The sequence below is a fragment of the Aplidium turbinatum genome, chromosome 14, assembly GCF_918807975.1.
Source record: "Aplidium turbinatum chromosome 14, kaAplTurb1.1, whole genome shotgun sequence".
NCBI classification, from domain to species: domain Eukaryota; kingdom Metazoa; phylum Chordata; class Ascidiacea; order Aplousobranchia; family Polyclinidae; genus Aplidium; species Aplidium turbinatum.
The window spans coordinates 17778049-17922227 of NC_137485.1; the positions used below are offsets into that span (position 1 = coordinate 17778049).

A 144179-nucleotide genomic window follows, 5' to 3' on the forward strand; every position below is an offset into this window, starting at 1 on the left:
GCAATTTAGATCAAAATCAGGTTGGAAATTTTTTTAATTTAGTATTGAAAAAGTAGGGAATTTTTAGAATTTAGTATTGAAAAAGTAGGGAATTTGTTTATAAAAAATGTGTGGGAACCCTGTATATGTAAAACTGTCGTGCAACTATTTATCGAAATGAACCACAACGTACAAGCCACAATTAGTGGGATACGTAGGGACAAAATCCAACATCGTATTAAATAAATTTTATGAATAATGTATTCATTGGATACACAATAGGTTTACGTGTGTAAATGATGAGTTAGATGTCTGATATTGCCTCTCTCAAGATGCCTGACCGATGCTAGCATTTACAGAAGAAGCAACAATAATAATAAGACATTGTTTCTAGCACTAGTTGCTACGTTCATCTGATGAAATTGAAAGTAAAATTAACAACAAACAAGATGGTTTATTGCTTCACTAACGTTTCGCGCACCATGACAATGCGCATCCTCAGAGCGAATAACATACAAAATAAAATTTCACCAGGTTATATACTGCAGTGCGATTGAAGGCAAGAAAAAATAAAACACGCAATATTTTAAAAATTGGCCAATGATGTGTGAGCGGTTACTTTCCACGTTAAATTACGTAAAAACTTCCAACAATAGACATAAAAATTCGAAGCGGTGACGACCAACAGAAAAAGTGCGATTGAAGGCAAGAGAAATAGAACACAATGTTTTCTATTCTATTTCTTTTGCCTTCAATCGCACTATTTCTGTTGGTCGTCACCGCTTCGAATTTTTATGTCTATTGTTGGAAGTTTTTACGTAATTTAACGTGGAAAGTAACCGCTCACACATCATTGGCCAATTTTTAAAATATTGCGTGTTTTATTTTTTCTTGCCTTCAATCGCACTGCAGTATATACTGTAACCTGGTGAAATTTTATTTTGTATGTTATTCGCTCTGAGGATGCGCATTGTCATGGTGCGCGAAACGTCAGTGAAGCAATAAACCATCTTGTTTGTTGTTAATTTTACTTTCAATTTCATCAGATGAACGTTGCAACTAGTGCTGGAAACGATAATTGTCCTGATGAACACCCAAACTTTTCAGTATTCAATAATAAGACACTTGACGAAATCTGTCCAAGTCTTTTTTTGAGTACCGTCATCGTGTGTAGCATGTCTCTGATGTAATACAAAATTTGTTTATAACTTGACATTAAAACCCTGTTAAAGTTCTGGGCTGATTTATATTTTTAGCCCAAAACGAACCATTGCAGTGATATAAACGCAAGCTGTTTCATTTCAGGCGTGGAAATCCCGAGTTCAAACATCGAACCAAATGTAGACGTACTGTCATTATCTCATCATGACTACGACGAAGTCCCTCTGCATCGCGGGCGTGACATTACTCCAACAAACTCCCATCCACAGCTGAACCAATGAAACCCACACTGTTCGACATGCAATGTCAAGTTTAGCCGATGGATAAGGTCTCACAAAAAGTTCGAAGACGTCATTGAAGCAAGAAGTTCACAATTATAGTCGCAGATCAAAAGAAACCTCACGATCTGACAGTATTCTGAAAAATGATTGATCTGCTGTTTGTTGGTAGACATTAGCTTTGGGTGGTTCTGGATCCAGTCTTTTTTGTTTAATTTATCAAGTTGTCATTTCAAACTTCAAGGAAACACTGTGGGAGTTTTGCCTCTCTCCAGACATTATTTAAGCGATAAAAAGTTCTATTTAATATGAGACTCTTAGCCTTGTATTTCAATACAAATTAAGATAAATAGGTATTATTAGACTTGCCTGCAAAAATCAGTAGTCGTTTAAATCCTAGTTAAAAACTAGTCTAGCCAGCTTTCAGCTCTGTCTTCACCAAACAACAATATAAAGCTTTGGTAAAGAGTTTGCTTTGTTGAACCATAGAGAACAACAATATGTAAACAATTCTTGTCGATTGATTGAATTTTTAACTTCGTACGGTACTTAAAAAGCTTAATCTTGCCAGCGTCTTAGCATTGGCGTACTTGTAGAAGGTTAGAAATATCATATTAACACAGTCCTGGAATCATATCGTAACTACTGTAGCTTGTCGTTCGAGTGTTGTTGTTAGTAGCATAGCCCTCAGTAATTTTTTCACAATCATTTTTAATAGAAATTTGCTTAGCAAGTGATAACGTTTGTCATTGGTATCCAGCGTGCAAGTGACACTTCTCTAAAAATGTCGAAATCTAACTTATGTTTCGACTGTTTTCTGTTTTATTTTGTGAGTTTATGCTATTTTTTGTTGTTCATGTAGACAACAGTAAGCTAGCCTGCAATTTATTTTTTTAAATTCAATTCTGTTTTTTGAAAGCTGTTGCTATAATAATGTGGCACGTAATTGTCTATTTCAGTTCAATTTCTTTCAGTTTTCAATGATCATTTTATTTAATGATTAAAATTTCCTTTGTCCTATTTCCTATTAAAACGTTGCGAGGATGTGAGAATTTGTAAAGTCATTGACCCCGATCGAACGAAAATGGAAGAGGCCATACTCGAGTTTCACCCTTGCTTGAGACCATCAGTGGTGCGTGTGTCTTGAGCGGGAATCAAACCTCCAACTTAATGGGAATTGTGGACTCTACGACTTGAGTGGGAATCGAACCTCCATCTGGATTGTACTACGATGTCCCTTATGCCGGAATATTAGTAAGTGCGATGCTTATTACTTGCAAGGTGAAATCCTGGTAGTGATGTTTCTTGCGTGAAGGTGATTGGCATTGTGGATTTGTGAGTCCCTGGAGGGGTAGCCTACTCGGAAAAACCAGGTACCCTCCCTCGCATTGAACGGAATAAGAGTTAAGACTGCACTTAACAACAGCTTCATTGTCTTGAGACGTGGCCGAGTGGTTAAAACGTCATAACCTACTGGACACCGTAGTGCAATCCAGATGGAGGGTCGATTCCCACTCTCATGGATATGCATCACTGATGATCGCAAACAAGGGTGAAAATCGAGCATGGCGTCTTTCATTGCGTTCGATCGGGGTTTTAATAGAAAGGTTACATTTAGCTGTTACTGTGTTGCAGTTAGCCTACAAGACGTTGCTGCTAGCTTCATGCATTGATGAGTCAGTCATTTATTTTTGGTTCGGATAAGAAACTAAACGTACATGGAAAAAAACAAAAATATAGGCTACAGTGTGCAAACTTGTGCTCCCCATTAGAGAGTGCGAAAGACCGTAATCCTGTGTAGGCTTGGAAGGTCGTCGAGTCTGCACTCATTCAAACAGATTCATACGAAAACAAGCAGCCTACCGTATTGGGTTATTCCAATAGCAAAATAACACAATAAAGAAGAAGATTGAAGGAAGAAAGAACAAAAAAAAACGAATAGCCTACGAACGCAAGGCAAAAAAAAGAAAATAAATGACATGAAAAAAATCAGGTAGCCTATACCATCAGTGGATGTCTCTTCTACCACTCTTGTTTACTGAAGAAGTGGTTTTGCTGAACAGTTGATAGCTTATCAATTTTATATTTCAGTAGGCCTACTTAATTTTTTAAATAGGAGACCAAACCGCAGTGAAAGGTTAAAAATACAATAGACTTGTACGATCTCAATGAGTTCTGACTTTACATTTATCAAAAGTCAAATGCTCTGATAATTGAGACAAAAATCTTGAAATTGGATTGTAAAAAATGTTCAATCCCAGCACAAATATCCTCAAACTTTCAAAACGCATTTGACTCTTAAAGTAGGCTAAATCAACTTAGCAAATGTCTGCATACCGGTATCTATTGTTTCTTATTTTCTCTCATACTCAGCAGGTGTAGGCCTAGTCTATATCATATCTCTCAAGTCGCACATAAAATAGAATCTTAGTAAAATGAGCTGCAGAGCTGACCTTCGCTACAAGGTTAATCTAAGCAAGACGTGACATGATTGCAGCCTTTCGCTTCTTACTATTCAGATTGTCAATTCAAGGATACAAATGTCAGATAAGTCTGTCCGTTAGCTCAGTGGTTACGCGCCCGACTCAAGCTCAACTCTCGGGGTGTGCGCTTGAGCAACGCATTTCAGGAATGCTCTCCATTCAGCGGCACCTAATGAGTGGAATAATTCCCCTGCAACAACACTTCAACCAAACCGTGAAACTTAAATTTTTACAGGAATCCAGTTTTAATGCAAAGAAATTGTTCAAATTAAAGTAGAAATATTTTATGGGAACGTTCAAATATTACGTAACGCCTTCGAGGGGGAGGGGGGGGTTCAAGCAAAACGTTACGTAACGCTTTCGAGTACGGAATGGTAGTTTTTTGTGCTGAATTCGTAGTGAAAAAGCGTTACATAGGGGAGGGGGGATTGAAAAAAGCGTTACGTTGGCGTTACATGGGGGAGGGGGGTCAAAAATTCGGAAAAAAGGCGTTACGTAATATTTGAACGTTCCCTATTGATTTTTTTAGCCTACCTTCGGACTGGGAAAGCTTCTTTGAGAGATTGATTCTGGTAATTTCGCATAACTTACTTGTAGAGGCTTTGAACCACTGACGCAGGCCCGGTCACAGTGAAGTTTTCGATTGTTGAAGTGTTGTTGGCGGGGAATTATTCCATGCACCAGTTGCCTCTGAATGCAGGAGCAGTCCTGAAATGCGTTGCTCAAACGCACACCCCGAGAATCGAAACAGCGCCGCTTGATCTTGAAGCTGCTTTGTTCACGAAGTCGCGCGCTAACCAACAGCTGCAAAGACAGGGTCGGCTAAAAGTGCTTAAATTTGTGAGGGAAGGTAAGCCCTCCTGAGTCAGATACCTAATAATGATTACACTGCTGTTGCTTTTTAGAACCTCAACATTTTGATTATGTATTTTTTAAGTTGACACTCGCGTAGCTGACCGGAGAAGAGCGTTTGATATACAGTAGCTTGACGTTTTTTTTTATCAAGAGTAGCGTAGTAAGCTACAACTTTATAGTCTAACCAAGGTAGCGGAAGCTAGCTTATCTGTTGGTGAAATAGGCTATATAGGCTACTTTCAGTCTTTGCGTATATCACTGTACTTTTGGATTGAATTATTAGATATGTGAATATAAAAAGTATGATAGTGTAGTATGCCTAAACGGATAAGTAAAACTTGTAGGCTACTTGCCTAGCTAATTCGATTAACAAGCAATGTCTTCAGATTAAAGCATAAATCGAACCTATCTGTCAAATGCAATTCATTGCTGAAATGCAAATGTGTCGAATGCAATTTATTACGATAGCTTACTTTAAGCAAAAATTAATTATCGCTCTCCCCCCGACGTGAAAATGTGATTTTGTGTTATTTTTTTTTTCTTTTCAGCCTTTAAAGTTTCTGCAAATGCTGTGCAGTGCTGGATTAATGCTAGTGTTGAAGTAGATGTGGTTTTTCGCGCCGTAGGCTCGAAAAAATTTTTGCACGGAGGCACCCCGATCTAAAAGTGCCCCGGGCCCTCCATCAGCTAAATCCGATCCTGGCTGTGTGAGCACTATCTTGTCACCCCTCCAAAATCCACTAATGGGCCTCTAAGCTAAATACGTTTTAGCAAAGGTGCCAAAAATGCTTTTCAAACTACAGGCTGTGAATTCGGTTTAAAAACATCAGATCGACTCCACAATCTGTTGGGACGCCATCTTTGACTACATAACAATGCAAAGGGTTTGGAGTTTAACTACAAGATTTTCATCATCATTTTCAGCCTGTGGTAGCCACTGCTGAGCAAAGGCCTTCCCCTTTTCTTGCCAAGCTAGTCGATCGTGTGTTTCTTTATACCAGTTTGTGGTTCCACATTCTACAAAAATTAGGTAAAAAAATGACGCAGTGTTTGTCTTGAAAAAAAAAGACTTGGTTGAATGCCAAACAGCTCACTTCAACAAGGTAGTTACAAAATATTTGGCGACGTGAAGTTTCCTTCCGTATGCAAGCCCCCTCCTAAAAAGTATTTTAATTAAAAAAAATCATCTCGAATACAAAAGTAGGCATACAGTAGGTGTACGCTGGATAATCCCTGTCAACGCTTCCATATGTTATTATTGAATATCTTCGTCATTTCACGAGCATTCAATTTTGGACAAGTCTTATGCTATCAACCGTTGAAAAATATTTTCCAAGAAAACGAGGGCGTAGTATTACTTCTTCTGTAAACTCTAACAAAATAGCATAGATTTAATGGTATCGCTGATTTAAAATAGTCATTTCAAATGATGATTAACAATACAAATCCGACGAATGCAGCCTAAGCTGCCTAAAATGTCGAGTTTTTGTAGCAATATGGTCACATTTTTTATTTAAATTGGGAAAAACGCTGCACCAACTAAATATGAACATGGGTGGGCTATTAAACAGAGATAGGGGCTCACTAACCAAGGTTTTGCAAGCGCCAAATAGGGCCTTGCGTGATTTAAGCTATTGAATATCGAGCTTCTACAGCAATATTGACAACATTTGTTTCATTTCAAATAGCCAAAAAACATCAAACAAACTGAAATGAATGTGCTCCTGAACTGACGTACGGGGTTACGATTGCACTGTTTTTGTAGCTGTAAGGGTAAATTTTTAACAATAGCCTCTTACGTGATAGCAAATTTCTTATTTTTACTTTATATAGGACTAGCCTACAAAGCGGTACACGCCACAAACGTAAGTCTTCCGACAATGCGCAAAACTGTATACAGTACATAGATCAGCAATTACACCTAATGAACAGTTTAATAGTGCATAGAATTACTGCTAAATAAATGGAAACTGACAAGTCACTGTGAAAAGAGTTGATATTTGACAACACTGCAATGAAAAAAAAATAAATCGTTGCAACTATAATTAAGACGATTGCATTTTCTTGTGAAAAATACTTTTCACAGTCTGCTGGCGACGCCACCTCCTACCACTACTGTTTCGCCTGTGATGTAAGATGCTTCGTCAGAAGAAAGAAACGAAACTATCCCTGCACATTCTTCCGATTTTCCAGGCCGATTCAAAGGGATAGTAGAAAGTACTTCAGGGCTTAAACCGGTGTCACCTGAGAACAAAGCATCGCTAAACTTAGTCTTGATAATGCCCGGAGCGACACAGTTGATTCGGATCTTCATTCTGGCCAGTTCACTTGTCAGTGCTTTGGTGATGCCTATAAGGGCAGTTTTACTCATTCCGTAGACACCTAGCAACTCGTTTGGTTGGTAACCAGCTATAGAAGAAGTTATCACAATCGAGCCTTTACCATCTTTGCTCATAAAGGGAATGGCTTCTTGGATCAGCATGAAATGAGACTTGACATTAATATCCATGATTTTGTCGTAGGCTGATTCTGGTGTTCCCAGTATATTTCCGAAATAAGGATTTACAGCGGCATTTGAAACCAATATATCGAGACATCCGTGTTCTTGTACAACTTTATTCAGTAAAGCTTTCCTGTCTTCGGGCTTCCCAACATGACAAGGCATTCCCGATACATTGATGTTTTCAGCAGACAATTCTGCAATAGCTCTATCTACGTTCTTTTTCTTTCTACTGCAGATCACGACATGAGCTCCTTCTTGACCGAGCTTTCGAGCAATAGCAAAGCCTATTCCTTCTGTTGAGGCAGTTACCAAAGCAACTCTACCAGAAAGTTTGGTCATATTGAGTTAATAAAATTATGGTCAAAATAGTGAGAACTTTAGCAAAGCCAATACAGCAGTAGCCTACACCTAAAAAATTAATAATTAACTTCATTATGTTAGGAATGCGTGATTTTTTGCGAGTAGAATACACAGAAAATAGTGCACCATCATCATCACACTAATCAAATGTATGACTTGTCAATTGGGATACTGAACAGCTTAGAAACGGTTGATCAATACAGCTAAGTAAAGAGTTTCCAATCACAATGAAATTCACAACTGTCACTTATCAGAGACCAAGTCCTTTAAAGAACATAAAAACAAAAACTGTGATAAGCAAATGGTTCGAAAAGTTTCACCAAAAAGTGTTTGATCTGACAATTTTGAAAACTAATAAGCTACAATCATAAATAGTAAACGAGTTGATTATTCATTCATGATAAACTGCAGTTTATAGGGGAGCAAGTCTTTTAGGCGCTGACAATTAGGCGCTGGTCTAATAGGCGCGCACACTGTGGCGTCTGGATATTTAGGTGCGGAGCACTGTGGCGCCCGGTCATTTAGGTGCTATTCCTAGTAAAGTCTGTAGATTGTAACAGCTTGGCAGCTTGCCAGAAAATTATATCATGGCTTCCGTGAGTGAAGCTGCTTAAACCGGCAATGCTTTTCACATAAAATGTTATATTGAACAGAAAAATATATTGTTGTTTTATTGATTTATTATTGTTTTATTTGTTGTTAGTCCAGGTTTGCGTTGGTGAAAGCTTTATCAATAAACTATTCAAGCTTCCGAACATTATTGGAAGTAATCCTACGGAAGTATTCCTACGTCGTAAATCATGGCAGATCCATAGTCTTTGCCTGTCCTTTTTTGGCTACGGTAATAATATAATATTTTGTGTGAAAAAGCATTGCCGGTTTAAGCAGCATCACTCACTGAAGCCATGACCAACAACGCACACGCATTAACAAAACAGCCTTGTGCTGATAGCCGGGAAGAACGCCCCTTTCTTCACAATGTCCTCTGCCCTGGCGCCTGCTGGTTTTGTTGGCTCTTTTCTTTCCACAAAGATAATTGAGTTAAACTGACTGGTAAAGCGGTGGTCGAATATCTTTGTGGCAGAATTAGTGGTGCGATACTGACGAGCCCAGCCTCATGGGCGAAACACGGTGTCTATCGCTGTCAATTCTTGCTACAAATCGGCTGCCGAGAAACATATTGTTGATTGGATGGTCTGAATGGCTAGCGTGGAAGCTACACCGTTATGGTTAGCGAATCGCAACTGCTCGCTGTACTAGTGAGTGCTCAGCCTTGTGCTGATAGCCGGGAAGAACGCCTCTTTCTTCACAATGTCCTCTGCCCTGGCGCCTGCTGGTTTTGTTGGCTCTTTTCTTTCCGCAAAGATAAGATTTAAACTGACTGGTAAAGGGGTGGTCGAATATAACCCAAGCATTCAAAAATGAACAAAGGAAAGGAATAAAATGTCTAATGTACATGGTTTAACAGCAATTAAGTAACTTCAATCATCACTATATCTCTATGTATTAATCAATCAATTGTTTCGAATTATCTTACGCTGCCTTCGCCTTGTAACGCTGTTCTTGCCCGCTCGGATCAACCTCGCTCTGCTTTCAACGCATTGATCAACACGATCCCCTGATCAACTCGATGCAGCCTCAAAATTTCCACCCCAATTTTCTACTTTTTCCTGGTAATGTAGCCTATCAGTGCCTCTAGTTTCAATCGCTAGCCTCCCCGACCCAGCTGGGCGAACCTGCGTCAACGTCTGGCCAGTGCACATCCGTGCTCGCCGAATCAAAGCTTACTCTTCTCCAGTGAGTATGTATTACAATCCCACCTATATTTTTTGTTTCTATTGATTAATCAAGCCTCTGCTCCACATTTTTATTTGAATTTTGTTTGCCACGAGAACCAAATTATCCTTAAATAGTTGACTCTCTTCCTCGTGGTAGACCCCAAATTTATCCGCTCTGCCTACTGGCAGACCGGGTATAAGAGTCAAGTACCTGCGCCGAGGTCGCGTGAGGGAGACGTGGGCGCCGCCCGGCGGTCAATTACTGCCGGTTCCAGCGTCCACACGCGACGGGTCGCCCGGCCCGTCGCAGGCCATCTTTCTGGGCAATGCAGAAAGAGCCTGTCTCCCTGGCCCGCTCCGCCATTCTAAATTTGCGGACGGGTCATGTAACGTTTTCGATCCACACTCTCCCTCCACAGGTACCTCGACTCCCCAGCCTGGCCCTCGCGACCTAAGCTGGTGGACTTACCCCTCCGGGTGCATCGTCACCCCTAAATCACGCCGCTCCCCGCCGCCGCGGGGTGTGGCAGGCCGGTTTTCTAAAGTCTTCGACCTGGCTATGTTTGTTTGTGCTCTCTCGCCGTGTCAATTATTTGTACCCGTGCGCTGTTGATGCAAATAAAACAGTTTAACACAAGTGGTGCGACACTGACAAGCCCAGCCTCATGGGCGAAACACGGTGTCTATCGCTGTCAATTCTTGCTACAAATCGGCTGCCGAGAAACATATTTTTCTGTTCAATATAATATTTTGTGTGAAAAGCATTGCCCTACGCCCCTACCTGCCAAGCTGATACAATCTGCAGACTTTACTAGGAATAGCACCTAAATGACCGGGCGCCACAGTGCTCCGCACCTAAATATCCAGACGCCTCAGTGTGCGCGCCTAATAGACGTGGACCCGTTTATAGCTTCAAATTAATGAGAAGATTGTGTGTTGTTGTTGTTGTCGTATCGGTGGTTGAAAATTTGGATTACGTGGACGGGAAGGCCAAGAAGCCAGTCTTTGTGTCCACCTTCAGGCATGCCTTTAAGTGTCTTGCAAAAGACACAGCCGCATGCTCTTGAGCGGTGTCGAACCGGCGCCCTTTCGAGTGCCGTCACAGGGCTCTCACCACTCGGCTGTACGGCCGACAGAAGGTTGGATGAACAAGAGAATTTAAAAAGGTAAACTTATGCAGGGACAGATTCTAAACTTATGACAAATGAAAACTGAAAACGATGAAAATTGAAACGCCATTCGGATTATTTTAACCACGTTATGAACTTCTTCTGTAATGAACTTCAAGTGTAGAATTTAACAGCCATGCAAATGACATACTTATTACTGCCATCTTATAATCAACATCGAAAGCAGTGTCTGACCTTTAACAGTGCTGATGTAGCACTAGGTAGTAGGTAGGTATGTAAAAATGTAATTAATCATTGGATAATGAATCTAGTGATTTCACATTAGACAAAAACTGGTTAGAAAAATATATATACCTCAACACATGATTTCCAAGATAACTTGCATATAAGATCAAAAAACACGGTAGTGCAGTAAAATTGAGCTAAGTTTTCATTTAAAAAAGTCGTCATTTGCATAAATCATCATTTTTGAAACAAAATTTCCTTTATTTCGTCTATCATTGATTAGTTTGAATGAAAGTTTCAGTCAGTACTGCAGTCAGTCTAGACTCTAAACGCACTATTGCCTTGACTATGTTCAGTGTACAGTTGTACACGTATATTATTTCTAAGCTATTCATGACACAACAACCCCAAATCAAAACCCAACAATACAAGACTAAAGCATGTTTTCTGCAGTGAAAGCTTGATAAAAGCATGATAATTTTCTCAGAAAGAATTAAATCGGTTCAAACAACAGAACACTGATGGCTTATGAGGGATTGTGACCTAGCTTAAAAACATCAATTAAAATGCATAAGTATTTCACTGACTTATTAACAGGTTCAGCTATTTCATGAAAATGTCGCTTGTTTGAACTCCAATCGATAGCAGCAGGATCATATGGGTGTTTGGTGATTAATTAAACCTTGTAGCAAATCAGATTTAACAGACAATTATTAGTTAAGAAAAAGCAATTAACAGCTTTGGATTTTTTTGAATGAACCAAATCATACAGATCATATCACAATAGCAACAATACATAATAACATGTGAATGATGCTGAATTCCTCATTGTTCAAAAGCACCACAAAAATGTTTGAGTAAAACTATTGTTCAGATCGAAGTGGTGCAAGGTTGCAAGCATCCACGACTGCAATAGTTTTTTTTTTTTTATAAAAAAAAACTAGAAAGTCAAAATCATAAACAAGTTTGCTGGAGAACAATACATTAATTGCCAAAATAATACAGTGGTATCTGAGTTATAGCTTAGCATAGCAGACATAGCTTAAAAAACATCAACCAAAATGCATGAAGTATTTCACTGACATAATAAGAGCTGGGCAAAGTTCAGGGAATGTGGGGAAATGTTGTATGGCAGAAAATTTTCACTAAGGATGAAAGGGAAAGTATATCGGAGCTGTGTGCGGCCTGCAATGCTATATGGTAGCGAGACATGGATATTGAGAGAGAGTGAACTGGCAATCCTGAGAAGAACGGAAAGGTCAATGGTGAGAGCAATGTGTGGGGTGAAAACGAGAAGGGAAAAAAGGACTGAAGAATTGTTGGATATGCTAGAGATGAGAGAGACCATAGACCAACTAGCAAGGGCAAATGGAGTAAGATGGTATGGACATGTGATAAGGAGGGAGGAAGGAAGTTTTCTTAGAAAGGCACTAGATCTAAAGGTGGATGGGAAGAGGAAACGCGGTCGTCCAAGAAGAACGTGGAAACAACAAGTGAAGGATGAATTTAAAAAAGTCGGACTGAAGGAGGAAGATGCAAGGGACAGAGTGAAATGGAGAAAAGGGATTAAAACAATTGCTGCGCGGAAACAATCGGCCACCCCCACTAGTGGGGAACAAACCGACGATAGATTATGATGATGATGAATAAATCAACAAGTTCAGTTATTTCTCGAAAATATCATTTGTTTGCACTTCAATATCGATAGCAGCAGGATCAGACTGCTGTTTAGTGATGTTATCTTGTAGCAAACCAGACTAAACTGAGACTGTATCAAACTGTCACATGACCTAAGTCACCAGCCATCTCTACCATGTTAATTGAAGAATTCAGCTGAGAAGGCTTGTGAAAATAACACCATAGAATAAGTACTACTCAGTACTCAGTGAAATCATTTTCCACAAGAATTCAAAATTTACTGTTAAGAGAGCTTCATAAAGATATTTAAAACGTAATACCTCAAGATGGCTTGAGAGCTGCAAGATGTCACAAGCTGATTGCAGGCAACACTAAAAGTTAATTTCAATTATTGAATAGTGCAAGACAAATAGTGTAACTGTTAAACTGTTACATTCTAGACTTCATACCCCCAGCCACAACTATTGTTTCTCCAGTCATATAAGAAGCTTCATCAGAGCACAAGAAAGAAACAATACCACCACAATCTTCTGCATTTCCTAACCTGTTCAATGGAATTTTATCAAGAATTGTTTTCTCCAATGCTTTGTCTTTCCAAAGAGCACCACTAAATTTTGTTTTTATGATACCAGGAGCAATGCAGTTAATTCGAATATTCATTGCACCAAGTTCAGAAGTAAGTACTTTTGTCAAAGCTACTAATGCAGTTTTACTGACTGAGTACATACCAAGGTATTCAATAGCATCGAAAGCTGCAATAGATGAAACAATCACAATAGAACCACCATCACGTTTTTGAATTAATGGAGTCGCTTCCTTAATTAAACAAAATGTTGACTTGACATTGATGTCATAAATTTTATCTAAAGCAGCTTCTGGTGTATCCAGAGTTTTTCCAAAGTAAGGGTTGACTCCTGTGTTGGGCACAACGATGTCCAATCCGCCATAATCAGCTACAACTTTTTCCAGTAAATCTTTGCGATCAGACTCCTTTCCAACATGGCAAGTCATGCCTGACACATTTAGATTTTCAGCTTTCAAAGTGTCGACAGCCTTGTTGACATTTTCTAACTTTCTGCTGCTGATTACAACATTAGCACCATCTTGTCCCAACTTTCGAGCAATCGCAAAACCAATCCCATCTGTTGATGCTGTAACAATTGCTGTTTTTCCACTCAGCCTTCCACAAAATTGGCTAGATGTGCTGAAGCAAGGTCCTGATTTTGCAATTAGTGAGTTGAACAATTGTCTAATCATGATTAACTTTCAAAACTTCTAAAACCTTTTAAAAAAACAATGACAAAAAAACTCATAAAAACACAGTTTGTGTTTTTGATGGAAATGTAAATTGTTCAACTAGAGATTTTTGCAAGGCATGTCCCATTAAATAACAGGAACTATGCCATAACCCTTATTATTTGGTCTATGCCTTTTCACAAGCTGCTTTTTTCATACAGTGGGCTATGGTTACTACATATGGCAGCAGGCCCGTAGCCAGACCACAAAGCAAAGGGGGGGCCAACTTTTTTTTAGGGGGGGCCGAAAAAATTGAAATGATTTTGGCATTTTAACCTCTCAAATATCGATATCCACAAAAATTGCAATATATCAGATTAGTGTTAAGGCCAACACTGGTCTCTTATTTTATTTGGTAGTTAAAGCACGGCAACCATATTACAATGACCAACATAACACAGCAGCCCAGCGGCGGGGGGTCTGGGGGGCCTCCCCCAAAAAATTTTGAAAAATTACTTTGAATTTGGTGCATTCTGAGAGCATTTTCAACAAAAAATTTGGGTATGAATATTCTTGTAAAATGGTGCTGTCCGGTAGCATAGCAAAAGGATAAGATCGTGTTTTCTTCGACATTTTTCGGAAATAAAGCTAAGTCTCTATGTTTTCTTGTTGCTAATTCCTGGCTGAGATATTTGAATGTTTGGTATTGGCAAAACTCGCTCTTTTAGTGCAGTTTCGTTTAAAATTAGGCAAACTTTGTTTTGCAGACATAGAGACTGAAAGCATCATTTTCAATATCGTGACGTCACACGCGTGCCAAAAGGGGGCGTTGTAACCCAAAAAACCCCCCTTGGCTACGCCACTGCATGAGCTAGTCTATTGCAATTGCAGTCGCGGATGTTTGGATGCAAACCGTCTCACAAACAAGTCTAAATCGATAGATTTCGATACAGAATGTTCAAAGGCCATAAGCACCAAGTTTTCCTGTCTTGGTTGTAACATGCTCCGTCTAGTGGGAGCGTCAACCCTTGTTAACACTGAGAATCCACACTCACAAACGGCAGTGCTAGATCCAAATGTAGCAATATCTGCTAATCATTATAATTTATAATAATCATTATAATGGTAGCTGTTGCTCGAGAATGTTGGGATTTTGCCAGGGGGGGCGAGGCCCCTCCTGGCCCCCGGCTGGCTACGGGCCTGTACCCGTATGGCAGCCATAGCCTTTGGGGCTATGGCCTCCAGGTCACTCGAACATAACGTTTGTCTTTTAGCTTTACCAATTCAACAACAAACAATGCCTTGTTTAATAGCCTATTTTTCTATATCGACTCTAGTGGAATACTAATAGTTGATACACAGCCTGTGCACAAATCTCCATGAGACCTCAGTTCGACACATCTTAGATACCTGCATAATAATAAAGCCTACTTTGTTAAAGTACCGTACCCAACTTTTGGTATTGGACTGAAGAAATTTTGCAAAAATAACATTCCAACTTTGTTTTGCTATTATTCCGGGTGACAAAATGGGTTTTAAACTTAATCAAACTTTCAAAACCACAAACAAATCGAGGCCAAAAATTTCAGTAAGATTGTTAGCTACTTGCTTACAGTCTGATTGATTGAATCTTTATCCTCGGACTGGTAAAGCTACTTTGAGAGCTGAATCCTGGCAGTTTCGCATTCTTGTAGAGGCTTTGAACAACTGTTGCAGGTCACCGAGATTGACAGAGTGATGTTTCCGATTGTTGAAGGGTTGTTGCTGGGGAATTATTCCATCCATTAGATGCCGCTAAATGGAAAGCAGTCTTTAACATGCGTTGCTCAAGCAAAAACCCTGAGAGTCAAACCAGCACCGCTTGATCTTGAAGCTTCTTTGATTGAACAAATTTTAACTTCCTTTTTCTTATTTTTTTCCACTTCTCTAAGGCAGCCAAAAGCTTTATACTATTACGAGTCAGCACGAAGAGAAAAAATCTGATTTTTGAAAGATTTCAGTCAGACAGCAATAATTGCGAAATTTTGCAAATGTGACAAATTGTGCCGCAACTTCAGGTAGCGATAGATGTACTGCATTTAATTCAAACCAGCTCATTCAAAGATTTTGTGTTTTTGCTGCTACCAACTGTCTTTTGACATAGTATTTCTGACCGGCATCTTTCACTGTTGTAACTTCCAATCACTGTGAAATCCGCAAGTCATCACTGAGTTACAAAATGCAAATTTGCAAACCTTGCAAATCGCAATCCCAAACTCCGCAAGGGTTCAGAGTTGCCAGGTTGGCAGTTTTCCCTCCAAATTGAGGGTTTCTTTTGACCTTGACAGTAGCAGTTTTTTGGGTTCCTTAAATGTGTTAATATTTGTTTGTTTTTGTTTGTTTATCTTAATCCTGCATTGCAGGAAAGCGGACTTGAGCGCTACGCATCGATGTACGCCTTCCGACATAGGCTACACCTGACCCACGCTGCAGCCGACGGCAATGTCTGTTTCCGGTTGTCTATTTTACTTATTATGACTTAAATTTGGTACTACCCATTACTCGAAATCGATCACTGGGTAAAGGCAATTATCATAAAGTTTCTTGCCCAGAGAAACAACAGCAATTGCGGTTAGTACCGTATTGTTGTTCAGTCCAGTTGTTCTTATTTCTGACCATCACAGCAAAAGCAGTAGGCAACACGTCAACAAAGCAAAGGTCGAGAAAAAGGTAGAAGCGTCAAAACGGAAACGTTAAAACGTGCTTGTAACCGAAATAAGTTGTTAAGTTGAAAGGATTTGGCACGGTCGCAACATCTTCTTGTATTGCCATCTATAAAAACCAATCAAAACCTCTGCTTTGTTGGCCATGGCTGTTTGTGAGATCATCATCATTTTGTAATGTCAGCGAAGGCTTTTCCATTTTCCTACCAATCTAGTCGATCGTGAGTATTTATGTACCAGTTTGTTGTTCCATATTCTTTGTTAATCTCGACCTTCCGTCTCAATATTGGCTTTCCGCTTTTGTGTTTGTTTTTCTAGGGTGTCCAAGTTGTTAATTTATTAGTCCACCTGTTGTCCTGATGTTTTGCTACATGACCTACTCAAGACCATGTTAGTTTTTTGATAGCTATCACAATATCCCCAAATTTTGTTTGATTTGAAGTTTAGTCTATTCAGCAGATTTTTGTCTTGCCATGTTAAACCCATCATAATTTGTTCATGTGCGTTTTGCTTTGGTTTCAATTCAAGAATTAACTTTTTGTAAGCTTTTTTTGTAATATAAACGCATTGGAACAATGTTGTGAAATATTGAGTGTGGATGATTAAGTAGGCTACTTAGTAGGTCTACTTAGCCTATACCAGAGCCACTATGGGCTCTGATAATACTATAATACTGTGGATAAAACGAACTGTTGAATTTTTTTCTGTCAAATTATTTTTAATTGTAAAAACTTTACAATTTTGTGAAGTGGGCATAATTACCGCGATGGTAGCAAATACATACCTATATGCTTTGGCTCCTTTTCGGCTACTTACAAAAATGTGGCTTGTATTTGGGTGGATATTATTTTGCATGATTGTAACGCATTGTAACAGGCTTGCCAGATTGACTCTTTTGGAGCCAAATTTGTGAAATTTGGCCCTTTTTAGAGGTAGTTGGCGCTAAAAAAATTGTTTGGCCCATTGGCCCTTTGTTTTCAATATTTGGCTCTTTTTGGAAGCAGTTGGCACATACTATCAAACTAGCTATTTAAATAAATGTCTTTCGGAAATTGAGACTGAAATGTGTTATTACGATTTTTCAGACATTTAGCTGACAATGATTATGCCAATGCCAAAGATTCGAGTGGAAACATTGTAGAAGATGAAGATTTGGAATTGTTCTTGTAGAGTAGACTGTGTTGTTGTAATGTTGTAACGTTGTTAAACGCTATTGTGTATTATTAACAACCAGAGATGTACGTAGGCTATACGCCGCAAAGTCTACGCCGCATACTTGCGGCGTAGACTTTTTGTTTACGCTAACGCTTGCGACCACATTTATTTGGATAGTTTGCGCTTGAGGCTACGCCGTAAAGTTTTCGCTATTTTTTAGCGCATAGCGTCAACGCATACTTTTTAATGTATTTTTTCGCTACAACACGCCAATACCTTCCAGCGCTACAGTTGAAAGAATGTTTTCAATGGGCAAAGACCTATTGGAGCCAAAACACAGCAAAATGTCAGATGAACACTTTCAGATGTTTGTGTATCTTCGTAGAAATTCAAAATAAAACTTGCTTGTTTCGAGTGGTTTATACCGTGCGAATGTTTGGCACCTGGCAAACAAAATTAGTTTACGCTAGTGTATGCGCTGACGCTGACGCCGCCACCTTATTTTACAAGTTACGTTGACGCATACGACGTATGCTTTTTCGAACGTTTGCGTTTACGCTGACGGCGTCAATATTTTTTGTATGCGCGTACATCACTGTTAACAACGTTATTAACATTTACTTTAACATTAACGTTAACATTTACATTAACGCTTACTCAACATTCAATAGAATTCACAGGTGCGAAAACATGGAAAGAATTTCCTTCTTCACTTAGAAAGACTGATAACTTACAAACTCACTTTTTATTCACAAACCAAAACAACATTTAAGCAAAACGGACACGCAATAGAAAGAGAACGTAGAAAGGATTTCTTGCATTCTTGTGAAGACTTCAGTAGAAATCCGAAATTATTTACAAAAGATTAGGCTTAGGCTACCTAACAATGATATCGATTGCTTGTGCTGTACTTTTATGTTTGTAGTCTAGATATTAACAGCAAACGCAATACTCCATAATCAACACGACACGTCGCGCAAAAGGGATGAGAGCTTCATCAACACCATCAGGACATCATCATGTCGGCAGCGGCAGCGGTGTCGGCAGCGGTGGCCGAGTGGTTAGCGCGTTGGGCTCGCAGTCGAGAGCCTGCATGTTCGACTCCAGCCACCCGCCCTTGCTGTTGTTTCTCTGGGCAAGAAACTTTACGATAATTGCCTCTACCCAGTAATCGATTTCGAGTAATGGGTAGTACCAAATTTAATTCATAAGTAGAGTAGACAACCGGAAACAGACATTGCCGTCGGCTGCAGCGTGGGTCAGCGGTCAGGTGTATGTCGGAAGGCGTACACCGATGCATAGCGCTCAAGTCCGCTTTCCCGCAATGCAGGATAAAGATAAACAAACAAATAAACAAACAAACAAATTTACCAGCTCATCCATTCCATCACTCACCAGGACAAGAAACAATAACTTAAACTGGATGTCAAACCTCAATCGTCTTAGGCTACTGTGTGATGTGCAGTCTAACCATAGAAAGAGCTCAACACCTGCTCTCCTGGGCCACATTGAAACGGGCTTTTGCCTGAGGATGGGTTTCTTTTATGTCCGGTTTTCTTTCTCCATCCTATTATTATTATTATTATGACTGCTCATCCACATCAATATTGGAACTGGCAAATTCAATCCACAACACTTTTCATTAGGCTGTCATTCATTACTACATGTGTGCTTCTCTGTTTTTGTTTTATTTTTTGCTATTTGTTTTTTTGGGTTTTGTGGCCGTGTTAACTACTGATATATAGGAAGGTGGGGTTAGTTGAGTCAGTGGGTTAGCTGAGTCAGTGGGTTAGTTGAGTCAGTGGGTTAGTTGAGTCACCATTGTTTTCTGACTAACCAAGCATGACTTTGTGAAGATTAATTGCTAGAAACAATAAGCATTATGGGTAATTGCGTCCATCTTGCTTTAGCAGCCGTGCAAGTTATACAGGTTATAGAGTCAGCAAAATGCCATTTTTTGGACTAAAAAGTAAATATTTTCAGCTCAAAGTTGATTGGGATGCTGAAGCTATGCTAGGCGTAAGCGAAGATAGCGTCAAAGTTTCATATAGTTTATAGCTATCTTAAGCACAGTACATTTGTGTAAGACCGATAAAGCTTTACGTATAGATAATATGTTCAATAATTGTCACGAGGAAGGATTGGGGTTGGTTGAGTCAATAGCTGCAGGGCTAGTTGAGGCAGTGACTCAACTAACCCTACCTCAAGTTGCAGGCTGCTGAAATCTTACTTCTGAATTTGAATTGCTAAACGTGAATTATGAAATCAGGTACTTGGACAAAATGAGCTATTATTTGATTAAAATTATCCATTAGGCCTACTTTTCTGTTTAGTTTTACACCCTCACACATCTCATTAATTACAGCCTTTGGACAGGGCTGTGTATGGCCCGTTTAAGGCCTACTACAACAAAGCATTGAGTTCCTGGCAAATAAATAATCCTGGAAAGGTTTGTAGTAAGCACAGGTGGGCACCCGCTACTTTTAAAGTAGCGCGCTACCCGCTACCGCTACTTGGGGCGCTACCGCTACCCGCTACCAATTTACAAAAGTAGCGCGCTACCCGCTACCGATACTCGGACCAAAGTAGCGCGCGCTACCGCTACTTCTTCCGCTACTTTTGTCTAAAATGACACTGGGAAACACTCTTGAAGTCCCTAGTGACGCAAAAATGACCTTGAAACGAATGTTATCATTCGTTTACGCTGTCATTTTAACGTCGTTATAGAAAACACATTCTAAGTGAAATTTATTGTTACGTATCTTTCAAAAACACGAGCATTTCAAAATGAGAGTCACCAAGTCCTGCCCGCTTTTTTGGACCCTAAGTCCAGCACATCTTTTCCAACAGAGAAAAGTCTCTCCACCGCAGCACTGGAAGGAATGGGAGTGTTGTATTTAATGAACAGATGTTTTAACTCGGTATTCAAAAAGCTCAAGGACTTGCTCTTGTCCGAAAAAAAGGCGTCCACAATTGCTGCTTCCTTCTGCACCGACGTTTCACGGGATGGCGCAAACACTCCAAAAATACATCCTCGGAGTCATGACTGATGTTGGTGTCACTCTTCTCGGTATCAACCTGGCTTGATGTCTCCCGCAACAGTCGAATTACATCTGTCTTGACTTTTTCTCGCAGTGCGTCAGCATCATCCGTGGAAACGTAGTGCAGAAATTGTAGCCACGACGTCTTGAAGGAGGGATGAAGACATGATGCCATAACGCATTTCATGTTGTTGAAGCACTTGTTGAATCGTTTCTTCACCCCTTCAAGGACTTTCATTTTCAACTCCTCACAGGTCACAAGATCACTGATCTCGGTCAATTTCTTCCCGTAAATTGTGATAGTTGGAAGCAAGACTCCGTAATATGCCTTGGACTCGCCCTGGAGAATGTCTAAAGCCTAGCAGATAGGCTTCATCACACGGAGATATTCGCCGAAGAAGTTGACGTCAGCTAGAAAAGACCGAAACTTTGCAACCAAGCCGATTATATAGCTGCTTGACCACGCCAGTATTGCAAAAAAACAAGCATTTTTTTCAATTTAATTTAAAAAGTAGCGGGTAGCGGGAGTGCGACTGAACAAAAGTAGCGCCTCTCCCGCTACCGCTACTTTGTAAAAAAATAGCGCCGCTACTGCAGCCGCTACTCCAACTAAAAAGTAGCGCCGCTACCGCTACTTTTACCAAAAAAGTAGCGCCGCTACAAAAGTAGCGCGCTACTGCCCACCTCTGGTAGTAAGTTATATATGATGTGGCTGAAGCCTATGAAAATGCTTTTTCCCACAAAAATATTGCTGCCGGTTTTGAGACAACAGGGATAGGCCTATATCCTTGTGTACAGAGACATTTTCACTGACATAGATTTTGCTTCATCAGAAATGACCAACCGACCTTTAGAGTTACGTGTTGGGATTCCAGCTGAAAACTGTGCTTCAGAAATCAATGAACACGCCAATCAGTTGTCCACAACCTTCGAAACACCTAACATTAGTGCTGCACATCAAGCTTGTTCCAGCGTAACTTCTGCTCGGAATTCAGATAATTCAGAGACCACTTATGTGTCTCCAATGGAAATACTTCCAATTTTGCCAAATTTGGTTCGCAAAGCAATACAATGTGGCTCGCGGGAAAAGCATGAAAAGTATTAGATTTCACGTCACTAATTTCGATAGAATGTGTGAAATTTGGGTCTAGGCGGTATGAAGACTTTTCTTTAGAGAAATGGCATGAAGTAGGGCAAAATCGAGAGAAATTAGGACCTGGTTGCGGTAAAGACCTATTTTTATTTTCTTAGAGAAACAACATAAAGTCGGGTAAAATAACCGAGGAAAATTTGGGTCTGGTTGCAGTGAAGACTCTTTTTTCAGGGAAAGACTGTGGAAACGAGCGAATTTGGGGCCATGTGGCCCGCCTGGTAAGTTATTGTTAATAATTTTTGTGGCCCACAGAACAAAGTAGGTTATTCCCCACTCCTGAATACAATAAACGTTCATTGATGGTATAGATCAGAGGTGCCAGATGGGAGCGATGCCCAATATAGACCCAAAAACTTATGCATCTCATAAATGCCATTGCGCCTCAACAAACCCCACCCACTGACTCAACTAACCCTGCCTGCGGGGTTGGTTGAGTCAAACGGTGCTCTATGTTTGAGGTAATAAAAATGGCAATTAAACATGAGATAGCGTTTTGATAAATGGGTAGTAGCAAGCATACTTCATTACCTTTGTTTCACTTAGAGTTTCATAGGTGTATCTACAATAGGTAAAAAAATATAAGGAAAAATCTGAAACATGACTCAACTAACCCCACCTTCCCCTAGCCTACTACTACATAATTTTTCATTCAGGCACGTTTTAAACCTTTCAAGGTTTTGCCACCTTTTCCCGTTCGTTAACGTGCTGGTAGGTTTATATCAGTTTTTGTAGTTAGTATCTTTTTCGTCCCGGACGCGTTAATGACGAAAAATAAAATGATTGATTGATTGATTGATTTGGCTCTTTTTTACCCAGTTTGGCCCTTTTTTCGACATTGTTTGGCTCTTTTTCTCACAAGTTGTCTGACAACCCTGCATTGTAACGCATCTTTCACCACTTGTTAGGCTAAGTTCCTGATCTTTTACTGAGTGAGCCACGTTTGGAAATGCCAAAAAAAGAAACACAGCAGCAAGATATTCGCTGTTGTTTTCTTCGTTACGATAAATAATTATTAAAAAAACAACTGAAAGTAAAATAGCCAGGCTCTTTGTTACTGGAAGCTACCGCCAGTAGCGCACGCAGGGAGAGAGATCGTTGGACTCAGGACCGAGTTTAGGAGGGGAATAGGGTGCAGTTGCCCCAGGCCCCCTTTTGAAGGGCCCCCTGACGTGGAAAAATGTGATTTTATGTTATTATTTTCTCTCAGCCTTTAAAGTTTCAGAAAAATGCCTCCTTTTTTTCAAGGTTAATTTTTAGTCATAAGGTGGGGACTGAGCTTGGCGTAAAGGTAGGCATATTAGCAACGGTGTAGGTGTAAGCAGGCGCGGATTTATGGGGGGAGGCCCAGGGGGCCCGGGCCCCCCCCCCGAAATTTTGTGAAAAATTGTATGTTTCCGCATCAAATGGTTTGATATGCTTCTAAACAGCTGATATTAGTCCCTCGGCATCACAATTGATGAAAATGGTTGTTTTAATGTCTATTTTCTAGCATATCGTATATGTCGTAGTATCATTGTTCATATCTGTTTAGCTTTTTCTTTCTTTTTAATTGATTTTCAAATTTTCTGGCCCCCCCGAAAAACTCTTAGATTCGCGCCTGGGTGTAAGTAACCTTGTAAACCTTTTGGCTCGAAAAACTTTTTTGCACGGGGTCCCCCATCAGTTAAACTCGCTCCTGGTTGGGTTCCTTCTTCTTCGTTTCTTTTTTTAAACGTTTCATTAATTAACATAGCCCAACATAACAAGTAGCCTACCTTATGTTAGAATGTATTTCTCAGCAGTCGAGTGTAGCAAGAACTAGCAGCGATAGACACGTGTTTCGCCCACGAGACTGGGGTCATCAGTATCGCATTGACCTTTCAAAGACACGAGTTGTCTATTAATGTCATGTAAGAAAAATGTAAAATAGAAACAACCCCATCCTGCGTACGCTATTGGCTGCTGATGTAAAAGCACTTTTGTAAGTAAACTCGCTATAACGAAAATCGGAAAGTCTTCTCGAAATTCAGTGCAATCTCGTTTCACAACGAAAGCGAAATGTCATGTTTTCCTGCTGCTTTAATAATAAACCAAATCAATCCTTTCAACTTCGATTTCTTTGTTGATTCATAAGCAGCTAAACGCTTTACTTTGTTGATTTTCTCGCAAATGCATCACCGATTGAAACCGCGCAGCTGACTCGAATTGAAAGAACTCTTAATCTGTCAAAGCTTATCATATTAATTTTCATACGTATTTCTATAAAGCCATTTTATTGATGATGAAATACATGAAAAATGAACAGGGGTGGAAACAAAGTACACTTAAATACGATTGTTAGCAAACACGGAAACACCCCAGGCAGCAAACCAACCAATTGTTACATTGATTTGCTATCTGGCACATGATCACTCGACGTACAAATGCAACGTGCAATTGACTTCACCAGAGATATTCTCAAATATGGAAGCCTCAATGTATTGTATTACAATGTATGTTGTTCAATGTATGTTGTGCATCATGCAACCTAGACGTGACTTGTTCAGATGCCAGCGCATCAATCCATGTATGTTTAAAACAGAATGTCAACATGCGGCCAGTTCGTACAAAGGATCGAAACTGATGTTCTCAAATCTTCAAGTTGATATTGGCAACTACAGTTAAAATATCGCTTTACTTAAATGATGACGTTTGCATTACAAGTTGTTTGCCATTGCAGGCTACAATCGATATTGGAATACGACAAAAGTCCTAATTTAGTGTCAATCTATGGTTGTTCGCATAGGCCTAGCAACGTCGCATTGGAGTCAGAGATAGCATTCAAGATGAAACAAAATATCATCGACAACTTCCCATGCAGTAACTTCCTTCGAATTGATTTTATTAATCGTCAAATGGATAAATATGAGATACAAGAGAGTACTACTCTAAACGGAATGAATTCGATTATTGCAGAGCTTTCGCCATTTACCTTTGGCCTCATCAGCACATTTTAGATTCAAATAAAGCCAATTTAAATGAAAAAATACCCATAAAACCACAATTGTGTGGCAAAAACTGCACAATAAAATCGAATTCGTTAAGTTAAAGTCGACTCTCTTTGCACTACCATAGTCGAGCTTGCATATCTGAACACAAGAATGCAAATAAGTCTGGTGAAGCAAGTCAAGCTGGTTTTTAAGTTCACTTTATCCAAAGTGTGGAAATCTTTAACGATGGCCAAAAAAAGTACCATGTGGGCAAATCACATGGTCGTGACTCTCCAGAGAGTAAAATCCGTCATTTGTACATTGTATTAATATAGGCCTCTAATCTCCCGGCGGCCATCGCCTCCGAAAAGTTGTTAAACTGGCTACCGCGCCGGTAGGCCATGTTTGGTCGACGGCTTCCACAAGCAAACACTTTTTTACTCCGTTGATATATTTGAAAGCGTTTTCTCCAATTCGCAATGTTTGTTTCACAAACAAGCCAAAGTCTCTCACACGCTGACGAAAAAAAACGCCAATAAAAAGTCTGAGAGTTCGCAAAAGTCTGAGAGTCGATCTATAAAAACTCGAGGACTAGCTACATGGAAAGCAGTGAATTTAAATACAACTGCAAATATGTTTCAGGACCTTGTTCTTACATGAGTGAACACAAAAACACGATGCAGTAGAACTCGTCTAATCCATCAGTTTACTAACTAAACCTTTGCGACTTCACATCTCTCACTCCAAAGTTGAGAGTGCAGGTAATAAAGAGTAAAAACATTTGTGATGTCACAGATACTATGCACTATATATCATATTATTTAAAGCCTGTTTGGAAAAGCGAGCAATCACAGGCAAAGAATTTTAGATAGCTGATACAGTAGGAGAATTGTTTTTCATGTTATCAAGATATTATAGCTCTCAAACTTACGATGTAAAACATTTTTTTATTGTGATTTCAATTAAGTTATTTTAGTATGAAGAATAATATTAGAGGCTAAAGAGCTTATTACTAATGTGAGCTTAGTTTCTCTTCTAAGACTAACATTAGAATTAGAATATATTAATATCATATTATCAACGAATTTTTAATGAACTAAAATTGTCGGGGGGAATTTAGATTTGAAAGTCGTCTAAAAGGGTGCACACTACACAGGATAAAAAAGGTTGGAAACCACTGAATTAACGGATTTTCAAAAACACGAATCTTTACCGAATTTTTTTTATTTTGGTTACCGGGCGGGAGACTTTAGCCGCCGGGAAAAAGCTCTGGTAGGCCATGCTTGCGCACCAGAAAAATAAAGAAGCTAAGAGGCCTGGAATATCAATGAAAAAATGACGAATTTCATCTAACTCGTGATCAAACAAAACATTGAACATACCAACGGCAAAGAAAAACCATTCAAAATCAGCGAGTGAAAAGACTAAGACGCATTGTACCATGAAAAGTAGGATTTCATTAAATCGATTAAACAAAATGTTGCATACGTCGATATAACACACAATTGCGTGTCACCAAGCACAAGCGCGCCAGCATGCGGCGCGAACTGTGCCAAAAGCAATATTTCAGAAACCACTTGATTGTACTGCATTTAACTGAAAGGTTAAGTTTGCCATAAAATTGCAGTTGATTAAATCACATAGTTTCCAAATTTAGTTTCTCATCCTGACGCACAAGGTAAATTTGTGCGACTTCAAACCGATTGAAAACAGTGATTTGTTCTGCATCTCAGTTTAACTTCAATGACAGCAACTGTTTGACAAATAGACTCTAAATTTCTTCAGAATGAAACCCCGCACATCATGTACGATACAAGCAGGCTTTTCTGAGTGAAAGAGCCAATTTATGTCATTTTAATACTTATACAATTTTGGTAGAGGTGACTTTCTTCAACCATAGACAGATGAAACTAAGCAACTACACCAGTGTTTCTCAACCTTTTTTGGTCCAACGCCCCCTTTATAAACTGGCGAAATTTTACCGCCCCCCAACAAAAACGATTAATTACGAAAAGCTAATATATATTTGCGAGCATGAAAACAGTATACTGGTAGTAGTGGTTACGTCATAATGGAACTCACTAAATTTTGTGATATACTGAACAATTACTGAAATTAAATTTTAAATTGATAGCGTTTGTAAACAAAACGGTTGATCAATCAAATACGACGATGGTGTAAGAGAAATTGTTGGCTATCGTGCGAGCATGCATGTAGGCCTATAGATTATCCAGACAATGATGCGACAAAATCGTTACGCTGGTCGGTAAATTAGAATGCCCCCTAACATGGCCACCTGGAGATGCGCCTGATTTGTCACATTTTGCAGATTTTAAATACCGCTAATGCTAGTGTTTGATTGACATTTTTTGAAATGCAAATGAGAAAAAATAAATTGAAAAACGCTCAATCAGACTGTTATTGAAAAATTAACAGTCTGACTAAAATCTTCCAAATCAAATTGTGTTTGTTTTTCAACATCTGATGATGTTAAAACCTATTGTGTCATCTGGGGAAAACAGTAAAGAAGGAGAAAAAATACAATTTAAAAAAAACTTCATTTCAGCAGTCGTCCAAAGTTGACCAAATCTGGAAATTTCTTCAAAATGTGACAAATCTGGCCGTATCTTTAGGCAGCCATGCCCCTAATAATCAAAACGCCCCCTTAAGCCGAGGTAATCATACCGCCCCCCTGCAAAATCAAAACGCCCCCCGGGGGGCGGTACCGCCCCCGTTGAGAACCACTGAACTACACGGAACGTAGTTTATGTTCACTTTAATGTATTATGTTAAATGCCGTGTGGTTGCTTGGTTTTATCTGTTTAATACTTATATATAATAAAATCACGCTTGAATTTCCAATGCATCAAGCGTGGTTCTATATGATTACTTCAATCACACAGTTTTAGAAAAAGAAACAAAACTTACTTACATGAAATAACCAGAGAACAGAATGAAATTTACTAACAAACCAACTTGCAACAAGTGTCTGACAAGGTAAATTCACTTTTGGCATTACACTAGCAATATGCATAAGAAGTGCATGCAGTGGGGGTACAAAGCAGTGAATTCCAGGGAATAGAAAGTCATGCTTAAAAAGCGGAAGTTTTTGTAAGAACCAATCCAATAAACAACTATCTTGATTGTAGGTTTTGCACTGTGCAAGAATTTGGAAATTACCGGTACGTTTTTTTTTTTCAACAGAAGTGCGATACATAAAGATCAAATGTGACACCATCTGCTGATGTTGCCCATCTCTGTAACGTGAAAAGAAAAACGTATCCATCACTGAAACCAGATTCTTCAAAGCTACAGATTGCAACCCAGACAACAAAATCTATCATTTTTACATTGATTCAACGTCTGCAGACGTTGAACCAATGTAAAAATGATGGATTTTGCTATCTGAGAAGGTTATTTCTCCATGATCATAATAGAGTTAATGAGCTCTAACTTGGTCGGGATTTTTAAGCATAATCGGGGAGTTTACCAAAGTCTTTTGGGTAAATTATATACAGTATATACTGGAAACAATGTCGCTTGATATCCTCACAACTTTCACAGTTTTTTATACCGTGGTGTACACAGCCACGAAGAAAATCTTGACCAGAGACCGGTTGGCATTTCATGATAGTACAGTACGCTCATACAAAACAAGAAATGCAAACCTAAACGACACGCCATAATCATTGTGATAAAAAAGGCAATAAAGAAAGAAACTTTTTACAAAACTAACTCCTTGTTGGAACACAAGACATACTGAAGTCAGAAACAACAACGTTATAATAAAGTGAGTTTCTGAGGTAGAAGAGACGTCTTGAGAGTTTACAATACGTCACAAACTTCCAAAACGAAATGCTTCACAGCCTAATTGCAATTACAGGATAGTTGTATGAAACTGCACAACAAAACTTGATTTGTGCAATGTCTTCAGTAGTTGAAAGTTTGATTCTCACACGCTGTCAGTCCGGGCGATCAATAGGCAACTTGGGAATGAATTCGATCAGAAGCACCTAAAACATAGATCAAAACATTTTATTTGGAAGAAAAATTTCTTGTCTTGGTTTTGAAATAAATTTTTTAGTAATGAGATGATGAGAAATAAGTTTCTTAGAATTTCTTTCTGTTTCTATATTCAGACAACTCCATTTTTATTATGCGCTTGAAACGAAACGTTGTTTTCGGTCGTAAACCAAATTTTTGGTAAAATTTCCTTAAAAATTGAAATGCATTTGGTCAAACTGTCCGAAATAATATATACGTGCAATCGTGCATAGATCGGTTTTAGTGATTGCAAAGAGAACCAACTTTTTGTCAATTGGAAATGTAAGACGTAGCCCTAGACTTAGAGTTTAAACGTTGATCTAATATCTTGTTATAAATGCAAATACAAAAGTAGCACAAAAAGAAAATATTTCAACACCAAAAAATGACCGAATTAGATAAAAAAAAATGACCGAGTCTTTTGAAGTCATTTCGGACAAATGACAGAAAAGTCTCAGCAAAAAAAAAAAACAATAGTGAACAATACAGTCGTTCTTGGAGTAATCATCAGCATGCCAGCCATGACTTAACGTGATGCCAAACAAAACTGATAGATTGTTATTATTTTCTTCTTATCCTCATTGTAGCAGTGAATCCGGTGAGCGCTTTTCTGTGGTGTTAACTTTATTATGCTATTTTGAAGTTTTGTACGTCCTACGCATGCGCAATGCGCAGAGCGATGATGTATATGATGTCTGGAACTGGACTTTCGCCCTGGAGTTACTCAACCAAGATTGCACAATTTTTAAGAGTCCACAAGTGAGAGCAAATTTTTCGGCTTATTTCATGGTAACTTTGATTTGTAATGGAAATCCGAAATCCTGTCGGTAGTCGCTCAGATTTTGGGTTTATTTTTCATAAATAATACTAATCAGTTTGGTCAGTTTGAGGTATCCTTCCTTGACCTGTAGCCGTAGGTTGCATTTTATTTGCAACTTGTTTCCTTATATTATAAGTGCCAAAATATATTAAAATCATGCTTTAAGGCTACAGCCTACACGTAAAAAAAGTGATGACACCCATTTGATCGGTTTTCAATCATGGCATGCATTTCTTGATCACGCAAAGATTGTCGTTTTTGTATTTAGCTTAATTTATCGTCAGTCGTATATCATCTGAAATTACAATGGCAGATGCAGATGACCTTTCATCGATGTAATCGCCTGTGTCATACAAAAGTAATTAACAGTCTGAAGTTTATGCCAACGACGCTTTAACAATTGTCATTGCACTATTGTAACGTTTCATAACGTTGAAATGATAGCATGCTCATTTCTTTATCAGCTAATACATTATTGAAGTAATGGTTTGCTTGTCCAAACTGAACACACAATTACTTGTAATCAAGACAGCGTCGATTGCGTTTGAAAGAACGAGCAAGACAATTTATACTTTTACAAACCCGCAATACGTGATGAAAATTTCTTCTGCACACGTTAACTGTTCGAAAGCCTTTGAATTCAACTTGTTTTACACTTTAGCTGGGAAAATTTTATGGGTATCAGTTGCACTTCGAGTTTGAAACTTGATACTCAATCATTCGCACTTTGCCTTCTTGATGCTCGAGCATCAGATAGCTCGATCAAGTATTGAAGATGAGGAAATATTATTTGAATGAATGACTTGTCCAGACTGTGACAAGATTTTAGGATTAAAGTGTATAGACAACTATCCTTCCAAGTGTCATTCTAACGAGATTCATAACCCCGAGCCCATTTGTCTGTCTGTAAAGACAGTGATAGGTAAATCAACTAAATATATCTCAGCCTAAGCCCGACTGCAGATTTTGTTCCAAAGTCTGGCTTCCAAGAAACTGATCGTTCAATGCGCTTGATACGTTGACTTGGCCCAGCCGCCAGTGAGATTAATAACATCTAAAGGCGGTCATTTAGTCAGGCGAAGGAAAAGACTTAAAGAAATAGCAAGTTAGATGTATATATTGCCGCTTTGAAGACTTGTGGTCATGCGCCATAAAAATATGCATCTTCATAGACACAACACAACTGGGTGTGACTTTAAACTCGACGTTTTTCACATCCGTGCTTTTAGTATTGCAGCGGTAGCTTACTGTAGTAGGCAACGACAGCGTTCACTTCAGTTACGAAACAAATAATACACCGGCTACGGGTTGGCAATTAACTGATGACTTTGGCAAGCTAACCGTAAATGTTGAATGACTATGACATGTCTGTCTGGCTAGTGATTGATAGTAATTAGGCACTGACGTCATAACGAACAATTCAATTACAAAAGCCTTTTAAAGAGAAAATTAGAATTTGTTACATGCCACCGTTAGGATTAACTAGCAAGAATTTAAACCTTTATAGTTTAATGATATGGAAAAGGTTGGAAAATGCCAGCGCCATGACACATGTGCGCTTCTAATGAAGCAAGGTTTCCGCAATGGATGTACGACTTGCACGACTGTAAGTAGTTTAAGTTTTATGGAAATATTACCATCTAAGACTGTTTCAAACCTATATACACGTTCGCAATACTCTACCATTTCAAAATGCCTTCAGTGGTGTATTTTGAGATGTCAGTCCCGCGGTCCAAAGGTAATTGCATGGTTGCGCGTCACCAGACAGGAAAATCTGTCATTTTTACATTGATTCAACGTCTGCAGACGTTGTGAATGTGACAATGTGAAAATAACGGATTTTGCTGATTGGGTCAAGCTTAAAACAAGCATGGTTCCGAAACCTGTCACTACATCTCCTTTCAATCTCCAAATAGTTGCGTTTATTTTCGATTTATACAGCATTTTAAACAACTTACGTATTCTTGCATGTTACTGGATGATAGTTTTCTCTTAGATAGGTTCCAATGTAATCCAAGCTGTAAAAATCAATATTTTGAAGCAGTTGTTTTCCTACTCTACGTTGATACGTTGCTGACTTTACTTTACGACACGTCACAGTTTGTATTAAAACGGTACTTCCCAAGCAGGGCCGGATTAAGGGTTTAAGGGGCCCTGGGCTGAGCTGAAAGTGGGGGCCCTTATCAAGTGACATTTTTCGCTAAAAATTAATGGTGGCGTGCATGTATCTGTGGCACCGAGTCCCAAAGAGCGGACCAGTGGCGTAGCCAGAAAAAAATTTTGGGGGGCCAAATATTTGATGAATTGAAGAGAACAACAAATTGTTTGATTTAAAGCCATCGCCACTTGATGTGCAGTGGCGTATCCTGGTGGGTTGAAGCACTAAAAGTGGTAGGGGGGTTAATTTTTGAAAAAATACACTCAAATAATGGATTATAGCGCTTTCTCAAAAACACTTTTAGGGTAATATTTGTATGAAAGTTATTAGCAGATAAACAGCTATTAACTTATTAAAGATAGCTCTTACACACGAACGGGCAAAAACTGCGGCTAAATTAGAAAACACTAAAAACTCAGCTACACAAAAACTCAATAACTACACAAAAACCCAACAGAGTAAGCCATTCTGAAATTGCTCCACAAATTAGTTCAAAGAAACGTAAATCGCGTAAATTTTGCGCGATTTACGATTTGCAAAATTTATTGGTGTCTTTCTGTGTGTCTAAAACAAGTCCTTGGGGGTATTAAAAGCCAGATGTCTTGGAAAACGATATAAATTTCTACAAACTTTATTATATTTTCAACAAAGGGCTCAACTTCGGAATCCAAACTTGGAAAATTTGGGGGGGGAATGGCCTCTTTCGTCCCCCCTGGCTACGCCTATGCAGCGGATCACCTTCTTGTTTGCCCTCGGCTTGCCACCGGTACAGTAGGTGAGACCTGTCAGTGTATAACTCCGTTGCGGAAGAATGTGTCAATCTGTGGTGTATCAACAAACTTTAGAAGACTCGATAGAAGAAGAAGAAGAACTGCATCATATCTAACTGACCATCTTGTATCAGATAATGTCTTCAAAACAGGCAAACCCTCTAGGAATTTTCGATGGACTTGCCAACGATGAGTAGACGAGACGAGCCATGAATAAAGGCTTTGCAACAATTCAAAAAGCTCAGCAGCAGAACGGCATGTTTCTACAGGACATTTAGGCTACCAATTAAATTAAGTAAATGTGCTGTGCAAGGGACATAATGAGCTACACTACATTTCTCGCGCAGAAGAGCTTGAAGACCGTTATACTTGCCACTCATATTGGCAGCATTATCATAACTTTGACCCCTAATCCGTACCATTTTCGGATATGAAAGTATCAACTAAATATGTTTTTTGTTAAAAAAAACGAAGAAAAATTGAATAACTGGGGCTGGGCAGGGATGCTGCAGCACCGCAGCACATATGGGTGAGCCGCCCTTGCTTGTTTGAGATACGAATTAAAGCAGTAATCTCCAGCTGTGCAACTAAAAAAGTTAGTAGATTTTTTTCTTTGAGGTGGGGCCCCCAAAAGTGGGGGCCCTGGGCTTCAGCCCAGTCCGCCCCCCCCCCCCCCCTTAATCCGGCACTGTTCCCAAGCCTTGCTGAAAATTACTATCATAGACATTAGACAAAGCTGTCCATAAGGCGATCTCACACGTGGTCACGGTCTCACAGCCTTCATTTACAAATAAATTGTGAAACTTGTAAGAGTACGTGATAGAATTTGAGGGCTTGAGCGTTGACGTCGCTACAACAGCATCTGGGCTAGAAGCCAAACGCTAGGCCTCATCTTGCACGATAAACAGGATTGCCATATTGGCGGTTTTAACGCCAAATTTAAGAAACTTGACGTTTTTTTAATACATTTCAGAATAATATATGACACAGTGGCAACACCTTAGGCTATGCTAATTGGTAATAATCATGCTGTTGACAAAATCTGCCCAAAATGCAGTATTATGAAAACCACCATCAAGATTCTGGAAAAGTTGCCTTTTCAAACCTGATGTTTTGTACATAGACTAGTGCGCATTGATAAAACAGAGTTTATTAAACTATTTACAATGCTGGCAAAAAATTAAAAAAACGCCTAAAATATTTCAAAATGCCAAAGTAGCCTGCCTAACGCATTAAAAAACGCCCAAATTGAACGCTTGAGATTTGGGGCCATGTAATAATTTGAGCAAAGAACTGCTAAAAAGTTACTATTTGCTTGGCAAGAAAAAAAGTAGTATTTTATAAATGAAAACAAAAGATTTAAAACGTGGCCTACGAAAAGATATTGCCTAGACACAGTGCTTGAGCCTTCAGAACTGAAGGGTGATGTCGATTGCAGATAAACGTGTTACTTGGGTTCCACATTTGCCTAAAATGTTTTTTTCAGGTGCTTTTATTCAATTGTTTCGATTTTTTATCATGAAAAATTTTAATATATATAATAAAAAATAGAATTTTATAAGGCAATGTATAAACGCAATTTATTAATTCAAATATTGAATGGATTTCTCTATATGTAGATTCAGTAGTTTTCATTGGCGGCTATAAGCCTACTTTATCAACTATCAATATGCTAACATGCAAACTGCAAGATAAAAAAAAAAACAGCACTGAACAGTGAACACGGAAATAACTGAACACTAAAACCACTTGAAAAAACATTTTAGGAAAACCCAAGTCCAGTTTTATCTACAATCAACAGCAGCTTTCAGTTTTGGAGTCTTCTGCATGGTGCCTAGGTTATCCGTTTTTGTTGGCCATAGTTTAAAAGGTTAATGCAGTATTTTTAACAACAAACGTGCACTAAATCCACAAAATTTACTTTATGATAAAGCTGTACGTTTTCCCACTCCAAGGCTTTGTTGATAGTTCGTACTGTCCTTTTGTTTAAACATATGACGGGCCAGCACGAACAACCGAGCGTGCAGCAACAACAGAGGCAGCCAAATATGAGCCACTTAAAGTTAACAGCAACCATCTTCCCCAATATTCTGTTGATTCTGTATATGGTCCCTGTGAACTCTTCAGGGGCAATCTAAAAGTAATACTTTTGGTGACATTTTGTTAAGCTTGGTTTGTCAAGACAACACAACCCTACTGAAAAGGTTAAACTAATCAATATTATACATTCTCCACCCAAGAGTAAAAGCACTTGTGTGGAATGCAAACAAGTGATAAACTTGTGAATTGTGACTTTAGGTTGTAATCTCTAAAAGCCCAAACTTACTGACAACTTTGCATGTATCAATGATAAGTGTCAAATGCTAGTACAAAATACTGTTGTTTATATAAGGGCAAACGAGTTCGCAACGAGTTCGTATTAAATAATACCTTTCCTGTCAAGGACGTGGGAACTTCCGTATTGAATCGGTTGCATAGACCAAATCTGAAAGGTAACAGAGGAAGAGTAAATGGAAAAGTTTTTAAAACGCATGGTAGCACCAAACAATGAAAAAGCTTCCTGGAAGACAATCAACCCAAAAAACAACATTACCTGGATCACAAAATTAAAGTTTTCTGCTTCAATAGTTCTAATAGCTTATGAGAAATGAAAATTTGTTATGAACTAAGTTAAAAACAGTTGTCGCATCATTAAAATGTCTATCTGGTGACAATGTATCTCAACGATTTATAACATCATGAAGAAAAATATATATATCACACTAGTGCGTATGAAATCCACAATTCCACATATAACATCATAACGCTTTACGAAATGGATTTTTTCATCAAAAATTAACAAATTGATATGGAAATTACAAAAACATCCAACTGAATATGATCCATTGCAGAACTTACAAGTTGCAGCAAATTTAAACAGCCTATATTAAACATTTCACGATAGCTAGTCTCGCCTTGAAACAATAAGGACAGCTGACTGTCTGTTCAAACGTCTAATTTTAAACCAGTATAATATCATATATAAAAAAAACTCACACTGTGACATGACCAGAACCCGCCACTATGATGGGGTTAGGTCCACGAATTGGGGGCTCTTCATAAGGAACTTCAATCCCCCCAGGATCTTCTATAACAATTCCATAGAAGTCCTCATTTTCTTCCATTGGAAATCAATGGACAAAAGTGTGATGGTTTTTTCCAATGGGACACTTATTTTGCAATCGACTTAAAGTTGAGACTAAATGGATGAGCAGGTCAATAAACATTAACCATGATTTGTGATTAAATAAAAAAATTAGGAGCAATCGTTGGAGAACTGAAAAAATCAATACAAGTTTAAAAATCAATCCCATTTCAGCTTTACTAGTGCCAAACTAAAAGTCTTCAAGTCTATCAACACATGCGATTAGAAAAGCTCAACACAGTTTGCAAACATCATTGGCTGAACTGTAACCGATCTTTGAAATTATCTACTTGATCAAAAGCGTTTTTTATAGTAAATAGATTAATTCATAGATTTGTATAGAAAAACTCGATTCACACAATTATACAGTTAAGAAGCTACTGTAAATCAAGCATCACCAGAGAAAGTATGTTGTGGACAAGATTTAATACACTCAGTCAGTAGCATACTGATTTCATCTAAGATTCATTACTTTCAAAAAACTGTATATTGCAATTAATAGAAAACTAAAGATCAGGGGCCACACACAACATTCATTTCTAAGATTTTTGTATAAATGCTTTGAATACCGTACTGAACTGCGAAAAAATAGTTTCTTAATTTTTTGATTCAATTCAAAACTTCACATCAGATGTATTCATGTTGTTTTCAAAAGAAATTTGTTCGATTTCGTCTTGTAATTGATTAGTGGATGGTGAAACGTCTTTTTGAAACTTCATGCCTTTGAAAAGTAAAGGTTTAAAAACAAGACCGTTCTCAACGCAAAGGCGTAAGTAGGAATTGGGAGGTAAATCTTCCACCACTTTCTTCTGCATTGTTGGCATGTAGGAGTCTCGGGCCACAGCACTTACACCCAATGAAGAAGTGAAACAGACAATAAACTTTGGCAAGTTGGACATGAATGGAATTTTTCTTGTCAAACCAACATAAGTTATACCAGCCACAACAAGAGCCGCAGGATGACCACGATAAAAAAAAGATTCATTGATCATCTTTCTGTATACTATGCCTTCCGTTTCGGATAAGTCTTTCACAGAAAACTTGGTAGGAAGTTTTGATAACTCGTTAGAAGACTTGGCAAAATCTTTTAACTCAATATTTTCCGACATTTTCATTCAAACACAGACAATGTTGTCAATACGTAATTGTAATTATTAACAAAAATTTGCTTATTTACCTAATGCCTACAACCATTCTGAAACAAAAAACAAAAATTTAACGTAAACTAAAGAAAACACCAACAATTCATGTAATAAAATAATACAGCACTTGTATATGAATTGTTCAACGAAAATCAAGGCTTCACAATTGAGATGGGTCAATGCGTGGACAGCTTCCAATACAACAAATCTTGTGTAAGCTGGCAAGGCATGATGACTACATTGAAATAAATAACAAACATGATACCGGTAGTCCGGTACATGGAAATATCTATATGAATCTTAAATGGTGTGCAGTTTTAAGCAGTTTGTTCTGGCAACTAAAGTTGCTGAAAACTTATTGAATTTGCAAAATTGCATGAAATCAATATTGGTAGCTTTTCTTGGCCTCTTCAGTTACAGTTACCAAAGCAACATTTTACATCCCAAGTGACTTGTAGGTTGAGCTACAAATAATCCACAGTTGTTCTACTTTAAAAAAATCCAGAGCATTAATTCCAGTTTTAATCTCATTGATCAGCCATTGCAAGCGCTGAGTAAGCTGCAAATAATGCAAGTTCCATATAATATTTTACAGTTCTGCCAATGTTGAACTACTTTGTTGATATGCAGAATTGAACATACCATCATAAAAATATGCAACAATCAAGTACACGCACAATATAATCGCATTTATGACGAGAGCAACCAGTTCGTTTACCTAAAACTTGACATTTTCACTTTTTGTTTAGGTACGAAGTTTTAGCACGTAATAACAACTAAGCGAAATTTGAAATCATCCTGAAAGTAAGGCTCAATAGTTTGAGCTGTTTCCTAACCATTCACTAAGAAACGACAGCACCTTACCAGCTTTTTCATAACTATTCAATCTAAATGTGCAGTAGTAACCAAAACAAAAATAGATTACAAGCATTGGAGCAGAAGTGGCAAAAGCTTGTACTTTCTTGTAACTTTATTACTAAAAAACTGAGCCTTAAAATAAATTATAAAATTCAACCTCTTCTTGTATCAGTCTAAAATTTTGGTGGTAAGGACTTTACAGAAGGTGAAAAAGTTTAATTTCTTAAGTTTTGGTTGCTCTAATCATGACAAACAATTACATGAGATGAGAGCAATCATTTTGTGATCCTTCATATTGAACATTAACAAAACTATGTCACATACGGTGTCCGACAAATTGTTCGTAAGCAATTGTTCGTAAAGCAATTCTTCGTAAGCAATTCTTCGTAAAACAATTCTTCGTAAACTTAATTCTTCGTAAAACAACTCTTCCTAAAGCATTTTTTGTGCATGCAGTTCAAATTTGATGTATACTAAGAAATGCTTTACGAAGAATTGTTTTACGGATTTCATTTTACGAACAACAGTTTACGAACAATTGTTTTACGAAAAACTGTTTACGAAGAATTGCTTTACGAAGAATTGCCTACAAACAATTTTCCTATAACCGTCACATACCATAAAAAATGTACCATAAAAACACTCATAGGTAAGTTACAAAGTCAGAAAAAACTTGAAAGGCATTTAGGGAACGTTCAAATATTACATAACTCCTTCGAGGGGGAGGGGGGTTTATGCAAAGCGTTACGTTAGCGTCACATCAGGGGGTTTGAGCAAAACGTTACATAACGCTTTCGAGTACGGAATGGTAGTTTTTTGCGCTGAATTTGTAGTGAAAAAGCGTTACATGGGGGAGAAGGGGTTGAAAAAACATTACGCTGGCATTACATGGGGGAGGGGGTTCAAAAATGCGGAAAAAAAGCGTTACATAATATTTGAACGTTCTCTTAGCACAATATACAAAACAGCATATTTTGTTGGATTGTTGGAATCAGAACAATAATTTATTCACATGTTATTTTCCTGGTGCTTATGCCACGAGTCAAATTATAAAGTGTCATGTTTATGAGCAGGCACATTACCTTGACAATGTTTATTGCATTGGTATAATGGTGAAAATGTCTTACACAGAATTGTTTTTTACAATTTTAAATTATTTATAAGTAAAACAAAAGTTCAAATATGTATATTTCATGTTTTAAAAAGTTTAAATAGACCTAAAATAATTAACATAGAAAATGCAAAAAACTGCTTGTACGGTTAAAAGATTTAACTTAAAACATATATATATGATATACAAGTATAAAGATAACTCAAGCTATAATTTGATCCGGAATGGCCCGTTTCGGCTAGTCCGATTCAGCGAGTTCCCTATTTGGCAATTTTTTGAAATTTTTGAAAGGAAATTATCAGGTACTGTGGCCTAATTATCATTGCCGTTTTTACACCGTTTTAACGTCGCTAAACATTGAAATCGTGCAGAAAAAATAAAATGTTTGAACTATTAAATTAAAATTCATCATGTTTATGTCTATAAGTTAGTACTTTTGAATAGTTAAAATGATTAGTTTGGATCAACAAATGTGTGGCCTACAGCTTGGATTGAAAGGAAATTATCCGATACCGTAGCCTAGTTATCCCAACCAGCAGAAATTTGTTCCAAGAACCCAGTTAGCCTAACAGTTCATTTTTACATTGTACAGTAGAACTTGGATAACACGTCTTCGGAAAACTCGTCAGTTTTCCCAAGTCGTCAATGATTGCCAGGTCCCGGCGGAAAGTCTATCTTTTTGTACACAATCAAGTTCAGTTAAGGGGACACCTCTAATGAAAAAAAAATTTTTTGAAGAAAATTATATTTTGGACTGAAAAGATAGAGAATTTCATGAGGATTCTGAATATATGGCAGTTTCTCCACAATTCCAATTCATTCCCTGTTAAATTTTAGAACTAGTGGAGCTACCACGCGACCCAAAAGTCTAAAATATGCCAGAACGATGATATGATATGCTGAAAATATACTAATAGTAGCAACAGAAAAGCCCTTTCTGGTTTTATATATTTGTGGTATTTGTAGCTGTTGTTTTGGTCATGCTTCAGCAGTTACAAATTTCCTGTATCCTAGCATTTCAAAGCCAGTAGTGACAGTAACAATAGCCTAGCTGAAAATGCACGATTTGCTTTGTATTTGCAAACCATAACTTTAAACGCGTTTTACTCAAAATGACATTTTTTTGCAGTAAATGTTTATTTAAACAAACTCATTTGTTTATTTCTTGTCCGAATTGGCTAAAAATTGGAATGCATGCTGGTACAATGGTATTGCATCAACCTATGAGAGCTTTTTTAAAAATTTTATTTCTTGACCATTTTATTGAAAAAAATGTGTATAAATATTTTCGCACACAAGTAACTCTCAAAAAAAATTTTTTTTTTAGGAAAGTGACATTTTAGAGAAAAAAGCTCTCATAGGTTTTTGCATATAAGGTAGATCTAGCATTTCATAACATTTCTTGTTGCTATGTGGTGCTGGAAGTGAGAAACAGTGTTTTCTATTAGCATGTCAAAAAATAATTATTGAAATATTGTCTGTGTTTGAAGGAAGCTCATTGCATCAAATGAGACTTGCATATTCAGATGTGTCTTTTCATGCCCTTTTCAGAAATATATGGTATGTGGGGGTTCCCACAATAGTTAGCTTATCTGAGGCAAGCTTCTCAGCCATCAGCGAATATTGGGATTTCATTAGAGGTGTCCCCTTAAGTAGTCTTTGCATAATTCGTCAATTCGATTATGGTGTCACTGTTTTTCTTCCCCTTGGACATAAAATTCGTCTAAGTTGTCATTCACCTAAATGCTGACGTGGCATTTACAGACTTTTTCGAGAATAAATTACTGCGCTAAGACGTGTGCAGTGTGCACGCACACACTCTATCGAGCCAGACGCACATGCGTGGAGTATGTTGGTCTGGTCGATTGCGATATCAGAAATTGCCAGTCAGTGGCGAAGATTTGAGGCTGAAAGCTCAGCAGTTTGCGGAAGAATTTGGTTATCAAAACCCAGAAAAACTGGATATCAATTGGGTCAACAGGTAGAAACTAAGAGAAGAAATAGTCTGTAAGAAATTGCATGGATAAGCTGAGTCTGCGGACCATGATGCTGTTGACAACTGGCAGAAAAATCGGCTTCCTGTTGAATGGCAATGAAGCTGAAGAAACTCTTCAAGAAGAAAATGGTCCAGAATTTCTAGGGATCTGGGAAAGGTTGCAAGCTGCCGATTTGGTTCCTGCCACAGTAGGATTTCATCAAGGCGATGAGGAACTGGTAACCAGAGAAACAATCACAGAAGAAACAATACTGCAAGAAATCCAAGGCACCTTAGGTACAGAAAATGAAGACAACAAAGAAGATGATGGTCAAGAGGAAGAAGAGCCTGTGCCACCTCCATCTACAAAAGAAGCTTTGCAGATGGTTGGAAAGCTCCAACTCTATATGTTATGCCAAGAAGACAGTGGTGAATTCGCAAGCTCACTATCAAAAATGCATGACTACTTGGTTGACAAGACACTTGCAAGCAAAACGGAGTCAAAAATATCTGTGTTCTTCAGTTAAGCTGTTAAGTGCGTTATTACTGTACGGTCCTTTATTGTGTACTGTAATTAAATTCTTTTCTCGCTTTCCTCTTCGTCTCACTTTACCACTATAGCATTTAATTAGGTCACGGAGCACCATGAAATTAATGCGACACGAAAGAATGGCAAAGTTTAGCTGTTTGCATTGGTTGTCAGTTCACGTAAGTCGTCACTTTTTCTGTTCCCCCTGGGGTGATGAGTTATATAAGTTCTACTGTAGTAACAGAATGAAAAGGCTAACCAAATACGTGGCCTACAGCTTGGATTGAAAGGAAACTATCGGGTACCGTAGCCTAGTTATCCCAATCAGCAGAAATTGCCGTTTTTACATTGTTTTAACGTCGCTAAACGTTGAAATCGTGTAGAAAAGGGAACTTTTGCTGAATAGAATACGTTGAAATGAAACTGAGAAAAATTCACAGAAGCCCTTTGCTTTGTTTCAAGAACCCAGTTAGCCTAACAGCTCATTTTTACATTGATTCAATGTCTGAAGACATTGAATCACCCAGTTGGCCTATTGTTTTTCTTTACATTGAATTCATGTCTGAATAAGTTGATTCTATGTAAAAAAAGAAATTCAAAAAGTGACAAGTTTCCGGAAGTTTTTACTTTTGAGAGTCTTGCATTCAAAAACTTGGTTGTGATGTCATAAAAAACTCAGAAAAATAAACATTGCAGGAAACCGGCTCAGTGTGACCATGCGGATTCAGAAAAAAGTAAATAACAATAGAGATATAATGAAATATAATAAAATACAGACATACCGTATAATACTACTTCTGTTCAAATAAACTTTGTTCAATCAATTTCACTTTCCAAAAGTTTTACAAAACTTACAAGTAAAATAATTTTATGGCGATTTAAATGCAATTATACTGTATTTTTACCAAAAAGGTAGTGATAAAAATGCAAAAAAAATTGTAGTCAAAAGCAAATTAAGGAAAAAGATTATAGTTGCAACAATTTGTATAAAACATTAAAGCTACAGAAGTAAAGTAGTTTTGATGATACGAATTTTAGTACAAAAATTAAAAAGGTCTGGCAGCACTACTTCTAAAAATATAGTTAGGCTAGGTAATTTGATGACAAAAATAACTAATATACCATATTCTAAGTTTGCATACAGACTGTGACGTAGGATTCAAAGAACCCAATTAGCCTAACAGTTTGTATTTACATTGATTCAATGTCTGAGTATTGAATGATATTCAATTGTTGGATTTGCAGAAGGCGTCGTTAGATTTTCAAAAAATTGCCAAATAGAAAACTTGCCGAAAAAGGCTCTTGCCAAATCGGACTAGCCAAATCGGACTCGCCGAATAATAGCAGACCCAATTTGATCACATAACTATTAAAAACTATTACCAGCATGGAATAATTTAATAATTTTATGGTTACTAATAGATACTGTAATACTTTTATCAAACAGACAAACTAAACTTGATACTAAATAATGATATGAATTTTGGTAGAAAATAAGCATTGTATATGCAAACCAAAAATTGTAGCTACGGTAATAATTTAATGAGTAAAATTGCTACTCTAAATGGGCAACTACCAAGCACACAAAATGTTACCAATACGCATCAGAAAAACTTAATATCAAAACCTGTGCATTGTGCAATAAAACAGAAACACACCATTTACTGAAATGATTGAATTTAATGGTTAATGATAACAGCAAGGGTAGCAAAAGGAGAAACGAATCAACAAAGCACTTGAGCTGATTAATATGACAAAAATAATTATGTACCGTATTTTACGGACCATAAGGCGCACTTTAAATTCTTTTTTTCCTCATAAATTGATCGTGCGCCTTATGGTCCGATGCGCCTTATGTATGGATCAAGTGCGGTAGTGCTTTATTGCCTACACTCAAAACCAGTACCGATACTACTATTATATATGGTCCGGTGCGCCTTATAGTCCGGTGCGCCTTATGGTCCGGTGCGCCTTATGGTCCGGTGCGCCTTATGTATGAACAAAAAACTAATCAAAGCAATTTATTGACAGTGCGCCTTATAGTCCGGTGCGCCCTATGGTCCGTAAAATACGGTACTATTCAAAAATATATAATATTTTTATTGCTTATCACAGCATATGTAGTTAGTACATCTATTGTCATTGTACAATACTGCCTTAATTAACCCTCCGTCGGGCGCAACTGATCTGTCAGGCACAAGGCTGACGTAATTTCGGATATCTTACGCTCTGATGGGCCGAGCGGAAACTGCTTCTGTACCACCCACACCAACCACCTGCTTGTAAACGTGGTCAAGCTTAGTTGGAGATTGGAGTTAGTGGAAGGCAGATATAGCGTCAGAGATCTCTCAGGCACATTGCGCCCGCATACGTCATTAGTGGCAGAGAACGAAATGTTAAGATTTTACCTTTGCTTTGCTTGTCTGAGACTTCCTACTTTCGTATGTCGTAACAAAGCATTGCCATAATTATACAATATAACTTTGTTGTATATTTTACTGCGGTTTCTGTTAGGCTCATTGCGCCCGATAGTGCAGTTTTTCTACATATACCTATGTCTACTTCTAATTTATGCTTACTCTATAATTTATCTAGGCTTTTAAAGTAAAATGGCGAGTAATAGACTGATTGGACTTGATGACGCAGTGTATCTGTTGGAAAATTCCGATGATGAGGAAGAAGATTTTGAGGACAGCAGCGATACTGACTCAGAAGATGATGTACAAGAAAGAAACGAGGATTCTGAAACGGAACAGGAAGATTCTAGCGATGAAGAAACAGACGAAGACAATTCAGTAGCTGGAACCAATTACTTTATTGGGAAGGATAAAACTACTAAATGGTACAAAGATCCATTTCAAGTCAGTTTAAGAACAAGGCCTCACAACCTCATCAGACATCTACCAGGGCCAATAGGAGACGCAAGTCTGGCAAAATCTGCAGCAGAATGTTGGAAGTTGTTCTTTACAGACGACATCTTAGACACTGTGGTGACTTGTACCAATCAGTACATAAATTTTATCAAAAATAAATATGCCAGGGAACGGGATGCAAAACTTACAGATGCAATTGAAATTTGTGCTTTCATAGGACTCCTTTATTTAGCTGGGGCCTACAGAGCCAACAGACAGAGTTTGGAAGAGCTCTGGGGAACAGAAGGAGATGGAGTGGAAAAATTCGGTCTGGTCATGAACATCAAGAGATTCAAATTCCTGCTGCGTTGCATGCGGTTTGATGATCGTGATACTAGGATAGCTAGAAAAGCTGAAGACAGGCTTGCTCCAATACGAGAAATCTTCACAGAATTTGTAAACAACTGCCAGAAAAACTACTCTCTTGGAGAATACACAACAATAGATGAGATGCTGGCAGGATTTCGCGGAAGATGTGGATTCCGTCAGTATATACCATCGAAACCGAATAAGTATGGTATAAAAATATTCTCTTGTAGACGCAAAGATGTATTACTCACATGGTTTGGAGATATACCGTATGCTGGCAAACAGCCTGATGGACCATACAATATTAGCAACAAACCGACAGATGTAGTAAGGAGATTGACTGCATGTATATCCGGTTCAGGCCGTAACATTACAACTGGTTTACAGACATAGACCTTGTGCAGGAACTGAAGGAGAAAAAGTTGTCTTATGTGGGTACACTGAAAAGAAACAAAAGGCAGCTGCCAACTGAATTTTCTATCTCAAAAGGAAGGGAAGTGCTCTCAAGTGTGTTTGGCTTTCAGAAAGACACCACGTTGGTGTCATATGTTCCCAAGCGCAACAAAACAGTCATTCTTGTGTCTACTTTTCATGTAGACAAAGGAATTGACCCTGACTCAGGAGAGCAGAAAAAGCCATCTGTAATCACGATTTACAATGCAACAAAAGGTGGTGTGGACACTGCAGATCAATGTGTGCAACATACAATGTAGCTCGAAACATAAAGCGATGGCCCATGGTAGTGTTTTTTACCATGCTCAATGTAGCTGGAATTAACAGTCAAGTCATTTATCTGGGGAATGGTTTAGGAACTGTAAGAAGAAGGATATTTTTGAAGATGCTCTCCAAAGAACTTGTTGCAGGAGAACTAGCCAGACGAAGCGTGAAAACAGTGGGAGTGCCACTGCACCTTCAAGCAAGACTGCAAAAATGTTGCCCGTCCAACGGAGAACAGGTAGAAAGTGAAGGTGCAGGAAACACTGCAGGTTCGATGCCTAAAACAAGAAGATGCTCTCCATGTACTACAGACAACGGTCGAAGAACGCTTTCAAGATATGAATGCAAGAAATGCCACATTGCACTTTGTTTGGAGCATGCGGTTTTGGTTTGTCAGTCCTGCTTTGAAAACAAGCCAAAGGAGTGAAACAATCTGCCAGATGCATAACATTTTGAAAATTATTCTCAGACACTTTTTCTTTCGTTAAAAACATAATAAAAGGATAAAACCACCTCAAACGATTTGTATTTTTAAAGCATAACAACTAACTATCGGCATATATGAGCGCGCTCATTTCGAATCCTTATTTTAAACAATGATTTTTAACGTGTGTCTGACAGGCACATTGCGTCCGTACGTTTGACTAATTACATTGCGCCTGACGGAGGGTTAAGCTAAGTAAAATTTCTATCAGAAAAGACAAAAATCCTATTATATCTTTATTTAGTAATTTGATGTTGATTCAAAGCAATTGTCAGCAGCCGTGGCCGAGCGGTTAGCGCGTTGGGCTTGCAGTCGAGAGCTTGCATGTTCGACTCCAGCCACCCGCACTTGCTGTTGTTTTTCTGGGCAAGAAACTTCACGATAATTGCCTCTACCTAGTGATCGTTTTCGAGTAATGGGTAATACCAAATTTAAGTCATAAGTAGAGTAGACAACCGGAAACAGACATTGCCGTCGGCTGCGGCGTGGGTCAGGTGTATGTCGGAAGGCATACACCGATGCATAGCGCTCAAGTCCGCTTTCCCGCAATGCAGGATAAAGATAAACAAACAAGCAATAAGAAACGACCTGTTTTAGCCTGATGTTGCAAGTTTGAACTCGAAGCATCAGGCTAAAACAGGACCAGTGTATCCACATTTGTGAAGTACGGTAATCAACGATCATGCTGCTAAAAGCAAAACTTAATCTACTGCAAAGCAATAAGTTTTGGAAAGCTAAGGTTTCATCAGAATATGATAGATTTATAAGTTTAATATATTTGCAGGCCTTCATATGGCATAAATGTGCTATCACAGACTATAAAAAGCAACTTGATAACTCATTAAATTAGGCCGGTTGGGCCCACACAAAAGAGACACTGCTAATTGCAAATTCTCATTAAAGTTAGAATTATAAAAAAATTGGTGATCAGAACGTTTTATTAACTTTTTTCACAAAAGTGTAATTCAATCAACAACTGCTTTGACAAGTAAAAGCTGGCATAATAGGTACAGTTTTTTACTTATGTAAGCATTTACAAATAGAGGCACACATGTGCAGAAAGTTTACAAACATCAGCATCACTATTAATCACTCATACACTTAACTATTAAAACTTCTAAAAAATACTTTTTACAATGGCTTTCATTTATTTTTAACTTGTTGTAGTAGATAAGCATCAGTGATAAGTTACAGGTATGATACAAATTATTCAAATAATCTCACAATGTGATTCACCCTGCAGTATGTTTCTGCGATAGGTTGGCAATGGTCAATAGTTTTCCGTCAGAATGTCATGACTTTGTCATGTACCCATTCTATGACTATCTTGCTTGTAAAACATTTCTTAACCAAAGTAATCACATGAATTCTGCAACAAAGTAGGCTTATTGCTGGACAAGTAACCACCAGGGCTGTACGAACAGCATTTTTTTTGTAGAAAGTAGAACAAAATCTTCTTCTTGGTGTGTCATGTGGCGGTAGCCCAGAGCATCATGCAAGTTTTTTTAGCTCTACTGTTGAACTCAGCCAAGTCTCTTGCAGAGCACTTTGGTTTCAGATCATTGCAGTTGACCACATGCCACAAGAAACAAGTTTGAAATTTATTCCATGAAAAGTTTGAAATAAAGCAAATTTTTCCACAGGAAAACTATTATAAAAAAATCAAGACACAGGTATCGAAAAAAAATGAAAGTTTTTGTCTGGCACAGCCCTTTGTTACCACACAGATTACACAATTAGTAGCCTACTAATTTCAAATTGGTAATGACAAAAAAGCGTAAGCAGCAGTAGTTGGTATTTCATTGTCGCATAAAATATGACGAGGCATTTGGCACAACACCAATAACACATAAAAAGTGACAAGATTCTTTTCAGGATATCACACAACACAAATTCAGCTACCGTAATCACATGGAACTTTCCATTCTACTGCCTCCTGCAACGGGTCTGCTACTATTCGGTGAGTCCGATTCGGTTAGTCCAATTCGGTGAGATCCTAACCTCTAACCCTAAAACGGCAATGATAATTAGGCTACGGTACCCGATAATTTAAAAAAAAAATTGAAAAAATCCCCCGTTAAGGGGTCGGACTCACCGAAACGGGCCATTCTGTCCTGTAACATGCCTTGTTTCAGGCAATTCAGGATATCTTTTCAGGATATCACACAACACAAATTCAGCTACCGTAATCACATGGAACTTTCCATTCTACTGCCTCCTGCAACATGCCTTGTTTCAGGCATACAACGTTCATTGCAAAAATGCTGATTCATTCTTGCACGTTCTCTGGTCGGTGCTGCCTCTATTTCTTCAATTACCGATAATCGATTCTGGTTAGGCGAGGGCATTTGTGCTGGACTCTCAGAGTCAGTTAAAGTAACTACTATATAGGGTGAACACGACTCCAAAGAAATTGCACTACAAAACCAGCCATAAAACCCTTTTTCAAAACTACCAATTTCTGTTTTCCAATTATCGTAAGTCCAACACAGTTGGACAAACACAGCATAAACACAAATACACAATGAAAAACCAATGATGAGAATTGGAAACAGTAGTACTAACAAAGGACACACTAAGATTCTGTGACAGATCGTTTTTTCATCATAAAAGTAATTAAAGATGTTTTGCCATGTCAGCAATCCAAAATAAAACGAAACAAAAAAACTTATCACAAAAACAAAAGGAAAACTAATAATTCCAAGCAAAACAATTTGTGGGCCAGATTTTATGCCACAAGTGCAATTGCCTGATTCTTTGGTGTCATTAGAGTCCATAGCACTTCCTGGAGAATTTAGCATTTCATGTGATTGTGACATTTGCATTATTTCTTGGTCTGTCAAATCTAGTTCAACATCAACTGACTGCCCTCTTTTTTTCCCTCTAGTAATAGTTCCAGTCATTGTAACATGGCGAGCCTGTGACGATTTTCCTGCTTTTCGCCAAGTGCTTGTCCAGTCTTTCCACTCACCATCTTCTACTGTGATGACATCACGTCCATTAGAAGCTGTGTGCTCTGCCATTGCAGAGATTTCAGGCGTATTGGCACAACAAAAATTTTTATATACAGTATAATCAGCAGTCAAAATGCTGTAAAAAATATAGGATAGGCTAGTAAATCAAATTAGTGAGCTAGTTCATGCATCAGTAGTCACTCGAGGAATATTGTGCGGTTAAGATTGCACATGCGATTACGGCTTGATCACCATTTGTACGGTACATCAAAACTTGAATTAGAGATACTCAATAACCATTCAAAATGCAAAAAAATTCAGAAACCTTTACTGAGAAAAGCATACAATGAAATAAAGTTCTTGCAACCATTATGACAACATGCACTACAGATGTAATAGGCAGCTGGCAGCTAGAAGCAGCTGATTACCGGTACCTTAACTGAGTAATGAGCAGGCCCGGATTTAGGGAGGCAGAGGGGGCAGTTGCCCCGGGCCACCCGACTTTTGAAGGACCCCTCTATGTGGAAAAAATGTGATTTTGTGTTATTTTTTTCCTTTTGGCCTTTAAAGTTTCTGCAAAACGCTGTGCAGTACTGGACTGATGCTACTGTAAACGTAGAGGTGGCTTTTCGCGCCGTAGGCGCGAAAACATTTTTTTTCACGGGGGCCCCCCGATTTAAAAGTGCCCCGGGCCCCTCATCAGCTAAATCCGGCCCTGGTAATGAGTATTGTACAGGTACGGTACACCTACTTTAACACACAGGACACAGCCCACAAAGCACAAACTGACAAAGACAAACCAGTAAACCACATCATTACGGCTTGAAGTGAACACAAATCAGTGTTGCCAGACGCTGACGGATAATTTTCTCCATTGCTTCCGCTTAAATTCCCCAAACTCTGGTCTCAACAATTTCCACCAACTTTTCGGTTGTGCTGAGCCAGTGGTGCCGAAGTAGGGGGGATGGGGGGAATATATCCCCCCCAATATTTTGGCAGCATCCCCCCCAATAATTCAGAAAAAATTAGTTGCTATGAAGTTGTACTTCGATTTAGTTGTTTGTAAGCATCTGGAATTGCTGTTGTTTTTCTTTTATTGATGTTTAATCACAGTTCTAATTGTCCTGGATTTGACGCTAGACAATGAAGGACCTTCATTGAAGGTATTCCGGAAAAATTTGCTGCTAATTTTATTTGCAAGCACCACGGCAAAGAAGAGTCCCTGAAAGATTGGGTGGAGGCTCGATGGCAGCTACTGCAGACACTCAACTGCATTAAGTTATAAAATACTTTACAATCAGTTCATGGACAGAGTTATTGTGGTTACATATATTTTACGTAACTTATCAAAATGTGGTAATATATTATTTAGGTTATTTAAGTGTAAGGATAGTTTATGTTTAAGTATGAGAATGGTTTGTTTATAATTTGAATTAAGATGAAGGCTGTCTAACTGCCTGATGAAATTTCTATCTATCTAATTTATCTAGTTTGGCTATCTGACTCCATGAAATAATTTCCACACAATTATTGTTATTCGAATTATAATTTTAAGTTATCAGAAGGTGTTCGTATAATGTTGTAGGTCTATAACACAATTTGAATTTAAACAGTACAGAATAATGAAATTACAGGATAGTGAAACATTATCACGAGTTATTACATTTTAATTAAACAATCAATTTAATGTTTTTCTGAGAGCTGAACTGGTCTAACTGAGCTGGTTTGATGTGAGCTAGTCCGATTTGATAGAGCTTTTTGTCTAATTGAGCTGGTTTGATGTGATAGAGCTGGTTTGATATGAGCTCTTTGTCTAATTGAGCTGGTTTGATGTGATAGAGCTGGTCTGATTTGATAGAGCTCTTTGTCTAATTGAGCTGGTTTGATGTGATAGAGCTCTTCCGATTTTATCGAGCTCTCGTTAAAGGACGAACAAACCATTTTATTGTGTGCGCCCTTTTTTCTATTTTCTTTGGGAGCAGTTGCATGGAAAATTACAGAAACTTTAGTAAAAGGCAGGAAAACTTATATGTTGAAATAATGGATCGCTACATTTAGTCTGGTCAGTTATGCACGTTTTAGGGCTGTTTTGTGCAAATTTGGGTAGACATTTTTCATATGCACTTTCAAGTTCCTTAGACACATCAGACTCAAAATCCGTCTGGAGCCCGAAAATTTCGGGGGTGGAAGGTCCCCAAAATGCCGCTCCCGTTTGGGGGGTAGTGATGGCTAGAGCGCATGTAGAAAATTTGTTTTATTTTTTTTAAATGGCATATGAGTACTTGTTTGGGGGTAATTTGGCCTGAAAAACCGTTTGGAAGCATCAGTTTTAACCCAAAACAATCATTGAAGCAGATAATGGACAACAGTTGTCCAAAACACTAAAACCGTATGGATAAAATGACCGTTTTTGTGTAGGCTACGTGGCAATATGCGAAAGCGGGAGGCAAGTTTACAGTAACCTGGGCAGTGAAAGGGGTGAGAATTTAGTTTTGAATTGCATTTGCACCAGACAGATTAACTTTTGAGTTTTAAGAGTAGGATTGTTAAGCAGTCAGTCAGTCTTCGCAAAACATTGAGATTGGTCAGTCACAAAGAGAAATCCAACTATAGGCCTACTATTCCCTACAGGGAATACAAAAATTGGATTCCTCTTTTGTTTAGTCTATTTCCAGCAGAGAATAGAAAAGTTTGACTTCCCTTTATTCAGTCAATAGACACACCATTGCAAGAATTTTAATCTTTCTGAGTTACGGTATGGTACATCTTTTGTTTGTCTCATATAATATGACCTAATATTGGTACAAACCAGGCAGTGTTATAATTATCCAATAGGCTATGAAAACTGATTAGTGTTAGAATAAACAAGCTATCACTTTTGTGGTTCTGACTTGCTTCAAGTGTAATTGTACGACAGTTGTCAACGTTGTTTCACCATTTCAATCATTTCACCATCCTGATTACACTAATTTGCCAGAAGCAGCCAGAATATGACAAAATTTGTTTGCCTTATCAAACTATTTGTGGGTTGATTGTAAAGAACACCAAAACTTTCACTCGTCCCTGTCACACCCCTGCAACTCAGTCACAGCTCTCTCGTGGACGCACAAAGAACAAGGCTGGTTTTATCAACTGCCACCTTACGATCAAGCTGTAGCCTACTCTATTATTAGGTCTAAAAACTTGATGCAAGCCTTGTTCCATCATGGGATAACCTTATCTTACTATAGCACTCTTCGCTTCATTGAAGAACTCTCAGTTACAGTAAAATACCTTTACTGCAGATCAGGTGGAAGAGTATTGCCAACTGCCCTACGACATGGTGTATTTACTGTGGTAGTTGATGACAACATCGACCAAAACAGCTCCAGTTTTGCTGCAATTCATCACCTGCATTGAACATCCGTTTCAATCATGCAGTTTCAATTGCATAATGATCCAGATGAACAGCGGGTCAGAAGAAAGTATGCATACATGGCCACAGAAGAAGTACACCAACTGAAGTCAAATAACACATGTTCGCTTGATACATTCCTCAATGTATCACTTGCAAATCTGCCTAAACATACACAACGCCCCCAATACACTATGCATGACTTTGAAGAATCATTTAAAGAGAACATTCAACTGATACTCCAACAACAAAACAGTGAAGAAGATTACTGCTGAATGTGAAGGATGCTGTCAGCAATTACTACAATGCAAAGGGAAGAAGAAGATTACAGTACCGGTACTCCTCCTTCATGGGTTGCATACCATAGCCTACAACTAAAGCAAGAGATCAAACTGCAAACATCACAACAATCAATAGCATTCTTCCAATAATCGACCATGTGAGTCATAGCTGGGATTTGCAACTGCACATTATGAGCATTGCCAAAGATTATACAGCATATCTGAATCCCGGCCAGGTCGCTGTTGGTTGTTCACTGTTCAGATCAACCACTGTACGCAATGAAGAAACAGATACAGTGGTTATGTCCAAACCAAGACGATTACGTTTGTTTCCTAGGTGGATTGCATATTGAACATACTGCTCTACTCTGTGTTGGACAGCTGCTGAAAGGCACTGGTTTTGATACGATTATCAACTCGACTGCTTTACATACTGTCGGATTGACCAATGCCATATGTGATGTGAACCACATTAAAAAAGCAAGATACGCTTTGCAAATGACAGCAGTATGCTTGAAAAAACTTTCAAAGGATGCTTATGAACTATCAGAACATGAAGACGGACAACAATCATTCCAAGATTGGTTGTCTAAAAGTAATGAAAGTACAATGTTCAAGTATTGGTTCAACATTCTACAAATCATAAAAACAGTTCTATTGTACGTGAGATCCTTGCGAAAGGCTAACCTTCCACTTTTCAGGCACAATCGAAGAATTAATAGCCTCCTCCATTTTTTTGCATTGGATCACATCAATTATGCTAGGTGGTCGTCAGTCTTCATACAAAACTTAAGATAAATCGAAGTGTTACACATTCTATTTGTTTGAACACTTTATGGCTGGTCACGTTGTTGTAAATTTTGTGAGACAGCAATTCTTCAAAGTAGCGTTTGACCAGCGCCACGAGCAAAACAACAAACAAGTAAAGCATCCCAAGGAGGATATATCAATCTGGTCAACAAGGAAGATCTAGACTTTCTACGCAAGATCGAGATATCTCTTCCAGAGATGCTTCACTACCTGGAGAAAGTCAATGGTAAGAATAATACTATGACCAAGCAACACAAAGAATGTTCAGCGGCATTTATCGAGCAGTTTGTGCAGGACTGTTAAAAGATATACAAAAAGCTCCACATTAACCCATTCAGCAGGCAACAACAGTTTACAAAGCTGAACTCGTCGGCCATTTTTCCAGTAGAGGTTACTGTTGATTGTAAGAAAATCTTTGACTTGGGAAAGGCACAGTAGCCTACAACAACTTCAAGAAGACCCGTTTTGTTGAAGGGACAGATGATGTAATCATCATCATCAACCAATTTTGATTATACAGGCCATGAATTAATCCTCATGTCGAGGGTGTGGCCTGAGGCTGTCTGTCGAGAACGAAGTCTTCCCCTCCACACCTCGCGATTTATTGGGTTGGCATAGTCCATGTTCAGGGTAATAAAAACACCAATCAGAAAGAACGCTTTGAAGTTGCCAAGCACTGCTGGGAAAATTCAAATGGAATGCCCCAAAGTGATGTTTAATCCTGCAATGATGAACAAGCTTCGTGATGCCTGTTGGAACAGGAAAGAACTTGCAATAGATGTTTTTTGCTTCGAATTTACAGGTTTGAAAGAAGGCCTTTTATATTCTTTATGTCTACTTTTTCTGTAGTTTTGTTTTATTGTTAGCCTGCAAATTAGTTGAAAGTATTTCGTAATATGCGTACAATTCTTAATGTCTGTATTTTTAGGGTTACCAGAGTGCCTGGCAACCAAAGATGGCTTACTATATCACAACCCAAAATCAAGGATCATTGATTGCTTGACAAGCAAGTCAGTCACTTATCCAGAAAAGGCAGATGAGCTTGTGGTTGATCTTTCTGTCATCATTCGAGCTAAAGCTGCTACCGTGGAAAAGAATTCTACATTTGAGGAATTTACAATAATGGTCTTAAATGAGACAGCCAGCATGGGAGAAAAGCAGCACAGAATTGACTTGGTTGCAGATCAATACCACGCCTTAAGCATAAAGTGCATTACAAGGAAACAACGTGGGTCGGACACTAACCCAGAACTTAAGTTTGAAAAAAAGGATCTCTTACCGCCAAACTTTTCTGGCTCATATCTTACGAACTCGGCAAACAAAACGAGATTGAACCAACTTATTGCTGACATCAGCAAAGAGCATCATTGGTCACGACTTGGGTATATTGTTTTTTCATGCATTTGCTGGAGGAGATGCAACAAGCTCCTTTTACCTAATTTCTAAACGCAGCTGGTTCCATATGTGGAAGCAATATCCTAAAGTGGAACAACTCACAAGAGTTTTCCAAAGCTTCAGCTGGCTACCATCAGAAGCATGTCTGACTGAGAGCATGTCAGATATTGCTGATTTTGTTTCATTTGCATATGCAAAAAAAGAGGCCAACTTGAATCGACTTTGGTAAGAGCTGTTCGTCTCATCATCATCGAATGAATTAAGGGACCTTCCACTTACACTTGATGCCCTGACTCTACATGTTCATTGCAGCGCGTATCAGGCAGGATGGATAATTATGGGGAAACACTATAAATCAGTCTGTTTGAACATTGAGGTTGGGTTAAATTGCAGAATGAGCTGAGCATTCAGTGGACAACAGTTGCAAGAGCACAACATTTGGAAAGACTGACGAAGACTTGCAAGTGCAAGATAGCTAACTGTGACACCTGTCAATGTGCAAAATCAGGGTTGCAATGCCTTAGTTTTTGTACCTGTAAGAGACAATGTGCAGTGTAGCATGACACTGAAGAAGATCATTTCATTGAGTAAAACAAACAACAACTATATTATATACGGTACGGTAACCAACTAACCATTTGCAAAATATTGTGCTTTTTGACGTTTTTTTTGCAATTTTTCGCTATTTTAATGTAAATAACTGGCTTTGTGATGATTTTAGATGAAAATAGGTGCTTTTAAACGATTTTTTGGGCCAAATTACCCCAAATTGACTACCCGCATGCTATAATTTAAAACATTTTGATATTTTCTTGTATGCGCTTCATTGTCTTGTAGCCCCAAAAGTGGGAGCAGCCGTTTGGGCACTTTCCACCCCCGAAATTTTCGGGCTCCAGACGGTTTTTACATCTACTGCACCTAAGCAACTCGAAAATATAGGTGAAAAATGTCTACCCAAGTTTGCACCGAAATGTGCATAACTGACCAGACTAATTATGTCTGAACTGACCGAGAGGTTTGAAAGTAGCCTGAATTCTGATTTGGCAAAGTATAAAGAACTTGCACGAATTTTCAAGACCGGCTTAGTTCCTGAAATGGTCAAAAATTATCCAGAGCTGAATAGACAATCGATGAGTTATCAAATTGATTCATTCAGCAAGGCAACAGCACCAAAATCTCTGTACGATGCCAAAAGAGCTTACCAGGCATTGTCCGAGTTGAAAAAAACCTCTCTATTCTCAAATACTCCAGCTGATTAAGAACCTCTTTTTGCCCGGTAAGCTTTGCTGCTTGTGAGAGGTCGTTTTCCATTCTTCGTAGATTGAAAACCTGACTGAGAAATACTTTGGGACAGGAAAGGTTAAATGCTAGCATTGTTTGCAACATTGACCAAAATATTCTTTGACATCAGCATAAATGACAGTGCTAATGTATTTTCAATGAGCACTACCGTAAAACGCAATTTGGTTGTAACAAGTTCTTGTGATGTGTTTGAAAGTTAGCATTTTTATCATAAATTTGCAAATGTTCTTCTGTAGCTTCGATTGTTTTCAGTCTCCTGACTAGTGACTTTGTCCTATAGCGCACTAAGTGTAGTGATTCTAGTGAAGGAGAGGGTAAAAAGAAAAGTAGCCTATAACTTCTGTTGTTTTTTTTGGAAAAACTAAGTATTCATTGGAAGGTCATAGCTTCGAATCCAGCTGGAGGTACCAATTTTTCTTTGCTTGTTTCTTAATCTTGCAGCAGTCATTCACAAGAGCACAGGTAGCGCTTTTATCTCCACTATTTCTTGTCTGTGTATTATGCTGTTAGCAGCTAATTTACCGAGGTCCGGTGATTGTTTAATAAACCTAATAGGCCTACCACAACCACTAAAATTGTGTATAAAAGTATGCATCCCCCCCAATGTTCAAAATTGTCTAAAATTTGATAAAATTTTGATTTATCCCCCCCAATCCTCAACTAACTTCGGCACCACTGTGCTGAGCTGATGGCTTTGGTTATGTTGAGATGATGGATGGATAAAAAAAAACATCTTCACGTGTTTGCAAAGTAATTTGGTTGCCCAAAAATCTGAACGACCTAAAGAGCTTTTCCTGAATTGGGACAAATTTCGGTCACCACTTTAACATGAAAAATTTCTGTCATAGCCTATCCACTGAAACGTCGAACCAATCGTAAGCTACGTTTACTGTGACGTAAAAAAGTGCGAAAAGCAGATGATGGAAAGTAAATTAAGTGAAGGACAGGTGTTGCCTTCGACGGCATGGCGAAACATGTTAGGGTTTGGGAAGAAGTCGTTTCGATGACTTGGGTTCGATTCTCACTCCTGCCATAATTTTTTTACCAAACAAAGTTCAAAGCAAACATCCACTCTCTGGCTGAGTGCTGAAAGGGCTCAGTTCAGTTGTTATTATTCTTGACTATTGCAGCGTCCTGCGGTTTTTCTTATGTATTTTTATGTCTTATTATACTGGTTGGTTGGTTGATTGAATCTTTACCCTCGGACTGATAAAGCTTCTTGCAGAGCTTAATCCTGGCAGTTTCGCATACTTGTTGAGGCTTTGAATCACTGATGCAGGCCGGCCACCGAGATTGACAGTGAAGTTTCCGATTGTTGAAATCTTGTTGGCGGAAAACTATTCCATCCATTAGATGCCACTGAATGAAGAGCAGTCTTTAACGTGCGTTGCTCAAGCGCACACCCCGAGAGTCGAACCAGCGCCGCTTGATCTTGAAGGTTCTTCGTTCCAGAACTGACGCGCTAACCAACTGAGCTATCGGGGCGGACTGTTGTGAAACCTGGAGGCCTTTCATCTCCTGCAGTTTTTCCTTAGGACATTGTAGAAATTTGAAACGCTAGCTAAGAATTCAGTGCTTTGGTAGGCTATCGTGTTTGCAAGCTAGCGTCGCTCAGGGCATTTCTATTTTTGTAAACTCCTTAAACCAATGCATCTAGCGTTGAAATTTCATTAGTAGGCCTAGCCTATGATTTTTTTTCTCAGTCATTGAGTAGGCCTACTATTCTTTTCCAGTCGTTGAGTCGTCGTTGAGTCCAGTCATTGGCTCACTTCAGGGTGGAGATCAGGGTAACAGCCAAAAAAGGTTGAGAACCACTGCTGGAGTGATGGTTTGAAAATTTTTTTCTACAATAAATAGGCTAAGTTACATGCAAGTAGATATTGTTCTCTGGTCATTTCCATCGCACTACCGCGCTCGGAATGTTGCTGTAGCCTAGGCTAAGTAAATACTAGGCTACTCACAGCTATAGGTAGGCTATGAGTGGATAGTCTGGACTATACGGATACACGTAGGATAACAATAGGATAAACGTCAACATAGCAAAGGTCTAGAAAAGGGATTATTAAACGACAAAACGTAGGCTAAACATTAAAGCGTGCTTTAAGTAATTAAGTTAAAATATAATTGGTAGGCTACGGTCACAACCCCTTCAGAAAAATTTAAGATAAAAGGGAAATAAAAAAAAAGCTACAAATAAAAACAACAACATATATCCAGGCCCAGGGCCGTGATAACTGCCTGGGGAAGGCTACGGTACGTTTGATAAGGGACTCACTCATTTTAGTCTGTGTAAGTTTTTTGGACTGTTTAAAAGATAAAAAAAAATGCTAGGCTACAGAAGCTTGTAATCAATAGCTACGGTAAGTAAATCATGCAAGGCCGTATTTACTGCTTTCCAAACCCCCGACTGGGGGCCTACCTCCAGTGCCGGTCTTTGGGGTGTGCAAACCGAGCGATCGCACAGGGCCCGCAAATTAGGGGGCTTGCAATTTACTCAGAAAATGCAGTAAGTTTGTCATTTCCAATGGAAAAATTCAACAAAGGAATTATAGCAACAAGAAAACATAAAGACTCAATGGGTGCAACGTATTTCGTCCCCTGAACATTTCGTACCCTGAAAAAATCAAGTAAAAAAAAAACAGAGCCGAAGTCGCTGATCGGAGTTGACGCAAACATTTCAAAATTTCTCTCGATCTTTTCAGGGGACGAAATAGGTCGAAATTTGATTTTGTTACACGATTTCAGGGTACGAATACACCTTTGTTCCCGGTGCTGGACCCGTGCCACCGGGGGAGAGCTCGGACGACCTGCCTGGGTGCGGCTGGGTCGCCTCCGCACGGGTGTTGGGCGCTTCGCTTCCTTGATGCACAAATGGGGCCTATCAACATCTGCGGCATGCAACTGTGGTGCAGAGGAACAAACAGCAGATCACATCCTCTACCACTGCCCGACGTTTACTCCTCCAAGGGCAGTTGGCCTGTCAACGCTGGAAGACTCTACAATCAAGTGGCTGCTCGAAGAATGCCCGGACATTTGACCCCAATAAAATGTAGTCCAAAAAAACAACCTTTCATACAAAAGAAGGGTACAAATTTTTAAGGGGACGAAATAGGTTGCATCCAGACTCAACATAGAGACATAGCTTTATTTTCAAAAAATGCCAATGAAAGCATGATCTTATCCTTTTGCTATGCCACCGGACAGCACCATCTTACAGTAATATTCATACCAAAATTTTTGTTGAACATGTTCTCAGAATGCCCCAAATTCAAAGTAATTTTTCAAAATTCTCTTGGGGAGACCCCCCACTGCTGGGTGTCCGTCAAACCACTCCGCTGACCGTCAAACCACCCCACCCCCTTTATTGGATCATTGTCATTGGGGGCCGCAAAGCATATATCGCACAGGACCCGAAATACCCTAAGACCGGCACTGCTATCTCTAACTAGAGACCCACTTTGTTTGTGCAGCGTCTTTTGGTTTGTAATTCTACACTTTTTTTTCTATTTAAAAAAAATCTTGCTTGCTTTGCTCGCTCAATCAAATTTCGTTTATCTCGGCGATATTAGGCAAGTAGGCTATAGCTAAGATTAAAAGTTTAAAAAGTTTTTTGTGTCTAAAAAGTCTTTGAGACTCAACTACTGTGCCTTATCAATGTGTTCACCTAGTTAGGATGACTTCCGAATTTGTCATCCCCTGTGGTTAGCCAGCGGAAGATACCATCTTGTCAGTTTCCATTGCTGCCTCGTGTCAACAGATGGTTGCAATCCACACCAACACCTATGTTACACTTCCATCAAAACATGTGGGTAGGTTATCTTTCAGAGATGTTTACAGTATCAAGATCACTGAAAATTGGTAGGATTGGGACAGGATCACGCATACATCCGCCTCCTCACCTCAGTGATTAAGCGCTCGACTCAAGATCATGCACACTGGTTCGGATCTCTTGGTGTGCGCTTGAGCAACGCTCATGCGCGAAACACGTGTCTATCATTTCTTGCTACACTCGACTACCGAGAACAAGCAATCTTAAGCATTGTGTAATCAGTTCAAAGCAATGGTAGATGCCATGTTGCACCGACAACTGATATTTTGCAATAAACAAAAAAGTAGCTTAGACACGAGACCATGCGCTCAACATTTCATCAATTGGTCATGAGCTCAAATAGCCTACATGAGAGATGATATTATTTTTCTTTCAAAAAGTGACCTTAAAATTTAGAATTGGGATAAGATGATTTGAGTTAGTGTGCATTTTAGTGACAAAAAATACATCGCATTGAAAATAAGCCTATATGATATCCAGGTCACAAAAACTGGCAATGCTTCATTTAGCCTACTCACAAAATACTGAAAATGATGTTGAAAATCTGATTTGCTATAATAATCCATGGTTGCTATTGTTGTCGTCTTCGAAAAACGAAAGGTTTCGCAATCACAAATCTCTGTTACAATTGGCAGGAAGGAAGGACTTATCCTCTTTTGTAAGACAATATTTTGCAACATATAAAGATGACGCAGAACGTAGCCAACAAAATGTGAACTAGAACCAAAGTACGCAGGTCATATCTCTTGTTTTTCAGTGGAATGCAGACTAGAAAGAGTGAAAAAATATCTGAATTATTAGTAGCAGAAATGTACAGCAATTACATAAGCAATAGGCAGTAGAACTTGAATCTCAAAGCACATAAACTATTCAAATTATTTAGAGCTATCATTGATTAAAATGTAAAACACACAACGGTAAAATTTTAAAACCAGCAGTCTAAAATCACAAACAGGGATGTTCATAGAATTGCACAAGCGCACACTGCGATGCTTTTCTGTGTTGGTGAAACAGAAGAGTCTTCAGCGTCTCTCCCACGCGAGGGGACGGCCACGACCACCGTGCTTCAGTTGTAGCTCTTCACGCATCTTTAACTCTTCTGTTATCCACCTCTTTTTATAAGTACATGCACATTTTGATGTTTTTGCACTCCTTATGTAGCGATATACTGGCTGATATGTTTTTCTGGTGTTCAATTAGCCCTGGAAACCACTGGCGTGGTTCTCCAAAGAAGTTTTTGATCCAGACATATCATCCAATAAAGAAATCTCCAATATGGAACTTGTTGGAAACAAAGTGTACCAGCCTTCTTGTTTGGATTGTTGGTCACTGGAAAGTATTTTGATTTGAGCCATTCCCATAAAAGACTTGGAATCCAAACGGCCGTAATCTCCCCACACAACAACCTGAAAAAACATGAGTTAAAGCAACCGATATACGTAACAGGTAATTCTACACTGGGTTTTGTGCGCAAAAAAAATGAAGGGATATGAAAATGAGTTGTCTTTTCTGACATCATTGAATTACTCAGAGATCTTGTAAACTCACTTGTAGGCTATTGCCGTATTGGTTTGGTTCAAAGCGAACAGATTGGCGAAATTCGGGATTGCGTGATTTCAAAGCTGTTTTCGTTTTCCGCTTCGCGATGCACTGTTTCTCGAACATCAAGTACACTTTCACATGGATGGCTGTGAAACAAAATTCAAATTTAAACAGGTCACAAGAGGCGAAAACATTTCCGTCATGTATGCCTCTGTGGCATTACATACGTGTCAGTCTGAAAACGATGCTTTTGTTTCTAGGCTATTTTAAGCACAAAGAGCAAGCAACGATGATGGTAGTCATGACTTGTGCAGTTGATTAGAGAACTCAAGACAGCTCAAAATGGTTTTCAAATTACAACTTTCACTCCTTGAGAATGTGTAATAAAGGAAGAGACCATACAGCACATGACTAACGACCGCATCATTTTTCACCCATCAAAAGCACTGGCTATAATGGAAGACCCAAACCAAAAAAATTCTCTTCATTTAGTCCAACACCTTTGCTGTGAGGTAGTAAAAGACAAATCCTTGGTCAGATGGATCAAGTGACAGGTGTTAACATTTCAACTTCGAACAAAAACTTCGTAGTGATTCTCTGTCGATGAACTTACGTTGATATTATTACTAGACAAGATGTTGACTTCAGTGCGATGACTTTACGTTCTTAACATGTTTGAGTAAGTTCAAAACTGTACACATTGCAAAAAAATCATTGAACAATTCGTTACCAGGTGGAGCTTTGGCGCCTGGTTTCAGCACAAGGCCTTCTGCTCGCTTGACAACAACTTCTAAGCCAGCTCCGGTGTCGCTGATGGCCAACTGGAACACAAGAATTCACACGTTCTCGAAAGCAATTGATTAATTAGTGATTGGAAAGAACAATAAATAAAGCTTCAATTTTTGAAAAGCCATTTTTATTAAAAGCATTAATAAAGTTGATAGTAACTTTGCAAACTTCTTTCCCTGCAAAAATTCTACAACAACTGCAAGAACTGGTTTGGTTGGTTGGTTTTGAATCTTTATCCTCGGACTGACAAAGCCTTGATGGGTTATTCCTGGTAGTTTTGCATACTTTTGCTTTTGACGCAGGGCCGGTTACCGAGCTTGACAAAGTGAAGTTTCCGATTGTTGAAGTCTTGTTGCCGGGGAATTATTCCATCCATTAGGTTCCGCTGAATAGAGAGCAGTCCTTGGACTGCGTTGCTCAAGCGCATACACCAAAAGTCGAACCAGCGCTGTTTGAACTTGAAGCTTCTTCTTTCACGAAGCCACGCGCTAACCAACTGAGCTATCGGGGCGGACAATACATTGTCCGTCAGATAAGGTTTAATTTGAAAGTATAAATCACCTGAATCTTCCCGAGGGTACTGGCAGCTAGAGTTTGCCTTCCAGCCACCTGGCCAACGCCCAAGCCACCAACAAAATCCTTCAACGTTCTGTCAACAGATCGTCTGAGGACAATTTGAAAGTAAATTCAAAATTATGGGTTAGTTTTATCCAAGTGGTTTACTTGACTTGACGAAATTTCGTTTTTGCCGGTGAGATTAACACATATACTCACGCTCTCTCATAAGCAACACATTCAAATGATGTTTCATTTAATAATTAATCATTGCTGATTACGATTACCCAGAGAACTTGACTTTAAAATCTATTTACAGGCTGAAAAATTACGAAACCAGACTATTAGTTGGAGTTACTAGCCACGGCGCCTACTAATGGTTTCACCCTGCAGATGAAAAAGTGACGCTCTTCTTATTTTATTTTATCTATCAGAAAGCCGACCAACTTTTTCCTTTTATTTAACACCCAACAAAATCTTTTATCCAAGAAATTACCCTGATCCTTCAGATGCTAAGCTTTGAACTGATCCTGATGCGGAACCCCTGCTCCCATCCTTCTGAAGAGTTGGGTGAACCCCAAACTCAGAACATCTTGTGGAAGATGATGTCGTCTTTTGTCTGTTGCTTTCTGTTAACGAACAAAAGTCAACAAGATGGCGAAGAGAAAGCGTGGAACAATTGGCTACTTTTCACATTGAAAGCTATAGATGGACAATCAATCATGTCCACATAATCAATACAACAATGTTAATATGTAATAACTAATAATACAACTATATTACATAATCACAACGTTAATCTATGCAATACTACGTAGAAATGTTCATTACCAAGTGTACTGCTGCTTTGGCTTCTATTTTTCAAACCAACCAAGAGCTTTTGTGCGAAGAAGTTATTGTTGTTTTTGCGGCTAGATGGCGAGCTGTTCTTCGAGTGCGGTGACGTTTGGTTCGATGACGAAGCACTTTTTGAACCTAAACTTTTCAGCTGTTGCAATAAAAAAAAAGTGAATCACTCAAAAGTGGTTTCTGTGACACTGTACAATGTGTATTGTGTTTGCAGCAAAAATAAACAATATGAGTCCCATGTTTAAATAGAATATACACGATTGTTTAAACTTTATAAATAAATCATATCGAATACAGTTACTGTCCACTAAAAATCGTAACAGGCTGTTACACTCTTATTGGGACCGTCAGAAGGTTCTTATTCAAATATATTCCATTTCTAATTCTGATAATTCAAAAGTTCTGAGACAGATATGCAGTGATCATCTTGATCAAAAAATAATCTGTAAAAATTACGACACATTTTGTCATAATTACATCCTTCAATAAATCCATCGCCAATTCACATTAAAAAAAAGGACAATTTCAAATAAGCTGTCAGTTGGTTGGTCTGTATGACCTAGGTCAGCTTCCACTAATCCATGTTTGTACCATAGCCGTCTACATACACAGGCCTTGACAACGTGCGAACTGGAAGCCTGACTGAATGCCGGTTACTTTATATCTATTTGAAATGATAGTTTTGAGAAACCCAGTTACCAAAGTGCAATCACTGAATCTAAAATCACTACAAAACTCCAATTTTACGTGACAAATATTTTCCCAATTACGAGTGTTGCCAAAAGATTTTCGGATTTTCAGCACAAGTGCGAAAATCTAGACCGTTATTTAAATGGTGTATTTAGCACAAAAACAACTCAAACCCACAAAAAATATACACAAAGATTGTATTTATTAACTACTACCCAAACTATTAACTTATACTAGCGATTTTGACTACTAACAGGTCAGTCTTCAGTCAAATTTTAAGCTGCATGTCATGGACTATGTATAAAGGTCGCCATGATTTGTACCTTGCTCGGTGCGTGCAAATTGGCGTTGAGACTGACGCTTTTTGAGAGAGTGTCGTCTGCCACTTTGCTCGATGCGTTGCCGCTGTCAACATTGTCAACGCTGAAACATGAATAAGATTCGTCATGGCAATAATATTGCCTTGGAAGAAGAAAAACTCTAGTAACAAAAGAAAAGCAGACGAAGAAAATAACTATGATGAGTTATTTACAAGTAAATCGTGGAGCTGGAGATTTTTTACTTATTAAGCCTAACGCAAAAACACTTTTTAAAAAAAACTTGAAAAACTTATGAAACAACGGTGCTTTGCTGGGTATCACTATAGCGTCAGATCTACTGCTTCATTATCAGCTCCTCGTGTTTTAAATAGTAAACATAAACATATTTTCATGTATTCATTCTAATGAAACACACTTGGTATATACAATATACATCTTCTAAGAGTGGTAAAAATAGATCATCTGAACAGTAAAGCTCACGATATATTTGTTGTTTCTGCACCTTTTTCTGCATTAAAACTATTTCAAGAACTTTTTCAAAGCTGCACGAGCCTACAGTGGCAATAAAAACAGCTGAAAAAATTTGCCATTTTTACATCGCAAAACTTAACTTCTGCCAGCAGTTACATTTACAAGCGGGCCTGTGTTGTGCTAGAAGCACGATGTTAGAAGCAAAAATGATAGATAGAAAATATTAAGTTACAGTAAAAAAGAGAGCACTGCCAGATGGTCTGTGAGCACCAGTACCTCAGTCTTCGTGTTCGTTCGCCCATTGCAGAGGTTGATGCTCTGCTGTCAATCAACGAAGAATCACTGCTCATGATGTTTCTCGTTTGGTCGTATGCTATGAATGAATTGGGGAGTGGATCGGAGTTGTGTGTGCTTTGATTTGTCGAGGTGTTTTGTCGCATGTGCTGCAATAAATAAATAAGTTGACACTCATTTTTTTGAAACCAAGCCAACAGATAGCCAAAATCTTTTTAGATGGATTCAATATCTATGGAAGTAGAATCAATCAAAAAAAATAATCCATTTGTTGGCGAGGAACTCCTCAGACCCAACCACAGTTGGATAGCAAATCATCAATAAGTTTCACAAATTAAGTGTAAAATCAACCACAAAAAGTGTGAATATGCTACTCAAATTACAAGCAAACCTCCAAGTTTGGAAGAACACGATAATTATCTTCTCCGCTGGCCAAGTTCAACTGGCCTTGAGCTGAATCGGAATGTGACGGTCTCTCTAAACCACGCTGGCAACTGGGAGAGTGGTTGCTTTTTATCGGCGAATTGTTTCCATATGAGCCGTCTGTGAAGCAAACTGCACAACTAACCTTAACTACACTGTCACTAAATTATAATGCATTGAACGCATGCGATGTTAAAGACAAGTGACCATCGTATCTGCAATCTCATCGTTGGCAAGCTGTCAACTTGAAGGTAGGTAAGTTTCAAACAAAACGTTAGGAAAAAACAGGGCTTAAAATGCCACTGTACTCATCAACTGTATACTGAGCAGAAGAACGACACTAAAACTGTAGACACCACAACAGATATAAAAAAAAGATGCTGGCCAAGATCTTTACAAAATCAGGCTGAAAAAAACATTGTTCGAAAGTTTTATGGTAATCTAAAACAGTAGTGTCTACTCACGTTTAACTCGAGGTCTTGGCGGCGTAAAGCATCCATCGTGGCTCAAATAGTGAGAAGATGAAGGGAGACTGCCACTGTGCATGGGTTTCTTTACGGTTTTGTGTGGATGCTGACCGCCAGTCAGAGCGCTGTGAAATATTGTGGAAAGTTGCAACATTAAACATATCACAGTTTGTTTAAAATAATTTAAAAATACTGCAGCCATAGTTTTTCACATAAAACAAATATATACGAGGCATAGAGTAAAACTTACTGATGCTCTTTATTTAATTTCCATAAAATCAAGTTTGAGTAAAGAAAAGCACAGCAAATATAAAATGTTTATAAAATTTAAAAAAAAATGTGTAACCTGAAATTGGCTTCACTGACGGTTTCTCTGTGGTGTCTGCCCAAAGCATATCTCTCTTGATAGTCTCCACGGCTGGATGTTGTTTGTTGATGATTGCCATGGCCTACTTTCGCATGGGAGCAATGAGAGTCAGGAAATAGTTGCGCCATGGCCGACTGATCGAAAGCCTGGTTCATACCTTCACCGGGAGCCATTAGCTTGTACCACTGAGGGACATCATCAATCCTTGCAAGGCCCAGGTCAATAAGGACCTTGAAATTAAAGTTGGTTTGTTGCTTTCAGTGAAAGAGGGAGGCGAATACTGGATCAATTCCAAAGATCAGATAGGGCGAGTAGTGTACGAGAGAAATTTCAAATTGAAAACTGCATCGGTGTCAGAGTTTTTTCGCTGACAACAATGATTGTTTCCACAATTACGATAATTTCAGATAAAAAACACAACAGACAAAGACTTACTTCAAAAAAGAAACCCAAAGCTGTGTTGCTTTTAGAATAACATTGACTTTTAAGATAGGATGCGCCAACATACTCGACAATCAGTATACACGCAGTTCATCGTTGGATCAGTAATCGGTGATTTTAATTACTGGATTATAGTTAGAGCATCCGAAAACAGTTAGACCAAAAAAAAGTTAGTTAATCAGCGGGTTAATTTAATCGGTAAATAATCCACCGTTGGTGCATGTAGCCCTGAGTCACTATTCAGAGAAATGTAGTGTGCCAAATTTAGTAAATACAAGTTTACACAGCAATCAGGTATGGATAAAACTGTACATCGCACCCTCCGCCAGCAACACCAACTCCGATTCCTTTTATGGCATCGATGTTGACATTCCGGTTCTCGCACGGACTCAATTGTGGAGATACCGTTGGCTTCTCTGGCTCACTGTTACTAAAAACTAGTGATGCATCCTCGAAGATACCGACTGCACACCTCTGACGATAGAATGAGATTAAAATCAAACTTACTTCGCCTAAAAATTGGCCGTTAACTTCGACAGAGCGGTCCAAATCCCATAGAGTGAGTTCCAGGGACATCGAGCCAAGGTCTTGCTTCCTCAAGCCACCGTAGGAGAAGGACTGGTTCCAAACGGGGTTGACAGACTTTTTCACTGTCTTTGTTCGTCGCCTTGAAAACTCACTGCGGTCTACGAACATACGAAAGATTGTGTTGAAATTAACCTTCACTCCAAAAAAATCCCAGTTAGTTGTCATGGCATCCAACTGGTTTGTACGAGCTGGATCAAACATCATCGAAAGATGAACAAAACTGGTAGTTGGAAGGGAATAGAACGTGATCGCATAAAGGGAGGGTTGGTCTTTCAGATTAATTGGAATAACTATCTAATCATTTAGATCTTGTATGTTAAAGGTTGAGAATCCACTAGTGGTTTAAGCTTTCATACATTGAAACCGACATTGAAACAAGCAGTAGAACCTGGTGCTGCATATTGATTGCTGTGTTATGAGAAATACATTTAGATACTGCAACTACAGGCATGTCCAGAGCAGGTGGCAAGCGATTTCTTATTCTCCACGGTCTCTCGTCTAAATACCAGGGGTGTTTCATTTACAACCTGGTTTTCTGGGAGTACCGAACTGGTGTTGCACAATGCATAGTCACATCATAGTCACATGTGTTCTATCTGTTTGGGCCACGCTCCTAAGACAGTGAGTTCGACACCACTCCAAGGCAAGCCTTGGAGTGGTGTCGAACTCACGTACAGTAACTCACGTAACGTAACGTCGAACTCACGTAAAAGCCGTACACTTAATGACATGCTATGTTAATGAGAGCAGTTGACTCGATGACTTTGCTGCTTCCTGTTGTCTATTTTATTGCATGCTTGATCGCAGTGCACTGCCTATTGTCGCAATGGGCGCAAAATAAAATACGACCATTACTATAATTATCCATTTGACTATTTTGCTAATATAAAATGTGTAGTAAAATCAATGTATTAAGAAAGCTAATACAAGAAAAGAGTGCTCTTTTCATCACATGCACGTTAGTTATTGTAAGATGATTCTTGTACCGCAATTCACTGAAACATTTCATCAGAATAGAATCTACAGGCCGAGTGGAGAATTGGCATCAAGGTGTGTTCAACTCACCAGGCAAAAGATACATTTTGATATAGGGGTTCCTCGTGAAGCCCCCAGGTCGGTAAGGAAGCTCAACTGCCTGCAGAATCGAGACGTAGAGCTGCTGTGTTGCTTGGTCATACCACATGCTAACCTGATCATAAAGAAATTTTAAGCACAAAATCTAAAAGACAAGTTAACGACAGGCACTTTGAAAGTATGAAAATTAAACAAGCGCAAGTGTCATGTTTCTTCCAATAAAATTGTCTTTTGGAACATAGTAATTATTTTTTCTTGAATTTCATATGTAACTTGGTACACATCCAAGTTTTGTTGGGTTGCACACAAAGATTACAAAATCGACCCCACATGGAGTGAGAGTGAAACAAGCAAAGCCTCTTAAAAATGACGCAATACAATGTTCATCTTAAAGGCAATACTAATTGAAATTTTCAAACGGAAATTAAGCATTAAAATGCGTAAACTGAACATTCAAGAATACATTTCAAAAAAAAATTACCGAAAAAAATTTGTTTTCTACGGCGCTGGCAAGGCCCAATGTTTTATTTATTTTCATTATTTTTCAAAATGACCAAAAAGTGCAAACACTGCTCGAGAATACGTCACAAAAGACAACAATAACAAAAGCCACGTTACCACATCTGATGTTTTAACATCAGATCTGAGGTTTTGAGCAAACTGTTTGATGTTGAAATCTGATGTTTTGATGCCAAGCGATGCCAAGCTGATGCCAAGCGTGTAATACGTTCACATAGATCTTTTACACACTTTTAAAAAAAAATGAAAACCTTCTGTTTGTGTGTTACGTGTATTTTAGATAATAACATGCACACTGCACAGTGTACAGTATTGTACAATGAAAATGCACTCAGGCCATATGCTAAGCTACCGCCATGCAACGCAGCATCGTATACGATAAGACTTTTTTTGTAAACGGCTCATTGTGGTATTTTTTCAGACATCATTATACTGTTATAGTATTATAGTGTTTGCCACAAAGGAATAATAACCTTGATGTTAAATATATAACTCATGAAGAATCACGTTGCAATACCAAAGTGTGCCAAACTTGTATGAGTCAATTGCCATGTTGAATTGCGCCCTCAGGGATGCTTTGTGAAATTCCATCAGTAATAAAACTAATAAGCTTAATATGTAATACTAATACATAACCTACAGTTAAATCGCCGGCAGTAACAACTGTTGCGTGATCAGCTGATTGCTCGTCTTTTGTGACGTAGACTGTACAGTCGCACGCTTCGCTGCGCAGGCCCATTCTGGTTTTGAAAGCTCTGACAAAAGTACGCGCGGAATGCTGATCAGACCGCAATGGGGAAAATTTTTATTGAAAATCGTTTATGGTAGCAAGTTAAACACAAAGAACGTGGAAAATCGCCAAGTCAGGTTTTTCCTTTAGTATCCCTTTAAGGTACTTAAAACTTGACAAAGCTTTATTAGCATGTTGAATATGTTACATTGCAAACCTTGTGGCGGTAAAGGATCTCACGCATTTAAAACGTCTCCTTGGTGCGATAAGAAGAAACGTGAAAAAATAATGTTTTGAAGCATTTCGTCCAACTTCAGCAGTCAGCTTATATTTTGTTACCTGAACATTTCCTGAAATAATCTCATGTCGGTGACGTAAGGAAGTTTCATCAATGAAACGAGGAGATGACTGCAGTTCCGCGGCGCTTCTAGTAGCGACAATCGCCTCATCATCTCGCTTCTGAGACTCGAAGGAACTGCTGCTTGATTCTGTTGCTGGGTGACGCCGGCGAGTCTCAGGTACACGAGGCATGTTTTGAATCGGACGGCAGACGACGAGTGAAACCTTGAATCCATGTGGACATCGTTACTTTCTCTAGCTTCAGGTTGGGTCGGTAAAACATTCAACTTTTTCCTTTGCATTAAGCAATGTAAAGGGCATTTGCTGGGCTGGTGGAGAGACACGTCTTCATCTGAGTCCGTAAATGCCAGTTCGATACCCCGTTGGGTCATTAACAAAGAATTTATGAAAATAACATTGAGTTTCAGTCTTGAAGAAAACAGGGAATTTTTGGAGATGACAAGTGATGCTTAGCTGCGATAATACTTCCAGCAAGCCGAAATGGCACTGCCAATGTTGTATAAGAAAAAAACACCGTATCGTTTATCATTAAAAACTTAAAAAGGTAGCAGAAAAACGGCACAATACCTCCAACATAACGATATACGATGTATGTAAAGATAAACAATATTTAGTTAGGTTCATAACATTAAAAATAGCAAAGAAAAGAGTCAGGGTCAGATTAATAGTCTAAAAGCAGTGTATCTTTATTATGGTGTTTCATTTTTTCACCATTTTTGAAATTCAAAATGCCTGGGGTCCCATCTGGTGGTATTTGGGGTAAAAAGTTTATACCCCAATTTTTTTCAATTATGACGTCATATTGAGGTGGTCCACGAGGTTTGAAATTTTTGGGCCTCAAAATCTCGAAATTTGGCCGTATCTCCGGAACCGCTCATCATAGATCGACAAAATTAGTATCAAAATGCGCAGAAGGGTCGGTTTCCTATACCTGATGTAGAGAATATTAAGGTCTATCTGCTTCAAAAAAAAAGTTATTTCAAAAAATCTGATTTTCGGTCTATTTTCTCCTGATGAACAGAGATCAGGTGATTAAGATAAAACTTTTTCTGTATTTTTCCATCTTGGAAGCTGCTATTGCGTAATAATAGTCCTTGTTCGTTTTGCAAGAGATGAAATGGCAATTTAAAGGTATTACTATTATAATATTAATGTAACCGTTGAGGAAGAGGTATGCTGCTCACCTGCTTTAGATTAAGTGTCATTACGGCATTAAGGTCAGGTATTTGTAAGTCGATACAAAACTTCAAGGAATTGGAGAGAAATGTGCTTCCCCTGAATTCAGACATAGTCAGTCACTATTTTTACTTGAGGAAGAAAGTAGCCGAAACTAATCCTAAGTTTTTGAAGAAAATACCCCATTTCAAAGATTTAAAAGATGAACTGCTGAAAGATGTAAGTTAGTTGGCATATGGAACAAAGCTGGTCTTCCAGTGCTTAGCAAACAGAGAAACCTAGCACTTCTGGCATACAATCTGCCAAAGCATCGGCACTACTATGTTTGAAACAGAGAAAAAGAAATGAAGTAGTTAGATGTCTACACAGTAGCGAAAGCGACTCTGATGGTAACATGAATTGGGAAGATGATAAGGAATACGAGCCTCTGAAACCAGCTGTTTGAGGAAAAGCGTACAAGAAAGTACATTCTTTTTCCATAAATGATAGAAGTTGTGTACTTGCTGATCGTAGGATGACTTCGGTACGCCAGCAGTCAGATCTTATGAGGTCGGTTCTTGGAAAAGATCAAGTAGCTGCAATGCTGCATCACCTTCAACAGTATACCGCCAACGACAACAAACGAGAGAAAAATCTCTGATGGAAAGTGAGAACCTTCTCAACTCAGCTTCTGCCATGCAGTTATGTTATGATGGGCGGTTGGGCGCGTTGTCGATAAAGTAGGTCGATACGTTTTCTTGGGCCAACTTGTTGATGATAATGGCATGAAGCACGAAAGTGTGCAAGTGTGCGTGCTGTTAAAGCTTTTCCCAAAAGTGTGTCGGTCACTGCAGTACTGATTTTTGGCACCATCATCCAGTAGGCTTGCAGAGTTCACCTATCCCAAGTATATTCAGTCATGGCTGATACGACTGCTCTCAACGCAGGAAAAAAAGTCCGGAGTCAATACTCGACTGGTCAATTATTTTAATGATGAAGTTGGTCATGATATTCATACCCTTTAATGCTTGTTCCACATAAACGAAATATATCTTTCCCGTGTCATTTCTTTTGTGGACGGCGCCAAGAAGAGTCCCGGAGCACTGCAAGATGGGGCTTTGCTTAACCAGATAGCAAGACTAGACAAGCCCAGTACTGAAACCTTAACACCAAATATTATTACGCAATAACAACTTCCAAGATGGAAAAATACAGAAAAACTTTTATCTTAATCACCTGATCTCTGTTCATCAGGAGAAAATAGACCAAAAATCAGATTTTTTGAAATAACTTTTTTTCTGAAGCAGATAGACCTTAATATTCTCTACATCAAGTATAGGAAACCGACCCTTCTGCGCATTTTGATACTAATTTTGTCGATCTATGATGAGCGGTTCCGGAGATACGGCCAAATTTCGAGATTTTGAGGCCCAAAAACTTCAAACCTCGTGGACCACCTCAATATGACGTCATAATTGAAAAAAAAATTGGGGTGTAAACTTTTTTCCCCAAATACCACCAGATGGGACCCCAGGCATTTTGAATTTCAAAAATGGTGAAAAAATGAAACACCCTAATCTTTATTATAGATAAGCTCCTCAGTAGATATTCTGCTGCGACTTTTCACTTAGACGTTGTTTTTAACAAACTCACCGTTGTATGGCTTTTTGAATCCAAGATTGCTTTACAAACGTCTTCGTAAGACGCTCCACGTAGACAGTGGTTGTTCCACATAATCACTTCGTCTCCTTTCTTAAGATGACCAGCTGTGTCAGCCACGCTTCCTTTCTTCACCATGGACACATACGCACCCAATTCACCGGCTTCATTAGCCTTGCCACCTACCACCTGGGAATGTTTTCAAGGGGTTAACGCAAATTACAATATAAATTTACATCAATGGAAAGTTAGAGCGTGCTTAGGAACAGCAGTAGTTTACAGTTTATATAGATTTTTGATAGAAAACAAACTCTGTTCCAGTACAAGTGCATACCAGGGTTGTGTGAAAAGTCCGTGCTTTGACATTTCAAAATACCTTAACTTGTGAAAACGTTATTCCATTAAACACCGCAAAACGCATTTCGAATTTAAGTAACAGAAACAAACTTTCACGTGAAATGTGACCGCCACCCATGTTCCGGCAACTCAACCTACCTTGACACCAAGTACACCGCCGGAAGGTTCTTTAACCGAGCCCTTAGCAAAATTGTTTCCACTTTTATTGAGAACCATGCGACCGACCAGGCACGCACCATCCGAAGATGGCTGCCAGGATGCCGGCTGAGTCTGGGTGGGAGAATGAAAGAGTAAGGAAGTCAGGTTTATGTCAATGTGAAGTGAATATACTCGTAGTATGCCAAACACATAAAGCTTTTCTTGGTAACTAAATAGTTCTTTCATATGTGATCATATGTGAGTTGTTGAAGATTTTAAACACAGTTACAGTGACTATGCCACAAATAGTCAAATATAACCTTATTATAAATGCAATGAGCAAACCAACGTTCTGCTCAACTGGGGCAGAACAACTTTGACTACAAACATACAACACCAACATTGCAGCGTTCTACAACACCCATTCCAAGCTCGCTTAGCCAGTGTTTCCTCTGTAAGCAAATTTGTTGTTGGGTTGTTAATTTGTATGCAACCCCGAGCAAGGCTCTATCCATTTCAACATAATAAATTACAAGGAAAACAGACCAGCACTTGACACACAAGTACTCGAAATCGAGTTTTCAAGTTGGGAAGAAATGCGTCTATTTGATATATATTGGTATGTCTCATAAATTTGTTCTGAAAGCGGTATATAGTTTGGTCCATCTTATCGCACGTTTGTTCTGTTACACGGCGGTTTAATCGTTTTGGCAATCGTACGGTGTACACAAGCAAATGAGCGCTGTGGCCACCCCGTGTGGTGAAGTCGAAAGATTTAAAACATGCGGTGGAATGTTGTACCTGTATTGAACCATTTTGGAAACGAAAGGAATTTTTAAGATATATAGATTTGCAATTCAAACTGAGACTATCATCTTGTTATGTCAAACCAGTTATGTCATATGGAAGGGAAAGTTGAATCGACAGCAAAAAAGTTCACAAAAAATTAATGCATTTCCATTCTGGTGCTACAGAAGAATATTTAAACTATCATAAAAAAACAAAAACATTACAAACAAAGCAATTAGGAAAATAATTGGAGTGCAAGACAGATAAGCAAACGATTTAGCAAAACAAAAGATGAAATTCGCAGGACATACTTTGATAGGATCGGCAGGACAGCTACATCAATCGGTTATTGAAAGTATGGTGGAAGAAAAGAGGTGCAGGGAAAGAAGGAGACGAACTTGGGAAGATGATGTCAAACAATGGGCTGACTTGTCAATCATTGGAGAAGCAAAGAGTAGCGAAAGATCGTGACGTGTGGAAGCAATTAACAGCCAACCTCGGGTTTGGAGACGGAACATGATGATGATGATCGAAATATTGAAATGTTACTAACTTTTACTAATGAGGAACGGACAAATTTAGTGAGTATTTCATGTAGTTTAGGTTGCAACTTGTCAATATGCCCTTTCGGTTTGCTAAGAATTCTGAGACGATTTACTGAGAAATGTCCTGTCTATATGTCTTTGAGATTTAAAACAATGGCGTTTGTTTAAAGAAATCTCTTTCAAACTAAACCATATTACAACTTTTTAACTGTAGTATTTTTTTCCCTTCGTGTCCGATTTTAAGTAAGAATTCTCCAAAGACGACTTGATGAAGTTGTTTCAAGTTTTCATACAAAGCGATTCGGTACAATAAAAACAAATGTTGATTATATTTGAACCAGTTTACATGGAATGAGTGAACGACATTTACTTATTACACGATGTCTAGTGTATGGCACTCATGTGGTTTCAATACCTCAAACTCTAGTGCCGTCTGTAGATGGAAAAGTCTACGCAAGGAAGATAAAATTTCACTACATCAAAATGTGAAATTACGTGAGCGATTGCTACTTGACTGCAAGAATAAGAGACTGAAATTTGCATACAGAAAACACTTGGCTCACACGGAACAAAGACAGAGAAAGTCAAACGACTTTTCATCAATTGTGCGGACTTACACAATTTACAACACCAGTATTGTGCTTAAAAACAGTAGACAATGTCACATGCAGAGCTACAACGGCCACCAACACCACTGCTGAATGCTGCTGCATTAATATTTATGCACGGGAACGGCTAAAGAAACGGGTAATCTGCAAAGGTAGTTTTAAAGACAGTAAAAATTGTATTAGTTTACATATTTTCGTCGTCTGCCGTTAAAACGATAAACAGAGCTACATATTTAATGTAGATACTACCTTCAAAGTATACAGTTCAAGAAATTTGTCGTTTAAGTTTTAGCCTCAAGACAAAGATTGCTTTTAAATGTCAATAAAGACGTTTTTGTATTTACTTGATCTTTGACAACAACATGGCAATTGGCAATGTACCGAATCAACAAGCTGAAACCAACAAGCTGAAACCTGCATCAGTACTAGAAAGTTTCGATGGTGTTCGCAACACATGAAGAGCCGTAGTTGACCATGGAGGTGAAACGGGGTTTTCAGCTCTGACGTTGCGTTGACTTAAATCTTGTTAGAATATAGTTTCATTCTTTCCACAATCCAACGTTATAGAACGTCAAATCGACATTGGTGTACTTCACAACCACTTACGTTTTCAATGCGGCGTTGAGGGAAAGGAGACTGGATGGAATGCACTTTTTTTGATGAATCTCTTCCAGCACCAGAAAGTTTTTGCTTTTGATCATCAAGAACAGCTGCTGCAAAGTGACTCAAATTTCTATACCACGGCGAAGAGACGAAAAGAAGGCGCTCAGCTTGAGAGAGATCGTCAAGAACTTTACTCTGATTGTAATCTGTTTAGCAATTGCATGCAATGAGTGCTTCATGCAAAAATTAAATAGTTGATCAAGCACATTTTTTCCACCATCAAACACGCAAAGACAACAATCAAGAAAGCATTCAACAAAAAACAAAACAATTCACCGAAGCGATGCTTAGTTCACGGGTTCTCAAACTTTCTTACTTTGTGGTTAACCTTTTCAATTATTTTACATACCCTTAAGCCAATAAATTCTATTTAAACTTTTTAAGTATTCTTGCAAATACATTTCAGATCCAAAACGAGTCACAGGTCACAGTGAAGTTTCACTTGGAGTCAGTCCTTACATTAACTCTTTTTCATTCGGAAATTCCAAAGAATTTCATTTTGGAAATTGTTTTTTTTTTTGGGAAATCCTATGGCCCCCAGCTTGAGAACCTATGCCAACAAAAAACAAGCACGCTGGTGGTGATGCATGCATAAACCCCACGAACGCCATGCAGGTTAGTGGCTCAATGGCCCAAATGCGGGTCGCTCGCACATTATACCTTATCGTTGTTCTGATTGACATGGCTGGAATAGTACCCGCTTTCAGTGCTAATAAACATAGCAGGGTTCCCTGAAAGTTTCAAACATTTTGCTTGAAAATGAAACAGTTGTTCAAAGGTTAATAGTAATCAATAAACAAGTAACACACAAAAAACTTAATAGCTCCATAAAATGTAGAAAAAAAATCAAGCCCAGCGATTGGTCTACACCAAAATTTCAATTTCTATTGAATGATGATGTGGTTTTGTCATGGAATTTTGATTTGCAGCTTTGTTTTCGACCGGAATGGCCCGTTTCGGTGAGTCCGATTCGGTGAGTCCGATCCTATTCGGTGATTTTCAATTTTTTTTAAATTATCGGGTACCGTAGCCTAATTATCATTGCCGTTTTAGGGTTAGGGGTTAGAGGTTAGGAACTCACCGAATCGGACTCACCGAATAGTAGCAGACCCGTTTTCGACAGCTATGCAATCTCCATGTTGCAAATACACGTCAACAAAGTAGAAAGGTCCTGCAATATCCGACTAAGCAAAGCGATTAAGTTAATCTAATGCTTTACTTGATAGAACGGCACTCTTATGTTTAACTGATTTATTTTGCAAATCAAACAAGTGTTGGCCTTGAAATTAACGATTCAAAACACGCACATTTAAAGTCAAGACGAAATTCAATCAGTTGCTCTGCCATTAGCAGACGCGTCCGACATGACCAGATTAGGCTTAAAACTAAGTTACGGACAAGGCAACTTGATTGTGAACACGAATCCAATGATGTCAAGAGCGTGGTCTCATACCAATCAAAGTAATTATTGAATGGAAGGTTTAAAGTTTTTGTTCCGTTTTAGAATCAAATTACCAAAGACTCAAAGCCGATTAAATAAAAGAGTCACTTCCAATTCAACACTTACAAAGATTAAAATGTTTTTAATTTGATAAAAAGAACAACGGCATGTACAATTTTATCTATAGAATTGCCACAGCTGCATCGAATGCGAACATAACGTGAAGCAAAGGTGGGAAATGAAAACGTAAATTACCCAGTCGGCTGGTGCACTGCAGAGGCAAATTATTATCTATTACTTGATCACGGCTTCAAAAAAAAACGACTTAAAGTTAATTCAAACTGACGTTATGTGCGATAGGCGGAAGCCAGGACATCTAACTTCACCACAATAGATCAGAAATGCAAAATCAATAAATATTGAACACCTATAAAAACGTGCATAATATGATTAAGTTTGGCACTTGGAAACACATTTTCCAAAGTAGCTGGCTGGTACAATGATTCACGGCCTACTGCACAGGCAATGACACAGATATCCAAACAACTAGTTCTGCATAGTCTGACCAGAAGCTGGTTTCTTATAAAGACTGTATTCTGTCAGATTCTCTCGAACTACCATGCCAATGCAACATGGAGATGCAGTGGAAATTATCTACAATAGGCTACTCCATAACAGCCCTTCATAACGATAGAAAAAAATGTTAGTTCATAATTTCAAAGTGGCAAATTATATGCAGATGTATTTCGTCTTAACGCATGAGACAAATTTTTCAATTTAGCGTAAATGTACCTACTTCCTTTGTATATGCCGGTACCAATCTTCCTTTCCGATTCTTCACAACTGGAATAATCCGGTGTTGACTGGATTTCATCGTCTGTACTGCTCAACGATGGCTTTCGTCGTACGTGTTTTCCTGAGTTCACGCATGGGGAGATCAATGTTTAGTGTCAATGCGCCAAGACAGAGATAAAAATTACCTCACAGAGCTCGAAATATCAGAGAAAATGAATGTTGCCATGGAATGTTACGTTTGGTGACGTCAACAATTTTGAATGAGTCATTCATTACCTAAATTCTTATCATGTAGAGGTCATGTTTCTAGCAATAATTCCCAACAAGGAACACTAAATGGAATTTTTTTTCCTTGAAAGACGCAACAGACGTCTAACGTTGCTCGGACCACTTGTGGCTAAATCCTACAAAGTTCCATAGATGAGCTACTCACCAGTTCTGCTCTTTTGTCTTTGATGCTTTCGGAAATGTGACATTTGAAGCTGGTAGTCCGACCCATGTTTTGAGTTACTTCTCCTTTTGTTTTGCGAGCAATTCACCCCATGGCTGACGCGGCCGCCGGAACTAACGGCGCCTTCGGAGGAATAGGTACATGATGATCTGAAAACAACAAGTACCAACAGCAATTTAGTGAAATCGTGAGGAGGAAAGGCACGGTTGGTTTGACAGCACGGTTGGTTTGACAAAAGAGGACGTGTTAGACAGATCGATGTGGAGGCAGGGTGTGAAGGCGATTGTTGCAATTGGAGGTGAATCCGGCCACCCTCGGTAACGGGGACAGCACCGGATTAAAACTGGACTACTACTACTAGGTTGTTGTAAGCCATAGAATAGAATTCAACCGAGAAGAAGATAAGAACTTTCTCTCAAAAGGATTTTTCTCTGCAAAAACGCTGAAACCCCAGCAAACCTATGAGTTTGCGCATATCGAATCAACATGTGACCTCACAAGATAGAGCTTTGAAGGAGAACTTTACTTGTATATAATATACAAATTTTATCAAAAAAATCAGATTACATCAATCAACATGAAATAATCAACCTTTTCAGATTAGAAAATGACGACAGTTACCGTATTCTAAATAACTAATTTAACCATTGGTGTAAAGCCAATGCATCTTCATATTACCTGGGCAGATTTAAATCACTGTGATATTTGCCACTTGCACTGTTACAACAATGACGACAATGCTCCTGTCTGCAAGGTGTGCTGCAGCTATGTGAGGATACGTCGTCGAAAGCTATCATAGAGGGGTGGGAGTTACCGGTCTAAAAACATCAAGGAAACATAAAAATAATTTAAATGCTCCAGAAAAAGTAACAATATTAGTATATTGCTGCAGAGAATATACACAACAATTCCTCAAAGTTTCTCATATTTTCAAGCTGAAAAAAAAAAAACAATAAAAATCAATCAATTGAATTAATCAACCAAGGAAAAAACTGACAGGTGCATTTCAATGTCCAGCTTAGCCAGGTAGTAAACTTGTGGAGAAAGACTGTGCAAGCTATGAGTCTTAGTTATATATAAAATGATCTAAAAAGACAAAGCCTGATCACCTTGTCACAGCAAGTGAGCTCTACATGGCCTCTGCCCTCATCTAAACAGCTGCTGCTTGATCGGTGATGTCTCCTCACAGGCTGGTGAGAATGGTGAGAGTATTCCACACCATCGTTGTCACTGAGACAGTCTGAAATTAACGACAAGTAATAAAATCAACGCGGTTTAGAAAAATGTATAAGTCGTTGATAAAGCCTTCACCACCGCAAAGGCGGCTTCTTTAATATCCATGTTCAAATAAAATTTATAATTGGATATAATTGAAGAGGGGTTCTTGGAAATGATAATATACAGGATTGGTCAAAAAAAAATGAAAGAACCTTTAGATCTTGCGGCATGCCGTGTACATTGACGGATTTCCCTTCTGGCCGGAGAATGTGCTCGGTGATGTTCTGGAAGTAAAACAATAAGTTTTTAGTAAGTAAAAAGAAACAGATCAGTAAATTCTAAGGATTCATCCAGTTATTTTAGCGCCTACAAATGTTAAATTAATGTAAAAAGACGACTGATTTGAGTAAGTTTGAGTGAACAAATTATCCCTTGTGAGATAATTGATGAGAGCACAAGATTTTCGTTTTCAATTTTTGCCGGTTTGAGGTGTAATAGTAATGTAATACACCTGCAGCCAGGCAATCTGTGACGATGAACCAATGCTAAGAACTGGTTTGCTGTTGTCTGCTACAGCAGATGCGCAATGTTTCATCTTCTTTTGACTTTCAAAAATGGCTAAACCAGTGAACTTGGATTCAAGCGATCAAGTTTTCAAGTTTAAGGTTGAGCTTTCAGCTCTACTATTTGAAATACAAAACATCATTCAGATTATTATAAAGCAAATGCTATTTTTTTAAATACAACCCAAGTGATGACCTCAATCAAAAGATTACACGAGACAATCGACAACTAACTTGGATTAAAAAAAATGTTTTCGAAAGATCAATTCTTGTAGACGCAAATATCGAAGGGATTACGTTACACTAAGCCAGGTTACTAGTTCGGCTGTACTCAGTTCAGACTCGCACTTTTCATGATTACTCAACGCTCAAGGCCACACCAACGAGAAGACAGGAGAAATATTGAACCTGATTATGACTATTCACAGTCACACGGTTAGTCACACTGTCGAACAGCTTCCTGGAGCGCGCCTAAGTGTCTGGGCCTATTAGCCATGGGCCCGATTTTAAAAAATTTACTGAACAAAAAAATATTCAAATTTGAAACAATGCAACCTTTTACGCAATATTTATCCAAAAAAAATGTCAGTTAAAAAACTTTCCTCTGACTATTTCAATAAAAATCACAGGCTACGCTGAAAAAAAGATAATGCAACAACAATAAATGAAAATACAGCATATAACTAAAAGCCTAATCTCAAAATTACTACAAGTGAAAACAAAATCGTGTGAATGATACTATGCAATAAAGAATAGTAGTGTAATGCCAATTTGCTGCTACTTTCCGTAAATGTGTGAAGCGAACAATGTTTTACCAACACTTTCAAAAAAAACATTATTTTATAGTTGCTGTTAAATCAATTTTTTATAATAAAGTTTTCGCATTCGATAGACAAATATCTGCTGGCTGTGAAGAATACTTTCTTTCAATTGGCAAAGTATGAATTTAGTTTTTACTCTCAAAAACGCACCAAATTGGTTGACAACAGCATTACAGAGTTCTTGCAACTGCATTCAGGGTTGAGAAAAACCCGGGTTTTTTTGGGTTTTATTGGGTTTTTTTAAAAAGATGCAAAAAAAGGTAGATTCATGCTTATTTCACCTCAAAACTACTTTTCACGAATGAAGTGCCTTTCACTCACAGTACATGCTTGCATAACTCAATAAAATAATGCACTAGGGCTGTTGTTGCTTGAATGTTGCATCATCCATTAATTTCAAGATCAAGTTGGATGTTGCATCATCCACTAATTTCTATACCAAGGTGATGCTACCGTGGTAGAAATCACATTATTGCATCATTTGCTTTAGATTTGAAGGCAAGGAGTATTTATGCCATCATGTTTAAATATTTTATATATGCTATATATAGTAATGGATGAGCAATTGAGCGATTGCGTGGCCAATGGCCATTTAGGCAAATGCTCTGAAACAGCCATGCGTTAGAATCCAGAATCTGTAATTGGTAAATAGCCTCCTAAATTGCATTTCACATCATATATACAGACTACAGTAGAGTAGTACTTTCACCAATTTAACTATAAGGCCTTCTTGCATAAATGAGTTTTAGTGTAGTATACATACACAAAATGACATTACTTGATTTTTGTGTACTGTACATTTGTACAATATCCACTGCGTTTTCAGTTTATTCTTGGAAATTTACTTCACGATCACATCCTTAAGTCCTAATTTAAAGTTTGTTTTAAGTGCCTTGTAGTGTTTGTGTTCATTTTTTTAATTTTCTTATAAAAACTGGAGAAATATGATGCTCTGGGTTTTTTTAAGTGGTTTTTTTAAAAAAAACCACCCGGGTTTTTTTGGGTCGGGTAAAATACCGACAACTCTGACTGCATTACACTTTTATTTCACCTTGACCAATCATAAGATAAGCCAAGATCAAGCCTACCACATTATTAGGCATGGTACCAGACATGGGGTGAAATACGTAGGCGAGATATTTTGGTCAAGTCTGCACTGCGCGAATATCGCAAAATTACTTTTTTTATTTTAACTACATTAAACATAGAACTAACAAACCAAAAACATGCTTGCTGAAAGAAAACTGAACTAATTTCTTTTCAATATGGCTAATTTCCAATCTGATATCCAAATAACGCCTAAGAAAAATTAATTTTAATGAACATGTCCTATTGTCCTTACATGATCAGCACAGCACAATTCTGGGCAAGCTTACAATGAGAGAATCTTGAGCTAAAAGATAGACTGCATTAAAACACATGGCTAATCTTGATACCCAAGCTTTCAATAATGACTAGTGAGTACTCAGCCTTGTGATGATAGCCAGAAAGAATGCTCCCTTCTTCCCAAAAAGACCAAGGATGTTAAATCGTTGGGTCGTATGCACAGGATATTAAAGAACAACTTATAATACAACGTGAGAAAACGAGTGCATTTCGAAGTCGGTACCACTTTCATGACAAAAGCTGTTCTAAAATAAGAAAAAACATCCAGTGCATTTGCTTCTCTTCACTCCTGGCATTCACATATAAATGAACACAAAACGTTAGCATGTGCAAAGATGTATGTTCTTACATGGCATCTGTTTCTTTGCCTTCACACACGTGGTCGATGTATAAATCGTAAAAAAAACAGCATGTTATGAAGCCACGCACATTTACTTCTAAAACAGGTAGTTTCATTTAACTGATATGGATGTTCTCTCAAACCCACTTCACTGCTTGCATATAAAAAAAGAACAAAACTTGACTTTATCTAACTAACGTAAAATTTTACCACAACACTACTCCTAACACTTTCTCAAAAAGCCCAAAAAGTAATCGATACAAACATGCACAAAATAAACCTGTAGAAGTGACAACGTGTTTGAACACACAGTTACCTGGTAATGACATCTTCACACAAAAAACGAAGCTTCAACCCTAACAAAAACTCCAACTACTGACTACAAAAGAAAAAAAAACTTTTGTTGACTTCAGCCAAATACTGAATAAAAATTGAATACTCAAAACAGTTTTTGTATATTGATTCAACGTCTGCAGGCGTTAGTTGGACTTCTTTGTTGGTCTGATACGTGCATAATCTCGAAAGTTTTCTTTTTAAATCCTTCGAGAATGCTAAACCGGCTGGCATTTGAATCAAATTGATCAATCAGTTTCCATGGTAAGTTGCAGAGCCACTGGCCTATTCTCTGCCATTCTGATTACAACTGAGCAACAATCACGCTCGAAAACCTTTAAACTGGATAGAGAATTCAAAAGCGAGCAGTTTAAACTTAATATTTCAATTAGCCTTCTTTGCCTCTATAGGTTTAGTAACGTATATACTGTGCAGTGTGCACTGGATAATTGGATAAATCACAGCATTTTCTTTTCCAGCTAGCACAAAATTTGCCATTTTCACATCTGCAGACGTTGAATCAATGTAAAAAGAACAAATTTTGCTGCTGGAGTAAGCCTTTGGGTAAAACCGGGATAGTTAATGCAAAAAAATGTATTTGACTCAATGTCGTCAAGAGAAAGCTATGAAAATTCCTTTTCAGTGTTTTCGAATTAATCATATTGTCACATTACGTTCAAAAAAGTAACGGGATTATGTCAAAAACTTGTTGCTTTTCAGTCCACATCAAACAAATTGTGTTGCAAACAAGTTGGAAAATCCTATTTCAAAATGTTGAATATGACCAAATAGTATATGTGACGTTTAGGGCTGGATGCACCAGCAGTAGATTATATACGGACTAAGGGTCATTCCACATCAAATCACCCAAAAAAAATGAAATTTTTAACACCACCACCTACAATTTTCTTCAAATTTGGTTTGTGTGTCAGTTCTAGGTAAGAAAGCATGAATTTCAAATTTTATCAAAATCGGGCCAGTGGTTTTGGAGATATGGGCCAGTGAAATTTCGTATTTTGGGGGAAAATGGGGGTACCCGGCTTATTTCAAAATGCCATTTCTCAGCAACCACTGGGTGTATTTTAATGAAATTGGTGTCATTTTGCAGGAAATTGGTCAAGGATTTTATTTCTGTAAATAATTTTCAAAAATAAGCATGTTTGGGGGTAATGACCTTTTGACCTTTGCTTTGACCTTGACTTTGACCCTGTGGATCACGTGATACAAAAAACTTGTCTACATGAAAAATATTTCTTAACACTATCTCTATAACATATAAAAAAATGGGAGAGGTAATATTTCTATTTTAGCCATAGTTTTCACTCAAAGTTTGCATGTCTCATGATTTTTCAACAAATTTTCTTAAAATCACTCAAAAATAGTATGGTATGTACAAATGGAACGATATGCACATTGCATCATCAGAAAGAATGGGTCTAAAATGATGATGAGGATTGAGGGGTGTTTGTTTTTTTTGTAAAATAAGCTTATAACATTGGGAAATGATGGCAAATGGGGGAGGGGGTAAAATATCTCAAATTCTGATGATGTAATACATAAACGCTCCCAATTAATACTGCATAAAAATGAGTTAAATGACACAGTTTAGTCAAGACACAACAGACAAAATGTTAGGTTCTGAAAGTTTTCCATAGACAGCAATCACTGAGCTGACCAGTTTTTACACAACCTGTGAAGTTTAATTGTATCGTTTTTGGAAATAGTGTAACGACATCTGCCAGATGCAATCATGGAAGGAGTTTCAATGATACAAACAATGTTATTAGATTCTGGCTGGACCATGAGGATGCATAAAGTTTACATGGTAGTCTCCAAACTCATCAGAAATGTCTTCCACCAATCCTCTCCACGGTTCATAATCATATATACAGCACACATATGTCTGTGTTGCGATGTTGATAGGTTCATTTAATGCTTCAAGTGCAAGGTCTTCATCTCTCCCTACTGTCACTGACACTATTTCAGGCAGATTTTTTTTGAGCACTGAGTTTGTACGCGAATAACTTTGTTTCAGAAATCGGAACAAATTTATGGAATTTTAGTGTTCCTTTTATTGTCTTTGCCAACGAGAATCTTTTTTTCAATTTTTCTTTGCAAGCTTCATACCGGTCAGGATTGACATTGCAAAATTGAATTCCTTGTATGCTAGCACAACCAAGCAACCACACGGCATTTACGGAATGGCTCGTTTCGGTGAGTCCGATCCCTTAACGGGGGATTTTTTCAATTTTATTTTTTAAATTAGCGGGTACCGTAGCCTAATTATCATTGCCGTTTTAGGGTTAGGGGTTAGAGGTTAGGAACTCACCAAATCAGACTCACCGAATCGGACTCACCGAATAGTAGCAGACCCCGGCATTCAACATAATCCATTAAAATTGAACATAAACTATAAGCTCCAAACGTTTTCGGCCATACACACGTTAGCCCTTATCAAGTAACAAAAAAAAATATCTGCTTATTTACAATGAAAATGAATAACTGATCTAAACACTGAATTGAAAAACGAAATGCATAAAATAAAACGGCAGAGCAAAAGAGAAAGTCACATCACATGGCGTTTAAATTACACGAGGCAAAGACGCATCATATGACGCATCTTGATGCGTTTATTTTGAAAACTCGGCGCCTATGGATAACGATATACCTTATCAGACTGACCATGCTATAACAGTATGGCGAAATCGATTTCTGATTATTAAAAATGAAGCTGGTACACTGTTGTTGCAAGAGCAGCAAGACTTATTCTACAATATAAGGTTTAAGCTAACCGCATTTTATGAAAATCTCACAGATATCGTACTCTTTGAATGAAAACTATGGCTAAACTAAAAATATTACCTCTCCCATTTTTTCATATGTTATAGAGATAGTGTCAAGGAATATTTTTTATGTAGACAAGTTTTTTGTATCACGTGATCCACAGGGTCAAAGTCAAGGTCAAAGCAAAGGTCAAAAGGTCATTACCCCCAAACATGCTTATTTTTGAAAATTGTTTACAGAAATGAAATCCTTGACCAATTTCCTGCAAAATGACACCAATTTCATTAAAATACACCCAGTGGTTGCTGAGAAATGGCATTTTGAAATAAGCCGGGTACCTCCATTTTCCCCCAAAATACGAAATTTCACAGGCCCATATCTCCAAAACCACTGGCCGGATTTTGATAAAATTTAAAATTTATGCGTTTTTGCCCAAAACCTAACCACAAACCAAACTTGGTGTAAATCGGTGATGGTGGTGTTAACAGCACTGGGTGAATTGAGCTGGAATGACCCCTAAGTAAATCGGGAGATTAACCAGCTACATTAAGGAATTAACCAGCTGGAACAAACTTGATTGATCGATACCTCCTTCAAAAGCCCTAGCGCTTGAAAGCTCGAAGCCCTTTTTCCCGCCATGCTGCAGCTATCTGCAACTCCAACTTCCACATTTCTGAAGTTGGGAATAGTGAATAGAAAGAAGTCGCGAGACCAGACCAGTCTTTCCCAATATCAGTGTTGGGTCTGCTACTATTCGGTGAGTCCGATTCGGTGAGTTCCTAACCTCTAATCCCTAACCCTAACCCCTAACCTTAAAACGGCAATGATAATTAGGCTACGGTACCCAATAATTTAAAAAAAAAATTGAAAAAATCCCCCGTTAAGGGATCGGACTCACCGAATCGGACTCACCGAAACGGGCCATTCCGATCAGTGTTCCACCAGGAGCAGAACTAACTCGGAAGGAATGGGTGAAGCTCAATCGCTTGCGAACTGGGGTGGGCCGTTTCAATAGCAACATGTTCCAATGGGGCCTCGCCGATTCACCATCTTCTGCGCGTGGCTCAGATTTTCAGACTGCATACCACATTCTCTACAAATGTCCTGTATAACTTACCGACCCAAGCATAGACATGTAGATTGTAGACCTAACAACGCTCGATGAACACACAATCCACTGGCTGCTGCGCCTGCATGTAACAACGTGACCTGCGGCAGCCTCAGACGCAAGAAGAAGATTGATAATCCGGAAACTAATATAATCTGCTGAATACAGTCACCGATTGCTGATCCACATATGAATTTGGAGCAAACGGATATTATGATTAATTAAACAAACGGTAGAACGATCCGCTGTTGTTGGTGCACCCAACCCGCATACAAGTGCTTTAAAAAGTTTACGGTAAAACTGAATACTAATAATTATGTGAAATTTATAAAATAACACAATGTCATTTTTATGGTGTCATGAAAACCAACTCAACAAACTATACCTTGTCGGTGTGTGTATCTTTCATCATGGTATTTGTGATGGGTAAGGGCGTCGTGCAACTCCTTATGTGATAACATGGGAGAGTGTCTGCGACAGTGGCGTTGAGCGACTACGGGGGATTGAAGAAGTCGAGGAGAGGAGCGGTTCGACCTTGGGGAGTGAGGAGGGGGGTGATCTCGTACGTTATCCAAGTGCGCTTTGGAATCCAGTTCAGTCATGTTTTGGTCAGATGTTGGACGTTTTGGATTGGGGCTAGTATTTGTTCGGTGTTGGTATTTGTTCCGAGTATAAGTCGATTCTTGCGCGTCTGGCCGGGTTTTTCTTGGACCGTTCGTCACATTGCCAACACTACTGGCAGTGGAAAGCGCGGAATCACCAAGCGAGGACGACGCGTGGGTCGTTGCGCTGTTTCGAGCAGACCTAGATTGAAGGCAAGCTTCATCAACGAACTTTCTTGCTTTCAACGAAAGATTGGATTGGTAGTCATCAGTGTCCACTGGGGTGGAACTCGCTCGACGATCCTGTACGTTTTGAGGAATGGACAGAGAGTCTGGTTTTCCCTTTTGGCAAAGTTGGTTATAAGGAGTAGCGCCATTAGCACCACCATTGAATGTAGGTGCACTAGATTTAGACCGTTCATGTTTCAAATTTCCAAAATGGTTAGAAGTTAATATCTCTTTCGGCACTTTGTGGCTTGGATGACTTTCCACCGTCGATCTGCGCAAAAAACACTTTTAAAAAGTCTTGCCAACAATCTTAGCACCGTAGATTTCACGTTACATAAATGTTACTCTTATTACTTATAATACTATCATTACAGAATTGTGGACTTGTCAGGGAGCTAATTATTTCAATGCCATGTCAAATTTCAGCATCTGGTTTAAAAATGGTGGAGTAGCTGTGTGAAATACAGTTAAATGAAACTCAGAACTGTTTTTAAGGCATTTTCACACAAAAGGAGATTTGTAAACATTGTGAGAACGCAACAATCCGAATACAATGAGTTGTAAAACTTTTGACACTCTCTTCCGGTTGGTTGTGTTGATTTAATCTTGAGTTGCTCTGTGCACAGTCGACGTGTTGACTTCTGGAGTGATTTGTGAAGCTCTTGTACGCGTTTCTCAATGTCTACTTTTCAGTTCAGTTGTGTTGTGATGGTTGTAAAGAACTTTAGGTGCTTACTTTATGTTTAACTATGTTTTATAAAGCCTTGTTTTGGCAACCTTATTAAGTAAATAAAATATGTCACCCTGTAAGTCTTATCGGAACAAACATGCCATTGCTGAATAAGCTTTATAAACTGCTTACTGCACCCAAACTCCTAGCAATAAAATAAAATCTTAGGAGGATAAAAACAGGAAAAGATGAAACTCACTTTGTCTTCTTTTTAACGCTAGTGGCAACCTCTCCGTTCTTTTCAATATTAGAAGGGAATTTATGCTTCTCGTCCATGGAAGTTTTTTCTTGCCGAACCAACTTCTCAGGAAGAGGAGCTGATTCTCGAGAGTCATGGTTTGATGAAGAACTGGTGGGATGGAAATCTTTCGTGGATTGGCTTCCAGTCATCTCATTAGACATGGCTGTAAGGGGAGAAGATATACTTCGTAGAAATTACACCAAAACAAAACAATTCAACCATACTTGTTCTGTTTTTACAGCTCATTAACTGTAACAAATCTTTTATTTGTCCTATTTTACTTGGTTAGTACATCTTGTGATAACACAAAACAAATCATAACATTAGCAAGACCCTTTCGTGACAGATCATTCGTCACAGAATTGCAAAGATTACTAGCTGTTGAATTCGTAACGAACGTTTAAGAATAGGTGGTTATGTTTAGCCAATACTCAAACACTAACAAAATTAGCAACAGAATGTTTTTACTTTTTACCATGCTCAAAAATTACAAAACAAAAGTGAAAATGGACTCACAAGAACTTGAGCTATCGATTATCTTTTTCGGTTGGGTTTGATTTGAGACAACGTCAGGTGACTTCTCGCAATTTGCAAGCTGAGGCTCACTTGAACCTTTCCTTAACTTGCCCGCATACCCGGCCTGCGATTTGTTCTTGAAATGACTGTTCGTTTCAAGCTGCGCCAGACTTACCGAGCCGGTTAATTTACCAGCATCTAAACATTACAAAGCAATCAACAGAATATACTGTATGCACACTGCACGAATACATTCAACATCACAAAGCATATAAAAACTACGGTACCGGTAAGTATTAAGTTCAAAAATGAAAAAAAAAGAATAATTCTAACAATAATTCAATTTATCGCTGACTACATGAATGAGTGAACACTAACTGGAAACAGTTTGCATTTTAATTTATCCAAAAGATGTAAAATACTGTTCCATGGGCTATGGCAAACTTGCTCCAATAAACGCAAAGTGGAAGAAAATGAAAAGAAACATTTCTAAAACATTTAACACAATTCGTTAAGTAGGTCTAATAAACTGCTTACAATCATGCACAGACACAGACAGCAAAACAATCCTGTCATGCAGCGCACACACTTCAATCATTCACTAACCGTTTCTCGGTATCGGTTCCAGTTTGAGTGAGAAGTTGGATCGGTTCTGCTCGGTACGATACCAAGCGCCGGTCTTTTTGAGAAGTTCGTGCTGCTTACGACATAATGTGCAAACCCAAGTGACCTGAAAGCGGGGCAGTTGAAAATCATGTAAAAAAAAATAAGAATTATAAAATAGAGGCCTCAGCCACAAAGTTGCCATTTCAAAATCATTTTATCCATGAAACAAAATGAAAAATTTGGAGAAGCACCAGCCATAGGCCAGTCAGCAAATCAATCCCTTTTTAGACTGATTTAACGTCTTCTGATCTAAGATTCATTTAAAAAAGACTTACTTGCTGACCGGGAAGAAGTAACTGGAAGATTTTGCAAGCAAGCAAGCCAGACAAGTGTTTTGTCAAGAGCTGACTTGTCACATTTTGGCGCACAATGTTAGCAGAAATTAAGCCCTCTTTTACACACAATTCGTTAAGAGGCTTTATATACGATTGTCAGTGGTCACATGCTTACGACCCTGGTTGGTCATCATGTGATAACGTTTATGCCCAAAAACTGGCCGTGTCCGTAGGTAGGTGGGATAGACGCAAACACATGGTAAAGTAAAGATTTAAAATAAACAAAAAATTGTCAATTTCGAAACGTAACAACAAAAAGAATGTCATTCAAAACCACGAAGGGCATGTTAATCTGAAAGCACTCAAATACGAGATAGAAAAGATATATTAACGGTATTGCCTTCCAAGTTAGTCAGCGAAGGAGTGTAAAATTTATAGCAATTGCCTTTCATTAAACAAGAGGTTGTGCAATCCTTTTTAGGCCATAATATAAACTAGTCAAGGCTCAATCTTGGGTTCATTCATTAGAAGCTGTTGCGACTCTTAAAGACTATACAACTCAGCTTGTGCAACATTGTTAGCAGAAATATTTCAACCACAGGGGCGATTTTATTGGTTTGTTATAATTTTACCACTTTTGCGTGTAATAGATGTTCAATGATATAAAAGCAATGTGAAACTATTCATCATATTATGATATAACAAAAAACTCTTTCTACTTGAGCAATGCGTTTCCTTTTCTGAACGATTTTGTTGCTTGATATAAATCCTACAGGTCATAAAATCAATGATTATGAACGGTTCAAACAGTTGCAAGAGGACAAAGTCGGAATATAAAATCACATCTTACGACAAACAATAAAATTTGTTAAATGTCAATGCAGTAAAGTGTTGAGATTGCTATCCTGTCCAAAAAATGCGGTTAATTCACCATTGTTAATTTTGTGGCCTTGCTCACCATGGACGTATAACAAAATATCATTTCGCGTGCATTGCGCAGGCACCATGGAAAGGTCTTAACATTCAGCATCAACTGTCATGTGCGAAACAGTTATAGACAATTTATGCATGCTGGTTACATCAATAATTATACGCTGAAGGCTGAAGAAGACCACATTAGTACTTAGATTGTTCTGAATCATTGAATGAAGTTCTAATTGCCAAAGCCGGTCTTCAATATTTGCATAATATCGGTTAAGTTCAGGCGTATTTGACTTGCATCGTAGCATTAGCTTTAAATTGCATATCCAAAATATTTCAAAAACTAGCAAACAGTGAGTATTGAACTGGCAACACTTAAAAACTGATATAACTCAAAATCAAACACGAGAAAACTTTAAGTTTTGGCAACAACTGAAAACAGTCCTTGATTTTTATCATGCAACTAAAACAAAAAGTACAAAAAAGCAACTTCTTAGAAAGGGTGTATTGACCTAAACTCAGATAGCCACAAAGATGTCGGCTAAACCATGTCATGTCGTCTAAACGATGAAAAACGTTATTTTGACATTGGAAGTTCTCACTTTCATATCAAAGACTGTGCCATCAATTATTCACAAGCAGCAATCCGCGGAGGTATATTCAGCTTCGACCGGCTTCAAACGTAGGTTGATCGCAACGTTGCATAATCATTTAGGAACGTTTATTTCGTGAAACAACAACGAGAATCGTAAAAATCGCAAGTCAAAACAAAAAGTTCAATAAAACCGCATCTTCACGTTATACAGTCTCTAATATGGGAAAATTACTGTGAGAGAATAAATTGTTGTTTCATCTTTTTTTAGTCTACAAGAATTTCCCCTTTCAACATCGATGTGTTATGACATCAGAATCGAAAGACGCATATCTGCTGACATTTATCTCAAATTTCGTCATGTTCAAATAATGACTCGTCTATTTTCGGGACGTGCAAAAATAGACCATTCAGTTAGAAGAAACGATTCATTCAATCTAATGGTAGATCGAATGACAGCAAAGATAGGAAGCCCTCGCCAGACATCGAACCTGCGTCTTTCCGAACGTTGTACAGACCAAATTCTCACACTCTGCCACGCAGCCAATTTTACTGTTACTTGTTCAATCACAACATTTCATTGGTCTTCATCAGCAAAGACTAGAAACTAGAAAGCAATGTTGACATTGATAGAATATTTCTACTCTTTTTCGATCCTTGTGGTTTTTCCCTTGGTTTATACTTGAATGGGGCGAGTGAGTACTGAAGACGCTATATTGTCAAAATGAAATAGATTCTTATATAACAGTTCATACTTAAAATCAAGTTAAAAAATTACAATTTTGCGCAATGTGCAGCGTTTAAAAGCAAACAGACAAATGCCTACTACCAGTGAGTGGTACTTGGATGCAGCAATTTTTCCTGCAAAAAAATACTCAAAAAGTACTCAATCATGGTACAAATTAAGTAAAAAAAATGTTCACTCTCAGGTCTACATCAAAACGTAATCAAAAAGTTCACACGTAAACGTTTAACAATGATAAACCGATGCAATATCGCGGGCTTTTGTCGTGGTTAGTACATTGAACTTCCACTGTCTAGTCACTAGTGTAACCGAACGAATCAATATCATCGATCTGATGCGAGACTGAGCTAGGAAAGGGTGGCTTTCTAACAGCCATTTTCGTCACTAAGTCTCATTACCTGACGTTGTATGTGACCCTGATATGCTCCTTTGTGGAGCCATGATGTGTTTCAGCACTTTTGCGAAAATAAAATCATTTATGGTTAAGGTGGAAAGACAAGGTTTTGCAATGACGTCATTATCAGTGGCACGAGACATCTATGATCAAAATCGATGACCAAAAACATACTGTGGAATTATGACAATAAACAACTATGGTAGTTCAATCACACACAAACGAATTTTGTATTTGCGAGGTGGGTAAAGATTCCGTGCGTATCCAGTAATTTTTCATTTTAATTTCTAGTTTGGACATGCGAACAAATCCATTCTTAACATAGCACCGCTAGAACTGCTCATACGCCGACGACCGTTAGAACAAACAATTGTATTTCCAGGATAGCGAAAAGAGTTGGAAGTTCTTGATTTTGATTCTGTCTAACATGGCAGTAATATCGCAAAAACGTTTGATGAGGACTTTTTATAATTAAAAAGTTGCAGAGGCTGATGGTCACATTAGGCACTAGGCAGCGTCCTTCAATAGACATATCTAGACCTGTTGCTATAAACGTTATAGCATTAACCTAGATACTAAAATAGTCGTTAATCAGGGTTTCGTTGTTGTCATAAAACAACCACAAATGAGCACAAGGAATAGTTCTCGTGAAAACAACAACACGTAGAACACCGACTCTTCTTACAAGACCATGCCAAAAATGAATCTATGTAAATGAATTTAGTATTTTGTGCGTCGAAGACATGCTTTTGACACAAAAATAGACCAGAAAGATTGTCGCTACGGTACCGAACTTAAAGAACGCTTTGCACTAAAATGTCCATAACTGGATACAAAACCAATCGATGCCTTTTTGTGCGAGTAATTCGATTAGACATTATGAGAGAATTCTTAATAAGATTGAGACACCTTTTTCTTTGCATGATTAGAGGAAAAGTGAAGTTCAAAACAGGATTAAAAGTCACATTGACCTATTTTTAAGTTAATCTGGTATTCGATTATTTTCTATTGATAATGAAAATAAAATTAAAGATTAACTTTAAAAACCCTAATTGATAATACTTGAAGCCATAACTGGCTAGATGTGCACTAAATCGATTTGCTTTGAGACAGCCAAACTTAGTCTGTGGCCGGTTAGCTCATGCAACAAGCGGATTTCTTCAAAAGAAAGCAAAAGTTTTACAGAAGAAGCAGAAAAAACATAGACCTTTCATCCCACGCTACAGCAGCACCAGCTTCATAGGCCTATTTGTAAGTGTGAGTGTTGTTGTATAATAAATTCTTATACAAAATATCACCACTATTACGGTTTATGGTCAAGGGGCAGATTTAGCTAGACCTCGCCATAACAACACGTGACTTTAAGGTTGCTGAAATGATTGGCATGAAAGATTTTTAGCTTCATGGTTTTGTTTCGATGTTGCCGCACTTTCGTATTTCACTACCCAACCAACTAAGCAATTTTTGACTCAGACGCGGCAATAAAAAAAACTATCTACTTTTCTCTACATAAAAAAACTATCGCATTTCAAAAGTAAATGGCACATTGTGGTACATGTACGTACCTCGAACGTGTAATACTATTGTTTTCTTTTGTTAAAAACAAGCTGTTTCACTATTTTCTCATTGCTTGAAATTCTAACGCGGTTAACAGATAAAGCTGTGAAAATTGCAAAAATTGAATTCGCAAAATTTGAAAACAGTGGCAATGTTAATTTTGTGTTGACCGAGTGTGCAATGTTGTTATCAACGCTTCTATTTTTCTTGGACAAAGATAATAGTCATTCGCACATGAGATACCACAACTGCCGACAACGCTACATTGAAAGTAATCTCCAGCGTTTCTGAACTGATTAAAGCCGATATTGTCTGAAATAGGACTGAAAAATCATCGAGGATTCAGATTATCGACCTTAAAGAGTGGACAGGATTTAATTACATTTTGGCAACAAGAAAAAAAACTTCAAAAATGTCACCTTATTGTTGCATATATTCTATAACCAATCGAATTAGAAATTTTTGAATGTCAAAAGTCGTGATAAAATGGCTTATGACAAAAAACAAGAAGAGTGGATAGCTGACAGTGTAGATGAAACAGCAATAAATTATCGAGTATAACATCTCATTGAGGAAGTGCTCTATAACATTGCTTCCGGATATAAAAGGCGAATGAAAATGAATTATTGAACCAATCGAACGTGGCAGTAAACATGTCAAATTTTGAAAGTGAAAAGCCTTGGAATTTATCGTATCCCAGCTAACAAAATTGCTTTTTTAGTGTATAGCCTACATCGTTTCAATGTCATCAAATGTTGAAATGATGTAAAATCGGCAGTCTCTACTTGCTGGGACTGGCTTTTTTATTCAAGTGAAGTACCGTAACGCTTTGTTTTTCAGTAAGTTACGGTTAAAAACACGTCAGATTTTGATCAAAATTTTGTTTGTACAGTGCATGAGTGAACAACTTGGTTACCAAAATATTTTTTTAGATTTTCTTATCAGTTTGAAAATTGTAAGTAGATTGACTTGAACAACTAGATCACTTCCTCAACCCATTGCAAAAACTATTTTTATTTTTCACATTCCGTGAATGCAGTTTATCGTGTTCAAATTTCCCACAATGACGTAAGTGGGCATTAATAATGTAAGTGATACAGAAACAAAGCATTACCAAGACTATGGTGTGAATGCTTTCTAAGGTTTTATCAATCGATGCTGAGTATTACCGAGTCGGTAGCATTCAGGAAATCACAAAATGACCTAAAATAGAAAACCCACCAAAACACAACGAATGCACAAAACTGATTTATAACAAACCCAGACACCAAATTTCAAAATAGAATATAACTTTAAACTTTAATCCTAACTTAAAAATCAATATCTATTCAATATCGATCAAAAGCTAATAGAAAATCGAAATCAAAAACGTTGCGCCACGTTACAACCTTGAAACATCACGTGAAAGACACCGAAAAAATGAAATAACGTCGGGAGAGAGTTTGCTTTTTTGTACCATAGGTAAGCAAACCAATAACCCATTCGTGCTTTGTCTTGTTTGACTTTAGAACAAACTTAAAGTATGTTCTTTCAAAGAATTAAAATGAAATAACAATATTAACTGACTAGTTGCGTTTATATTTGCAAATAAACAAATCACGCTCTGCATCAGATTTCACATACAAGTGAAGGCATTTCACGCTTACAAATTGCACATGCCAAAACTTGTATTTAAAAATGACACAAATGTAACCTATTTAGTCTGTAACTATAACGTACCATTCGTTCGTTCTGTTGGTTCCAAAAGCAGAAAACATGCAAGTGATAAATATACATGCATTTGTTAGCAGTTGTTATAATATTACATTAGTAAATGAATGACTAGAAAAGCCAAAGCAGACTTGTAGGCACACAATTAATGTAGGTTACGCCTGAAGTTAAAAATTGAAGAAATTAAACTATATATATAATATAAAACAGTAAATAAGATATTATATATACAGTATACACAGTTTGCGCATAAAGTGACTTGAGCTTTTGGTTTGTATCCTGCACTTGTAACTATATTTCACTATCGTTAGGAACAAAAAGCGGTTTGACAAGGCAAGATATGATTAGCGGAATTTCAAAGAACCATTGGAATCATTTATCTCATTCTCCACCATAGTTTCGTATTAATATTAAAACGTTCTCACAATCACTTTAATTGTTAGTGTACTTGTGCATGTCATCTAAGGCTTGAGAATGGCAAGCCAAAAAAAATTGTATGCAAAAGTGCCCAAGACAACAAAATCCGTTATTTTTACATTTATTCAACGTCTGCAGACGTTAAATGAATGTAAAAATGACAAATTTTGCTTTCTGGGGCAAGATTATCAACCAGAGAAAATTTTGCATCACAGCCGACTTCACCTTGTCTGATCTAACAACCACTCTCCCTCCACACCTGGAGCAGAAGGTAGCTGAGCAGTAGGAACACGAGTGGCCACATCCCTGAGCTATCTTGGTCTTGCGACAGAGTGCACAAAGCTGCATGAAAGTGAAACCTTGTTCAAGCGCAAAACCATAACAACTTTCTGTAAACGCACTGAAATGTTAGCAGTGAAATGCAGCCAAACTTTCATTCTAGAAAATATTCGGTAGAAATAGTTAAGTGCCAATTTTGACAATAGTATGCAATTTATTGTCATTACGGCTTTTCACATTGTACAATGTACATAAATGTACAATGTACAGTATCATATTATGCTTCAAAAAATTTATCAAAACGATAACAAACGTCAGAGGACATCAGATTCGGCTTAGCTGCTCAATTAAAAGTGAGCTAGGTTGTCCTACATGTCAGTTTACTTTTCAACAAAGGTCTCTGACAAAACAAAAAAGTTAATAAAATACACACTGGACAGGTTTTTACTTAACTTTACCGCTTCACTATCCGTGCCAACATGAATCATTATATTATCCACTGTCAGTAAATACTTCTGCTCGGAGGAAGTGTGTCACATCAACTATTATTACATGGTTTCAAAAAAACAGTGAAAGTCGTGATTTTCTTACATCTTTGATCTCTTCCGGAGACTGTTTCAACTCCAAAGCTGCAGTTTCTGCTTTTTTCACTTGGACTTTATAATTTTCAAATTGTTCCTGAAGGGTTCTAAAAAAAAAAAAAGAAACTAATAAGACAAAAAAGGAATTAGAGAAACCCAAAGTCATCTTTTAGAAAAAAATAATTGAAAAATGAAAAACTACAAAAAGGCAAAAGTAACATGTATCTGCCTCATCTGCCTCCACAGCTTGGTTGGATAATAAGTGATCGCCTTGTGAACAAAGAAACGACAGGATCAAGCAACACTGGCTCGACTGTCAAGGTATGCGTTTGAGCAACCCAACCAACGCTTTTTAATGACAGCAATCCGACCATTTAGTGCCATCCAATAGATTGAATAATGCACAGACAACACTTCAACCAAAGACTGGCTGCTCTCTTTTAGTCTTCCACTGTAGTCTGAAAACATTGTGAAGCTGGGGTGGTAAAAAAGATCGGAATGGCCCGTTTCGGTGAGTCCAATTCGGTGAGTCCGATTCCTTAACGAGGGATTTTTTCAATTTTTTTTTAAATTATTGGGTACAGTAGCCTAATTATCATTGCCGTTTTAGGGTTAGGGGTTAGTGGTTAGGAACTCACCAAATCGGACTCACCGAATCGGACTCACCGAATAGTAGCAGACCCAAAAAAGATAGACCCTCGGACCTCAGTCCCAGCAGCTCAAACGATGAAGAATACTTGACTAGGCTTACAGATAGTTTAAACAAAAACCATTAACAACAGCATTTCTCGAGTCAAGTCCTTTTCCACATCGCCCAAAACAAATATAGTTTTGATGAAATCACTTTTGTGGCCCACTTGTTATCTCTTGTTTTAGTTTCCCTGCAATTTGTTTACAACCAAAGTTTTGGCAGCCTTAATGCAATCCTTCTGGGACCTAAATTTGAGGAACACGATATTAAGGCGAAGCCACGTAGGCTATGTACTGAAATTTAGGTAATGCCTCATTGTGGCACCATGTGATTTAAGAGGCATTTCAAGTAAAGTGTATTTTATTGAGTGCATACTGCATAGTGCATACTGTCTCAGAGATAGTTTGAATAAAACCATACAAAATGAACAGAAAGTCCTTTTGGACCAACTTATAAACGATTCATTAATTGAAAATAAATAAAATTTTATCAATAAGGTATCACAATGAGAGCTTACAATACCAAGAATGAATTTTTTTATTTCCGATGTGGCTGCCCTTCACTTGGATAACTCTCTCAATTCTTTGTGGGAAGTTTCCGACCAAGGCATGTAACTCATCCTGGGGTATTCTGGCCCATTCCCTCAGGAGTGATTCCCACTTGAGTGAGCAACGGCACAGGCCTTAGCCTTCATTAACAACCACACATAAAAATCCATGGGATTCAAATCAGGCAATGAGGGAGGCCACATTTCCTTGCTCCAGAATCTTGGAAGTTGACGTGAGCACTAGTCCTGATTCTTTCTTGAGGTGTGGGATGGTGCACCATCTTGTTGGAATGTGAAGGGCTGATCTTTGTAGTTTTTCTTCATCTTTTCAAGGCCTGGAACCAAAATATTGTTGATGTAGAGATCTGAATTGATTTTATCCAGGGATTTGTTCCACAAAAATCAGAGGAGACTTCTCAATTTTGGAAATAATGGCCCACACCATGACAGAAGACGGTTTTAGACGACGATAAACTGTTCTCACAGAATTTTTAATATCTGCAAAGACTTTGCATGAATTGTATCATTCTGATTATTGAACTGAGCTTCAATTGTGAAGAGTTTTTTGTCTGGAAAGATGATCTCTTGCCTTGCAATGCCTGCCTTCAGTTCTCTGAACCTGTGCTCTTTCCAGTCTCTTTTGCTTTTGGAGAGGTGTAAAAACTGCCGTTTTCTCATCTTGTAAGGATTAAATGAAAACAATTAAATGAAAATTCGTCATGTCAGTTCAGTTGAATTGTTTTTATTTGTGACCATCATATCAAAAACAATACACGTCAACATAGCAAAGGTAGAAGCGACAAAACGCGAACGTTATAACGTGCTTGTGACCGAAGTAAGTGATTGAGTTGAAAGAAATTTGGCACGGCCGCAACACCTTCAGAAAAATTTAAGATATGAAGGGAAAATAAAAAAAAGATGTTACAAAAAAAAATCATGTTTATGTCTATAAGTTATATAGTACTTTTGAATAGTTAAAATGATTACCGGTAGTTTGGATCAACAAATGTGTGGCCTACAGCTTGGATTGAAAGGAAATTATCAGGTACCGTAGCCTAGTTATCCCGACCAGTAAAAATTTGTTCCAAGAACCCAGTTAGCCTAACAGTTCATTTTTACATTGTAGTAACAGATAACCAAATGTGTGGCCTATCGTTTTAACGTCGCTAAACGTTGAAATAGTGTAGAAAAGAGAACTATAGCTGCCTAGGATACGCATACTAGGATATTCCACAATATCGTTTCTTTTATGGTTGAAATTATTGACATGACAAATTTTCATTTAATTGTTCAAACATTTTATTTCTATTTTTTTCTGCACGATTTCAATGTTTAGCGACGTTAAAACGATGTAAAAGCGGCAATGATAATTAGGCTACGGTACCCGATAATTTTCAAAAAAAATTTCAAAAAATCTCCAAATAGGGAACTCTCCGAAAAAGGCTGTCTCCGAATAGGGAATTCTCGAATAGGGAATAGGGAAATCAGACTCTCCGAATCGGACTCGCTGAATAGTAGCAGACCCTCAGATGTACCAAGTTCCTTAATCTATTCACATTCCACAACATAATAAACGGTGGATTTGGCAACTTTTAAGAGCTCAATGATCTCAGAGTTAGTTTTCTCGTGTGATGGAGCTGAATGATAGCTTCTCTTTGGCGCATTTTAGACCTTACAATTATTGTTTACATTTAGACCTAAATTTTAGAGAGTTTAGCAAGATATTTAGCATATCAAAAAGCATAAGTGACCTTCAATAATAAATACTATTAATACCACAAAAAGTTCTTAATGCCAAGCAAAAAAGCCAAGCAGAGCAAAATACATAAGTAACAACTATATTTGATGCAAGTGACATTCAATGTGTTAATCGTAAAATGAAAAAAAGTCCAAAGACTTTCTGTTCACTCTAGATCACGGGTGGCAAACCGTTTTGCGGTCGCGGGCCACTTTGTCAATTACACATGAGTTATCGGGCCACACAACTTTTTAATCATGACGTCATAGCTTGAAATCGACCAAAAATACAAGGTGAAGTTGGTGAACAGTGTTTTCACAACTTTACCTTAAATAGTTTTCCTATTTTCTTAACTTTTAACCCTAAAAGTTAGTGTTTAAGGCAAGAAAATAGCAAAGGAAAGGTGTAGCCTACCAGTGAAGGCATTGAAGACATTTAAGATGTTGCGACCGTGCCATATTTTAAACTGATTGTCCTGCTTTGGTATCATGCACACTTTAACGTCCGCGTTTTGTCACTTCTACCTTTTTCTGGACATCTGCTATGTTTGTCATTGTTTTTTTGTTGTGATGGTCAGAAATAAAAACAAACTGAACTGAGGCATAAAACAGCTTTGAGATGTCTTTTATCTTTAATGCATGAGCGATTGTCAAATTGTTTTGCGGGCTGCACAAAATTCTTTGACGGGCCGCCCGCGCAGGTTTGTCACCTCTGCTCTAGATAATACAGACAGTGAAGGCAGGCTACCATCTCAACACCAGGGAGACAAAATGTGATCATCAATGGCAAAACTTCATTGTCTTGCCCAGCGGAATGGCCCGTTTCGGTGAGTCCGATTTGGTGAGTTCCCTATTCGGTGATTTTTTTTTAATTATTGGGTACCGTAGCCTAATTATTATTGCCGTTTCAGGGTTAGGAGTTAGGGCTTAAAGTTAGGGTCTTATTTCAACGTTTAGCGATGTTAAAACGATGCAAAAGCGGCAATGATAATTAGGCTACAGTAACCGATAATTTTCAAAAAAAAATTTAAAAAAATCACCAAATAAGGAACTCTCCGAAAAAGGCTCTCACCGAAAAGACTCTCACCGAATCGGACTCACCGAATAGTAGCAGACTCCTTGCCCAGAGCCCACATTCCTCGGAGTAACACTCAACAGGTCACTCACATGCCATCACCATCTACAGTCACTACGCAAAATGCTAACATCTCATGTCGCTTTGTTGAAACATTTGGCAGGCACAACTTCAGGTGCAGGTGCTGACATCTTGGGCATTGCAACCCTGAATTTGGTTCAGTCCACCACTGAATATTGCTCCCCTGCCTGGTGACGCAGTGCCCACACCTGCCTCATCGACCGGCCAATCAACGACACATTGCGTACTGCGACTGGATGCCTGCACCCTACTCCAACAGAGTACGGTACTTGCTAATCCTTGCAGGCATCCAACCTGCTCAAGTGCTCAGCATCGTCAAAAGGGAGCCATGATACACTTAGCTTGCCGGACAGAAGACCCTGACTACTTGGTCAATGCAAAATTCAAAGTCCAACCTCAGGAATCTTCCAGGTGATTAAATAATCCAACATAAACATTAAACAATTGTACTTGCTTCAACAAAGGAAAACAAATTCAACAGCACTTACTTCATCATGGCCTCCTCCTTGGCTTCCTCATCTTGCTGCCTTTGTATCACTTTTAAAATTGTTGCTTGTTCTTCTTTTGTTAGGTGACTGAGGTCTGGTAATTCCATATTTGCAGAATGTACTCCAATTATGTATTATTTATGAAAAACTTTAAACAGAACAATGAGCCTCTTAATCCATGCATTTTCTTCACTTCTTCACTAATCAGTCACATATTGATTTTTTATGAAGTATCGGTATCTATATCTAGCTTTAAAGTTTACAAACCTACAATCAAGGTATGAAAAATTAGAACATGCCTGAACATTGAACAAGGGTCTAGAATTAGGTATCTCTTGTGCAATGAGTTTTGATAAATGCTAATCGTGCTGCTGCAAATCAAACTATCAACTTATACTATCACATCGGCCTCTAATCAACTATGAAGCTTGCACATTTGGCATGGCCGGTGTATACTGTATACCTAGTGTGTATATAGGTCACTAGGTTTCACAGGTTAGCAAAATATGAGTATATACACTACAGTATGTAGCTATGAGCCTAACTACAACATATGTGATTTTTGCTATTGCTTTTAATTTGAAAGTTTCTGAACTTTGGGTAGTAAGCTAGATGTTGTGAGAAGCATAACATCTTGCTGCATAGTTCACAGTAACAGCCAACTCTCAATTTTTATTAAATTTGCACAGTGCACACCTACCGTATATCCACAATTCCACATCTTGTATGAATTGGAGATTCCTCTGAAGCTGCAACTTTAAAGTTGTACAAATTTGACATTAAATCAACCAATGCAAAATTATGAATTGGATCTTAATTGGAAAATTCTGCTCTGCTGTTTCTTTTGTAAACGTGTGTAAGCATATCATTGGTTCGATGTAGTCATTCTCCTTACTCAGTCATAAAAACAGCAATTGGTGCAACTGTACATGAGTGAACTGAGTGATCTCTCAAAAATGAGAGCTGATTCTCAACAGAGATGAACAATAGGGTGGTCCAAAAAAAACTTTTTTTGTAAATGTTAATGTCTCACCCTAAAATATTGTTACCATTGATGAGAAAATGATATATGTGAATTTTCATAAAGATTGGTTGATATTTAGGGGTTGCTACCGGGGTTCAAAGTTTTGTCGTTTGCCCCCATTTTAACGTTTCGAGAGGATATGATATGATACGGTACAGTAAAAAATACGGTACAGTGCCATTGTATATTGCAATAAAAATACAGTTTAATAATTACTCTATGGTCTGTTTATAAACTCATGTGTCTGTATTACGAATTATACTAACTGGTGTACATGTACGAAATGTGCGACTTTGTATAAGGTAAAGGTGAGTCCCATACTTGAATACAAGCATCGAGGGATGAGGTTCTCATTATACTAAGCCTTCGGCACTAACGAGAGTAGGGTGGCCAGTTCCTTTCTCTCGGCCGCCTTTACTTCAGCAACTACGCCCACCCAATATATTATACCCTGGGTAGAGGTGGGCGTGGGCGGTGTTTGTCAACAACCAGTATAAGCCGGGAGTCAAACCAGGATTGCATAATTGGAAAGCGAGCGCGTCACCGCTGCGACTTTGTATACTTGTGTTTAAAATTCAGAGACTAAATTGGACATTCATTAACAGCTTTAGAATACAACAAATAAACTACATACAGGAATTATTGCGCGAGGGTCTTTCTACTGCAGTCTGGATATCGCTGACGGTGATCGGCGACGACACGCAAAAGATACTGTTTTTGTTCTTCGTCACATGTGTGTAATGTGTTGTATTCCGTGATCAACGCCACTCCACGCTCGGCAATGTCCCAACCGGGGTGCCAATTGCAATGCTCAAGGGTGCCGCGAGATATTTTAACTTTAACCCGTTAAGTGTGGAATTTATTTATTTATTTTAACTCTAATCCACAATAAGCCTTTGTTTTCTCGCCCAGGAATAACAGCATGAAAGAGATTTTGAATCGTTGCTGTTTTTTCCATAAAAACGTTTGAAACGCATCATTATTGCCAGGTTTCATGATTTTATTTTGCGTTTCACGGCGCACAAAGTCAAATTGCAGTGATGGATTATCGGATTGTGTGACCCAGCACGATTATAAAATTGCACGATTGTTTGCGAACCACTATAAAATAGAAACTTTTGCATGGGGGATACCATACCTGCGCATACAAACACGATAGCCTACATAGCTAATCGAGAAAAGGCTAAGTTATAATTGATTTATTCTTTATACCAGTGCTCCGCAACCTTTATTTACTCACGGCACACTTAAAAACTCTTTAAAATTTTGCGGCACAATTCGGCCGACACATTTTCAAAATGTAAAAAATAACTATCATCTTTTTAATGAGATATTTGCGCTTGTTTCTTGCTTTAATAAAGTTAACAATTTGGATACAGTCATTCATTGTTTCTGTCAGCTCCCTTGTAAAATGTTTGATCATCAAGGCTTCCCTGTGTAAGCAGCAATACATAAGTTGAATGGCTGGATTTTGACGTTTTACCCATGCAGCTAAACTTCTTCCTTCGCCCACCATTGCTGAAGCACCATCTGTGCAAACGTTGATGCAGTTATTCCAATGGATACCATGGGTTATGAAAAACTCGTTGGTCACTCTAAAAATTTCCTGGCCAGTCGTTCGTTCCTGGCTGGAAGTTCTTTGCAAAATAATTAGGCTACTCGTTTGTTATGGACTCGCCATTGACAAAACGTTGGCTACTACACTTAATAGCTGTGCTTTCAATATTACGAAATTTTTCATTAAACACTGCTAACTGACAATTCAAAATGACCTAGCCTGACTTCTAAAAACGCACTACCACGTTAACCAGCCTTTTTTAAAACTAGGGCAGCCTTCCCATTGCGAAAACTTCAATGTGAGGCAAAAAAATCATAAATGCACTGTGGGAAGTCTAGCTAGAGTTTGAGTTGTCTTGCAGTGGTAAAGCGAGAATTTTTAAAACATAAAAACTCCTTTCTTTTCAAAAAGTATGTTCTGATGATAGTTATCCCGCGGCACACCGGTTGCGGAGCACTGCTTTATACTTATATGAATATATTTTGTGAATTGCTTTGCGATTACAATTGGGTCTCCAAATTAGTGGATTTTCCGTACAAACGAACATTAAAACTAAAAAAACGAGAACGACTGCTTATAGTCGAGGAAGAAATGTGGGTGGCTTTGTCGAATGTGCCTCGAGATATTAAGGGACTTGTGCAAGAAGTCAAGCCCAAATTTCACACTAAATTTTGAATAAATACATTTATTTATGCGCGCTATACTGTACAACTCATTCTGTGCTATTTCATACAGTTACTTGAAATACAGAAATCTCATAAAATTGACCCAGTTTTGCCAGGATGCCGCAAACTATTTATCTCTTCGATAGGGTGCCGCAAGGTCAAAAAGGTTGGGAACCACTGCTCTAAACCCTTGACAGCCTGTTTTAACCTAAAAGGAGGACTTTCTGATGATTACCCTTTTAGGGTGAAACAGGCTGTCAAGGGTTTAGACAGTGGTTCTCAACCTTTTCTGAGTCATGGCCCCCCAGACTGTGGCTCTAAAAGACCATGGCCCCCTTGAGCAAAATAAAAATGTATTTGTTTAAAGAACAATGAAACGAAATCAATAAAAACAGTTAACGAATGATTAAATGATTTAATGCTTTCTTTTTCGTAATAGACTACGCTAGTAAATCAAGCGTATCCTTAATTGTTACGTTACAATCACAAAAGATGATGCAACATGCAGTGAGATAGAACATATGATGAAAAAACATGCTTTTGGCTAGCTTTACGATACTAACACCTACATGAGTGTTTTTTGTGTCACAATTCTGTTATAATTCATCAATACATGTTATAATTTATTAATGAAGCTTTTTATCGTGGCTCCCCTGAGAACGCTCTGTGGTCCCCTTGGGGGGCCGAAGGCCACGGTTGAGAACCCCTGGTTTAGAGGGTAATAACTATGTATGTACTATGTATATTAGTTTACATCATGTACATTTGTACATGTAGTTTATTTACTGTCTTCTAAAGCTGTTATTGATTGTCAAATTTAGTCTCTGAACTTTAAACACAAGTATACAAAGTCGCACATTTTGTATATATATGTAGACCAGTTAGTATAATTCGTAATACAGACGTACATGAGTTTATAAACAGACTATATAGAGTAATTATTAAACTGTATTTTTCTTGCAATATGCCATGGCACTGTACCATATTTTTTACTGTACCGTATCATATCATATCTGTATCACATCCTCTTAAAACGTTAAAATGGGGGCAAACGACAAAACTTTGAACCCCGGTAGCAACCCCTAAATATCAACCAATCTTTATGAAAATTCACATATATCATTTTCTCATCAATGGTAACAATATTTTAGGGTGAGACATTAACATTTACAAAAAAAGTTTTTTTTGGACCACCCTAATGAACAATAGTAAAAACAAAAGTCACAAAAAGTTCATACTTATAATCTTAGCATCATGTGAAACAAAAGTTTGCAATCTTTTTACCCTTCTTTATTGACATGCAGTCATGCATATTGCATCTAGATCATAATTAGTGTGAAAAACTAGCCACTTAGCCACTCCACCAACTCAACAAATTGCCACTATTTCTACAGATACAGCAATGATGCCTTTGTGTAATCATCATTGGTATCCTGTTGAAATGAATTAAACCAGGTAATCCTGTTGAATTCATTTATGACATCAAGAATGATCCATATTCTTAACTATTGTGGAAATTATGACCTATTAGCTTTCTTTTCCATTTTACAATTTACATCTGAAACATATACATACACTTTTCTCTCCTGTCTTTTTCTCGCGTGCTCTCACAGCAAAGAAATATAGTAAAAGTTTCAGTTTATAAACAATTCTTTGCAACACTAAACAAAAGAATTGACATTTATATATGTGTGATTGTGTGAAAACAGGTAAAGAAGCTATTTACAGATACACCAAGGCACAATGCCCACACAATCATCTTCTCAACAAACTCACTCAATAAATTATTTATTATTTAAAAATAAAACCGTCTTTAGTAACCTACAGCTTGTCAACTTGTATAATGCCGTTGATGCAGTTTCTCTGCTATATTATACTCTTCTTTATGCTTTGCAATATATTTTGATAACACATAACTTTTAATTCTTTGAGTTCATTCATTGAATTGATTTACATTTTCTTAACAGTTATCAAACAACTTCAAAAGATCAAATGCTGTACATCTCTCAAATTATAAGCTATCTAGCTCTCTGTTGATAATGCTGTTTCAGAATGGCCACATTCGAAGACATCTCAACGCAGAGATGACTGATTCGGTGCAACTGCACTATCAAACAGAGTTTCATGATTGAAATGCACCTGTTTGTATGGAGATGGAAGTTCTCTAAAATCTCACAACAGCACCTATCTATTTAAAGGAATTATAATGGAGACAATTCAGGAAAGGGATCAACCAAGTTAAAACCTAGTTCCATTATAGCGCTGTCAAACAATGTGTCATGAATCATGATTAAAATACCGTATACTTGTTAGTATAGAAATTTTATAGGGATTATTCAGGAGAGTGATACATTCCAATAAATCATTTTGCAAGTTAAAACCTAGTTGTATAGAAACAGCAGTTTTAAGTATATATATAGGTGTAAAGTGTCACATTTTGCACTTTTATAACTTAGCGTTTTGCAATGTAATCAAGATGTTAACAACACAGGGCGTTAACAACACAGGGCGTAAGCATAACACAGCCACTACCAAGGTCAACATAGCAATGCAGTGGCGAATCTGGCAATCGCCTTATTAATTTACAAACTTACCTTATAAATTTCCCATAAATTAAATATGGTACCATTCTTTATCAAGAGAAATAATAATTATTATATGGTTTATTTTGCGTTCATTGCGACAACATACAGTACACTACAATCACAGTTGCGATACAACAAGCAGTGAAGGGACATATTAGTCTTTTTGTCAGCTGCACCTCTTATTTTGACTTGCAATTAAGTGTGTTTGCCGGGACACAGCTCTGGAGTGGTGTCAAATCCATGTCCTTTCGAACGTCGTGCTGACGTTCTCACCATTGCAGCCGACAAGTATATGAAATTGAACCTTTCCCTTTACTAGCATGGTCCACCACTGCAACTTCAATGCTCATTAATTACTTAACCTGCACGGTAACTGCTAGATATATCTGCAAGATAACAGCCAATTCACAGTTACCTTACTGTGAAACAATTACAACATAAATTGTTTCATTTTCATGGATATGGGAAAAGCAAATATGGAAACCGCCTACCTAAATGAGGGTCTGCTACTATTCGGTGAGTCCGATTCGGTGAGTCTGATTCGGTGAGTTCCTAACTTCTAACCCCTAACCTTAACTCCTAACCCCTAACCCTAAAACGGCAATGATAAGTAGGCTACGGTACCCGATAATTTTAAAAAAAAATTGAAAAAATCCCCAGTTAAGGGATCGGACTCACCGAATCGGACTAACCGAATCGGACTCACCGAAACGGGCCATTCCGCCTAAATGATATCCTATAACCTCTCTAAATAAAACAGAAGCTATCGCAAAACTTTCAAGAATGTCTGCATCGAATCGCTAATACCCAAAAAAGACTGTCTCCGAATTGGATTTAGATATATCTGAATCAGCACAAACAAATTAGATGCACCGAATTGTCGCAGACCTATGCTATTTTGGTTTTATTTAAAACTCCAATTTTTGTTCTTGATGAATCGTCCTTATATAGGCATTTCAGAAAAAGACGCAAGTTTTTGCACAAGTTCTTTAACTTTTTTGTGATGATGATCATCATCAATCTTCTTCAACAGATTAATCATATTTGATCAGCTGTGGTCCCCATATGAACTCCCTCCATTTTGCTCTGTTTTGTGTTCTAGAACTTCTGGCATACTTTTAAGAGGCTATATTCATAATATATGGTAAATAACGCATCTGCCTTAAAACATAAAAAAATAACATAAGAAAATATGGAAAAACAATGTTGGTTAAACATAAGTTTATTTTTCTATCTAAGAAAAGGCTACTGACTATAAAAGAGCAAATAACAAATAATTTCTACTGAATAACAAGGTGCTATCTTCTATAAATCATAACAATGGAGACAATAGCAAACACCTCCGCGTGGTAGTCCTGGTAAGTACAATACCAACCTGAGGATTGAGGCAGTACTCTTGTTACAACTGTGGTGATAAAATCATAAAAAAATATGAGCAACAGCTGAAAACAAAACAAGAACAACTAAACTCAAGCTTTTTTATGACTGTTTTTCTTGCATTTTTTTGCTTTTTGTACATGTGCTTTACGAGATTACACGCAAGAGTTAATGTTGCTGAGGTTGCCTGATATTTTTGTTATATATATAGCCCAATTGCAACTAAAAAGTAGTCCAACCTATTTACAAGTTGAAAGAGACTGTCGGTGTATGCATTTGAGCAACACATTCCAAGGACTGCTCTCCATTTAGCAGCACATAGTACTGGAATAACACTGGTCAACACGGTTGCAACCTAGTTCATACCCTGAACAGTTCGTACCCTGAAAAGATCGAGAGAAAAAATTAAAAAAAGCCGAAGTTGCTGATCACAGTTCAATAGCACAAAGCCGAAGTCGTTGATCGGAGTTTCCGCAAACAACTAGAGGGTTAGGGTTAGCGGAAAATGCGGAAAAATATTTGCGGAAACTGCGATCAGCGAGGGTTAGGGTTAGAGAGCATGGATTATTCTAAGGTTAGGGTAATCGGAAACTGCGGTTAGCGGAAACTGCGGGAAAATGTTTGCGGAAACTGCGATCAGCGAGGGTTAGGGTTAGAGCATAGATTACTCTATGGTTAGAGTTAGGGTAAAGGTTAGCGGAAACTGCGGAAAAATGTTTGCGAAAACTGCGATCAGCAAGGGTTAGGGTTAGAGCATGGATTATTCTAAGGTTCGGGTAAGGGTTAGCGGAAACTGCGGTTAGTGGAAACTACGGAAAAATGTTTGTGAAAACTGCGATCAGCGAGGGTTAGGGTTAGAGCATAGATTAGTCTATGGTTAGAGTTAGGGTTAGCGGAAAGTGCAGAAAAATATTGCAGAAACTGCAATCAGCGAGGGTTAGGGTTAGCGGAAACTGCGATCAGCGACTTCGTCTTTGTGCTATCTTTCTCTCGATCTTTTCAGGGGGAAAATTTTAAAATGTTTGCGGAAACTGCGATCAGCAAGGGTTAGGGTTAGAGCATGGATTATTCTAAGGTTCGGGTAAGGGTTAGCGGAAACTGCGGTTAGTGGAAACTACGGAAAAATGTTTGCGAAAACTGCGATCAGCGAGGGTTAGGGTTAGAGCATAGATTAGTCTATGGTTAGAGTTAGGGTTAGCGGAAAGTGCAGAAAAATATTGCAGAAACTGCAATCAGCGAGGGTTAGGGTTAGCGGAAACTGCGATCAGCGACTTCGTCTTTGTGCTATCTTTCTCTCGATCTTTTCAGGGGGAAAATTTTAAAATGTTTGCGGAAACTGCGATCAACGACTTCCGCTTTTTTTAATTTTTCCTCTCGATCTTTTCAGGGTACGAACTGAGGGTACAAACTGTTCAGGGTACGAGCTAGGTTGCATCCGGTCAACACAACTTTTCTTGCATGGAGTTTTTCAATGGATTTAGGGTAATTTTGGGGTGCTGAATCCGAGTCTGACCTCAGATTTATCCTATCATGTCAGGTTTGTGAGATATGATAACAGCAAATTGTTACTTTTGTCAAAAGTGAAAGACTTGACTTTGCGTTTATTACACATGCACATTGTGCTATATCCAGAAATCCAGGCCATGTAGTACACAAGTAGCTGAAATACACCACCAATTATAAATTTGATACCAATTTGTTTTCTAAGCAACATTATTAACCATGCAGTAGTAACAAGCTAAAAGGGAGGCTAAAAGTATAACTGACCCCCACTCCCGTCAATTTTTTGCATGAAACCACAAAGATTTAAACAGGCCTATGGCAATGCTTGTTCAGTAACCTTATTTAAGCTGTTTAGGCCTGTCTAACACTAACCTTTCGTTATAGCACTGCATATGTTGGTGGTAAACGCAACGCCAAATCTTCCACTTTTGACAAAAGTAACAATTTGCTGTTATCACATCTCACAAACCTGCCGTGATAGGATAAATCTGAGGTCAGATTTGGATCCAGCACCCCAAAGTTACCCTAAATCAGTTCTCAAAGCCCATGAAAGAAAATTTTTTTTTTGTTGACTAGTGTAATTCCCCGGCAACAACACTTCAACAATCAAAAACTTCACTCTGTCAATCTCGGTAACCGGCCCTGCGTTAAAAGCCTCTACAAGTATAAATATGAAACTATCAAGAATAACCATCAAGGCTTTGTCAGTCTGAAGATAAAGATTCAAAACTAACCAAACCAATCAACCAACAAGCTAAAAAGTATGGTACCCTAAAATTTAAACCTTTGTACGTAAGTTAAAGTTAAAACCGAATTTTTTAGCTAGAAACGATACTTTATTTGTAAAATTTGGTTTAAAATGAAACCAAACAAAATCAACAAACCCACACAAGCTATGAGTTCTAAAGTTTTCCTGACTGGCAATTTTTTTTAAATTTAGTTTTGTGTTTATTTTACTTTATCTTGTACGGGTTTTAAGCAACATAGAGAAATACAGCACTGGAGTTCAAGATGAACTAGACGGGAAATGAAAGCAAAGCGACAACGTTATAACACGCAAAATAGTAAAGCTTGTTTCCTCGGCTTAATCTAACCAGTTCGTCTTGGTCCCAATGTGGATCGATTAAGCAGGTTTGACTGCATGTGCAATTGTACAATTTCAATTGCCCATCAAGAGCAAATGATACCTGGGACAAGACTACCGTACTTGAGCCAAGACTATTATATAACAGAATGATTACAAACCGAAAATCAAGCAGGTATACTGTAGGCTTTTCTGCGTTATTTAACCTGTTGGTCATGACGGCTAAAAAAGTTACTTTAATATCTACTGCAGTGAACTATGGTATGGTGGTATACAAATCTTGGAATTCACATTGCTTAACTACAAAACTTTAAAAAGTTTGAAAAATCTTTCCACAGACCACAACAATTAGTTTTCTTTATCACATCATATAACTCAGGGGTGTGCAACCTTTTTTACAGGAGGGCCAGATATAAACAACTGGGTGAAACCGCGGGCCGCATGTTTATTTGACATATGATTTCTAGTAGTTGCAGGCACAAAAAAGTAGCTTTTTGTTATTCATATGGTAGGCTATTATTAGGGGATCTCCTTGCAGAAATAATAAGTTAAGACATATAAATTTCTGAAGAAAACTGCTATTTAAATCTATTGTCACACAGTCTTTAAACGAGTTTGCAGTGAAAAGTTTGCAGCTGGCTTCTTTTCCCCACGGATTTTTCCAAATTTACTTCAATGGAAGTGCTAGCAATAAAGCGAATTATTCGAAGTCCATTTTCCAAGTGTTCGTCTGTCAGAACCGATCGATAGGGAGATTTTATGACGCCCATTTTAGAAAAAATTGTTCGCACAAATACGTTGAGCTAAAAAGAGCCATTTTTGAAGCCATGAACTTTTTCAAATGTGGAAAGTCATCTTGTAATCTGGGAGCCAAATGCCATTTTTCACCTTAACCTTACATTGCTGTATTAAGTTTTTTTCACTGTTGATTTTGGTAGCCAAGGGTCTCTATTTTCAGAAACTGCTTGATGACATGTTGTCACCTTTGAGCAATTTGAGAAATTCAAGATGGCCGCTACGGTATTACCTAGAAATGACCATAACTCCCTACCCATTCACATTAGGAAGGCGTATTCTGTCTCTATACCTAAGTTGTAGGGGTCAAGCTATCCATTAGAACTAAGTGTTACGTTAATATCGTATTACATAATGGTAATTTCCAAGATGGCGACCAAAATGGCGTCCAAGATAGCCGACATTACCTATATAAATGACAATAACTCCCTACCCATTCACATTAGGAAGGTGATCTTTGTCTCTATACCTAGGTTGTAGGGGTCAAGCTATCCATTAGAACTAAGTATTACGTTAATATCGTATTACATAATGATAATTTCCAAAATGGCGACCAAAATGGCGTCCAAGATGGCCGCCATTACCTATAAATGACAATAACTCCCTACCCATTCACATTAGGAAGGTGATTTTTGTCTCTATACCTAAGTTGTAGGGGTCAAGCTATCCATTAGAACTAAGTGTTACGTTAATATCGTATTACATAATAGTAATTTCCAAGATGGCGTCCAAGATGAACATATCGTCTCCCAACGGAAAGTCATCCACCCATTCCCTTGCCATGCTGATCACACAACCAGATAGTAACAGTAGTAAAACAGTCCAAGTAGACAGCATTAGACGTGTGAAAAAGAAAGATATGATTAAGGCACTCGAGTATGACGTCGAAATAAAGATATATAATGGTCCCAAGAAGCCTCCGATGCCACAAAACACCCCCAAACATCAGTTCATCCCTTGCGTATGCTGGCACAAGTAATTGCAAAGGGAAGAGCCAGTGAGATGGACTTTGCGTTCCTTCAAGACATGAAAAGCGCACTAGATTGTCCTGAGTACAATGGGTACAATACTAGGGATGCACGTCGACAGGGTCATTAAGCACAACCAAAGACGTCGGCTGTTTACCTTCCCTTAAAAGATATGATCCCGTCACACTCAGATACCATGATGACATCAATGGCCTGTGCACAGGTCTACACACGCAATGTCGGGCAACAGTTCGGAGTTTTTACTTTTGATCTGCAGCTGTACAAGGTCGCTCTAAAAGTTCAGTGGACTTACCCAGACAGGTTTTCAAATGTTATTCTACGGCTGGGAGGGATGTATTCTCTAGTGAGCTTCATTGGATCTATCGGGACACTGATGGCTGATACCGGTCTGTCAGATATAATGTCCTCTGTGTTTGGCGGTGTGTTGAAAATGCTCACAAGGAAGAAGTTTCCCCAGAACGTCAGAACATTGCGAATGGTAGCTGAAGAGGCACTTCGCGGAGTCATTCAAGATAAACCATTATGTATATATTGCAGTGGTGACCTCATGCAAATTCTTGAAACCGAAGCCAGCAAGAGTCAAACTACCAAACTTTGGGTCGATGTCTTTATTAAACCTGTCCTGCTCACGATGATTTTCGTACGGGCTGAGCGCGAAAGTGACTGGCCCATCATTTGGCAAACTACAAGCAAATGCTACCATACTTCTTTGCTATGGGGCATGTGAACTATGTGAAATATAGGTTGTGTACCTTCGTGAAATGGAACGGCTACCACAAGAGATGTTGTCACATTTTATGAAGGGTGAGCATGTTATGCACCATTCTGCTGACTTATGGAATGGCATCTGGTGCGATATGATGATTGAGACAACATTCATGCGGTATGGGCAATTGGGCATGCTCCTGGGGGGATAGTTGGCATCAAGCTGCCAGAAACGCTGAAGGTATGGGACCTTAGTTTGCATACATGCAGCAGGTTGGAATCTGAGCTGGATGACAGGATGGATGAGGACACTCAGAGTAAGGTGGTAACAACACACAAAGAAGAGGCAAAAGCCAGGATTGCTAAAGACAAGAAAGACCGAGATGGAATCAGACAAAAACTCGACACTTGCATTAATCCTTTAGATTCTGCGGCACACTCCATCAGTGGTATAGTCAATGTAGTTAGCGGCCAGATTGGTTCAAGTAAAGTCAATGTCCACAATACTGTCAGTGTCACAATCCGGTGCCAATCGAAATTAGTGAAGGTGGAGTTGTCATCTCACTGGCAGATCTGTCAACTTCACACGAAGAAGCAAATAACATCATTGTCCTACAGGTCTTGAGTTGTGCCGCGCGTAATGAGTCGGCAGCAGTGGCGAGTGGTTAGCGCGTTGGGCTCGCAGTCGAGCATGCATGTTCGACTCCAGCCACCCGCAATTGCTGTTGTTTCTCTGGGCAAGAAACTTTACGATAATTGCCTCTACCCAGTGATCGATTTCGAGTAATGGGTAGTACCAAATTGAAGTCATAAGTAGAGTAGACAACCGGAAACAGACATTGCTGTCGGCTGCAGCGTGGGTCAGGTGTATGTCGGAAGGCGTACACCGATGCATAGCGCTCAAGTCCGCTTTCCCGCAATGCAGGATAAAGATAAACAAACAAACAAACAAAAAGCAAAATCACTTTTTTTGCCGATGACACTGACGTCTTTGCACTGTTGCTGCATTATCATCACATGGCAAATATCAAGAATGTTGTATTGATGGAGTCCCCCATCAAAGGAAGGGCGGTGCTTGATATAGGAAAAACTGTGCAGACGCATTGTCAGATAGTCGAAGGAATACTCCCGGCACATGCACTTTCTGGCTGTGACACCGTCGCCTCCTATTTTAAAATTGGAAAGGCTACTGCATTCAAAACACTTCGATCGGGGCACTCACTTAACTTGTTGGGTGCACCAGGGCATTCTATGGGATCTGTTATTCAACAGGTTACCTCCTTCATTTCAGCGTGCTATGGACAAACAGACTGTAGTACAATATCAGAGACAAGGTTAAAGGTATGGCTGTCAAAAACATGCAAAGGGTCATCAACACCGAAATTGTGTACCTTGCCACCAACAACTGAGGCATTCAAAGAGAATGTTAAAAGAGCTCACTATTAGACCTTGGTATGGCAGTCACTAGAAGCTCAGAATCCACCCGAGTTGGACCCAATGGAATATGGTTGGGTCAAGGATGACCAAAACAAGTCCCTTCAATCAGTCACCCTACCTGATGAAGTCGAACTAGCCCACACAAATACCACCACAGATACCTACGTCTAATAAAATATGGATGCCACAGTACTACTCCATGCAGTTCACGTGCTTGTAGTTGCAACTCTGCAAACATGAAATGCACAATATTTTGCGCCTACAATAATCAGGGTTGCTGTAACCTGACATCATAGCTGATTGCATGTCTTTGTGATGCACACGAGCAACACAATGCACAACAGTGTATAATATAGATTATTTGGCAAAGTAGTAGCCATCCTTAATTATGAATTGTAGTATAATACGATTTTGATAGTCTGTGTGAGAATTCAGATTTACAATTAAAGAACATTTTTTTATAATATAACACCTGTGGTCGTTTTCCTTTTCATACTTTCCTCCAAGATTGATAAGTGTATATAGAAGGTACTTTAGTGTTACGGTGGCCATCTTGGAAATTACCATTTGTAATGCTATATTAACATAATAGGCTACTTAGTTCCAATGAATAGCTTGACCCCTACAACCTAGGTATAGAGACAAAAATCACCTTCCTAATGTGAATGGGTAGGGAGTTATGGTCATTTATAGATAATGGCGGCCATCTTGGACGTCATCTTGGACGCCATCTTGGAAATTACCATTATGTAATACGATATTAACGTAATACTTATTTCTAATGGATAGCTTGGCCCCTACAATCTAGGTATACAGACAAAAATCACCTTCCTAATGTGAATGGGTAGGGAGTTATGGTCATTTCTAGGTAATGTCGGCCATCTTGGAAATTACTATTGTGTAATAGGGTCTACTGGGGTAATACGGGTAGGATTTTGGCCAATTTTTTTTTTTAAATCTTGTAAAATTTTAACAGATGAAGTAATATTTAAAAAAAATTTGCAATGTAACATTTGATATGTGTAGAATATGTCATATTTATGATATTCAAAAATATTCACTTATATACCTTGTAGGCCTATCATTTTGAACCTGTATTTTGGTACCCATTTTAGCCAAGCCTCGGGGTAAAATGGGTATATCATACATATACTCAGTATTACTCGTTTTATTGTTGTATTATAGAAAAATGAAGACCATGGAAAAATAACCACAAACACAAGCATACAAAATAATACAGTTAATAAGTTATTTAACATCAAATATCAACACAAACACCATACTGCCATACAAATGACAAGAAGTCTATTGGTGGCATTGGCTGCAAATGTACTCTGTGTGTATGTTAAAGTCAGAAGGAAGACAAGAGACACAGGTCCATTCATCACACACATCACATGCAACCCAATTTTCTTTATTTTCTGAAGTATCCATCTCCAACTGGCTATTACATGTGATGCAATGAGTTATATTATCCTCTGACTCTTCCGATTGATGACTGGAACAGGCTTCATTCGACTTCTGTTTCCTTGCCACTGCAATTTTTTATTCTTTCTTTGTTGTTCTTCCATAAATAGGCGTTTTGCAGCAGTATCTGCAGTCAATACTTCCCTAGTCTTGACCTGTACTCGTTTTCTCTTCCTTTTGGAGTTGGCTAGAGCACCTTGCATTTCAGCAGATGCAGGAGGAGTAATTGTATTACTGATGGATTGTCGAAGCAGCTTTCTTGGAGACTGAGATGACTGCTGAAGAAGATTCAACTCTTGGGTGCTGTTACAATTCGAGGCTCTACTTTAGTAGGATCAAATGGATGGAGTTCACTTTCCACAAATCTTCAAAATCACTTCCTACAAATCTTTTTGTAGGTCCGTGGCACTTCTTCTTGCAAAGTATCATAAGCATACCCATTTTACCCCGTGTTCTACAAATACTGGTTTCCAAGTAAACTGTGCATGGAAAGCAAAAAAAATTGACAAAAAGATGGCCTAACACCTTCTAAATGTGATCAATACAATATTTTGATGCTTACCATTGAACTTTCTAAGCAGCATAAAAGTTTCAAACAATACCCAAATACGCGTCTTGCACAAAAAATATTTCAAAATCAATAAATGGATTAATTAAACTCTTCTTCTCACTTTTTTTTGTGCTAAATTATAGCTGTTGGTATAAATAACTATCACTGAAAGCAGCTCTACATTTTAACAACAACAAATGATGCAATCATTAAAATAATATAATTACCCATTTTACCCCAGGTACCCATTTTACCCCTGCAGACCCTACGATATTAACGTAATACTTAGTTCTAATGGATAGCTTGACCCCTACAACCTAGGTATAGAGACAAAAATCACCTTCCTAATGTGAATGGGTAGGGAATTAAATCTGCAATACATAAAATTAAAAATCGTAAGATAAATTTGACTATGCACTGTTGAACCAAAAGATGAACCAAAAGACACGCCTGAAGAAGTAGATTTTAGTTATTTCATTAATACTGTATATATACCCTACCTAGGAGAAGATTCAACAATTTTTGTGAAAAACCTAGCTAAACTTATAAAAAAGAAATTTTCATGTGACATTCATCCTGTGTATAAAACATTTAAAGTGCACCAATATTTTCAATTGAAGTCGCCTACCCCCTTTGCTCTTTCTTCAAATGTTGTGTATAAATTTAGTTGTTTGCGTGACGCAAACCAGACATACATTGGTATGTCAACCAGACATTTGTTGACAAGGGCCGGGGAGCACTTAAACCCAAACCTAACAACTAAAAGTGCAATTAAAGAGCACATCGCCTCTTGTGAAACGTGCACTGACAATGTCTCGATCGACCAATTTAAAATCATCTCTCGAGGCAGATCTGATTTTCAGACTAAGATCATGGAAGCCTTAAGAATCAAACGTAACAATCCATCTCTCAACCGGCAGTTATTCGCCTGTGGCTCATCGTTCCTTTTGTGTGTGTTCTAATTGTTTTGTCCAATGCCTGTAGTCTACACCTCACGTGATCTGTTTCCCACCGCATAATTTACTCGCAATCATTCTCATATCATTTGTTCAGTTTGTGCTTTCAGTCCAGAGTGTCGTTACAGTTACAGTGCATAGTCAAATTTATCTTACGATTTTTCATTTTATGTATTGCAGATTTAATTCCTGATGAGGACACACGTACGTGTCGAAAACGTTTGAGTTTATTTTATTTAATTATGTTATATTTTGTGTGAAATAAAGTATGCTAAACCCGCTAAAGTTACTATGTTTTATTTCTCTATGGTTCAACAAAGCAAACTCTCTACCAAAGCTTTATCAAAGCCTTTTATGTGACCATACATCTCATTCGCATACTGTTTTTTTGCTGCAGTCTTGCGTTGAGTTCATTCAATTGTTTTGTTTTGCACTTTTCAATTGCCACTTTTTCAATTTTTTTTTCTTCCAATGCCTCTACTTTTTTACTTCTAATTTTAACAAATTTTCTATTTTGACTGGTTCAACAAATTTGGCAAGGAATGGGCCGCTAGGCTGAAGTTGTTCTGATCCAACTGCTTGTAGGCCTATAGGCTAGGCCTACATTAGGCAATCTGCTAAATTTGACGCAAGCCGGCTCTACAAAAGGTCTAATGCAAGAGATCAAATAAAAAGGCGACAAAGCCAGAGACAATAGCAGGGCTCCACCTTTGATCTTCTGACGTTCCAAATAATTAAATACAACGGATTAGCGGTGGCCGGTGGAAAATTTCTAAAATGGTTAACAGAAGGTGCAAAATTACAATAATCCACTCCACAATGAATTGTTCACATGTACCAGACTAAACTAAATTATAAACACGTTTCGCGGGCCGCACACAATTCAAAATTGGTACATCTTTGCGGGCCGCACAATTTTTCTTTGCGGGCCACATTTGGCCCGCGGGCCGCACGTTGCACACCCCTGATTTATAACTGATGCAGGCCGCAGATATTGAGCCTATATATGAGCCAAGACAAGGCCGCAGACATAGGCGTAGCCAGGGGGGCGAAAGGGGCCATGGCCCCCCAAATTTTCCAACTTTGGATTCCGAAGTTGAGCTCTTTGTTGAAAATGTAATAAAATTTGTCGAAATTTATAACGATTTCCAAGACATCTGGTTATTAACACCCCCCAGGACTTGTTTTAGACACACAGATAGACACCAATAAATTTTGCAAATCGTAAATCGCGCAAAATTTACGCGATTTACGTTTCTTTCAACTAATTTGTGGAAGCAATTTTAGAATGGTTTACTCTGTTGAGTTTTTATGTAGGCCTACTGTAGTTATTGAGTTTTTGTGTAGCTGAGTTTTTGGTGTTCTCTAATTTTAGCCGCAGTTTTTGCCGTACGTGTGTAAGAGCTACCTTTAATAAGTTAATAGCTGTTTAAGTGTTTATTTGCTAATAAACTTCATACAAATATTGGTGCTCTTCCACAAGACGCCCTGTTGGTCAACCAGACAAAATGATGACGTCACACACATTGGAATGGACTATTATGAAGGAGGAAGTGCGGGGTGACACCAGAAGGAAATCGTCTCCCATTTATTGATTTGTTGTTCAATTTAAAGAAATTTGCGATCGTTGAAAAGCACAAGCATAGATCTAACCAACTAAGTTAATACCAAGTCCCAAAATACTACTAGCTCCATCTGGTGGCCACCTAAACTTGACCAAATTCAAACCATTATCAAAAGTTTATTTGCAATGATAAAAACATTAAAGGACAGCCAATTAAAAGAACATGTTACTGTTTATTGAAGTGCTAACTTTCATTTTTATACCTTATTTAATATATGAGCAATCGTTGTTCGAAGACAGCCCCCCAACGAAGCTTTTGCCCAATGCATTTCAATGGCGAATCGATCGTCTTCCAGTTCACGCCCTGCGTGATCACGATTCTTCTTCTTGCGTTTGAGATCACGATAATTAATTGTCTCCCATTTATTCATTTCTTGCTCAACTTCAACAGATTTTCTATCGTTGAAAAGCACAAGCATAGATCTAACCAACTAAGTTAATACCAAGTCCCAAAATACTACTAGCTCCATCTGGTGGCCACCTAAACTTGACCAAATTCAAACCATTATCAAAAGTTTATTTGCAATGATAAACACATTAAACGACAAGCAATTAAAAGAACATGTTACTGTTTATTGAAGGGCTAACTTTCATTTTTATACCTTATTTAATATATGAGCAATCGTTGTTCGAAGACAGCCCCCCAACGAAGCTTTTGCCCAATGCATTTCAATGGCGAATCGATCGTCTTCCAGTTCACGCCCTGCGTGATCAATGGCGAATCGATTGTCTTCCAGTTCACGCCCTGCATGTTCACGATAATTAATTGTCTCCCATTTATTCATTTCTTGCTCAATTTCAACAGATTTGCTATCGTTAAAAAGCACAAGCATAGATCTAACCAACTAAATTAATACCAAGTCCCAAAATACTACTAGCTCCATCTGGTGGCCACCTAAACTTGACCAAATTCAAACCATTATCAAAAGTTTATTTGCAATGATAAAAACATTAAATGACAACCAATTAAAAGAACATGTTACTGTTTATTGAAGGGCTAACTTTCATTTTTATATCTTATTTAACATATGAGCAATCGTTGTTCGAAGACAGCCCCCCAACGAAGCTTTTGCACAATGCATTTCAATGACAAATCGATCGTCTTTCTGGATTCACATTGCGTGATCGCGATGATTAATTGTCTCCCATTTATATTGAAAAAATGCTGAAGTCATAAAAAGGATTAGGATCAGGCACACAAATAGCCTAATTGGTGGTGTAATGGCTTGTCCGAATCAAGTAATGTAACAAACACTGATCAATAGGAAAGCGATGTGTGCTCTATAGAGCGGTGTAGAACTTTGATCCTTTGTGAGGTCGTAGGAGAATTTTTGTCACTCGGCCCTCAGTCGACATCAACTGGAAAAGCTCGGTTGAGGAAGCAAGTGATGTCAGCTCCAAGTGCAGGAGCCAGAAAATTGTTCCTATTTGGATGGAGAAACCTCTGCAAATAATAAGAAGCAACAACAACCAGCGAGACAGTGGGTGCGGATCCTTATATTTTGTTCAATGCTTAGCCAAGAATTTTTTCACAACAGATAGGCTAAGCCTAATAAACCTAGGCTTAAATATGGATCAAAGGAAAGTAACGAAACCGTAATGAAATGACTTGGGCTTGCATTCTCGTGTTCTTTCATTACCACACGAAGTCATTTTCCCAAAGGCATCCGTGTGTGTAAACAAAATGATTCATAGGTCCAAATTTTAAACGTTGACACACAAAAATCATGTTACAAACGTAAGTTAAAAAAATTATTTTGTTTCATCTGACATTGCACTTTTGTTAGCCTAATTTGTTTGTTATAGAATAAATATCACAAAGTATGTGGGCAGCAACTCTTTTTTATCATTAGGTAGCCCTGAAAAGGGCTGTTTTTTTTTGGCAAATGGACGATGTGGCGGCTACAGTAAGGGGTAGGACTCCCTTATGGCGCATAGAACTTCAGGAAAATGTCGTCCCGTATGGTGTGCAATTCGCCAAAGCAAAATCACGCGCTTTGCCAAAAACAAAGGGGGCCAGGAGTGAGAGGGGTCCCGGAATGACTCTTCGTACCCTTACTGAAAATTTTTCTTTTGATAATGGTCTGAATTTGGTTAAGTTTAGGTGGCCACCAGATGGAGCTAGTAGATTTTGGAACTTGGTATTAACCTAGTTGGTTAGACCTATGCTTGTGCTTTTCAACGATAGCAAATCTTTTGAAATTGAGCAAGAAATGAATAAATGGGAGACAATTATTTTTCGTGATCACGCAAGGCGTGAACTGGAAGACGATCGATTCGCCATTGAAACGCATTGGGCAAAAGCTTCGTTGGGGGGCTGTCTTCGAACAACGATTGCGCGCATATTGAATAAGATATAAAAATGAAAGTTAGCCCTTCAATAAACAATAACATGTTCTTTTAATTGGCTGTCGTTTAATGTTTTTATCATTGCAAATAAACTTTTGATAATGGTTTGAATTTGGTCAAGTTTAGGTGGCCACCAGGTGGAGCTAGTAGTATTTTGGGACTTGGTATTAACTTAGTTGGTTAGATCTATGCTTGTGCTTTTCAACGATAGCAAATCTGTTGAAATTGAGCAAGAAATGAATAAATGGGAGACAATTAATTATCGTGATCACGCAGGGCGTGAACTGGAAGACGATCGATTCGCCATTGAAATGCATTGGGCAAAAGCTTCGTTGGGGGGCTGTCTTCGAACAACGATTGCGCGAATATTGAATAAGATATAAAAATGAAAGTTAGCACTTCAATAAACAGTAACATGTTCTTTTAATTGGCTGTCATTTAATGTTTTTATCATTGCAAATAAACTTTTGATAATGGTTTGAATTTGGTCAAGTTTAGGTAGCCACCAGATAAAGCTAGTAGTATTTTGGGACTTGGTATTAACTTAGTTGGTTAGATCTATGCTTGTGCTTTTCAACAATCGCAAATTTGTTTAAATTGAAAAACAAATCAGTAAATGGGAGACAATTTCTTTCTGGTGTGTTTCATTGCATTTCCACCCCGCATTTCCTCCTTCATAATAGTCCATTCCAATGTGTGTGACGTTTTATGACGTCATCATTTTGTCCGGTTGACCAACAGGGCGTCTTGTGGAAGAGCACCCAAATATTACCTTAAGTGTTTCCAGAAAGCGCTACAATCCATTATTTGAGTGTAAATTTTCAAAAATTTTCCGGGGGAGCATGCCCCCGGACCCCTCTAAAAAACGCGTGCCTTCGGCACGCTCTAACCCCCCACCACTTTCATTGTTTTCCTTGCTCAACCCACCAGGATACGCCACTGCACATCAACTGGCGATGGCTTAAATCAAACACTTTGTTACTCTCTTCAATTCATCAAATATTTGGCCCCCCCTTAAATTTTTTTTCTGGCTACGCCACTGGCTGCAGATATTGTTTCCACAGGCCACATACGGTACGGCCAGTGGGCGCAAGTTGGGCACCACTGGTCTTGTCTTTCCCAATTTTGTTTTTGCTCCAAGTTTTATGGAACTACTCTTGGGTCAGAAAAAATGTTTTGGTAATAATGGCTATAAAGTATGTCTTATTGTCTACTTTGAATATATATGGTAGTTCTGATAATTCTTATCCAGTAATTCTGATAATTCTAGTTTTGATACGATAATTCCTTTGCAAACTTTAAAATGCTATTCCAAGTTCAGATGTAAAACAACAACTATATTTGCGTGCAATAACTTGAATAATGTAAGGACAATACTGGTAACGGAGCTGGGATACAAGTTCCCCCCCTCTACCACCCTTGGCAACTCATGACAAAAACAGGACTCAACCAAACATCCAAACACCTACTTTACCTTTGCTTTACTGTTCACACACTTCAATTCACATGTTTTGGTCAATTCCTCTTTGTCATGAGTTGCCAAGGGTGATGGGGGGAACTTGTATACCAGCTCCCTGGTAACTTAAATATGTCAAATATTTTATCAAAGGATTAGGCTAGCTGGGCTAATCGCCTTACGGCTTCATCATAATTTTGGTGGAGATTGGATTGGAGCAATCAGCAATAGAATCAATTAGAAGCGGTGCTGCCAAATTATCATGAATTTTACGAAACAATCTAGCAAAAACACAGCCGATGTTATATCAGAGCCACTATATGCAGCTTGAAGCTTCAACAAATATTTAGTAATTAAACCCTTCAATTAGAAGGCTGGTGTACTTGGAACATTGCAACTTATGAATTTTAAAGACCACTAGTTCAAACTATGAACTTATCAAGCGTGGAAGCTATACCGTTATGGTTAGCGAATCGCAACTGCTCGCTGCACTAGTCTATAGTCACTCTAGTGAGTGCTCAGCCTTGTGCTGATAGCCGGGAAGAACGCCCCATTCTTCACAAGTGCTTAGTAAATTGAAAACTTAACCCTTTGCTTTTCAACGTTTTTTTGGAAGTTAACTGCTCAAGGGGGGGCCGTTTTTGGATAAAATTCAATCAGCTGTTACGTGTTATCCGCTGGTGCTATTTCAACAGAAGTTGCACTGGTGTGAAAAAAAATCATTTGTCTTTAAGTTTGAAAAGTCATTATTTTAAAATTTTAAATGTTAAACTTGATATTTCAATTTTTGCAAAGGTACCCAAAAACGACAATTTTGATTTATCTTGCCGCTATTTAATTACCGTGCTAATCCGATTTCATGCAAAGTTCTGAATAACAAAGAGCTCGATCGAACGCACGAAGTGTGTGTGCGGTGTGCCGAATCATTGCATTGATAAAGATTTACTTACGACTTGCGAGCAAATCTTATTGTAAGCTACTCACTGATTCTAAAATAGTTACAATCAGAGTAATATTGTTACACGAATTTGAAAAAAAAACAAACTGCGTTTGTTGTCTTACATTTTTGTCCTAAACTAATGCATTCCCAAACTCATGGCCAGCTTCTAGTTTTATGGAACCAAACTTCTCATAAGTAACAGCTTAGCCTGCTTGAATAGCTGTTTACATCTTCGTTTGTGTATTTTAGGTCTACAATTGAGTTTGTAGTATGAATATTTTTAGTAGAGAGAAGACAATTGAACAAGTTGTTGAAATTATTTGAAATTTCTAAGTTCAAATTAGGTGCTTTTGAAATTGTGAATTTGTGTCAAGTCGCATCACAAATATCATGCGGGCTACATCATAACTCATTTCGCTTACGAGTGTTTATAAACATGACTCATAAATTACATCCACAAACAATACAGCATTTACCTCAACAAAGCTAAGTTCGAAGCTAAACTTTTTATTGAAGATTGTGTCAATCAATTTGAAAATACATTTTTAGTTCGCCAGCGTCGAAACAATGCAACAGCGAATTGATCAACATGCGTAAACAAAGGAAATGTGAAATACCCACAGTCAGCAAAGCTACATAAATTTAACGTTTACAAATGTTGAATCAATGTAAAAGGACTGGATTGCTGACTGGGTCGTCATTGTTTGAAACACAAAAAATACGCGTAAAGGCGACAACATCAGCAAGGCAGCGATTATGTTTCTGGCCAAAAAAAAATTAACTTTTGACTTCAAAGATAAAAATGATTATAACGAAGCTTCAAAGTTTGTCGTAAAAAAATATTGCAGAGATACAATAAACATAATCATTTTGTGCCAGATTGTGAGAAGACTTCCTAGATTCTTTCCAAACATTTGCAGGATTGCAAATTATTTTCTATAACTTTGTATTGCCAAAAAATGGCTTCTTTGTTGAAACAACGTGGCTACAATTCTATAAAAAATTCTTAGGCCTACTACATTGAAGTAATAAAATTTTTTTTTGTGATTTTGCTGATGACGGTTTACAATATCCGAGAAGTAAAAAATAATAATGATGAATTATTTTACAAAACCGTGGTTTGCAAGCGCTTCACAAAAAATTGTTGGGGAAAAATTTACCATTAGACGTAAAACATTTGTAAAAGAAAATTGTCGGTTTACGTATTTATAATGTTTATTGCGTTGTTCGAATTATAAACTGCCTGTATTGTCTACCTTTGTGGTTGCCGGCCAGCTTAGAGCAGCATGCAAACTACGCGTTTATGGTATTTGCATCGTGTTATGATTTTCGAAAATTTCCCACAAGGTCTTTATTTTTATCGTGATATTTTTGTGCCTTTTCTGTCCGAAACTTGAAGTCATTGTGCAGCACAATCCACATCGGTTTTTAGACTCAGTTTTCATTGAAAATAATTTGTGTGGTGCATCATTTCAAGTAGTGTCTTCCCCTAAGCTGTTACACAAACGGCCCAGAACCAGGTTGATTATTATGTATCTTACAGCCGTTGAGTGCCCGTTATTGCATGTGTGGAATTATTACTGTAGATGTCTGACCACATTCATGCTAAAGTCGAGAAAATTCTGCTTTCGTGTCCTTGCCGTTATTTACTGTATTTTTTGTTGATAAGTTTAGGCAGCATTTTTCCAAGATAAATGAAGACATCGGTATTGTTCGTCACCTAGATTTAGTTTTCTCAGCATTGTTTATTCATTCTTTGATCCACTAGTTTGTCCCACTTTTGGTATAATCGGATCGTTTATAAATGGCGGGTCTTCACAATAGCCGACCTCTTATACATTGGCGCAACGTATTCAGATGTTGAATCAATGATGAAAAAAGCTGATTTGTTGTTTATCTGATGTGACGCCTAGCTTTATGCCTCTTCTACATTACAAAATATTTAGTAATGTAGATGAGGCATTATCATCTTTATTTTGCGCTCTTTGGAACAACACACAGTGCGCTGTGAAACAAAAATGCAGGACATAACAACAAGTAGGCAACATAAAGCAGGGAAGGGACATGTAGCCATCGAGTTAGCTGCTACGTGTAAATGGAGCCTATCTCATAATTTTGAGTGTATCTCACAATTACTGTTTGCAAAAACGCCATTTCTTCGGCCTCTTCCAAAAGCATTTGCGGTGATACGTTTCCTCAATTGCAAGTTTTGTCACTGAGAGCATTTCCATAGAACGTTTATTTCGAAACCAGGTTTTCGTGCATTTACCCAAGAGAAGATTTCTTATTGTAACGTTTTTTATTCGTCAATGAATATTATCTGCTTGAAACAACTGTTTTGAATAGTTTGTGGCCTACATAGCCTACTATTTTGATCGTGGATTGCTATTCTTCTTTGTAGAGCTGATAACGCAAAAAACGTTTGCTATTATTGTTTCTAATTAACAGCTTTGTGATCACTGGCTTTTCTTTTGTGGCATAAGAAATAACGCGCTTTGTATTATTGAGGTCAAACCAAACAAAGGAAAACAAGAGGATGTTTCTCTCTGCTCGCGCATATCGATGCACGAAGCAATTATGAGCTTATGGCTTGTTATCGCAATGTAATCCATTTCACGCTTTGCTGGAAGTGAGCTAGAAATAGCAAAAATTCACCAAAATCTTGAATTTACAAGAAAACTACACAACTTTTAGCATCAAATTTAATATCATCAGATCCGCCTGGCAATTTTAGGAAAAGTCAAGAAAAACCAAGTGCATGGCGTTACTGTGCTTCAAATAATCAAAGGAAATATGAGGGGGGGGCCAAATCTGGCCTCCCCTTGAGGAGCAAAGTGTTAAACCACAATTTTACTACTGATATTATGCTAACCTAAGAGATATTATGCAAATAAAAGCATGATTATTATTATTATTAAAGCTCAGAAAAGTAGAACAAACGAATGTTACCAGATAGTAACTGTAACTAACATTCTAAACATTCTACATTAGTTAAAAACAAGTCTACAACCACAATATCATGTACAGTTTCACTGTTGATAGTGGACAATACGCCTGCATTTGCATACCTTCCAACAGGGCCTCCGAGAGAAATTAGAACTGGTCGGCAAACAACACGAAAAATGAGACCCCCAAAAAAACAATTTCCAGCAAAAATAAAAGCTACCGTACAAATTTATATCATGCGTTGCATTATATCTCTTATGTTGAACTTGGCCTACTTTCCTCAGTTTGAACTTGAATTTCTTTAAAGGTTAGAGTTTTACAACGTATCGTTATAAAAAAAAAACTTTTTTCGCATGAAAATCAACCAAAATCACTCGACTACACTTGCAGCAAAATTGCCATTGTTTCTCACTATTTTGACTAGAAAAATTGAATTGGCCTATAGTCTTGTGGTGTGCACATTGCATATGCGATGCATTTAACGCTTAAACCAGTATTAAAGGGTGTTCCAGACAATTGTTTACCTAATCAAACGTCATAAAAAAACCGTTCAAGTCTACTGAATCTTACGTCATGGAAATTCCTAAAACATGAGCCAAAATTGCACCATCGTTCGTAAGACTTGTGTCAAACCTGTTGAAACCTGTTTAAACATGAAATATTGCGTCACACTACTGCTGACGTGCCTTTGAGTTATCACAAATTTTTCTGATTCATTCGTAAAAGTGTTTGTTGGAAGTCGGTCGCACATTTAACTGGTTTATTTGGTGCTTGCTAGCTGGACAAATTCTCCGTCTTTTATCCAAGTAATCTGTATCGTAGTGACAGTTTTTAGAGGTGTACGGCGTTGCATCTCGATTTCGATAGCCGCGGGCTAATTTTACAGGAATACACTTATTGAATAGACGTTTCAAGGAGTGTTTCTTTTTCGGTCACTACATGCAGACAAACGGATCCGGGAACTTTATGTTACAATTTTCCCACGAAGAGATTATGGTTTACCGCTGTGACCATAAAAAATAAAAGACGATTTTTGTTAGCTGGTAGGCCAAGAAGCACTTGAAGGCATAAAAATAAACGACGTGTTTGTTGTCAGCTAGTGCAGAAGAACTACTTAGAAGTACAAGAAATAATAAAAGAAGATTTGTTGGTTGGTAGTCTACACTCTTACAGAAGCAAAGAAAAGTAAAGACATTTCTTCTCAGTTTGGTACTGAAGAAAAATAACTTTGACATTCATTGGCAAGAAAGAAGATTAAAGACAATCCATCTGTGCTTGTAGATTCAAGTGGAAGAATCCAAGCAAGTTTGTGGACTTTAGGACTTCATACCCGTACAGCTACGGTATCGTGCATTTAAATTCTTTTTTGTATTTTTACGGTCTTTGCAGTTAAGTTTTTTATAACTACTGTAGCCTAATAATTTTGTGTGTTTGTGTAACTTAATTTTTTTAATTGTTAAATTTAGCCCCAACATTTAATATGTCTACACTCGGTGGCGACAGGGACTCGACCGCCGTAGACTCGACTGAGTTTAAGCCTGATGATGTTCTTTGCGGTCGGGCAGGCCACTCTGGGGAGGGACCCAGTAACGATGAGGCTAAGTCAGTTCGAGAGGCCCGGCATCTTAGAAGGGATATTTTGACTGAAATTGGGGAACTTTCTGTAGCCCTAGGTTCTTTGAGTGATAAGCAGGAACTGTTAATTTTTAGATCTAAGTTATCTACTTTAGAAGAGGAATTACGGCATTTCCATGCTCTTTTGACTAAAATCTTTAACTCTGCAATCTTAGCAGAACTTCGTGATAGGGTAGATCCCGAATTTAACTCGTTAAAAAATAACTTTGAACAAAAAGAAAGTGAGTTCTCAGATATTTTGGATGCTGACATACATCCTGAGGATAGCGCCTCAAATGTAAGCACTGTAACAGTCGAATTCTGCAAGATCATAAACTGACCTTGCATCCAACAACTGTGCTTCTCGCCTGACAAGAACGGCTCCAAGGTTAGGCCTCTAATTATCACAAACTGATTCAAGCTGACTAAAAGTTTATTCAAGTAGCCTACACATGAAGACACTTACTTGCAATCCACGAACAAATAGTCAACCGTCATCAGTATGAAATTTTAGAAAATGTGACCGTCCACCGCTCGAGTCAAAACGCAAAAGGACGATTCCGATAAATGACCAAAAGAGATTAAAACTCGTGCGGCTGGAGGTCAATGAAGCGTGACAATTAAACCAAAACATTAAAATTAAAAAGGGATCGCAAAAATCGTTTCTTACATGCCCGCCCCCGAAACCGGAGCAAGCCCACGAAGGTTTCTAACTACAAGGGAAACGATTTAGTACATATACTCAGTACACAACGCATAGACTAATACACAACGTACGCAGAGTACTATAGTGACTGGACAGCAAGAATAAGAACGCAAAGTACCCTAGCAATGCTGCCTCAGCGTATAAACTAAAAATTAAGTGTGAGGCGTTGAGCAACGCCTGGCTGACGCTGGCAAACGAAACCTAAAGTTGCTTCTATCACAATGATGCGCTGAAAGATGCCATATGAAAAGACACATTGACGAAGCAAGTAGCATCTAAAGTACACTCTAATTGGGCCTACATAAAATAGTCACACAAAGGCACTGAAAACGTCTGCCCAAAATGAATCAAGGCAGTTGAAAACGGTAATGTTTAACTTTAGCCCTACACAAACACAATAAAAGGAAAAACACATGAAATCTAACGAGACGGCTTAGCTAAGCAGCACGTAACTGGTGAAATATAGAAAGGCAGAATTGCCAAACAGCACACTGACAAGTGTATAATAATAACTGCCCGAAAGGCTATGCCAATAAATCACAAAGCATGCATGACCAAACAGTGTCGAAGATGACTGAATATTACATTATCTAAAAGGCAGGCGCAGTAGCAAACACACAATCTAAAAGGGGAGCCTCGAGTGGATATGGAAAAGACACAATAACACTAGCTAAAGACATTGCACCAGGCCCAAACACCAACAGGGGCAAGCCACACTGATTGCAAACTTACTTACATAACGGCCATGATCACACAACTTGAAACTGTTCAAACGGAACAGTAATGAATCGGGAAAACTTGGAGACAATGATGCGAAATGCAGCAATGTCTAATACTAACTGGGTGGCTTAAATTACGTCACCACGAGAAATTAACCACACACAAATAAAAGATAAAACTTACAAACCGAATCGTAGGTAATCATTAGCTTATTAGACACAAACATTAATGATGCACAGCACGAAATGGCCAGCAACCCAATTTCGAGTCTCGTCGACGCGCAATGTCACTGATCAAGAGTCTATGCTGCCCTCTAGCAGACAGATTTTCCTAATGTCGCGTATATATTCAGTTCCGTTAGCAACCGCCACTCGCACCCGTCTCACAAGATTGTTCGCGTCCGGCATGACCTCTTTCACAATCGCTTTGGGCCAGTGTCCACGCTTAGCAGCCTCGTCCACGATTAATACCAAATCTCCTGGTTTTAGGCTTGGAGATGTCGCAAACCATTTCTGTCTGGGTTGTAGAAGTGGAAGATATTGGGCCAACCACTGCTCCCAAAACTTATCTGTAATGTACTGCGTCTTCCTCCATGAGCGTCTATAGCCATCAGTCTTCATGAAGGTGTCTGGAGGCAAAGCGTCGCCTATAGAGCCCGTGAGTAGCATGCTTGGTGTGAGAGCTTGCAAGTCGTTTGGTGACGATGGAAGTGGAGTAATGGGGCGGTCATTCAGTATCCTCTCGATCTCCGCCACCAAGGTCAGAAGGTCAAATTCGTCAAGCGTAGCATTTCCAACTATCGATCGCATCAGTTTCCGCACCAAACGAAAAAATATTTCATAGAAACCACCCTGGTGCGAGGCCCGTGGAGGGTTGAAATGCCAGTTGGTCTCGTTTCGAAGAAGTTCGTCACTAACCTTCTTCTGTTGTAGGTTCTTTAGTCCTTGTTTGAGTTCATGTTCGGCCGCCACAAAATTTCCGCCATTGTCACTGTACTGTACATGTCATTTGGGCGAACGTTTCTTCGGCTACAAAACCTGCAGTAGGCTTGGATGAAGGCGCTTGCCTCCAGGGATTGCACTACCTCGAAGTGCACAGCACGAGTCGCTAAACAATTAAAAATACATATGTATCTTTTCAAACTGCTGCGACCACTTTTTATCATCAGCGGACCGAGAAGATCGGTGCCAACGGCCTGGAATGGGCTGGATTTGTTAACACGCTCGGCCGGGAGGTTCCCCATCTGTTGCTTTCCGACTGTGGCCTTCCAGAACCGACAATTCATACAGGTCTTCAGCACTTGATGGACTGCAGATCTTCCCTTGAGGATCCAGTATCGACGGTTCAGGGTGGAAACGACCTGTGAAGCTCCCATGTGACCTTCTTCCACATGAACCATCATGATAAGTAAATCGGTTACCGGGTGACGATTTGGCAGAATGATGGGGTGCTTGGCCTCCGATGGGAGAGATGGCTTTTGTAGACGGCCTCCCACTCGTAACAAGCCATCAACTCGGTAAGGATTCAGCGCTTGGACACATTTAAGCATCGGATTCTTGGACAACTGCTGCTGAGTAAGAAGGTTCACATCCTCTTCAAAATCTTTGTGGTTGATGAGGGTCGACAGTACTTCGGGAAACACTTGCCACTGTACCGCCTTTATGATGGAAAGGCGGGCAGTATCCATATCTTCACAAGTCAACAGCCCATTTGGAATCGACTCTTTCCGCACGCGACATTTCAAGATCCGCCAAAAACGAAATAGCCACGCTACGGTACGCTGCGAATCACGAAAGTTCGAAAAACGGCAAAACAAATGCTGCAACGGGTCTTCGGTGACAGTCGCTAAGTGGGTGTTGCAAAGTTTGACGTCTTTCACTTCAGGGTCGTCTTTGGGCAAACATCGTAAAAAATCGGGTTGCTTAGGCCAATTCGTCTCGTGCTCACAGAGAAAGTCTGGACCATGTAGCCACAACTTGGCCGCATCAATTTGGTCAGGCCACACACCTCGAGAACTGAGATCGGCCGGATTTAAAGATGTGGGAACAAAACGCCACTGCTCAGTAGACGACAAACAATGAATGACATGCAAACGATTGGCTACAAAGGTGTGAAATCTAGACGATCTGTTGTGGATATAACGCAAAACGACGGTAGCATCAGTCCATAACAAAGATCTCGAAATTTCCCACTCCAATTCGCGTGCCACAAACGCGCTCATTTTGGCTGCTGTTACAGCAGCTACAAGTTCTAGCCTTGGTACACTAGTGGGTTTTAAAGGAACTACTCGTGATTTCCCCATAGCAAAATTACAAGTGACACAATTATCCGAGTAACGAATCAAAACATAACAGCATGCACCATATCCACTCAGTGAGGCGTCCGAAAAAGTATGGAGTTCAACAGAGGAAACGATTTTATCAGAAAGAGATAAGCTCCTCGAGAGTGACACGCTTTCAAGTTTAGGAAGATCGCTTAGCCATTTATTCCAGTGATCCCCTAACCCTGGGACCGATAAAAGATCTGCGTCCCAACCCAACTCCTGACAACAGGCTTCCTGGAGCAACCTGCGTGCAGGTAAAACGAACGGGCAGAGAACGCCCATAGGGTCGAACACCTGGCTTACCATCGAAAGCAGACCTCGTCGAGTGAACTCCTTTTCAGTGACATTAACCTTCACCCTCAGACGATCAGTAGCGGCATCCCAATAAACTCCCAATGTCTTCTGAACCGGAAGGCTGCAATGGCTGGTGTCGACGGCTGACGCTACATCTTCCTGTGGAATAGAGCTTAAAACACTGGTGTCATTAGACAAAAATTTAGTTAAGTGAAACCCGCCGCTCTTGAGAAGTTGCTGTAGCTCTCTCAGCAAGTTTACAGCTTCATATGGGTTGGCGCATGATTTGCACAAATCATCCACGTAAAAGTTCCTTGCAACTGTCCTGACAGTTTCCTCACCCGCACCCGTCAAGTTCTCCTCTGCCGTTTTCCTCAAAGCAAAGGTGGCACATGTTGGCGAGGACTTGGCACCAAAGACATGAGTTCGCATGCGATAATCCATCGGTGGCTTATCGAGATCTCCATTGGGGTACCAAACAAACCGGAAAACATCTTGATCCTTTTCAGCCACTAACACCTGCGAAAACATAGCTTTAATATCACCGACTACAGCGACTGGGTGTTGTCTGAACCTCAACAGCACACCAACCAGGTTGTTTGTTAAGTCAGGGCCATTAAGCAATTCATCGTTCAGGGCAACACCTTGCGACCTTGCACTACAGTCAAAAACGACCCTGAACTTCGTTTGAGCAGAAGTGCAATGGTGGGGCACATAGTTGGTCTTACCAGGTGGGGAATGCGCTCCATCAGGGAGAGGAACAGCATACCCATTATCTAAGTAGTCATTCATTTTTTCAGTGTACTTCTCAAGCAATTGTGGGTCAGCTTTGAAGCGTTTCTTCATGTTCTCTAAACGCCGCACTGCCGTTGGGCGATTGTATGGCAGGTTAGGATCGTCATTCTTCCAGAGCAACCCAACTGAATGATGACCGTTTAACATTTCAGAGGTTTGCTCCATGATACCCACAGCGCGTTTATCTTCCAAGGAAGGACAGGGGAGTTGAGGCTCGTCCAGATCATAGAAGTCCTGTGACAACACCTGTAAAATTTGCTGACAGGAATCATTGGGTTGTCTGTCAATGAAATTTACCATTACCCTGGGAATAGACTTTATTTCCTGATCACCATTATCTTGACCATAAATAGTCCAGCCTAGAGAGGTATGCAAAGCATAGGGCTCTCCGGGAGCACCTGTTCGCATATCTTGCAGTAGGTAGGCTTGATGCAATTCACTACCTAACAACAATTCAACCTTTTGATTCTTGAGTTCAGGAAACTCTAAATCTTCCAGGTGAGCATAGGACCTTGCCAACTCTCTGGTAGGAATGCTCGAACTGACATCTACAATCTCATCCATTACCAATGCATCCCTCACCGAAAATGCACTTTCTTCACCAATTCCTTGCACTGCTAGAAGATCTACTTTCTCACTATGGAAGGAAACCGCATTGGTAGTTAACAGCTGCACGCTACTCTGCTTTACTGGAACTTGGAGGCGTGTCACTAAATCTTTCGAGCACAAGCTAACACTCGATCCCTCATTTATAAAGGCATAGGTCAAAGTGCTATTGGATGGATGACCAGCCCACACTTTGACAGGGACTACCTTGAATATAGTTGACCTGTGCTCACTAGCCGCCGCTGCTGACAATGAGGCCAATACTTCCTTAGACTGAGGCTTGGCAGATGAAGTACTTTGGGAACCCTCTTGAAAATTTAGGTGCAAATGTGAGTTGTGTTGTTTACCACAGGCCTTACAGCTAAATTTACACTTGCATTCAGCTGCTCTATGTCCAGCTTGCAGACAGCGAAAACAGAGCTTAAGTCTTTTTGCCACGAGTCTTCGTTCTTCAGGGGTTTGCTCTTTGAATGTTTGACATTTCCATAAAGCATGGACAGCACTACACAGGCCACATGTGTCAGGCATCTTGTTGGGCGTCTTGGCTGGCATTACTTGCTGAGTATAAACGGGAGCATGCTTAGAAATAGATTGACCTCCGGCCCTCGAGTTGACTGGCTGTGACTGGTTCTTAAAATTTCTAGCAGAATGCATTAAATTTCCATATTCGCTGTCCGCTCGTGAGGCCGCATCTTCAACCAGGACCCTGAGGTCAGAGAAGGTTGCGCAGTCTGCCTCTTGATGATTTATATTTACAAACTGTTCTTTTAGCTTGTAAGGAAGGCGTTGAAAAATCCTTTGGAGCATGTCATCGCTGTTAAGCAGGTATGACTTGCCCCAACCATCAAAGCTGACCTCGCACTTGTACATCTTGTCGCAGAGGTCCATAAGCCCTTTGGCATCCCACTCTGAAATAAGGGGACCCTGCAACAAGTCTTCCTTCGCCCTGGCCTTTAGCTTTCCTGGATTTCCGAAGCGCTTCTCTAGTCTTGACCAAGCCATCTCATAGGCCCTATCACTATCGTCAAGACAGCTTAGCCCTGAAATGACTTCTAGTGCCTTTCCAACACAATGGTCTTCCAAGTAGGCAAGCCGGTCCTCTGTGGACGGGTACTGCAGCTCAATATATTTTTTAAACCTTTTCTTAAAATTGAAAAATTTTAAAACACAGCCATCAAATTTTTCCAAATGAAGCCGTGGCCCCAAAGCCACAGGTTTGAAACCGGGCCCATAATTTGGATCAGCGGCACTGTATTGTAAAGATCCACTTTGACCTGAACCAGTTTGCACTTGAAAGGTTGGAGTATGAGGGCTTAGTTTGACTGGCCTTTGCTCCACTTCCTTTGCTGGCACAGTGCTAAATTGAGCTGCACCACCTGACAAAGTATCTGCATGCGGGGGAGGTATTGATCGAGAGCCCTGACTGCCACTAGGAACAAGCGAGTCACACCTTTCCATTGAGCTATAAAGCTCCCTTTCGATATTGTTTAACTTTGTTTCAAGAAGAGGGCCACTTACAACATCCGCTTGTAAAATAGCAATTTGCATGTGGGAAACCTTTTCCAAAAGAAGGACACATTTATTCCTCATGTCGGCAACCATAACACACCCACTCTCAGGAACCAGAGAGTTGACTTCTCTACTAATTGAGCTCAACTCTATTTGCATATTGGCTACATCCACTTTGTAAGATATTTCAGAAGTAGTGGGCAAAGCAGAATGGAGTACCGGGCTACCACTATCTTCATCTCTTCTAGAAGACCTAGGCTCAACAACCTCAGCTGCCTCATTGCGGGGCCCTACAGAACCTTTCGACTTTTTTTCAGAACCCTTACTGCCTTTTCCCCTAGTCATAATTAATAAAGTAACAAGAACTCAATGGCCTATTACAAATAATTCTACTTACCTTGGTTCTTTTGAGTTAAGGTTTGATAAAAACGACCTGAATATATTGGCTCTTCAAACCTGCAACAAGATAAATGCAACCCTATGTGGCTGCGCACGCAAACCAAAAACAGTACAAAGGAATTAACCAATCACCTCGACGAAGCAAAAATTAAACAACACTAATCCTTAAAATGTAAAACAAAGGTGACAAAAATCACAATGGTTGATTGTTTACAACAATGGTACCTTGCACTAAGGTATTAACACCAAAGACAAAAGAGTTTTACCAGTTAAACTAAATCCTTGACAGACTTGCAAGGAATATCTCAAGACACAACTTTAATTACAATTAATTAAGCAATTGAAATAAGTTAACAAGCTAGCTGGCGTATAAGCGCAGACCTAGTAAGGCGGTGTACCAAAGCACACAAGTAAATTTTAATTAAAACAAAGCTTTCAACTAGCTGGCATACAAGCACAGACCTAGTAAGGCGGCGTACCAAAGCACACAAGTTAATTTAAATTACAACAAAGCTTTCAACTAGCTGGCATACAAGCACAGACTTAGCAAAGCAATCCTTGGTAGACCTAGAAAGGCTACCCCAAGACACAACTAAATTTACGGTTGAAACAAAGCTAGCTGGCTCGCAAGCACAGACCTAGCAAGACAATCCTTGGTAGACCTAGAAAGGCTACCCTAGGACACAACTAAATTTACAGTTCAAACAAAGCTAGCTGACACGCATGCACAGACCTAGCAAAGCAATCCTTGGTAGATCTAAAAAGGCTACCCCAGGACACAAGTAAATTAAAAGATTAAGCTAACTCACACAGAGTAAGACTTAACTTAAATACAAAGCCTGACCAATAATGACAACAGACAAGAGATTTTCTAAAATGATGTAACAGTCGAATTCTGCAAGATCATAAACTGACCTTGCATCCAACAACTGTGCTTCTCGCCTGACAAGAACGGCTCCAAGGTTAGGCCTCTAATTATCACAAACTGATTCAAGCTGACTAAAAGTTTATTCAAGTAGCCTACACATGAAGACACTTACTTGCAATCCACGAACAAATAGTCAACCGTCATCAGTATGAAATTTTAGAAAATGTGACCGTCCACCGCTCGAGTCAAAACGCAAAAGGACGATTCCGATAAATGACCAAAAGAGATTAAAACTCGTGCGGCTGGAGGTCAATGAAGCGTGACAATTAAACCAAAACATTAAAATTAAAAAGGGATCGCAAAAATCGTTTCTTACAAGCACTAGGATGTCTAGGACTTCGTCTCGGATAGTGGCACAAATTAACCTGCAGCTAAGACGAGAGGAGCTCCAGATACAAGCTGAGGCCGAAGCGAGAGCTGCTGAGGCTGCCGCGAGAGCTGAGGCCATTCGAGCTGAGGCTGCCGCGAGAGCTGAGGCCGAAGCGAGAGCTGCTGAGGCTGCCGCGAGAGCTGAGGCCATACGAACTGAGGCTGCCGCGAGAGCTGAGGCCGAAGCGAGAGCTGCTGAGGCCGCCGCGAGAGCTGAGGCCATTCGAGCTGAGGCTGCCGCGAGAGCTGAGGCCGAAGCGAGAGTAGCTGAGGCCGCCGCGAGAGCTGCTGAGTTCGCACTCAAAGACGCTCAGTTGAGGGCTGAACAACGTAAAGAGGTAGTTTTAGCTGAATATCGATCAGAGGTGGGCTCTCGGCGTAGCTCTAAGAAGGGCTCTTCTAGGCATTCCAGAAATGAACATCAATCGCAGTTTAATTTACATAACCTTTTCCAAACGCCCGTTCAACCTGTGAGTGGACCAGGGCAATCCACACGTTTTCCAGCTGTTTCAGGAGGTCTCGGGGCCGCGGCTAAGGGTCTTCCGAAGGCTGTAGAGCCAAGGTCTGCGAATTACAACCGAACTCCTCCCCCAGAGCGTACAGGTCACGGGGCCGCCATTAGTAGTAATGCTTTGCCCCCTTCACAGTTCTTTGCGCCGCTAGATTTTGATCGCCCATCTACACGTAATTTGGGTGGTTGTGAGAGGCGTATCGCGTCTGATCGGGCTGTGCATGTGACTGAGCCCACTCAGCCCCTTAAGGGATATAGCTTGTCTTCTCCCGCTAAATCGAGTTCTCAACAGCAGGATTGCTTTTTTGAATACCAAAATAGTAGGACGTTTTTCGATAAGGCGGCCTTGATTGGTTACGATGGTAATAATATGCCATTTATCTTCTTTAAAAATCGTGTTACGGCCTTAATGGCAGCTTCGCCCTTTAAGGGGACTTGTTTGACTTTGTTACAAGCAGCTTGTGTTAGAACAGCTGCGCAAACGATTGCTAATTTGGTTTCTGACACCCCTGGCTTGTCAGAGGAAGACAGGATAGAAATGTCGTTAGCTCGCTTGTCCCAGCGTTTTGGGGTTCGTGGAGGTCTTTTTGCAGAACCAGAAATTAGAAAGTATCGCTATGGTAGCAAATTGACTTCTATCTCTTCCAGTGATTTGAAAGAGTTTAAAGATGAATTGTCGCAGTGTTTGCTTTACGCGCAAGCTTATGGTCAGCGTGATAAATTAGAAGGACGTTTTGTTTTGGATTTGGCTAAGCGACTCCCGTTTGACGCTAAGCAGCGTTATCTTGAATTTTTAGGTGATCAGTATGGTGGCACTGATGAGCCTACCTTTCAGAGTTTGTTTGAATTTGTAGTACGGGAGGAAACGCGTAAGTCGACTGATTTTAGCATTATGCTAATGGGCGATTCTGGTGAGTCGCAGCAATTTAAAAAGTTTGGCAAAGGAAAATTGCCTTCATGTCCGGTTAGGCAGACGTCCGTAAAACCCCATGATGATGTGATGTCAGGGAGTTCGCAGTACTCGACTGTTGTTGGCGCACCGCGCGGTGGTGAGGCTAGACGTAAAGACCTGCCGGCATGCATTTGTTGTTCGTCACGTGGTCAAGTTGAATATCATTTTTTGGCTAATTGTAAAGAATTTTTGCGCTTGACACCTAAAGATCGGAGAGATGTCATTGTGAAAGCTGGCAAATGCTTGAATTGTTTGCGCCAGCATATGGTTAGGGATTGCGTTCATGCAAATAACTGTCGTAAGTGTGGGCCTAACAACGATAGGAAACACTATTTTCTTCTGCATGATTTTTATGTGACGTCACGTGATTCTCTGGATTCTGTTGGGAAAGATGATGCTCGTGCCAGAGTTCCTGTGCGTAATGTTAAGATTGGAAATGTTAAAGCAGCTTTTAACCGCGTTACTGCTGCTCGTGTTTTGAATCCAATGACTGGCAAATCGAAGTTGGTGTATTGTCAGCATGATCCTGGTTCGCAGTTGACGTTTGTTTCGAGTGATTTGGTGTGTGAACTTGATCTTAAACCGTACGATAAAGCGTCGTTTAAAATGGATACCCTGGCTGGTCAGAAAGCTACTTGTGCTGACCTTGTCAAACTCAACATCCAGTCGTTAGAGACAGATGAACTGTTTTGTGATATAACTTCGGTGGTTAACCCAGCTTGGGCTGACAATGTTAAAACTTTACCGCATAAACAAGATTTAAATGGTTTCCGTCATTTTCATGACGTGAATATGTTTCATTTGAATGATTGTAGTACTGTAGATGTACTGATTGGCAACGACAAAGCTTATTTGATGTGTGCAAAAAAAGAGCGTGTTGGTGAAAATCGTAGTGAACCACATGCTTTGCTCACTCCTCTCGGTTGGTTGGCTTGTGGTGGTAAGTCACCCTTAGATGAAAGCGTTGCTAAAGTGTGCAGAGTGCAGACGTCTTCAGAGTCGGATGTCATCTCTGGCTTTCAGCGTAAAATTGAGTCTCGCGATATGGAAATAGCAGACCTGAATAAAGTCATTCAGGATTTGACCTTGCAAAATGAAACCTGTGAATTGTCTCGCAATGACATTTTGGCTAGAGAACTTGTTAAACCGAATATTGAGTTGAAAGATGGTCGATTTGAGATACCTGTTCCGTTGAAGGAAGATATTGATCTACCTAACAATTTTGTGTTGGCGTCAGATAGAGTTGCTGCTTTAAGGAAGAAGGCTTTAAAACAACCTGAACTTCGTGATTTCCTTACTGACACCATGAAAGATCTTAAATCTAATGGCTATATTGAGCGTGCTGGTGAAGCAGGAAATGTCAAGGGATTTGAATGGTATTTACCATACTTTGTGACGTCACAATTAAAAAAGCGTATTGTTTACGATGGCAAGTCTGAATTTCGAGGAACTTGTGTTAATGATGTAATGTTTTCGGGTCCTGACTTGTTAAACCCTCTGGTAGATGTCTTGGCTAGATTTCGGCTTGGTAGATTTGGTCTCATGGCTGATGTGACTAAATGCTTCTTTCAAATAAAGTTACCTGAGTCGCAAAGGGATTTGTTTCGTATATTGTGGTTTGAAGATGATGACCTTGAAAATGGTAGGATGGTACCATTTCGTTTTTGTGTACACCCTTGGGGAATAAAGAGTAGCCCGTATATCGCTTGCTTGGCTATAAAGAAAATGATCGAGCAGAATCCCAGCAGTGCTGGTGAATTGACTCTCTGCAATATTGCAAATAATATGTACATGGATGATTTTATATTTTCGGCTGATAGCTTAGAGGAAGCTCAGCAAATCACTCATGAATCAATTGCTTTGTTTGATAGCCGTGGGTTTAAACTTGGTAAGTGGAGTGCTAACAAGGAGGCTATGATTGTCTTGTCAAATTTGGATAATGAGATGCTTTCACCTTTGATTCGTGACATTGACTTTCAGACTGAAAATATGACTTTGCCATCAGCGAAGACATTGGGTTGTGTGTGGCAAACCGAGTCTGACGAGATGCGTATCGCATGTTCCTTAAAGCCCTTAGCTAAACACACGCGCCGAAGTATGCTCAGTCAGCTTGGACAAAATTTTGATCCGCTAGGCTTTGGAGCGCCATTTTTTCTAAAAGCACGCCTTATACTTCAGCAATTGGCGATAGACAAGTTTGATTGGGTCACCGAGGTCCCTGATAGCTTTGTTAAAGAGTGGGAGTCGTGGCTTCGCTCTTTGGACCTGCTTAAGGATTTTTTGTTACCGAGATGGTATTTTGCAAACTCTGGCAGTGCCGTTCGGATCGTGAACGAACGCCCTTTGGTACCTTTGAGTGACGACCCTAGGGATTTTACTGTCATCACCCCTGCCTCACTTTTGACCCCATACTTAGACCCATACTGTGCTGTTGGGCAACCACATGATCGTGACCAATTAAGAAGGGATTATCGGTTCAATTTGTCACTTTCTCAGCAGTTTTGGAGTAAATGGATCGATTTTTACTTGCCAGGTCTTCAGGGCCGGAAAAAATGGCCGAGAATTTGGAGCCTGGTCAACTTGTAGTGGTAGGTTCTCTCCAGGACATTGGTAAACGTGGGAAGTATCAACTTGGGGGGGTGCATGAGGTAGTTCCACAAATTAGGAAAGGGAAGCCTGTGGTTCGTAGAGCTAAAGTTGCCGTCTGCAACTATGATGAGAGTACGGGGAAAGTGAAAGTAGACTATGTGTTGAGGGATATTTCGTGCCTCGCCCCGTAAAGAACACCTAAGTGTTAGGGTTTGAGCCTGGTTTTGTCTGCGGTGGCCGACACTTGTCTGAGCCCAGAACAGTCGGTTATTATCGCAACCATTGTATATAGCGTCATTTTTTGCGTGTACCTACTACCTATGGTACCAATTTCATGTATCGTCGTGTTTATTCTTATTGCTGTTCATTCTTTGCATGCCCTTTGTATTTGCGTATTAACTTAAACGTGAGTGATTTAAACAATTTGTGTATCATGTGTTTTTATTCATTGGCTCACAATTGTCGTCAATTCTTTTTTAGTTATGCCATGTCAGACTGTCATAACTAGGGGCCGCTATGTTCCAGACAATTGTTCACCTAATCAAACGTCATAAAAAAACCGTTCAAGTCTACTGAATCTTACGTCATGGAAATTCCTAAAACATGAGCCAAAATTGCACCATCGTTCATAAGACTTGTGTCAAACCTGTTGAAACCTGTTTAAACATGAAATATTGCGTCACACTACTGCTGACGTGCCTTTGAGTTATCACAAATTTTTCTGATTCATTTGTAAAATTGTTTGTTGGAAGTCGGTCGCACATTTAACTGGTATATTTGGTGCTTGCTAGCTGGACAAATTCTCCGTCTTTTATCCAAGTAATCTGTATCGTAGTGACAGTTTTTAGAGGTGTAAGGCGTTGCATCTCGATTTCGATAGCCGCGGGCTAATTTTACAGGAATACACTTATTGAATAGACGTTTCAAGGAGTGTTTCTTTTTCGGTCACTACATGCAGACAAACGGATCCGGGAACTTTATGTTACAATTTTCCCACGAAGAGATTATGGTTTACCGCTGTGACCAAAGGGATACTAAAGGAAAAACCTGACTTGGCGACTTTCCATGTTCTTTCTGTTTAACATGCTACCATAAAACAATTTTCAATAAAATTTTGCCCCATTGCGGTCTGACCACCATTGCGCGCGTGCTTTTGTCAGAGCTTTCAAAACGAGATTGTGCTTGAGCAGCAAAGCGTGCGACTGTACAGTCTGCGTCACTAAAGACTAGCAATCAGCAAAACATCAGATTTCAACATCAAAACATCAGACAGTTTGCTCAAAACATCAGATGTGATAACGTGGCTTTTGTTATTGCTGTCTTTTGTTATTTTGAAAAAAATGAAAATAAATGAAACATTGGGCTTTGGGCCTTGCTAGCCCCAGGGATATCTAGAACAACGGGATTGCTGACTCTGTTTTGAAATGGACAATAGGAGGGTTACTGCATCATTACTGCACAAACTAAAATGTGGATTTCTCAACATACAACCCATTTCTTGTTTTTAAAATGATGCTTGAAGATGAAATAATTTAAAAAAAGCAA

At 38.8% G+C, this 144179-nt stretch overlaps 6 protein-coding genes across 7 annotated transcripts; all 6 read right to left on the bottom strand.

The window, feature by feature from the left end:
* Positions 1 to 6056: 6056 nt before the first annotated feature.
* Positions 6057 to 8785, bottom strand: LOC145782705 (dehydrogenase/reductase SDR family member 4-like). Its single transcript, XM_082594457.1, has one exon. The coding sequence runs from the start codon at positions 7596 to 7598 to the stop codon at positions 6837 to 6839; it is 762 nt and encodes a 253-aa protein (XP_082450583.1). The 5' UTR covers positions 7599 to 8785; the 3' UTR covers positions 6057 to 6836.
* LOC145782950 (dehydrogenase/reductase SDR family member 4-like) lies at positions 7668 to 13647 on the bottom strand. Its single transcript, XM_082594709.1, has one exon. The coding sequence runs from the start codon at positions 13645 to 13647 to the stop codon at positions 12820 to 12822; it is 828 nt and encodes a 275-aa protein (XP_082450835.1). The 3' UTR covers positions 7668 to 12819.
* Positions 13648 to 28587: 14940 nt separating this feature from the next.
* LOC145783197 (cysteine-rich hydrophobic domain-containing protein 2-like) lies at positions 28588 to 36219 on the bottom strand. Its single transcript, XM_082594998.1, has 5 exons — positions 35454 to 36219; positions 34848 to 34902; positions 34339 to 34551; positions 31448 to 31507; positions 28588 to 28638 (listed from the first exon to the last, which is right to left on the bottom strand). The coding sequence occupies exons 1-5, from the start codon at positions 35579 to 35581 to the stop codon at positions 28588 to 28590; spliced, it is 507 nt and encodes a 168-aa protein (XP_082451124.1). The 5' UTR covers positions 35582 to 36219.
* An 11608-nt stretch (positions 36220 to 47827) lies between these two features.
* Positions 47828 to 48661, bottom strand: LOC145782951 (transmembrane protein 169-like). The gene has a single exon (XM_082594711.1). The coding sequence runs from the start codon at positions 48659 to 48661 to the stop codon at positions 47828 to 47830; it is 834 nt and encodes a 277-aa protein (XP_082450837.1).
* An 11140-nt stretch (positions 48662 to 59801) lies between these two features.
* On the bottom strand, positions 59802 to 102508 carry LOC145783405 (regulating synaptic membrane exocytosis protein 2-like). Of its 2 annotated transcripts, none has more exons than XM_082595269.1 (30): positions 102310 to 102508; positions 97701 to 97797; positions 97056 to 97172; positions 96423 to 96434; positions 90160 to 90283; positions 89554 to 89751; positions 88996 to 89200; positions 87622 to 88337; positions 80114 to 80185; positions 79793 to 79923; positions 79362 to 79501; positions 78666 to 78832; positions 78234 to 78353; positions 75940 to 76142; positions 73392 to 73523; positions 72891 to 73085; positions 70062 to 70286; positions 68465 to 68588; positions 67319 to 67497; positions 66350 to 66600; positions 66001 to 66128; positions 65505 to 65656; positions 65096 to 65262; positions 64352 to 64451; positions 63321 to 63477; positions 62986 to 63118; positions 62496 to 62598; positions 61876 to 61966; positions 61152 to 61291; positions 59802 to 61009 (listed from the first exon to the last, which is right to left on the bottom strand). In XM_082595269.1, the coding sequence occupies exons 1-30, from the start codon at positions 102414 to 102416 to the stop codon at positions 60800 to 60802; spliced, it is 4896 nt and encodes a 1631-aa protein (XP_082451395.1). In that variant the 5' UTR covers positions 102417 to 102508; the 3' UTR covers positions 59802 to 60799. The 2 variants fall into 2 exon arrangements, with proteins under 2 accessions (XP_082451395.1, XP_082451396.1); XM_082595270.1 differs by lacking the exon at positions 75940 to 76142 and adding an exon at positions 76657 to 76727 and having other exon boundaries at positions 65505 to 65668.
* A 29144-nt stretch (positions 102509 to 131652) lies between these two features.
* Positions 131653 to 137231, bottom strand: LOC145782952 (uncharacterized). Its single transcript, XM_082594712.1, has 2 exons — positions 132444 to 137231; positions 131653 to 132354 (listed from the first exon to the last, which is right to left on the bottom strand). Exons 1-2 carry the CDS (start codon positions 137229 to 137231, stop codon positions 131653 to 131655), a joined length of 5490 nt encoding a protein of 1829 aa, XP_082450838.1.
* Positions 137232 to 144179: the final 6948 nt, after the last annotated feature.

What these genes read in the sequence shown, in the direction of transcription:
- LOC145782705 (XM_082594457.1), bottom strand. Translation starts at nt 7,598, where the DNA reads ATGACCAAACTTTCTGGTAGAGTTGCTTTGGTAACTGCCTCAACAGAA.
- LOC145782951 (XM_082594711.1), bottom strand. Translation starts at nt 48,661, where the DNA reads ATGGCAGAGCACACAGCTTCTAATGGACGTGATGTCATCACAGTAGAA.
- LOC145783405 (XM_082595269.1), bottom strand. Translation starts at nt 102,416, where the DNA reads ATGGAATTACCAGACCTCAGTCACCTAACAAAAGAAGAACAAGCAACA. An exon ending in AATCGATAGCTCAAGTTCTT is followed by an intron (nt 89,201 to 89,553) that starts GTGAGTCCATTT and finishes CTCCCCTTACAG; the next exon opens with CCATGTCTAATGAGATGACT. An exon ending in ATTCAAAAAGCCATACAACG is followed by an intron (nt 70,287 to 72,890) that starts GTGAGTTTGTTA and finishes CATGGATTCAAG; the next exon opens with GTTTCACTCGTCGTCTGCCG.
- LOC145783197 (XM_082594998.1), bottom strand. Translation starts at nt 35,581, where the DNA reads ATGGAAGAAAATGAGGACTTCTATGGAATTGTTATAGAAGATCCTGGG. An exon ending in GGTTCTGGTCATGTCACAGT is followed by an intron (nt 34,903 to 35,453) that starts GTGAGTTTTTTT and finishes GTTACCTTTCAG; the next exon opens with ATTTGGTCTATGCAACCGAT. An exon ending in CCACGTCCTTGACAGGAAAG is followed by an intron (nt 34,552 to 34,847) that starts GTATTATTTAAT and finishes TATTACTTTTAG; the next exon opens with ATTGCCCCTGAAGAGTTCAC.
- LOC145782952 (XM_082594712.1), bottom strand. Translation starts at nt 137,231, where the DNA reads ATGACTAGGGGAAAAGGCAGTAAGGGTTCTGAAAAAAAGTCGAAAGGT. An exon ending in CTCGTGCTGTGCACTTCGAG is followed by an intron (nt 132,355 to 132,443) that starts GTAGTGCAATCC and finishes TGACATGTACAG; the next exon opens with TACAGTGACAATGGCGGAAA.
- LOC145782950 (XM_082594709.1), bottom strand. Translation starts at nt 13,647, where the DNA reads ATGATTAGACAATTGTTCAACTCACTAATTGCAAAATCAGGACCTTGC.